This window comes from Pagrus pagrus (genome assembly GCF_965226575.1).
Source record: "Pagrus pagrus genome assembly, chromosome: 8".
Taxonomy (NCBI): Eukaryota; Metazoa; Chordata; class Actinopteri; order Spariformes; family Sparidae; genus Pagrus; species Pagrus pagrus.
Genome location: NC_140192.1, coordinates 30,067,879 through 30,185,854, shown reverse-complemented (window position 1 = coordinate 30,185,854; position 117,976 = coordinate 30,067,879). Strand labels below are relative to the sequence as shown.

Here is a 117,976-nt window from a genome sequence, read left to right as displayed (position 1 = left end):
TTAGGACACACCCTCACTTATGACTGGCAGTTTCATGTACATGTACATGTTGCTGGATGACAAGAAACAATAGCTACATTCTCAGTCCAGAAGTCAGAATCTATTGTGTTCTAGTTTTAGTTTGACTATTTTTGTATTTGAGTTGTTGGTGATCTGTTATTTTTCATTGTTTAGTTTCTATGGATTGCATTACGAGTTAGTCTGTACAGGTACAATGAGAACCACACAGATGAATTTGTTCACTGATGACTGAAACTGAACTTTTATTATGAAATGCAAGCCATTGTGTTCCTCCTGGACAAGTTTAGTTGGCAAAAACAGCTACGATATAAAGTCTGCCATCTAAGGACAACAAAGGAGCGACCCATTTCCTCCAGCCTGCAAGATCAGAACACTGACAGCACAGACAACATTGAAATCAGGAAGAGAACTTCTCCCAGCCTGGTTCATCATCTACAGAGTTTCCAGCTAACAAACAGCACACCAAAGCAACCCGTCTTCCTTCATTGACTGGTAATATTAACTAGGCATAGCATAGCATAACATTGTACATGGCTAAGCACAGGACTGCTTAAGTTAATGTTAGTTATGCTTCACACAGATGCAGGGTCTTCTATACAACTAACCATCCTCTTTTCTAACTGTTATCCCACACAGATCACAAACATAATTTGACCTGGCCTTAAACATAACCACACACATGGAGAGGAAACTCGAAGCTCTCAGTCCACATATTTTTATTGTTTTGCATGTCTGTTCATGCCATGTGTGCGCAGAACATACCGAGGTGGAACAAAGAAACGCACACACATTCTTTCTGTTATGGACCCAACATGTGCACACTCCCATACACTCACATTCTCTGAGGGAGCTTCTCTGGAACACAGATACACACACACCCTTGTTCTTTAGTTAGGTACATTTAGTTAGATTGATTGTATGTTTTACTCTTTTTATATGCTGGTCTATCTAAGAGAGGATGCTATTAGTTACTTATTAGAGCGATTAGTTGTAGTAATTGATATTAATCAGGGTTCGAAATTATAATTTATGAGACTAAATCAAATAAAGCTAGGGTTGGTCATTTATTTCAGAAGCATTTTTGTTTTATTTGTTAGAAAATCTCTAAGCATCCTGACAAAAATATAAAGAAAAAAACGTGACTCGCATCTAATAAGCCACACCTCCCACCCCCAGCCACAGAATGAGTGCAGCTAACTCAGCACATGAATGTATTATTTAGACATTTCTACAGAAGCGCCACTCAGCCTTGATTCCAATTTTGCACAGTGGCCACTCCTAGTGGACTGCAAACAAGGTCAATATTGACTTTGAGCTGAAAAAAGTGATTGATATCAGAATGTAAAGTCTATGGGCTGAGCAAACCTCACAGGATATGGCATATGTGCCAGGCAAGCAATTCTCACTGGACTGAGTAGACAGACCAAACGGCCTGAGTCTTTTATTGTGAACTGGTGTTGAAGTTTCTCTGAGTACTGTTTAGCTTCCCTGCCAAACCTGTACTAAGGCACTCTTAAACCTCTCCCAACTCCTAAATGCATCTTCAGTTTGCTACCTTAACTGTCTGAGTTAGTCTATTAATCAGGGTTTGTCACCCTCATGCATAATCTTACACAACAGCCATCGCAAGCTGATGTATGACATCATAGACTCTGTGTTCTTATCCAAACTGTTGGTAGTTACTGAAACATCCCAGTCATTACAGTCGAAGCACGCCCAAAGATCCTCCACAGCTTCACTGTTCCACACCAGGTTGTTTCCCTGATGTTAATGGGCTCTTCTCTGGTGAAAGAGCTACAAAAACTGGAGTTACAAAGAAAGCAAACAAAGCAATGTGCACCAACACAGCGAGCCAGCCAACTGACATACCATCTTGCAGAATTATAAAATAAAAAGAGGTATATTTTGATGGGGAAATTTACTAAATGAATTAAAAGATGTGGATCTGGGGATTGAGTGGGTTTGGCAGTCTAGTGAAAATGGAGGAGAGAGGGAGGAATTAGAGAAAACTGTTTGTTTATATGGTTTGTTACTGTAGCAACCCAGTTTTCCCAAAGGGACACTTAAAGTTTCCTCTTGCAATGATAGATACAATTATGGTAACAGAAATAATCAGTACATTTGATGTTTGAACACCAGTTTGTGATGGATCTGATCCTTCAATAACTGTTACTGAGCCACCGTACTCTGAGCAATTATCTCAGCTGCTGCTCCAGTGAAACTGCTCAACATCCAACTGCCTGGACTAGTTAGTAGCAGGTAGGAAACACTGCAGAGCTTTATGCTTGTGGCAGCAGTGGCTAAAGGTCATGTGAAACATTGTCCCCAAGGGCCAGTGGAAAGCACACACACATGCTTTCTATTATAATCTTGTACATGAGGCTGATTTTCTAATGTGATAAACACAAACATCCTCATTGAATCAGTTTCAAAGCCGCATGTCTTCAGGTTTTTGCAAAAAACAGATTGAAGTCTAAAGATCTGCTAACACCACCACAAGGCTGCAATGTTTATTACATCCCACAATACAAAATGTAATTTTCATGGCATTATCATTGTGCCTTAGAGGATGATGTAACCTGTGTGCAAGGTTGACCTTTTAGTCATGCTAATGTGTGGGTCAGACGATCCCTCCGGACTGAAATTTCTCAGTGACCATTGGATGGATTGCCATGAAACTTTGTACAGACATAGAAGTAGAAAACTGGGACTGAAGATGGGCCACAGGTCTCCATGATTCATCCCCCGGGGACTGTCAGTCATGACTGACTGCCAGTAGTACTGTCAGTTGTTGAGAGATATCTCATTCGCTCTCCACAGAAATTAATTAGAAGGACTGCCATAATTACTGCACACAAATTTGGACTCTAAGTGAAAGTGAACTGACAGAAGGCAGCTCCCAAAGTAGATGCACATGTGCCAAATTTGAGAGACTCCTGCTCAGTCAAATGTCCCTGGGCTGACAGAGGTCAAAAAATAAACCCATCTCATGGATGACAGTGGCTGTGCTGTCAGCTCAGCTTCTGTGTTCTCCACCAGGTCTCACCTGGATACCATCAAAAAGTGAGCTCCATGCTGCTGCTGTAAACGGTGCGTAAATGAAAACAGACAACAGCCCCTGAAAGCTACAAACCCTCCTCTGCTGGACTCAGTCCCAAGTGAAGGTGAAAGTGAAGACAGACACAGTGCAGACTGTATGAATTCCTTCTGCACCTGTCCTCCTTTTAAGTTAAATCAGTATGACGTGGTGATAAAAGCATCACGGAGGAGCCTCAAATCCACTGAGTAATGTTAAGCTGACTCCTCACGCATGACCTTTTGTTTTAGTCACTCACCTTCATGAGGAACAATAGAGCACACGTGGATCACTGTATATATATATATACTCCACTGCCTTTGGAGGCTAGTCAGTTGCTTCACACTTGCAACAGCTGGAGCCACTGTGGAGCCTGGAGATTGGGTTTTTCGAAACAGGATAGTGGCTTAATACTGTAAGTAAATACACAACCAGATGTACATTTTGCACTCAAATAAAAAAAAGAGCCAACATTTGTAATATCAGATATTTATTTCGAAGCATATCATTTTCAAACAAGGCTATGTTAGGTATAAAACAGACTACACTGTAGTTAAAACTGCACTCTGGCTCTGTGGTGCAGGTCAGCATATTTGGGAAACAAGGGGCAAGGAGGAGCCTAATCAGCTTTACTTACATTACTTTATTATTTACTCGTCAATAACTGATGCTTTGGGATTGTAGGACGGGTCGCCATTGGGAATGATACTCAAAAATCAACTTTTCTTACAAACAGCCAAGTCAAAAGTCAATTATCTTCTTACAATGAATGATGGGCTCCCCCATTAACACACACTATTCTGCCAAATTCTGAATAGTTTTGGTTATTCACATTACAGATATGTGTAATTCTTCTCTTTCTGTGCTCTTTTCACTGCTTTAAAGTGGGCAGGGCTCGGTCATAAAAAGGTGATGTCATACTCTTCAGGCAGCAATTATGGTTTAGCAACATTTGAATCAGAATGTGATGACAGTTGGTGGGTTGGTGGTTGCTGTAGGCTGGTGATTCGGCAGCAGACACTTCTGACACTTCTCAGCAGAACAACTGGCTTATTTAATTACATTTTATGTTGGCCTTGCTGAGGTATATCTTGCTGTTGCCTTATTATTATGAGGACATAACATTAGGGAATGTTGATAACTTAAGCCTTCTTAACAAAATTACTATTGCCAAGCAACTGAATCAGCTAGCTGTAGGATTACATGTAACCTATGTGTATGAAGTGTAATGTTACAAAAACAAAGTTTACTTTGTCTCACCATCGTTATATTACAGTTTTTAGTCTTACATAGCCACAAACAGATACATTACCTCATCATTATGCCTTCTGCATACAGCTGCGTTAGAAAGAAAAATAGTATTAAAGATATATTTTGTCTTTCTTTCACTCTCTTCCAGATGAATACATTACACTAGGCAGGCAGACTGCCTTTTTACAGGGACCCCCTGAGCACATTTTGATATCTGGTTAACAAACAAAATAACCTAAATGCCACGTGATTATTATTATGCTCATTAATTTAGTTTGGTATATATTTAAGCGTATCTAGTTACATTTCCATATTCATATACAATTTTTTTGTCACGTACTCATAAGAAAAGTATAGCTAACGTGAATGTTTCAAAATGATCAAATAATGCTTTTGATCGCAGGATAAACCAAAAAAAAAGACAGACGGACGAACAGAAACTTTATTGATCCCGAGAGATATTTAAACTATATTATTTAGATACAGACAAACACACATGAAATAAAAATGAAAATGGAAACAAGAATTTAGGAGTAAAAAACCACTCAAGATAAATCTGATTCCAGCTGCTGTAATAATTCTTGATGATCATATCAGATCAGAACATACGAAGACAAAGAAAATGAGTCAGACTTGATTTTGCAATGCCTTGCTTGAGTAACTGCATCCTTCTCCTTATTGCCCATCAAGGGACCCACTGTGGTTGCTTGCGGCATTTGGTTTGGATATCATTCTCACTCTTTAACAATCTGTACCACAGCTCTTTTGGCAAGAGACTGACAGGCAATGTGTTTACTCGCCACTGCCATGTTCCAACTGCACTGTTCTCACATAATGACCCAAGCAAAAGGAGGACACATGCCAGAGGTTAAATAAGCCACTCCTGCTGGGTGTAAATACACTGACTAACTCCAACAGACCACTGTTGACCGGGAAGTGTGGATCCTCAACATGGTAACCAGAGAGCAGGTGAAAGACTACACAAACCAAGGCTTGTAACTATGACAGTAGACAACTCTGGCCCCTTAACACCCCCCCCCAACACCTCTACCAACCACAAACAAACCCAGAGAGTGAGCTCACAGTCCCATAGCAACGGCAGAGTGGGTCTAACAGTGCTGCTAGTAGAATCAGTGTTTGGGTGTGGATCCATATTCAGGGGAACATTACAAAATGGGATTTCATTCAACTCTGCATATATGAATCCTCAGGGAGCCCTGCTGAAAGACTTGTACGTCTACATGAGAGCAGGTAAGAGCAGTCACAGAACTTGAATCATTGTGGGAGAGTTGTTGAAAGGCAGTGTAATGAAGTGTAACCCTAACTCTAACCACACACACATGCTTTCTGTTAAAACACTGTTGATAACCCTGCCCTCCAACTGACTGAAACTAAATGGTCAAATCAGTTCCAGTGGTGTGTGCCCTCAGCTTTTCTTTAAAATATGTCAGGCTGTTAAAAAGTTCTGGCTGTGTGAACTGTTGTGCAGTACTGTCCCAGGAGCATGTGATCTCATGGAATTGCGTATAGATAGCACACCACATTTAAGTACATTTCATGCGTCCTGTCAGATACCTTGAGCTTTTTCGCACTTCATTTTATAGCCTCTGCAGTTAAGAGTTTTGGAAGTGCAGGAGAGGACAAAGTCAAGTGACTTCTGTCATGTGATCTTTGTTGTCATGGTCACAATAATAATCCCATGTTAAAGTTCGTCAAACGGTTGCAGTTTGTTTAGGATTGTACGGAAGCATATTGCTGCCACACAAGGAATAATAATTGTATTATAATAATGTGAAAAGTATCAGGTTAAACTATGTTTTCACTCCTGCTTTGCACCGAGGCAGATTGACACGCAGACTGATGATGGGTTATTATGGATCCCACTGATCTTCTTACAAGGCCTGTCCTGCTCCGCCTCCGATCAGTTGGCTTTGTTGGTTGCATTCTCTAGCTTGGATCAAACTGTTAGCTCACTCAGTAGCTTGGGTTCTGGTGGTTTATAAGCTTTAGTTTTGCAGGCAGACATATTGGCCTCTTCGGCCTCTCTTCCAGTCTTCTACTGCTCCTCTCGGGGTCAGTCATCCTCTGGAGCCACTCTTCACTGAGTTTTCTCTGTGGGACAGGTGAACTGCCACCGGGCTGCCGTGCCACTGCTCCACCACCCTGTCAGTAAGCTCTACCTAACCAGCCCAGAGACGCTGCAGCTGTGTTTACCAGGGAAACGATGGCTCACAGGCTCACACTGCATCAGCTGCACCGCTGGCTGTTTGTTTTAATCAACCATGAGAAAAACACAAGCACAGACCATCAACACCAGACAGCCACTGAACATACAGTTAGGGAATAATAACATGTCAGTTATGCTGACAGAGATTTTTGTGACCTGGAAGTCCGCTGTACATCCAGAGAGAGAGAGCGAGCTCAGTGGGCCACGATGAATTTACTGTTTAATCAGACTACAAAAGACACGAGAATTAGTTATGTAACAGTCTGTTCATTCTGGTGTAAATGGGTTGATGTTGTATTTTATGAGGGGTAGATGTTCTCAAAATTAATTTAAAACTAAAAGGTGATCAATAAATACATTTACTTTTTAATCAAAATATAATTTGATGGGATTAAATGCAATTTAACAACTAATATAAAACCGCTGCTCATCAATTAAATATTTAATTTCAATGCGTGAGAATTAAATGCAATGTAATCTTTAATGCCAACTTCTTACTCATTATATTAAATGTATTTAATTTTAAAATTAAGTATCATCACATCATTTAAGTTGATATATATGACAATCATAACTTCAATCTGTGAACATTTCAATTGGAAAAGAGCTTTTATTTCAGTACTTCAACTCACCACCATTTTTATTCAACTATGGAAGTTATTATTAATTAGTCGTTGAATCAATGTACATACTTTTAGCTTTTTAATGTCTTCAAGTATGTGATCTGAGGCACTTCCTTTGGATGAAATTGTAAAACGTAGGCCTGCTGATAATTTTTCTCATGCTACTATAGCCAGATAAAGATATCAAACCACCTGTTAAAATGCACCAGAATACATGATATGACAAATATACTTAATACCAATATCACCCACATTTTAAATGCTTTCTATGACCATGCATTAAAATGCAGTCAATTATATTGCTATAATATGCAAAATGTCACGTTAAAATGTGATTATTTACAATGTTGAATTTGTACACTGAGGAGGATTTTAAAATGCACCAGGCTGTTCAGAGGAAAGAATCAGTCCTCTTCCCTTTTGGAGGTGGCATCATTTCTCATTGATCAGCTGGGGGCACCATGGATACAATCTACCCAATGCAGCTACTGACTTTCCTATCTTTCTACATGGAGTTTGCCTCTGATATTGATCAGTAATCAATAAAGATGACAACAACTCTGTTTGACTGCATGTGAGAAAAATGCTCTATTTAACTGCAGGACTCCAGGGACTAGGTGGAAATTAGCTTTTAGCTACATCTGATACAATACATGTATTGTGCATTGTCCCTGCTAAATAAAAAATGAATATTAACATTAACACAAATAAGACATTTTAGAAAGCACTTAATGTAGAAAATAATAAAATATAAAAGTGAGCTGTGGCTCTGATGCCTGGTAATTAGTCCAGGCCTCACAATAATATTAATTATAAGCTGATATTAACAACTATTAAACTGCCTTGTCTTTCTTGAAGTCCTGGAATTATTAGTCAATAATCAGCTCAAATCATTCCTCTCAATATATCCTGTTTTGAGTCCTCACCAGTCTGGTTTCAGAGCTAAGCATAGTACTGTTACTGCTATCACCTCAGTTACTAATGATATTATATCTGCTGTTGATAAAGAGAAATACTGTCCTGTCATCTTTGTGGATCTAACAAAAGCTTTTGATACTGTTGACCATGCTTTGCTCATACAAAGGTTATGATGTTGGTTTTGATTGTAATTCCTGTAATTGGTTCAAGGACTACCTGTCTCATAGACAACAATGTGTGGCTGTAGGAAAACATTGTTCCGTGTTTTTACCATTGTCTAAAGGTGTTCTGCAAGGTTCAATACTGGGTCCTGTCTTATTCACAATCTATATTAACAATAGTACATCCTTTATAACAAATTGTAACGCCCATCATTATGCTGATGATACAGTCCTGTACTGCTGTGCTAAAACTGCACGTAAAGCCATTACAATTATCCAGCAAGCTTTTGACAAACTGCAATATTCTCTTTTTAACATGAAATTAGTCCTCAATGCAAACAAAACCAAATTCATGATATTCTAAAGAGCCAGAGATATCACAGACATTGGTCTGCATGTTACCACTCTGACAGGACACAGTATTGAAAGGGTTTCTGAATACAAATATTTGGGTATCTGGTTGGATCAGAAACTCACATTTAAATTAACACTTGTTAGCAAGCCAAGACAAAAAATTGGTTATTTATACAGAAACAGAACTACTTTCCCATGTTCTCTAGGAAATAGATCATTGAAGCTCCAACATCAAAACATGTACGTCTAATTAGGAGTATTCTTCAGCCAGTGCACTTGACCAAGGCACTGGCTTAGTTCCGGAGTTGGTCCCTGGACACCATACAATGGCTGCCCACTGCTCCTCAGGGATTAAACTCAGAGAACAAGTTTCCATACAGTGTGCATTGTATGATTGTGTGTGATAAATAATGATTCTTTATCTTGTTAGTTTATAGCCGGACATTTTTACCATGATTTCAGCATGTCTAAAAGCATCCACTAAATAATGGGATATTCTTTTTTATCAGATGTGTATTTTAGCCAATATGCAAAAATGCAGATAACTAATCATATTCATTGGGGTAGTCTCTGCATTGGCTTTGGAAGCTGAGCCTTAAGCAAACTACACCGCCCCATTTCATGTTTTAATGTGGTTACTCATTACCATCACTTATGTTGTGTGAATTCCGATGCAATGAAAATTTTCCATTTTGGGGTAAAAAGTTATTTTTTGCAGTTATAGTAGTTATAGTTTATTTTACAGAACACACATCGAATGCTTTTTGTTTCAGATTAACACTTCAAGCTATTATTCACAACCAACACCAGACAAACAGTAAATTTGATGTTCTCATGGTATGCACACAAGACAACACATAGTAGGCTACATATTGTGAAGGTCTGTACAACCAGTCCAGTCATAAGGCCTCATTTACCCCAAGTAACCTCCGTAATCAAAAAAACTGTTTTCAATACCTTCATAATTATGTGGTGTGGCATCCATTTTCTCAGACACCAGTCATTTTTCCTTTCTTTGTTAAAACAACCATCCACTTTTTATGGGGAAACTTATGGTGAGTAAACACAGTGTTAAACTAAGCTTGACCGTCACTCAGGCACATACAGTATATCGTAAACTGCATTTACCATAAAGCTGCGGTTGTCCTGAGGGCTGCCCACAATGCAAAAATTCAACCACTTTGTTTTGACTGTAAAATGAAAAACCAAAGCCCTCAAGTTACCTTTACATTTTTATATGAAGTCTTTGTGTTTATCATGAAATTTAAAGACAATATAAAAACCTATTATACTGAGCCCCAAAATGCTCCCAGTCACTGTTTCATCGGTGTGTGTGTGTGTACGTATGAATGGTTATTGCCCCTGCTGAGCAGTTGGCGACTTGCATGGTAGCCTCTGTCACCAGTGCATGAATATGTGGGAATGCTGACCTGTGTTGTAAAGCGCTTTGAGTGGTCAGTAAATCTAGAACCGTACTATATGAATGCAGTCCATTACACTATTGCCCAGCTCACTGAGTGGCTTGGTGAGAATGAAGGTTAAAGGTACATGTAGTTGTCATTTTACGACAGCAGGGTTGTAAAACAAAACTGAGTTTAAGTGTCTTTATGCTAAGATTTTCTAGAGCGGAATGATGAAGGTGAGTTCAGGAGTCTCACAGCCTGAGGAGTGAAGCTGCTCTGTAGTCTGGTGGTCCAGCAGCAAACACTTCTGTATCTGTTGTCAGATGGCAGCAGGGTGAACAGACTGTGGCTGGGTGGGTGTTGTCTTTTAGTATTCCGATGATGTTCTGGGTGGTAGAACCCAGTGATGAAGAGCCTTCCTGTCCTGGGCCATGATGAACCATGCCAGTTTGGGATGTTTTGTCAGGAGTCTCTTTCTATGGCTCCTCTGTAAAGAAAAATAAACAATGCATATGTGTTATATAGTCCTCTCCACCACTGTCATCAAATGAACAAATGTGGGAATATTTTTTGGAAAAACGCTGTTTATCCCTCCTGTAATTAGAGAGACTTGCAGACGTTACACCTCACACCTTACTAAGAAATTATTTTGTTTTTTCCTGTGATCGTCCGTCCTTCCTTTGACCCATCTGTATGTAACAGCTTGAAACGCAGGAGTAACTTCCTGTATGCTGAGTGTGTAATCTTCAGGCCAAGCCATGTGGGTGACACATTACTTGAACATACTGAATCCAGTATAAATCCTGGTTTCACTTAGTGGATGCAAACAATGGAGCAAACTCTTTTGTTTAAGAAAGTTTCAGCTCCATACCAACAAATTCAATGCAGATTCTAAACAGATACTTACATTTTTTCTCATGAAATATATTCCTCCCATATTTAAAGATACAAAACTGCAGGGAACACCCATTTATTAAATGTCACTATCCGAAGCTTAGAAATCCATACGAAGGCCTGTGAAGTTGGTGAATGTATTGCCTTTCAGCTCAACAATGCAAACAAACTCATTAAATGCATGTATTATGAGTCAAGCAGTATTGCCTTCTTACTATACACTGACTGTGCACCATGTGTCTTTGCAGGAAAACATGTTGGACATGAGATGAATGAGAGGAGGAAGCATCAGGCAGAGTGTGGTGCAGATAAAAGCGTGTATGTCCACAGCGAGCAGTGGAGAAACTTTCGGTCCAGACCCTTTCATGAGAGCACAGTGTTCACTTTGCCTCCACTAAGACCTCAGCCCTATGGAGACAAAGGGCTTTACTTCAGAGGCTCCGAGCTCCTGGGCCTGCAAGGTGACTACCAGCTGTCTGTCACTGTAGCCTCAAATTGCATGATATGACACACTATTATGTTATCCCATGTCATCATTGCATGCTTTGTCATACAATTATGACATGGCATAATTGTCCCGTCATGCTGGCATTTCATGACATGTCAAGATTTTGTTCATGATAAAACAGCCAATGTGATATAATGTAATCGTCTGATCATTGTTTCTGTCACAGTGCAGGGATTCTGCTGTCCCCTCCAGCAGAGGCCCAGCACTGGGAGGATAACACACGGGGTGACACCACAGAGCGTTGAGGGAGGAGATGGGAGTCTGACATTGCTAAGCAGTCTCAAGGGAAGGCTGGAGAGCAGAGTGAAACCAGCACCAAGGTCCAGGAATGGCAACAGACCTGAGAGGGCCCTGGAAGGTGGAGCTGCCACTGTGAGCCATCACAGAGATCTAGTCAGGGAAACAGCAGGTGAACAAATCCTATTTGTTCATGTGTTCATACCCACGCATCCTGTGTGCTGACTGATGAATACTTTTCACTACACAGCATGGGCACCTCTACTTTGTGATATCTGTGAACTACGGCTGTGTAATATTGGAAAAAACTGATAATATGATGTATTGGTGGTCGGGGTTCCAGATGTTTTGCTCCCCAAGATTTCTGTGTGAACATATCTTCGGGGAGTGATGAGGTTAGAGCCCAGACACTAAACTCTAACCATGTTTTGCTGCTATGATAAACATTTCAAACATGAGTTGTCTGACTGAACTGAATTATGTAATATTAAACAAATGTCTCTTGTAGATAAAGTGCAAGTGTAGACACCTCTTTGTTTTGTTCAGATTAAGCCAGTTTAGTTTGGATGTAGTTTCACTGATGTAGCTGTTGAGGCATATTCAGAACTGAACTGAATTCAGTGTACTTACTGTACACAACTTACTGTAGGTTGTACAATGTGTGAGTGAAACCATCATAACCTCTTCCTGCCGCATTGCACTGCCCTTCTCACCTCCAAGCAGGCAGAGTCAGGGCGCGATGCATTTGAACTTTCTAAAAACTGACAATCCAACACTGTTAATTAAAAAAAATGTGAAATATGCTTGAGGACTTGATGAAGCATTATATGGATTACTTGATATCAGTCAGAATATTTTGTCACTGAAGTAATCATAGTTGATGTTTTGCCCTGATTTTGCACAGCACGTCCACAGGAATCCATTTTATTTAGACATTACCTGAAGCTAAAACTCTCAAGTGAAACCACAGACAACAGAATGAACCCATGCTTATTTCAGGAATCTAATCCAATCATCTGATATAATCAGTTTATATTAAGGTCTCTCACAGACAGAGAGGGTAGTATTGCTACATAATCAAGTTATCAAACTAAAACCAGATCAGATTTCTGATTAAACGAGAATATCATCTCTATTGTCTAACTCTATATAGTTTTAATATTGACTCTTCCTTTTCATAATGAGGACTAAAAGCTGCTATTTACTCAAACTGCTAACCACTTGAAAGGCCTTTTTGATCAACAAACACAATAGCTTATCTGCCTGCAATCTTCCATAATCAGATCCAGACAACATGCATGTATGAATCCTTCTTCTGGCCTTGGGCAGGAACAGCTGTGCTTATTTGTGATGACTCAAACAAATAATCCAATTTCATTGCCAGCTGACATAAAAGATTCTTTGTTTCCATTCTCTCTGTATTATTTGGACTGAGGGCAGTGTATGTTTTTGCTGCAGTTTGGGTAATTGCCTGTTGGATATCCTCTAGTGATAAGCAGACACAGTTGTTCAGATGTAGTTATGCTCCATATATCACCCAGTCCCAGATTGTAGTGTTTGGATTGTTGGCAAGCTGTGAATGACATCTGCAGCATGAATGTGACTGAATTCAAAGCTGCATCTCTAACCGTGACTGAGTCTTTGAAACATCCTCTGCTCACAGAAACTCCCACAACCCCCTGCAACAAAGAGGCTCGCCGAGGACAGCCCGGCGCCACAAAGGTTTCAGAACTACATCTGTATCTGCCTTCATCACTCTGCAATGATGAGGAGCAGGATGCTGAGCCGGAGGAGATGAGGTATGAGTTCTGGTGGTGTTTGGGGTGTGGAGGCCGTTGCGAGTCATAGGAGAGCAGCCATCTGCATCACTTTCACGAACTGTTCCTCGGATAATGTCTTTCACGTCACATCTGTGGTTTCCTTTCCAAAAACTGGAGCAGAGCGCCGAAATAAGTCTCAGAAGCGATGTCAGATGGAGGGTGGGGAGACAAAAAATATTTTCCCAAGTAATTAGAACAACTGCAGTGCATGTAAAGGCATGCCCACTGGGTCTGAATGGGATCTGTTATATCCATAGAATCATTCTGTGCAAAAGCCAAAGAGGATGACGCTACAGGGTGTTCTGTAAAAGAGTCCTGTACACATCAATGTAGAGACAAATGGAGACAATAAATGAGCCTGAAAGAGTTTATCATTTTCAACTGATGAACCTTCAGACGTCTATCAACCCATATCTGCAGTTCCCTTATGCTCTACTTAGATTTTTATGGTCTTTCTCATTGTTTGGGTTTTTAGGATTACACCCTTACTGTTTTGGTTCAGTTTCAGTGCTCTCATAACCCGGTTTCCATCAGCAGCAGGCAGCTGTTTACAGAGAAAAAGCTCAATAAACCCAAGCACCAAACAGCAGATAGACACAGTTAGAGACCACCTGGTGAACGAGCCAGATATTTCCCAGGACTAATGGAGAGATTTATAAATCTGTATTTCTTTTTCCGTAAGTGAATAAACAAGCTGTTCTCAGAGGAAAATAAGGTCCCAGAACATTGTTTGAAGCTAGAAAGGTGGCAGGGTCATGGAAACAAAGAGTGTTTTTAGTTTGTTTAGGCAGAAAAACATCAGCCAATGAAGATCTTTCTCTTCTCATTAACATTTCTTCCTGAAAACTAGATAATGCACCTTTAATCTTAAGATATACATTGATACATTGTTATACTGTCAAACTCTACATCATTTATTAAAATGACATTAAAATATCATACTTTGCAGTCAGTAAATCATCAAATAAACATAAATATTAGGATTATTACCACAAATAGAAATCAGTCAATAATTAATGATTACAGTATACGTGTTGCCAGGACATGAGAATAAATGTCCCATGCCTCACTAGTGGCCATTATGGCTACAAAAATTGATCACACAAGAGAATATAAAAGTTGTATATGACACGAAAAACATGATCATGATCTAGAATCTTTTTATGTAATGTTTGCCCCAAGGTGGCTCTAGAGAAAGGGCGTCTGGGTCACTTCAATCAAGGATTCATGAATGTGCTCAGTACTATCATCAATCTAAATTTAGACATGGGAAAACTTGTGTATACATGGAAAATTTGGCCTGATGCTAGAGCTATGTGGTGCTAGTGGAGTCTGGGGACACGACATGAACATTCACAGCAAGTTTAATGACAATCTGGGCTGTGGTGGAGATATAGAAATTATTTATAACCCTAACCCATTTATTTAAGGACAGGGCAACAGAAAACATCAGCTAAGTGTATGAAATCTTCAGTCAGTGATGATTGATGAAGGGGAAGAGCTAGTGATGGAGTGAGAGAGAGGAAGAATGGAGTTGAATGATGCCGAACTCATTCTGGATGCACTGGCACTCCATCACTAGCTGGAGACAAGTTAAAACCGTTGTCAGTTTCATATCTGTATGTCCTGTACATAGATCCATGACATATTTAGCCAAGACTGGAAGTTGCGGGAAACAATTAGAGCTGTCTAAAGTTGTAATGTGTTTAGGGGCCTGATTACTACATCAACACATGAGAAGTTTCTGTGCTCCTTTCAGGACTTGACATGAGACTAGCGCTCAGGGATCTCTGGTCAAACCAAAGAACGCAAAACATCCCCACCCTTCACACACCAGTCAAGACCAACTTCACAGAGGACCCGACCATCCACAGCACACCTTCTGATGACCTCACATCGGAGCAATCTGAGCACAGCTGTGATGTATGAGTACAGAGGACAGCAGAGCTCAGCGAAGATAACAGATTGAGACAATTTATATCTTAAGAACCTCCACATGGGCAGCACAGAGAAGAGCGGTGTGAAAACAGACCTCTGCTGATAAGATTTGCAGCTGTCCATAAACACAGGCGCTGCATACTGGGTCAAATTTAAACTTGGTGTATGGCTGGACAGTGTATGTCACTGTGCTCCTGAGGACAGAATTGAGGACTGTCAACCTCACTGTAAAGCATTGTTTATGTCCAATGAAGCATCCCCAGCACAAAGGTATGTGCACCAAGTAACATGACCATGCCTCTTGCATCAGGTGCACAGGCTCTGCAAGACATCACAGTGGGCAGTCTTGCACCCTAACCCTTTTTTGGGACGTTTGCTTTTTTTTCTCACTTCATTGCATAGAAAAGGTCAAATAGGCATCTGCAGAACATGATATTGTTCATTTCAGTACACCTGAGAAGATGACTGCCACAACCACTGATTAAAGTAAATAACTGAAATTAAAGAAATTTAAGTAAAGTAATGAATTACATAGTGCTATTTTTACCATTTAATGTATCAATGATTTAAATTAGTTTAGCTTAAAAATCTACATTTGAGTAAATGATTTTTTCATTAGAATACATGTATAACTGATAAAGTACAGTATATCCATGATAGCTATATAGCTACAATTTTTGCAATTACAATTTGCCCTCAGCATAAAGGAGCAGTATAGCAGAGCGTTTAGTCTATCGCTTCCTCTGGTATCACTGGTTGACTTCTTGCTTCTTCACAGAATATTTTGTTTGTATGACTCCAGGCATTCTAAAGAATACCGCAACTGATAATGCACTGAGCATGAATGCAGCTGTGCACTTTGTAACTCACATGCCATCAGGCCAGCACCAAGTAAAAGAAAGCTTTAAAAGCCTCTTGAGGACATGATTGAGGACTTTTAGCACCTACTCATTTTGAAAGAGCTACAGTCAATGGGGAAACTCCAACACTCAACCAACCAATGGTGTAATGTCATCACGAAGTCAGGGACAGACTCTCAGGTTTATCGGACTGGTCCAGCACACCAGAGTGTGGAAGAACTGGAAATGATTGTATGTATAAATGATACCGGGCCGCGCGAGAAAAAGAAGGAGTGTTAAGATGCCTGTAGCTACACCGGTCCAATTAAATAATGGCCACGATTCATACAGATGTCTTTTGAAGGTTTATTTGCTCTCTCTCTGTTTCAGCAGACACCGTGAAAACTACAACAAAAATAAAAGACATAAAAGTTTCGCAAATCACATACAACTCCCACTCACTGCCAAAGTCTCTCAAGCCAGTGTCCATTAAACAGTTCAGAATACATTAGCATAACCGAAATGTGCTGAAGTAAGATAAAATACTTTAAAATGCACCATTAATATCCATACAAAGGTACATTAACAACATTACACATAAACACAACAATTACCGTGTGTGCCTCTTGGACCACATGCAGAATATCGTTACTCTGAAATCGGACGTTCCTCTGCAGCCATGCTGTTCTGACCCACAATGCTACTGTCATGACATCACCATATGACATCACATTTCCCAAAATGCTTCTCAACTAAACTGCAATCACATAACATTCTGCAGTAAAGACCTTACACAAAGAGCAATATTTTTAAACAGACATATTTTGGTACCTCTTAGACACAGTTCTTATCAACCTTTTGATGACTTTATGAACTGAAATGACAATGCGCTTATGACAGAAACATACACAATAAACACATCAGTGAGACTGTCTCTGAGACAGTTACAATGCCCATGGACAACTGATGTACCAGTACAACAGAAATTACTTTTAGATTTTTTTTTATTTAAAAGTGAAAGGGCAGAGACAAGATAGGGCCACACAGGACAGCAAACAAAAGGAAAATATAGCAAAAATATTTAAGCACAAATAAGCTAAATATATAAAGAAGAGACCATGTGAACAGACAACAAATAAAACAAACAAATAACAACAAATAAACAAATAAATTAAATAAATAAATTTTCATAAATGAAAACATTTCTAATTCAACAAGTTTGACCAATGAGATATGTTTTCTGTTGTAAACAAAGTGTGTGCAGGACTCCTGACCTCAGTCCTTTTAAATCGTGCTCCTGCCCTGGTGTGGATGGTCATTCTTGACTTTTTAGATCAGTAAAGTAAATGAAAGATTTCACTGGAGCTTTCACACAGGTGGGATATAAATAACCCTATAAAGCCTATCTAATCTAATCTAATCTAATCTAATCTAATCTAATCTTATCTAATCAAATCAGATCTAATTATTCCTATTTATTTCAGAGCTTATTAAGTATTATATCTATACCATAAGTACACATATATTTTATTAAATGTTAAATATTCACTTTAGTTAATTTTTTATATCACTTCACATGTACTCTTTCAGAAACATCATGCAACTTTAATATTCAGAATTAGGAACAGATTGTAAACAAATTCCTTTAATACAAAGAAAATGTCCAGCTGTTGACTCAGACCTGACTGGTGACTGAGGCCTAGCCACTCAAGTCAATGTTGCATTGAATAACAACTTCATACAACAGTTTAGTACTACAAATAGCAATTTTTCAGACACATTTTATTAATAATAATAATAATTATTAATAACATCTGGTAAATCAGTTATGGTAAATCAGTTAATACTCTGATGTCCTGAATCCATTCAGACTATCAACCAAAACAACCAGCCGCTGTCTCACCGTAACTTCCTAAAATAAACAAATGAAAAGTCAGAATTTAATGGAATTAACATCCAAATAGTGACTATGAAGTTAATTATGTTTAATTTGGTAAAATTTTGGTAAAAATTTAATTAAAAGGTCGTGAAATGGTGCAACTACAGTCATTTATAGTGTTAGTTATTGGGGGTCACATTCATGGTGGGGTACGCAGGCCTGTTTGTGGAGGAAATAAAGAAGAAATCATGTATAATATAAATAAAAAATAAAATTAAAGTTAAAATTAAACATTACAGGCCATATTGCTGTTTATTGTAATCCTAAATCATAGTAAAAGCTCCATTTAGAGATGATTTGAATGTTTTTGTCACAACCGTCAGACAGCAAATCTGACGGTTGTAACAAAAACACACTTTTTTTCAAGAAATTCACGAGTTGTATACAGGAGCCATCTTGTTTTCTTTCTGTTTGCTTGCTGCTTCTTGCTTCTTCTTAAAATGCTTACATTTATGTTGTAATTTTAAGCAATCCTTTCTATACAAAAGAGACAGTGTTGATATGTCATGGTCGTAACAGTAGACACAGCAATAAATATGTAAAAAGTAGAGGAAAAATACCAAACTTATAGCAGCTTGTCGCATTAAGTACACATGGAGGGTGGAAAGGGGGTCCTCTGGAATATAGTTGACCACGTGGGTGTCTGATTTTATAGCTTTTTCATTAATATTTCACGGGGTTGACAAAAACTTGAGACACATTTTGACCAACCCCAAAATAAGAATAAATATTGTTGAAGATTCACTGCTTTTGGTTTTAAAGATGTTTTACATTCTACCCTTTCATCTGGAGTATGTTTGATACATTGAACATGATTTGTTCACAGTTTTTTATCAAATTGAAATGTTATTTTTTGTTTTGGGACAACTGGTTTGTGGGCACTGGGCTGACATATAATCATATCAATTCTTAAATTATAAACAAACAAATGTAAAAATATTACACTTCTGGAAAAGACCCACATATGATCAACCATGATTATTTTAAAGAAAATGTTGTTCATGTTCAATGGAATTAGCACTTTTCTTCATGGGACATGTTTTTACTGAGGTCTCAAGAATCAGTGCCTTACTAAGTTCAGGTTTACCTCTTGTCTTTACAATGAATCGCTTTTATTTGCTAGTTACATACATTATATGTTTTTGTATTACCATGTAAGAAAAAACAAAAACTTGATCATCAATTCTCAGTTTCCTTATCAGACAGTCTCATCGTCGCCTTGTAGGATTTATGTGTGACAAATACCCTTAATGTTTATAACTGTATTAAAAATATGGACACAAATTTTTAAACAACCGATCCAAAAATGTACACACACACACACACACACACACACACACACACACACACACACACACACACACACACACACACACTGAGACTTCTTGCAGAGATGTGCAGCTGCTTATCTTTCACAGTGTGTCATCCTGTATAGTGTCTTGTTGCAGGCCTTCTCTCCGCACAGAGGTAGCAGATCATACACCACACGCTGTGCTCTGGAGAGATCTGGACTCCACTGCTGCTCCGGAAAGGCCTCAAAGCACAGGAGCCTGTCGGCACAATGGAGGGTGGATGAAAGTCACATAGAAATTTATTTCGAGACACACTGCTGTTCTTTGATTACGGGTAATCAATTCACCTACCCAAAGTAGAATCACATGTAATACTAAATGTGTGGGTAACCTGTTGAATCACTCTGTCTTCTGCTTGTAATTATGATGATAAATCATCAGTGGCAAGGCACTTTAAAAACCACAGTTTCAGTGAAGTACATTAGACGGGCACTGAGACAGTGAAGATGCCATGAGAGGTGGTAATGGTGGTGTATTGGTTACACTTCCTGGATACCCTCATTCCCAATAAGAGGAATGGGAAGACTGTATTTGCCTGTTTCTTCTCAAGTGAAATAATTTGTGTCATGTTTCTTTAATTTTTCCTACATCTTGAGACTCTGTGCCCGGAAGGGTTGTGGCTCCCCCTGTTGGATGTACTTATAGTGCTAGTTGTGGTCACCTATTAACCCCACACGTGTAAGTCAAAGTGCTGTGCTCTTCTTTCTTTCTTTATCTTAAAATACAAGACAATCAATACAAGCATCCAGCACCCAGTCTTCAAGGTCTAATCTTGAGTTGAGTGCATTGTGATTTTTAAGGGTAACTCCACCAATTTTGGGGAGCCTTTTGTGGCCTCAGAGGAAGCTGCGTGTCACCTGATAAATTGCTTCTAGTGATGTCAGTGGCTCAGTTGCATTATGGGTAATGTAGGTGCCAGATTTTGAAAAGGAAACCGAATGCGTGGGTTAAGAGGTGACATCTCTGGTTCTGCTATACTGATTTTTATAATTTTCTTTCAAACTGTCCATAATGAGTCCAACAGTGTTAATGGACTACAATGCTCAACCAGTGGACTTTTTTCAAAACCTGGTGCCTACATTACCAACAATGCAACTTGCCACTGAGTGACATCACTGGAGCCAACAACCTCTGTAGTCCCATTTAGACACTTGTGAGCAACTGCTAACCGTTTTTAACACACGGGAGAGCTTTATAATTAAATTGTGGGACATTTAATGATGTATTTTATGTCGTAGAACAAAACATATTCATATCTTCAGCCTGTGGCAACCACACACCTTTTTTCAGACATTTAACTGAAAACCAATTCAAACAACTCCTAGTCTCTGAGACGAGGGAACCAGAAAAATGCTAATTGATTTCCAAGTTTAAGGACTAACTACACCACTCTATGCCGTAGTTCACATTAAGGTTCAATTGCCATTAAACTTGCTGAGCACATCTTGAATCTGTAATATCCCTTGATCATTCATGCTCCCAGAAGAAGACATCTTTAACTTGGTGTTTGCATATTCTGTTCTGTAACACCATCCTGAAGACTGGTGTTTTTATTCTTCCCGAGTTTGTATTTATGTCTGGTGCCTTACTTCTTTACGTAAAACACTCTGTAACCCTCTGCTCCAGAAAGGTGCTATATAAATACAGTTGCCGCCTTACATTTTTAACTGTGGTGAGAGTCTAAAAGCAGTAAAGACTTCAGTGGAGTCCATGGTAGTCCAACAATATGGTGTTGTGTAGTAAACATTGCGTAGTAGAGATTAGAGTAGGTTCCTGGAATAGGAAATGTATTCATGCTACCCTCATTTTTACTCTTTGCTTTAGTGGCATTATCTTGGTTAAATATTATAACAAGCATTACCAAGGATGAAGTATGCAGCAACACTGAGGGAGAGGATGATGAGGAAGATGGTGCCTAGACCCAGATCTCCCATTGCACAGGCATTTAGACAAGCACAGGGGCTCTCCACCCAGATCTGCAGGGGCTCATCAGTGCTGAGGCTCTGGTCCCGGATGAAAGAAGTGGACTGATTTGGATTACAGTGGTAATGCACTACTGTCAGTGGCTGCTCCTCATGAGCTGGGACAGGAGAAGAAGAGTCATCAGGTCATCACACTGCAGTGACAGAAGATCTGTGGCATGAATGTTTACTGTTTGTGTTGTAGCTCACAAAAGTATGAAACAGACAGCATCTTCAGGGTGTCGTTGTAGTGGAATTCATTCCCTTCATGTCTCCCATAGCTGATATAGCGGCTAATGTATCTGTTGAGTCTCTGATACCTATTCAAATAGCAAAATATCACATAGCAAGAACATGCTCGAGTCAGAAGAGTAAAGCAGGCAGATGGGAACATTTTCCAAAGATAAATCTTTACTAAAGAATAAAGTTAAAAATGTGTTGATGTTTATTAAACGCTCAATGCTGAACTCAATCTAAAAAACAAGCAGTTGCCATTCTTCCATCATGTACGTTAATGCCAGGGGCCAAACTGTTTCTTAATTGTTTTACTACTGAACCACAGGAGTCTTTACATTTTCAGATTGTGTGTTTGAGCGCCCCTTTGTGGCCACTGCCCCTCAACACCTGCTGAGTTTTAAAGAGGAGTGAAATAGAGACATCTCAATTAAACATACTGTAACGAACCTTCAACTGGTTATGAAACAGTCTCAATTAACACTGATAACTCTTTATGACCTAAATAAGCAAACAAGACTATCAATGACAAGATTGGCCATTTTCTGCATTGTTATCTTAGTTATTCTTAACGCCCTAATATCATGGTGGAGTGCTGAGGATGAACTGAGAATGTAAGTTCTTTCAGCAGTTTTAAATTAAAGCAACATTATGTAACCTTTTTTACCTTCAAATAACAACTTCAACTTTTTTTTACCTTCAAATAACAACTTAATTAAATAGGGTTTGTGCACAGAAGGCTATTACTTCTTCTACTGTAAAGAAGTATTTGAGCAAAACATTTTCTTTACCTTGTTCTTATCATATATCAGTGGTGGACGATAACTAAGTGCATTTACTCAATACTTAATACTTAAACTGAGTATTTCCATTCTGTGCTACTTTATACTAAGTCAAGTCAAATCTTGCTTATGTAGGTCAAGTCAAGTCTGAGAACATAAAATGAACACAGACACGTCGTTTCAGTCATCATCTCTGAAGTCACTTCACAAGTCTGAAGTCATTTATTTTCTGTTAAACCAAGTCATCTAAATAGTGTCATGAGTCCAGGGTCATAATGACTCGAGTCAACATTGTTGGTTTTGGTTTTTCGTTGTACAATTCTTTTAGAATATCAGAATATTGCCAGCCTCATCCTATAGGCTAGCAGTGTATTAAACATGTTTAGTCGGGGTCAGAATAGGGATGTCAAGATGTCCCATCTATGTTCAAAGCACTGTGCAGTAAACAGAGAAGGGGACAGAAGTGCAAATTGAAGCTGAAGGTGTGGCTGTAGGCCTACACAGCTGTATGTAAAAGCTCTGACAAAGCAAATATGTCCAACCAAGTTCTGCTTCACTGTAAAGGCTGAAAAAGTCTATGACTACATGGTCATACATTGTGAATCTCAACAATGAGTGCTGTCTACTTTACCTGACAATGAGGCATGCAGCGATATTGGTACAGTCAGCTCCTGTCAGGTCCTCTGGCAGTGAGAAGGGCTGGCAGGGGCTGAAGGTCAGGAGGATCTCTGCACCGATTGGCATGTTCTCTGCTGACATAGGCTTCAAACGCCCAAGGAAACCATCTGCGTCTCCCATAGCTTTCAGGTTGATCACACCGCTCCCATCCTTCATGATGCATTTGCAGGGGTTTACTTTGAAGCATCCTGACTTCTTAGGATGAGGGGAGTGAGACAAGGAAATCATGCTAAAACCAACCGAGAGCGTGAGTAAGACACTTTGAAGGCTCATGGTGACAGTGAGCACCAGTGCAGAGGACAGTGACGTGTTGTGTGGTGTTGGGTAACTACAGAGCGACTAACAGCATGGTGATGGTAGGAAAGTAATTAGAATAAAGGTGATTGTCATACCAGGCATTCCTAGGCTGGTTGTGCTCAGGTCAGTGTCTTTCCAAATGGAGCAAAACACAGGCGTACAACCCTAGTAGCCTGCATCAGAGGGTCAGGTGGGTGGATTTCTTATTCCTTATTTCTTATTATGATGAGCCTACGATTATAGAGGAAAGTGAGCCAGTTCCTCCTAACGCAGAGGAAACATTTATTCTGGATCTCAGCCCTATTATTGAAGAACAACCTGGATCCTCACTGGTAGAGCCATCAGTCACAGGAGCTCAGAAAAGAGGCTTGAAGCGTCCTTTGCCAAATAATAATGACGATGCCTATGAATCACTTCTTAAACGAGAAACTGAAAGAGCAGAAGCACAGGTACTCCCGGCAGAGGAACAAATCAAGCTGACCAAACTGCAGCAAACCAAAGCTAAACTTCAGACCCGCCTCCTGAAAGCAGGGCTTGAAAATGCTGGTCTCTCCTCCTCAGATGAAGAAGAACCCTGAACATTCTTTATTTTGTTAACTATTGGACATTTAGCCTTTTTTTTTAATTTAAGACGTCAAAATATCCTCAATGTATTTGTTAATGTATACTTGTTTTTTATTTGTTGTGGCTCAGATGAGGGCTCATAAAAGAAATTATGAATGGAAGTGGATGTTTGCTATTTTTGTGTTTTGTCTCAAAATAAGAAACCCTTACAGTGACCCCATGTTGGCTCTTCTACCTGTTGTTCTTTACATAGCTGGTAGCCCACATTGTGATATGCTGTCCCATTTAGAGCACTGGTAATCCGGATTTGGTAATCTTGAAAACTGTGTATCTGGATCAGGGTGATCCAGTCCAATGTTGCTTTGAAAAACCGGCATAAAAGTAAGACGGATTACCTGATCCTGAATAGCAAAAAATGGAATTTCCAAATCCGGATCATTTTAATCCAGATTAAATGTTTTGAACAACTGTCCCTAGAGGTTGTTTATCAGATTACAGGCAGCTTCCTCTGGAGCCACAAGAGGCTTTATACCACGTTTTCACATATGCAGTAGTGTTCCCCAACACCTGTTAACACACTTTAATGTGTTAAATTGGTGAAGTTACCCTTTAATCTGCCCTTTCACTCATTTCCTCATGTTGCAGTTGCATCCTGTCCACCCACATTTACTTTGCTCTAAATACTGATAATGCCCCACAGGAAATTGATACAATTATGTACTTTATATAGCAGTATGTATGAAACTACACCCTCACTCATTGTTTTTCACTTAAGCAGAGGTCATAATAAAAGGTGTGTGGCTCCTTCACGGCAGTTCAGCAGACGAGCAGGACCCAAGAGGAAGTCAATGTTACTACCTTTGTTTTCATATAGTATGTTAGAGCTACATAAGATGAGGGTGTGATGCCCTCCTCTGGCGGGCAGCTGAACAGACTCCATCTGCTTCAACTGACAGCCACACATGTGACAAGCTAGTGAGACCATGAAGCCATAACAAGTTATTAAAGCGATTTCATATCACAACACTTTGGTATTGTCAGTTTAAGTAAAAAAGAAAAAAAATTGACAATCCACCACCCAAAGCAGGTTCTTTGTTACTCTTCCATGGTTTGATCAGGAAAATGGGCTTTAATAACATTAAAAATGTGCACCGTGTGGTTTTGGGGAAGAATTTTCTAAGGCAAAGCTCTTCTATTTTTGTATGCCTAAACACAAAAATACTCTTTTGTGACTGAATAAACACATTGACCTTAAAAAGGACAACACGATTTTATTGCTTTACTCAAGCTGTTCTTACAGGACAATAAGGTCCCAAGAACAGTTTCAGTTGTAGAAAAAAATAAATTAGTAATTTCCTCAATATCGTAAATGAGTTTGAATTTCTACTCCAAAACTACATAGCATCCCTTTACCGAAGAGGCTAAATTTTTCAATTACACCCACATTTCTAGACTGAATATAGTGATTTACAAACGACTCTGGCACAGCTCCACCACATTAAAGATGTCTGAGCCCAAAGCCACAATCACTGAAGTACTACAGGAAGGGACAGAGTCGTCTATTTTCTGAGACGGCTGAGGTCATTCAACATCTGCCGGCCTATGCTCAGGATGTTTTATGAGTCTGGTGGCCAGTGCTATCCTCTATGCTGTTGTGTGCTGGGGCAGCAGGCTGAGGGTAGCCGATGCAAAAAAACTGAACAGACTGATCCGCAAGCCCAGTGACGCTGTGGGAGTGGAGCTGGACTCTGACGGTGGTATCAGAGAGGAGGCTGCTGTCCAAGTTACATGTCATCTTGGACAATGGCTCCAATCCACTCCATGACGTGGTGGTCAGCCACAGGAATATATTCAGCACTAGACTAATCCCACCAAGATGCACCACAGGAAATCATTCCTGCCTGTGGCCATCAAACTGTTCAACTCCTCGCTCTGAGTGTCAGACACTGAGTCAATAGGAGGACTCTGGACGCTTTGTTTCTCTCCAATTTGCAATTTAAGACAGTGTGCAATGGCAAATGTGTTTAACTTTACATAGATACAGCGCAATAAACATTGCCATATTTATTCTAGTTGAGTGTAAATTGTTATTGATTATATACTTTAAATAGGAATTAAATGATTGGTTCAACTGTGACCAGGGTGCAAGCATGATGTCTGGAGAAAATACTAAACAGGTGATTCTGGTCTTTTATACAGATTTTATTTTGTCAATAGAAAAAGCCTCTAAGCTTTAACTGCAAATTTGCGGATGGAGTAGAGGAGGTCTTTCCTCTGCTGTTTCTTGGTGCGGAGACTCTCTTCGTGCTTGTTGAGCCGCCGGCGCAGAGCTCTGGTCTTCTTGGGTCTCAGATCCAGGGGCTTGTACTTCTTACCCTGAAAGAAATTAACTTTCAGTACAGCTGTAAAAAACCTTCAGTAATACTTTGTATTATAGCAGAAAGACTACTACAGAATGATAAGTAAAAGGACAGGAAAGAGTAAATCTGCTGCAGTTAAGATGTGGAAAGGTTCCACATTTGGCTTAAGTAGCTTTGCAATTCATTTTATACTATTCAAAAAGAATATGGACCCAGGAAGAGTAGCTGTGCTTCAGGGCATGGCTAACTGGGATCCAAACAAACAAATGCAGTTGTGTGCTTTCATGCATTTTGTTTTCTCAATGCAGTAAGCACAATGCAAGGCCTCAGATGTAAATATTTAAATAATCTGCAGTCACTACATGTAGTGCTGAATAACAACACTTGTGTAGCCAGCTCAGGGACACATGACACGTGATGCATCAGAGGAGAACATTACTGTCACGTTCACCATGTTTACACCAGCTGCAATTTTGTAATTGTAATGCAAGACATTCCTCTGCATATGATGTGACATTATCTGAACCTTAATCCGACTTGGGTCAGAGCAGGTAGCCATATGAGCTTTTAGAGATTTACACATCAGTTATGTCATTTATCAAATTTGTGTGGCACTACTATCCATCTCTTCCGTTTCAAGTGCCCAAACAGTAGTACATACTGGTCAAATTTCCCCTTCAAGGCATTACCCTGAATGGTGTTGTAGGGTAATTTAATCATGCATCATCTGCCATCTTAGTCTACTGGTAGATCAAGAGAGTGGTTAAACACTTTGGAAAAAGTGCATGTAAATAATAACAAAAAGGGGCAACAACACAGTTGTGTTCGATGATGCAGGGAGAAAAAGAAATACAATGGTTTTACTTGCAACGTAAGTAACCACTCAATTCAAAATGTCTTCATTACAATTATTGCTGTCCATGTAAACAATTGATAATGAGGATCACTCAGGTCATCTCAAGTCTCAGTCTTTTGGTAAGCAGTTGTGAATGCATCAGCAAAATCATCAGCTCACAAATATCATCTTTGACAAGAGAACCAAATAGGAAAAGCTAAAGTCCCAAGCAGGTGTGCGTGTGCTCAGTGAGAAGATGTTAGTACAATCCGATGTAGCTGGTTGAGCTCACCTTGTAGAACTTCCTCAGGTTCTCCTTCTGTGTCTGGTTGATGACAGTCAGGACCCTGGCGATGGATTTTCGGACAACACGGCTGCAATGTATAAATAAAGTCAGATCCTGTAACAGATTTTATTTTACTGGTGAATTAGCCTCAATATAGGTGTACAGAAATCACATAAGAGCACCATGGGGGAAAAAGGGCACCCACTGTGACTGTTCTACACCGAGTAGGTGATCTGTACATGTACCTCCACACTGACTCAAAGGATTTGCACATTAATACTGACATTTTGCCTCTCTTCCTTATTTGATGGCAGCAGTGTGAAATTTAGCAAAATGAACCAACACATGCAATAGTGGTAAATTTGTATACTTCCGATTATTTTACGTGAACCTTTCACAGGTATTATTTTTTATGCGTTTTCACTGTACAAATAAAGTCAGTTCATGTCATTGGTAGAGCCACTAGCTTCCTGGCTCCTATACTACTGATGAGCCAGACTGTGGTTGTCTGTACAACACAATTATTAATAAATGTCTTCATTACAATTATTGCTGTCCATGTACACTAATTGATAATGAGGATCACACAGGTCATCTCAAGTCTCAGTCTTTTGGTAAGCAGTTGTGAATGCATCAGCAAAATCATCAGCTCACAAATATCATCTTTGACAAGAGAACCAAAAGAAAAGCTCAAGTCACAAGCAGGCGTGCGTGTGCTCAGAGAAGATGTTTGTACAATCCAATGTAGCTGGTTGCTCTGCTAATATAAGATCCTGTTACACAAATTTGTACAATTCTGATCATATTACCTGAACCTTCTGAGTATTATTTTGATGTACACTCACTGTACAAATAAAGTCAGTTCATGTCACTGGTCGAGCCACTAGCCTCCAGGCTCGTGTACTACTGATGAGCCAGACTGTGGTTGTCTGTACCGACACCAAAGACACCAGTTTGTGTCGTGATCTTCAAGACATTCTGTCAAATCTGAGCCAACCTAGTCCAGACGTTGGATATGTGCCGACATGCGTTATTTTACATCATTTTCACACAGTACGTACATCTTTGAGAGCTTGGAAGCAGCTCCACCGGTAACCTTGGCCACACGGAGCTGGGACAGTTCATTTTTCAGGTCGTCCAGCTGCTTGAGCAGCTCCTCCTTCTTCTTGCCCCGCAGATCTCTTGCCTTGATCTTGGCCTGACCCACGACAAAAGAGAAATATTTAAGTTATAGCACCATAAGTATCAAACACGCCATCTCAGGCGGCATCCGCATAAGATACCTCAGCTTGGTTGAGCTTCCCGACACGAGTCAGCCTACCTACCACACAACTCGTTAAGATTAAGTTAATATTATCCCTTGACACCATTCATCTGTTTAACACAACATGGCTAATTCAAGCCATCTGCTACCAGTATTTGCGAAAACACATTGTCCGTACATTAACCGTTCGCAATATGCAGCGCTTTCTTTTAGCTAGGCCATCTGTAGCCTGCCATATTTTCATTAGCTTACGGTTAGCAACTCAGGATAGCAGCGTCGGTCGGTGCCAGCGCTCCAGAATATAACATTTTCTACAGTGCCGGTAGCAGCTAACTTATCTCCACATGGAATAACTACTACGCGAGAAGCTTATGTGTCCGTTTAAGACACATTTAAGAGGCCTAAGTTGAGATAAAGGGGGAAAAACTCAAAATTGATGGACGAGCGTCAGCTCCTCACCATGTTCCTTCTCGCAGCCCCGTTGGAAAGGCCGGACACACCGCGTGCTCAGAAAAAGTAGCTTCCGGAGAATTTCTTCTTCGTTGGTTTGGGTTTCACATGCCAACAGCGCCACTGATGGGTGAAATTAAAAGCGAATACATTTTTTATGATACTTACAGTCAATCACATCACCAATGGATGGATAGATAGATAGATAGATAGATAGATAGATAGATAGATAGATAGATAGATAGATTTCCTGTGCCGTTCCTTTCGGCAGCAGGGTTGAATGAGTCTTCTCTGTATTTTTCAATTAAATGTTTTAATCAAAACTAAAAATATAAATGTTTGCTGATACCATATGAAGAAAGAAATATTGGATTATGAATAATGGCAGTATAGAATAAATAAAATTAGACATGTTTAATATTAGCATTCACACTATGACATAACATGGGATAATAAAGGGAACATTAATTTAAATATGCAGGATTTGGAGCGAGAAGGCATGGTTTTATCATTTCGGATTTATTATTAATGAAGGAAACCTTTGTAGTGACAGCAATCGTTAAATCATGAAAAGCAAAAGACAGAAAAGCTGTTGTGATTGTACAGTTGTGTTCCAGGGTTTAACAGAATCAGTGCAGTTAAAAAGTGCATTCATCATTTCTTTTGATTTTCATGGAGACAGCATATTATCCATCAGTCTGCTACCCATCATTAGTAATACTAGATGATGACAATTCTGCAAATATGTACTCCCTCATCCCAAAATTCAAATAATGTATTCAGCACACACCATGTCACACGCCAGAAAAACAACAATCTGACCTAAAATACAGTTTTCTTTTCTGTTACTGATAATTATAGGCAGACAGCACCCCAATGTATTTCTGCTTCAAACTGTATGTATACCTCTGGAATGAATACAAGTGCTGAATCCCCCGGCTTCAGAAATGAAAAGCATTGTGAAGGAGTGAGGAGACTGCCTTAGGGATTGAACTATGCAGTTCAAGAGTAGGCATGCAGATTCCCTGGAATCTGGACTTCCCTCTGATGTAAAAAATAAACCTCATGATGTTGTGTGTGACATCACTCAGAAGAAGAGGGACAGAGATGGGCAGAGGGACTGAGTGACAAGCCAAGGCAGAAACATGAATAGGTTCAGGTCTATGATGATGATTTTGATAAATACTGCAAAATGGTCACATCAAATCATTTACAGCCACTGATTTATAAAGTTATCAATGCATACAGTATGAACATATTTCTATATATAAATAGACATGTGGAATGTACTTTTATTTACATTAGCAAAGGCAGGTAAAGGTAGAGCACGTCTTCCAATCATCTTTTACATAGCATTCACTTATTTCATCACACTGTTACCCAAATGGAAAACTATAGTCTAAATGATTCATATTGATGTTAATGGACTTAAAACAGTCTGTGTACAGACTGTATCAGCAGTGTCAGCCAATTTTTTCATCCAGTAGCAGCAATTGAGAAGAGAGATTTTATTTTTTTTTTGGTCCTGAGCCTCCATGGCAAGCACTTCCAAGCTACATATATATGATCCCACAACAAGCTCTACCAGTCAAATGTTTTAGCTTATACTGTGTGTGGTTTAGGGTGGGGCCATGGTTTAATTAGTGTTTGCCAATCCAGGTAACAGAAAATGGACATGGGAGCAAGGTCTGCCATTGAAATAATAACAGTCATGGCCATGCTGTTAGGATTTAATACTCATTTAGATGAGCTGTGGAACTACAGCCTGGCCAATATCAGTACATATGTTTATGTAGGTTGGTAGGTAACAAGAAGTTGCAGAGCAGAGATACCAAAGATGCACTATGTTTTCTGTTAAAAACAGAACAGTGTCACTATTAAACAGTTTGTTCACAAGAGAGGACTTACACGTTTATTTTTACACTGTGATAGGTTCCTCTCAGTAAAGATCTTGGTCCAAATTATTTATCAACCAAATTTAAGGGGTCTTTATCAAAAATGTTCACTATATGTCAAAATATTGTCAGATTTTTTCACTCTGTATCAACTATACTGTAATACTTGTATGGGCCTCAATAGTCAGTACCAGCCAGGCTCGAGCTCAGATCTACTTGGGATGGTGACTTCAGTGATACAGTACGAATAAATATGATGATAATATAATTGAAGTCTTGTTTAGACTGACACCTGACTTACTTTTGATCAGTTCAATGTCAATACAGACTAATCATTAAGCATCAATTACATGTAGTAAAATGTCAGCATTCTCATTTCTCATGAAGTTATGGAATAACTGTTCGTTTTTTCATACTTTGATTTTATGCTCAGATCAAAAAAAGGGAAATGAAAAACAGGTCAGGGGCCGAACTTGATTTTGATATTTAGTTTGTCTGATTTGTGTGACACGGAAGTTATTGACTTCTTCGTGTGTTGCACTTGATAAGCGTGCAGCAAATCCACCCACCAACAGTTCAGTGTGAAAAAAAGCCTGAATAACCAGAATCACGCAGTGTTTGTAAGTCAATGAACTGACACCATGGCCACACTGGAACCATACACAAATATAATAAAAGACTTATTTGAAACTGGGAAGACACATGCAGAGATTTCCACCACACTGCAACAGACGACGCTGAAGTTAGCGTCCGATTCACAGCTATTTGCTGTGGTTCTACCTGCTCAGTATTAAAAAGTCTCAAGAAACCAATACACAAAGAAGTCAATAACTTCTGGGTCACACAAATCAGACAAACTAAATATCAAAATCAAGTTCGGCCTCTGACCTGTTTTTTCATGTCCCTTTTTTCAATCCGAGCATAAAACTGAAGTATGAAAAAACAAAAGTGATTTGTTTTTTGTATCAAATTCATAAACGAATAACAAAATAAATCATGCTTTCATTTTCCGATTTTGGTTTCCCAATTGAATCTTCAAAGAACGAATGCTAGACGGATTGAAATGCCAGCCTGCATTCCCATCCCTGGATAACAAAGTAGACAAACACATTTCCTTCAATTCTACAGTGATCGTATTTCAATGGATAATAAAGAAAACAAATTTACTGCTATTCCATTAAAGAAATAGTTGACATTTTAGTACAAATTCAGAAAAGGGTCCTGCAAAGTCCACATGTAGGCAAATTTAGATCCTTCAACACAAATATGAACCATTTATGTCCATTTGGCAGGTATCATTAAATAAATTCTCACTGATATTGAAACCAAATTAACTTCGGTATCCTGTTCAGGTCATTAAATTACACATATTAATTAAGCAGCCCTCTGTGATTTAAAATTAAAGAGTTACAAAGTGACAGGCTAAAAGGTCCTTTTGCAATCAAAGCCTGGACCATCTGTCCATTTGGGTCACATTGCTTTTTGTTCCAACAAATACACATGTGATTATCATGTTGAATCTGGGCAAAAATGAGGCAGTTCCTAAAAAAAAACAGTCAAGTCAGTCTATTACCTCTTTTCTGATGTTTTGTCTCATTTTCTTTCATGCTAACTCAGTTTTCGATGTTTTCATGGACTAGAAAATACCAGATCTGTGTCACATGTCAGGGAAGACAAATGAGACTTGAGACACTTAAAACTCCAGTGTGAATGATGTGTCTGTCAACTTACACTCTATAACATTTGGTCAAAAGTACATCTGCTTTAACCATTGACAAGAAACAACTGATTATGAATAGGTCTTAATCCCACAAACATACTGTGCAGTCCTCTGTCCCCACAGAGCAGACAAAACTGACACAGACAGAACTGTGGGAGGCTGTTCAAAGTTTAAAGCTAGAGTCATGCTCAGTGATGGGAGCCACAGAGGAAGGACTCTCTCCTCAAGGAGGTGGTCCTTTAGTGCCTTTCTCTCCATCGCTTCAGCTCTTTCTGCTGCTCATCAGCTCCAGTTAGTAAAAGTGCCTGAGACTGAAGGCCTGATGATGCCCTTAGGAGAAGGCTTGGATCCAAACCAGGACATCTAGAACACAAAACATACCAGTCACCTGGTTGGTTTACAATCAAACAAGCTTAAATAAATGAATAAGTATATACTATCACTCAAAAGATTGGGGTCACTTAGAAATGTTCTTATTTTGAAAAAAAAAGCACATTTTTTAAAATTAGCATATCATCAAATTGATCAGAAAATGGAATATCTATATAGGCCTACAGAGGACCATATTCAGCAAGCATCACTCCTGTGGTCCAAAGGCACATTGTGCTCACTAATCCATGTTTGTAGTGTTAAACAGCTAATTGATCATTAGGAAACCCTTGTGCAATTATGTCAGAACAGCTACGCAGGCAGAGTAGCACAGAAAAAGCCACATCTGACACTGGCCAATAGGAGGAAAAGATTAAGAAGGGCAAAAGAGCACAGACACTGGACAGAGGAAGACTGAAGTGTTACCATTTGATTTCACCAAATGATCTCCGATCACGATCTCTTTCTTTCTATCGCAGTTGCGCTACATAACCACTAGAGGGTTCTGTCTCCATTCAACCGCCTCCTAATCCCATTAAAATCTCATAGTAAAAGTAATCTGGAATTGGCGATAGAAAGAAACTAAAAAAGAAGCCAAAGTATGCTGAAGTGAGAGGAAAAAACTTCACCTTTATATCCACAAAGCTAAAAAAGTGGAGGGGGAATCTCACAATTATTCACTAAAACTGTCCAGAAAAAAAATGTTTTTTCCTCCTCTTTAGACGCAAGGGTATGTGATCAGGTCGTAAAAAGCCGACACAGAACACCAACCAACAATATAATGTACAACAACACGTAACAATAAAGGCTAAAATAACAAGCCATTAACAGTTTTTGTTTTCAGCAGGACGACATTTGCGCATGGAGAAGATGATGAGCGCCGGGTAAGTCCTCCGCAGCCTATTCTACACAGCAGCTGTCTTGCCTTTAAGTGGTCTCGCTGGTCTGAAAACACAAATGGCTGTGGCCGTGGTTTTTTTTATATATCAACGTAACATTGTGCCCCATGCATCTATTATGTATGCGGATAACTGCACTAGTGGGAACATTTAATTGTATAGTTAGTTAATGTTATTATCTGAAGCTTTCAGGCAACATCATCACCCCTAAGAATACTATAGGCCTATATATTGGTGAGAAATAAATGAGGAGGAGGAAAAATGACTTGTAAACGGTTTCTGATTTTTCTAAACGGTTATGATTTATTATCCGTGTACCCGTTTACACGTGTAGATGTTGACACCCCTAAATTTGACCCTTCTGAAACAGAGTAACATCTTTTCCACAACCACAGGATATGTCTTCAGACATGGTTGTTTAAGAGAGGAGAAACTCCTCACTGCATCGGTTAGGGTTAAATAACTTGTTGCCAGCTGGCTCTTACCTATTTGCTTAGTTAAATCCAGGTGGTGACGTGTTTTGGCCAGGCAGTGTATATAAGAGTAATTTCCTTTTAAAGAGACATTGGGCCTAATACAACATTTCATATTCTTCAATCACAAACTGGACCACTCATGAATTTCATTTATACCTTCGAGAAATTTCCAAATGAGAGAAAATTGGTGATGACAAAATGTTCTCTTTAATTACTTGTATGTATGTATTCACTTAAGAATGAATCTGTTTGCAATGGTGGTCATTATGAGCCATACTGGTAAGTGGAAAAGTGACTTTCCCACTCCGATCACAGTAACACACTTAACTTTGATATAAATCATAAAAAAAATCAAGAAACAAAGCTTTAGTAGCCTTGTGATTTTCCACTGACACGTCCAGGATGTCTAAAGACATTGTCCCTTTGCAATGAAGTGTGTTTGAGGCTGAAGACAAATAATACAGTGACTGTTGATGAGACACCAACCTTGTACTCCAGAGTTTGTTTCAACATGTCCTCTTCCTCCCGAGTGAAGTTCAGTAGCACAGATACAGCTCGTATTAGCTGGTATGCCTGACAGAGTGAGACACACAGATTCAGACTGGGTTTTCAGAGTCAGTCATTGAGTCAATACAAATAAGGCAGACCTACAGTTCTACACACAATGCCTTCCTTACAGCACTTCTTTTAGCCTATTTACCTCAGCCTCTCTGGATGACATGAACTTAAGCACAACGTGTTTGAGATAATCAAAGTTGATTTCTCGTTTGTCGTTGAGGTCTGAGGTGTTGGTCACTGTGGGGTTGGACGTTGGCGGGCTGGGGTTGGATACTGGCGGCAGATCTGGACAAACCCTCTCTTGTTTTTCTGCTCGGATTTCTGGCAACTTCTCCTTCCCTTCAGCTTCTGGCTCAGGCTTTAGCTTCTATAGAGCACAAAGTAGCAAACACATATCAATAACAATATTCATTTAGAATTTCACTCAGTGAGCACAAAAATATTAGCCCCAGCACAATCAATCAAGTTTCTAACATTAAGAGAGCACGTAATTTAACACTATGATCATTTTTTTAAATGATTTTTGTTAGTCGTTAGTCGTTATGCTAGTGTTGTGGACTGTATTGTACAGAGGTAGCAGAATATCACAAATAATAATAATTAATTAAACAGTTCTTTCACCGAGTAAGATCAGTTTGGTGGTCAATTTCATATTCCATTTCATCATACTTCACATTGAGCCTGTGCAAGTTTCTACTTGTCAGACTTTTCTTGTCAATCAATCATGTGCATCTATAAGATGCACTTATGTTGGCATGACTTCAACTTTTTTTAATTGATAGCAGCTTTGGCTTGACATCAAGCCTAAAGCAGAAGAGAGAAAAATAATGCCAGCATCCTCCAGATTAGAGGCAGACATCATGAATCACTTTGCTGAGTCGAATAACTTCATTTAGTTCAAAGATGTGTAGTCACTGACTATGTAGTTTATTCTATAGATGTATGGATGTTAATTTTATTGGCTGATTCCAATTTTCGATTTTTTAAAAAGTCTGACCTGATGATTCCATTTTCTTTCTTTCTGAGAGCAGTAATTGGCAGCGCACACAAACATTTTTATTTCTTTAATGGAAAATTCCATTCTATGTTTATAGCAAAACATAGACTATTGAGCAACTCATGTATTATTTTTCCAAAACTGCACAAGTTACAGGACCCTCTCACTCTCACAAACCTCAAAATTAAGTGCTCCGTTACTGGACAGAGCTTTGTTGTGCAAATAAACTCCAGCTAAAAATGAACTGCAGTACATCCCACTTTGTCTAACATTTGTAAACTATTATACCGAGTGGTCCTGTCGGGGGGGCAGGTGGCCTGTGTGTACATTTTATCGGTACAGAATTCTGTATATCTGATCACATTCTGGCCAATCAATCGATGCATCCTTCAGTATGTACACCAGCAGGTTTAAGGTGAGGGGGAGAATCACATGTAATACTAAATATGTTGGTTACCTGTTAAAATGCCCATGCAATTTGTATCATGTAGGCAAAACAAAACAGGAGTTAAAGACGAAAGAAAGAATCTGAGCATAGGCGTTTTATTTGTAAAACCATGATGATGTTGGCTGACTGTGGTAACCTATAATTAACACACCTATTAGTATCGATTGGCTGTTAATTTGCTAGAACACACGCTGAGGAAGATAGCTGATACTGCCTGATGTTCAGCACTGATTCTGTCCTCAACTCCGGAGTATCTTCAGTCTGTTCCCAGTCCAAGCTGTCAACTAGCCTATACGAGCACTGTACAGTATCTGAGGTTAATAACTCAGCAGACTATATTTTAGGACTGGTTTGAAATTATGATTATTTCTGTGGCTTGCGGTCCTTAATTTAATGTCTACCAAGAAAGAAACGTACTGTGAATCACAGCTGAGCTGATAACTGCGCTCTCAGTCACCAGTGAGGGGCTCTACTGCTAAAAGCACACGTACTGAACAACTTTACTCCAGATCACACAGCTTTATATTTAATTTCACCTAGTTTTAAAAAAAACAGGATGGACTATCTTCTTTATCAAGAAGTGTTCACTTTGCAGACATATTACAAACCCCTAATGGTCAGGCATCAACATATCTTAAAGATCTAATAGAACCTATTACCCCACTCGAACACTGCTCTCAGGATGCAGGGTTACTTGTGGTTCCTAGAGTCTCCCACAGTAGAATGGGAGGCCATTTAGGACCTCTCCTGTGGAACGATCTTCCAATATCGGTGCAGGGCCTGCACAGGCTCTTAGCTATGCTGTCATAGGTTTAGATTTCAGAGGGATTTCCTATGATGCACTGAGCTTCTCTCTCTTTCTATCTGTACACATTCATGTCTCAGTAATACATGTTAGTGACTTGGCTTCTACCTCAGAGTCTCTGTGCTCTCTCCTCCGCAGGTGACTTCTATTATCATTATCATCATCATCATTATTCTCATTACTATTATTATTATACTTTTAGTATTATTAGTATTCATATCTCAATTAGGAAAGCTGTTATTACTGCTGTGGCTGCTGCCTCCTGTCTCTCCCACCGCTTCTCCCCCCTCTCGCCCTCCCTCCCTCCTTCTCTCTCACTCCCTCTCTCTCTCAACCCAACCAGTCGAGGCAGATGACAGCCCAACATTGTGTCCGGTTCTGCTCGAGGTTTCTGCCTGTTAAAAGGCAGTTTTTTTTCTTGCCCGTGAGGGAAATGCTGGGTCGCTGTAAATACATTCATCAAGGTGTATGGTTTAGACCTTCTCAATTTGGAAAGTGTCCTGAGATGACTTTTGTTGTGAATTGGCGCTATACAAAAAGATTGATTTATTGATATTATCAGAACAAAATAAACAGTAAACATATGTAGAGATTCACTGTCTGACCAGTTCCTTCTGCAGCGTCCTCTTCAGTTCTGCCAGTCTCTGTTGCAGCTGCTTGATGGTCTGCAAAACAACATCAATGTGTTTTAGGTGTGATGCTCGGTCTATCGTGGGTATGTACTACAGTATGTGTCTGCAGAGTGCATCTGCTTGGACCTGATACTGATATTTTTCAATTAAAGTTAGAAGAACAACAGAATGGGAGTATAAAGGTAGCTGACCCTGTTCTTGTCACTGAGCTCCTGCTCCAGCTCTCTGTTGACCTTCTGAATGTGATCCAGATCATCCACAGTCACACTGCCATTATGATCCTCCTCACACACTGCAGGGCTGTGAAGCTGTTCTGTCAGGGTCTCCACCTCCACCTCCAAGTATGAGATCTGGGCGACACATTCCAAACCACACTGACCATTTATTCACGTTTGATTTGTGGCATGAGTTGAAATTTACCTCTTTAGACAAACTGTATCAGCAAATAGATAAAAAGATATGATAAAATCAGAATATAAACAAGATTAGAGCAGACCGATGGTGAAATAAAAAGACAATAAATAAATGTGTTGCCAGTAAAACACCCATAACAAATTAAAATGAACTAATTAAACTTGAGTCTTGAGCTTGAGCTCCAAATACAGAATACTGCTCTGTGCCATGGACAGGTCAATAACGAGCAAGAGATAAAAATTGGTGACTTGCTGACCTGTGGGTAGTGTTGAACAAAACAGTTATTACAGAAGAAACTTGCACATTTGGATGACTGTAAAAACCTACACAATTTATTCATTATGCTTGCTGCATCAATAATGTATGAAACATGTAAGAGCATGTGTGTGCATGAAGGTATTACTGACTGTGTGATGGTACTGACCCGCGCCTGGCAGCTGTCTAGCTGCTGTGTCTGACTCAGCAGCTCCTCCCTCAGGCTCATCAGCTGGGAGTCTTTGTCCTGCTCCATCTGCTCCAGCTGGGCTCGCTGCTGCACCACCTCCTCCTGCAGCTGGACCAGTGATGCCTGCCGACGCTGCACCTCTGCAACACACACACACACACACACATTTGTTTTCTTTGCGGAAATGTTGTACAGTAGGAGGTTGACAGAAATCCACCACTTCATGAAAAAGTAGCAATATTTGTGTTTAGTTAAAAAACACAATCCAGAATATTAAAATATTAGCTTTTATTTTTAAACTAACACATTCGGCAGAGCTATGGACAACCTAATAAAGCCAACACATTGCTGTAGCAGCATTAGTAATTAATGCCAAGTCCATTTCTAAGGTGTTTGCATTATTGTGGCTACTCCCTGTACAACGGGTTGATCAATACGGATTTTCAAACAATGTATTCATGCATATTTACATGGAATGTGCTCAATAAGGCACCCAGCAAACAAAAATCGCAAGAAATTGAAAATATAATTAAATGGCACTACATCTCTTCTTACAGTGTTGGACCACACTGTATGGACTACATCAGAGTTTTAATAAAATGGTATGCCAATATGTAGTCTAAATCTAGTACACCATGTAAGCATGTTTGTGTATGTGTGTGTGTATGTGTATGTGTATGTGTGTGTGTGTGTGTGTGTGTGTGTGTGTGTGTGTGTGTGTATGTGTGTTTGTGTGTCTATGTACCATTCTGGAGTGTTTTGATGTCTTCCTCTCTCAGTGTTAGCTTCTCTGTGACTGCGGACACTTCCTGCTGTGAGCTCTGTAGAGATGTGTTCAGCTCTCCGACCTGACAACAAATCAAGGTTAACACAGCACAAGTTTCACATACACACAGAATGACACCCAGTTCTGAATTCCTTCTACATTGTCTTTCATAATCTTTGAGTGTTCAAATAAAGTTACAGTCCAATGAATAACTACTCTTCTGTTCTTAACTAGAATAACCGCATTGTGGCTGAATGCCTCCGTGCACCAGTCAAGTTGCTGTTCCCGAGTTGTATGTCAAATTTATTGTAATTATTGTATGAATTCTTGAGTTATGGACAAAAATGCGTTTTGTCAAGTCACAGTGACCTTGACCTCTGACCTTTGGCCACCAAACAGTTTATCCTTGAGTCATAGTGGACATTTGTACCAAATTTGAAGAAATGCTCTCAAGGTGTTCTAGAAATATCATGTTCACAACAATGGGATGGATGGATGGATGGATGGATGTACAGACGGACAGAGCGACAACTCAAAACCATAATGCCTTGAGCCACCACTGAGGCACAGAGGCATAAAAAATTAATATGTGTGTAACACATGTCAGCTGTTGCTTTTATATTATTGTGAATATTACATGATGTGTGACATGTATGCCCACTCACCTGTGTTTGCAGCTCCTCCTTCTGCTGTCTGGTTTCTTCTAGAGCTTTGGCAGTTTCCAAGCTCACTGTCTGCTGGTTATTCAGCTCCGCCTGAGGGAAAACATCAAGAAAAAAGCTAGAATGAAGACTACAAATACAAACATTTTCTTTTAGTATCTTTAGATGTCCATATTTGTAGTGAATCTGACAAATTTGGTGGCTGTTCAGTTCCAAGTCCATAGCTTTGCTGCTTTGTAGTCATTGCAGCTGTATCACAGTATGTGAAGGGTACAACTGGATAAAACATGTCAGGTCATGTGTTTAGTGTCTGAGCATCTGATTTTCATTATTTCTCTTTAATATTAAACAGTAGAAAAGATGGATTCTTTTTATTAAATGTTTGTATTTGAGGTACTGAATATCTGTATCACTGCGTTCTCAGCTTAAAAGTCAGTCAAATGTTTATTTGTGCAATAAAAAAAAAAAACCTAGTGGTGTTGTTGTTCTTACCTGGCACTGCTGCAGCTCTTCTGTCAGCTGCTTCACAGTGGAGTCTGCTTCTCCTCTCTGCTTGTCCAGATCAGCCTGGCACACAAGAAGGGAAAGTATTAGTCAAGATGGAGCAAACGGTGCAAACAGTCTTCACTGCAATAAATACATTTATATTAACAGCATGACTAATGCATAGGGTTACAGATTACAAATAAATCTTTGAAAAAAAGAGAGTTGTAAATGGGAGGAGAACATACCACCCGGTCCTGCAGCATCTGTCTTTCTGTCTGTAGAGAGGTGATGCTGTCCTCCAACCTGCTGGCCTTCTCCTGACTCTGCTGCTCCAACAAAGACACCTGCTGATCCAGAAACGCCTTCTCTGCACTCCACTCTCCTTGCTGAACAAAACACACAAATATGCATAGTTCAACATATGCATTCAAAAACAAACTGATTTCAGGTTTATAACAGCAACATGTCTTTGTATTGCTTTGTGGTACAAATGTGTACACATTGTGGATCAACATCTTACGATATCAATTAATATGTATGTCTGCACATTCACAGCTGCTCTTTCATTTTAACCAGACTGTGCAAGTATTCCCAAAAGTGAATATGGTCATTTTCCTGAACAATAACCACTGAAATAAGCATTAGATATCATGACAATAACAAGGTACTATCATTGCTGTCTGTCAGTGTCATTCTTGATACCACCACCTGATGACACTAAAGTAAATCATTTTTAAATCATGCACACTGTGGGTTAGTATTTTAGACTCTCTATGGCCATTTGTTGAGTCATGAAATGCAGAGCAGGAGAAGTAATTATGAATTGAATTAAATTTTCATTTTAAATAATTAATTTAGGTTCTCTTTAATTGATCAAAAAAGGGAAATTTGTTCTCTGCATTCAGCCCATTCTAAGTGTTAGGAGCAAAGGACAGCCACTGTGCAGCAATCCTCTGTCCAATAACTGATAGAGGAAAGTGCATCCATAGTTCATATTCTATTTTTATGAGGAAAGCTCTACTGGGCCATTTCCCCCAGCTGGCTGAGAAATCTGCATTAGAAGAGGTCGGAGCATCTTCCAACTAGAAGTTTATAGGATGAGATAAAAGTCTGTCTACTCTGAGAGGGAAACGCCAAGCCTATAGCTGTCTCAAAAGCTCAATTTGTGCTCTGAGCTGATAGCAGTACTCACCAGTTTATCCATGTGCTGCTGTTTCTCTGTGATCTGCTGCTCTGCACTCTTCAGTCTCTCATTACTGTCAAGAACCTTCTGCTCCAGATTAGCTATCTGAAACAGAAAATAATAGAATGATTGATTGCAGCCAGACTTCCACACTGTGAGAAATAACATCAGCAGAAATCCATTTATTTCCCATTAAGGTGAAGAGCCAGACATATTGAAGTTAGCCAGAATGTCCTGGCCATGTCCTAATTTTTCACTGTAGTCAGGAGTCACCAGAAAGTCAATTCTGTCTGATTCCTCCAGAACCATGTTATTCTGTTAATGAACAATCCTCCAAAACTTGGTTAGTCTTACTTGCGTGTCTGTCCTTTCTTTGTAGGCTCTGGAGGAGTCATCTTTGTGTCGGAGAAGGGTTTGCAGCTCAGTGATGCTGCAGCTCATTCTGGATACCTGAGGACAGACACAATCAGAGGGACATTCTGTGACGCCTTCAATAACACAATTTTTAAGACAATTTAGGCTGTTCTAAGTATCAAAGAGTAAATTGAAAGTAAATAAAAGTACAATGAAATTAAAATGACCAGATTTTAAATGACAGAAGTCATGTTAATGGAAATAAAATAGCACTATTTTTATTGGCCTGAAAGCTGCAACAGTAAAATTAGGTGATAGCTCAGAAGTTCTATTTAATCCACAGAAGTTATATTCATTTATAATCACAGGTTCGCAGATTTGGTGGCAGATGATAACAGATGCAGAGACTTTACCACACATCAGGGTTTAGGGAATAGATGCACTGGTTTACCTGTGCCTCCAGAGAGCTGACAGTATCAGCATGGTTTGTCCGAACCACTAGCAGCTCTGCTCTGGTTTCTTCCAGGCTTTGCTCCAAGCTGGACTTCTGAAAAGGCAACGCACTGATAAATAGAAGGTTTAGCTTCCATATGCTTGGGCATAGTAATTATGAAATACATGAAAAGGGTAAGCTTTGTACTACTACTACCACTGATGTTTTTATACTCAACATGTGTACAACAAACTGATCAGATGAAAAATGGATTGAAAGCTTCAACAGTATAAAAAGATTGACAACATAAAGATAATAAAACAACAATAAAATCTAAAATCTAATCTTATGAATATGTTGTAATGATGTCAAAATGTTCGTTTACATCAACACTGTAAGCACGCAGTACCTAACATTACATACATAATGCTAGTTTGCCATCATTACATAAATAAGCCTAGAAAAATTACAAGCCAATTTAATTGCATTTCATTGAATTGCAGTTGTTGATAAATTGGTAACAGGTCCAAGCCCTGACAATGACTGAATTAGAGAAGTTTATTAATTTGGTATGTACATACTACTGTATATACGACCCTAAATCCAAAAAGGCTGGGATGCTGTGCAAAACTTAAATAAAGTGATAATTTGCCAATCCTATTTGACACTCAACTGCAAACAGTACAAAGACTAGTTACGTAAGTTAAGTGTTTTAACCCCAGAACCTGAATGATCTTTGCAAGCTATGTTTTTTTCAAAGCAAAAGACTGTGAAAGTTGTGGAATACTCCCAAAAACCTAAACGGATTCATTGGTAACAAGTGATGGGGTGTCCTCGAAAGGCTCAGTTGTTCACAATCAAGGATGGGGCGAGGTTCACCCCTCGTCAAGCACATGATTGTGTAAAGGATATCACTACATGGGCTCAGGAACACGTCATAAAACTGTTGTCAGTAAACTAAGTTCATTTGCAAATAATTTGACTCTTATTTCTTTACCTTTAACACAGCATCACAACTTTTATGGAAATGGGGTTGAATATCATTGATAGGAAAGCTGTCCTGCGTGTTTTCTAATATAAATCCTTAGATATTCTTATAAATTATAGTGCTGAATGAGTTTTTCAATGTCTGCCAGCAGTGCCTGCCACATCAGGTAAAGCAGTAGGTTTCAGCCAACACTGGGCCCTGCTCTAGATGTTCTTCACCTCCTGGAGAAGCTCCTGCAGATGCTCGTCCTGGCTCAGATTCCCCTGCAGTCGTCTCTCAAGAGAAGTCACTTTTTTCTGAAGGTCCATTAACAAGCGCTCCTTGTCCTCCTCCGTCACAGCAGCCTGATGACATTAAGGCAAGACATGAAACAGGCTTTCAATGCTGGCAAATTAAAAACCTGGATTATATGTTGTTCTTCTGAAAAACTGATAAGATTCAAACAGATTGAAAAAAAAACATGTTCTGTAATATTCCGTTATCCTCCATAGATTTCCTGACTGCCTCAGAGGAATAATGAAACTCCCTGAATTCCTCTGCCTTGAATGCTTTCTCATTCTGAATTATTTGATACTTGAAGAGTTACATAAAGACTGGACTAGGTTGCTTACTGTTGTACAGGTTGTACATTATATTATTTCTGATGTCTTACTAGGGACAGTAAATTTTATATCAACATTTCAACTATTCAACAACTATAGTTCCAATGTTGGAAAATGTTCAAAAATTCAAACTACAGTCTACAAGCACACCAGACTGTTTGAATTAATGCACACTACTCCAGGCAGGATGCACTGTGACCCTGGTCTACTGGATACCCTACTGTTCAGGAAACTAGAACAGTCACAGTGAACGTGCCAAGGACACCTTGCTGATGTCCGATAGAAGCAAATAGCAATGGATAACCACAACAGTAACGGGCGGGCCACATATCCTGCATGAGCAGCGTGTGTGCACGGCTGTACGTCTTGGTTTTCATTTCGGCGCCAATGAATAAAGGTTAGAGCAGCCACACAGCCCACGTGAGCAGCCCGGGTTTCTCACATGCATTTCACATGAGGCTGCAGTGGCACATCATCTAGAGATCTTTTCTGCATCACGTGGAGTTCACTGCAAAAATAAGCCTGAAATGATCTGTGTACAGTGACATACCAGCGTTTCACTATGGTTTCAATGTCTGTATCTGTAGAATATGTCACTGACATGACAACAGGTAATGGGTAGCATTTTTCCGGTGTACTCTCTTTTTCTTTCTCCTCCCTCACTTTATTAATCATTATCAAAGGCAGACTACATGTAGAAAGATAGTAGCAGCAGTAGCAGTACTGCAGCAGCAACACTGTCCGTGTGGTCAAAAACACGTGAGCCACAGCAGTTCACCAACCCAGCCATCAAGTGTTGGTCGCAAGAATTTGAAAAGCAACGTATGGAAGTAGAATTTAGGTTGTACACCATCTATGGCAAAATTATAGATAAAGGCAAAGTTTTAGAGGAATAATGCCAAATGACAACTAAGTTCAGGATCTAGCTGTTCTTTATGTCTTCATTTATTTGAAAATGGTTTCTTTTATGTGAGAGCCCTAACTTGTATTGTTCCATGACCCTCTCAAATCATTTACAATGTGGTGGTCAATCCTGGATTTCTGTCGTCAAAAAGCATGTATTATAAAATGTATTGCATTTTTAGACTGTAAACATGGAGAACCCCAGTTTGATTATGTTCTCACCTTTTGTTGTTGCAACTTCAGGGCATCATGTTCAGTCTGTAATTCCTGCAGGGACCTCTCTAAAGTTGACACCATACTCTGTGACTGAAAAACAAACATTTCACAAACTCATTTAATTCAAAGACAAATGCCTTGACAAACGTTTTATGAATGAGAAGTGTTAATAACTTTGCCAAAGAAGTAGTAGGACTGACTTTCTGAAAGTCTTCAGAGACCTGTTGGATGACTGACTGCAGTTCTTGGCATTTTCCCTCCAGCTCACTGATCTTCTTATCTGCCTCTTCTCTGAGCAGCAGCAGTTCCTCTCTGCACAACAGTCACAGCACAACAACAAATGGGAACTTTTAGAGTAGGGTGTTATTGAACTCTTTTAGAGATTTGTTTTAAATTTGAAAATTCAACTTTGATATTTCCTTTACCTAAAAGCTCACAGTAACAGTATCATACCATACACCCACAATTTTACATCACATCACACTACATAAAGAGCAGGAAATCACATACTGCTGCCTATTGCATTCCTTCTTACCGCTCTATTTCAAAGTCAGAGTTGAGTCTGCAGCTCTCCTCATGCTGCTGTTCCAGGGTCTTGAGTTTCCCCCGAGCCTCAGACAGCCCTCGCTTTGCCATCTGAAATTCAGCCTCCTTCTGCTGAAACTCCCGCTCCTGCTGGCTCAGCTGCTCCTCCTTCTTCAGCAGCTGATAGACATAAATAGAAAATAAATTATGATCAAACTACATACCATGCACTGGAGCCAATATTTTTGGCTGATTACAGCCTATCATGGATATATTGGTATCTACATAAATGATCCCTGACATGCGACAATATGAAAACTTCTTTATAGAGATTATGATGCAGAAAAAGTTGCTTGGGGGGCTGTTATCTATGACCCAAGTGTTTGCTCACCACATTTAGGAAATATTACAAATAGTGGCCCTCATTTATCAAACGAACGTACAGCAGAAAACCGTGCGTACGACCATTTCCACGCAAGCTTCGGCATTTATCAATTTGGACATGAGCAAAGCCCACGTTTTAACTGATACCACTTTTTTGTTAAATAAAACAATATGATAGGCTAAATAGCCTAACATGACAACTAATTATTGCACATTAAAATTTGAGATAATAATATAAAAAGGCAATTTTATGAGATTGTTGGGTTTCCGAATGCGGTTGGAGCAATTGATTGCACTCATGTGCGTCTGTAGGCACCATCCATGAATGATTACACATTCATCAATCGCAAAAACTACCATTCGATAAATGTACAGGTGATTTGTGATGCCAAGCTATCACTTTTAAAAGTGGTGGCAGGTGGCCGGGGGGGACACATGATTCTTTTATATTTCAAAACAGCTGTGTTGGCGTGCGGCTGCAGGAGGGCGCACTGCAGAGCCAAAGTCATCTCCTCGGTAAGTAGCTGATGAAAGTAACCAAGGTATCAGATGATCAACATTTTGGTATGGTTCTTCTAGGTGACAAGGGTTATCCTCTAACGGAATACCTAATAACCCCGCTGGCAAACCCTGCTACAGAGCAGGAACGCAGATTCAATAGTGCGCACACACGCACACGGGTCACAGTGGAGCGCTGCTTCGGGTTGCTGAAGGGCAGGTGGCTCTGTCTCGGACCAGCAGGGGGAACGCTGCTGTATACCCCAGAGAAAGTGTGCGATATTATATTGGTCTGTTCAGTTTTGCACAACATTGCATTAGTGAATGGAGTGCCTTCTGATGTGCCGGCGCAGCCAGATGAGCCAATGCCCATTGAACCGTGGCCAGCACAGCCTCCACTTGGGGCTACACGGAGGAGACAGGACCTCATTCATCGCTTTTAGAACTAAAGTACCTTAAACTCTTACAAATGCTCTGAAGCATTTAATCAGAAATGTGACGTATTCTAGGTGAAATTGGCTAAAGGCATACTAAACACAAACAATGGACAACATTTAGTCATTTAAACATTTTATTAAGGCTTTTTTAGAGTTTCATTAATTTCTTTTAATGTGTTATTTATTGCCTCAAGTGCGCCGACGACTGAGGCCAATAAACTGCATATTTCTATTTGTCTCTCCATCTCGGAAAAGTTTATCTTCTTGCCAGTGTTTCTTCTCTCCATGTTTGACCTCAGTGGGCGAGGCCTCCGAACCAGGAATATTTAAGGGCGTAACATGTTAATGGCGATTGAATTCAGCCGCCGCATTTATCAAGACCCGATCATTCTACGCTGGGATTGGTCAGATACGAATGTTTCATAAATCACACGTGTGTCCTGTCGTAAGACCAATTCTGCACTCAGATCTGCACCTGTTTTCACGCAAGATTGATAAATGAGGGCCACTGTGTGTATATTGGCCAAAATATCGATATCGAAATTCTTTTCTTCCTAATATCAGTATCGGCCCAAAAATCAAAGATCGGCCGGGCTGGACCATGCACTAAAGATAGTGCTACTATGAACCCTGATGAAATCAAATCACACCTCAACAAACAAAGTACTTCTAAACACATTCAGTTCACTCTCCTGTCCTGCGGCTCACAAACTGCAATTGTTCAGTTTCAAAAAGTGTAGTTCCTCAACTGACCACAAATCCTTTCCAGTTCATCTCCAATTTTAAATCTAATTACAAAATGACAAAAAGAGGGTGGTAGACTGCATCACTGTTTTTAAGTTGTGCTGCAAATCAAACCATCCAGCTCCACACGTACGCACCATGTGTTTAACTTTAGCGAGCTCTTGCTGCTGAAAGCCCTCCAATTCATCCAGGTCATCCCTTTTCTGGAAGAGTGCTAAGCTTTGCTCCATCATCTCCTCAAGCCGGGCTGACAGGGCAGCCTTCTCCTAAACAAACACAGCAGTTATATTATACCAGCGTACACATGCATGTGTGTGCTTTCACACTTTTTTTGCCAAATGATTTAGCAGACGTATCAAGTAGCCTATATATTGCTTATAGCCTAGACAAGACTTTGTAAACAGTTCACGATCAGGTGATATCTTTTGAATTCAGGTAAAAATAATACTGTATATCTAGTACCATTAAAGCCTGTGGTTAGTCTGCTTTGCTTGACCTCTACAATTAAACAACTCCTGAGTTCAGCTGGGACCAGACGGAGACTCTCCTTTTCAGGAAGTCTCAGTCCGAATTTTTAGTCTGCACCAGACCACAATAGCCAACTTTCACAGAAAGTACAAACAACTAAACAGGCAAATGCACCAGAATTCAGCTGAACTGCGCCATGTATGGCACTGTGTGAAGTTACTTCTAATACAAACTGAACATTTTCTACTGCTGAAGCTTCACTTTAAAAGCATTTAACAGTGGGTTAGGGTTAGGGTTTTCAATTGCCGTTGTGGGTTAGGGTACAATGACTTTTATTTAGCAGTTGGCTAGTGACAGGAAATGCAATGTGTCAGGGAGTAGTTTTATATAATCTGTGGGAGTCGTGGAATAAGAAGGAGCTGCTAGTTGAAGAGCTGCAGGGGACAGGCTGCACACCTCCAACTTCAATCAATTCATTTTCCCTATAAGCGTTGGGATTAAATATAAAAATTTGCAGAACAGGCACTTTCGCCTTTCGCTTTGACAACAAATCACGTACCATCGCCTTGTCGGTCAACTCTCATCACGTGAAGTGAAATGTGACTCCCACATCTCTGTGCTGCAACTCTGCTGCTGCCAAAGAGAGATTTAAAGACTTACTTTTTCCACAACAGCCATCTTCTCCATCCACTCCTGCAGATGAAGGAAGAAAGAGACATTTAAAAAAAATCAACAAATCAGGACTGTACAGTAAGCAAGACACACAGACATTTACCTGATCCTTCTTTTCCAGTGCTAAAGCCATCCCCTCTGCCATTTTGGTTCTGTTGGCCTGGTGAGACTCATTCTGGTCTTGAAGTTTCTTTATGGATGCTGGGCAGTCAAAGTGAGAGAAAGAGAGAAAGGGAAAGATGGAAACCATACAGAGAGGTTTGTATGCAACCAAAAAGAACAGAAATATTAAATGGCAAAGACAGTGGCACCGTTAGTAGCTGTGAAAAGTTAGAGTCCGATTAAGAAGTACATTCATCCCAGAAGCAAAAACAGGCAAAGACAGGCAAAGACAAGCGATGCATGGCAACTGACAAAAAACTAAAACCCAGTTTGTTGAAACTAGCACTGACTGTAACATCTTTGTGTCAACTAAGAAAACAATCCGACCCGAAGTTGAAGTCTTTTTGAAACTGCACTGTACATTCAAACTCACAATACTAAAGCACCAGATAAAATGAAGAACAAACTGGCGATATTATTTGAGCCTTAATACTAAATACATGGGAATATACCTCAATAATCAGTAGCTCTTTAAAGTGAACTAAACCTTTAAAGTCAGCTCTGAGAGGGCAGCTGTGGGATTATTAAATTAAATTGAAAAGTGAAATGGCATTGGATCTTTTCTGGCAGCCATGACAGAGCCGGAGTGGGACACAGCCACGTCCACTGGACAGTGAGGGATAGATTCTGGTATTTCTTGTGTACAAATCCAAATTTCAGCCGAGCGGAAAGGTCCCAAAAAATTCAGAATTCATCCTTAGAAATATCTACAGTACCATCTTGACTGTATTGGACCAACAGTCCAACAGATGTCACAAGAACAATCAAAAATATGAGTACAAATCCATCATAAGAGCCAGATATACCAGTTTCTCCACTAGTAGTAAGCCCAACAGACCAGAATGCAACACACCATGTTGATAGTTAAATAATGGGTGTGGCTGTAATCGTTGGCCCAATGTCATTTTGCACATACTGTCTAGCTGAAAGAAATATGTTCCAATCAAATCTTTAGAAGCTATTACCACGCATTAGAAAAAACAAAGGCAACTATAAACTAAATTAGCTATGTGAGGTGAATTGAGAAAAAGTGGGTACACAAACAAAAGTCACAGACAATGCATACATAACTCTGAAATCAATGTGCTGAACAAATACCAGTGTAAAAGATCTGAAGGTGGATTTTGAGATCATAAGGAAAAGGCATTCAGCACTCCCAAAGCAAACATCTGAAGCTCAAAATATTAGCATCTGGAATAAGAAATTATCTTCATGAGAGGAAGTGATGATAACCTAGGTGATGGTTATTACAGACAGACAGACAGATGAGCGAAAGGAAGCTAATTGGGAGGAGAATAGAGGTACGTACAATCCTGATGCTTTTCTAATGCAATTTCAAGCTTGTCCTTGGTCTTCTGCATAATTCGTAGCTGCTCAGCGTAGTCTAGTGTTGGGAAGTAGGGTGATGGGATGGGGTATCAACAGTACATACACGTATACACACACGCACACCAACACACAACCACACACACAAAACACAAACACGAAGGAGGAACAGGCAGATGACGGTAAAGAGAGAGGCAGGAGAGAAAGTGAACAAAAGGAGAGGGAGAAAGCAAAAGGGAAAACATGATGAGAAATAATGAAAGGTAAAACTATTAATGATTTTCTTATCTGAGAAAACCATACTGGTTGAAAGGCTGCATGAGAATGTGCCACCTTTAACCTTTTTTAAGGGCACAAAGTCAAATAAGCCACCCAAAGGAAAGAGGAGTCATTAGACTGAGTAATGGGGAAAAAAGCCCTAAAACTACAAATATGTTAGGATTTTGTCTCATTAAATACACACCCAGCAAACATTTCAACAGCAACAAATGATAATATTAACTCTAAGACATTACAATAATCACCATTACCAAGAAAAAATAACTGTTACCATGGCAAACAACCTCTATGCTGCATTGTTCAGTTTATAGAGAAATCAGTTTTCCTACTTCAAATTAAAAACAAGACACGGTCCTTCGAGGGAAATTATTAAAAATGTTGTAGTAACTTAAGATGGTTGAGGGAGTAGAGGGCCAAAGGAAAAGTATTTTTTTCAGTTTTGACAGTACCACAATTAACACTGAATTGATATATTGATGCTTCACAAATGTAATTTCTGATAAGTTGCCACCATCTTACTGCAAGACTGACTCGCTCGAGATTAGAATCTGGATCTATGGTGAAGACAGTGTTCACAAACTGAACACACAAACATGACAGCACAGAAAGGTAACTGCTTAGTCCCACGCAGAATTGATAAAATGTAACTTTCTTACACTATAAGTCTCGCATTTGCATATCCCAGCTTTCAAACTCATTCCTGACAGAATCCAGTTATATCCCTCTGGCAAAGAGTTTGTCTAAACCGTTCTTGCCAGTCTCATAAACCAGAGGGTTTCAATTTTCACTACAAAGTATTGTAGACCGGTTTTAAATCTAATATTATTTTTGTTATGTGTGTAATGTTTGTCTAGACGGTTGTTTTAGATGGGTATTTCAGATAGTTGGTCCTGTGCGGTCAGAGAGATATCTATATCAATTTTGTCGTGGTCTGGTGGTTTTAAACCAGAATGCTTGTATTTGTTCTAGGTGTGACTGTGGTTTGCAGAGGAAAAAAGAGGCACAGTAAACAATCTGAGCTTGGCCCTCTGCGTTGCCTTGAAAGGCAGTAGGCTCCTAATTGATCATTTATTACATCATTAACAAGCTGCACTTGGGTTTAAATTTCTCTGACCTTTGGGACTGATTTCTTCTGACAGCTGCAGGCTGAATCACTCCACCTGTGTAACCACGGTGTGAACCATCTTACCTGATAGCTTGGCCTCCAGCTTGCGGATCTGATCATTCCGTCTGAGGAGCTGGGCGGGCAGGTCGTCCCTGGAGCTGCTGCCATCAGATGCCTACAGACACACACACAGCATAAGGTAGCACTTCATATTCATCCTGTTCATAGAGGGGTATTTAAAGCAAATATCCACCAAACGTTGATCTTTCACACTCATTTAGGTGTGATGTTCAAAGCATTTCAGTGGCAAGTTATTTTCACAGAAGTAAAGATAGCTCTACTGGCTACTCATTTTGGGAACCCCTAAAATTCATCCTTGATGTTTTTTTTTAGCAGGGCTAAGTAATAAGAGTTTTCAGGTTGCCATTGGCAACCATTTGGAGTAATTGGCAACCAATAAACTAAATAAAGAACAGATCTGATTTTGTGCGACTGACAAGCTATAGGACAGATTTGGCATTAAGGAGGTTAATGATGCTAGCTAACCAGGACTCTAAGTTTGAGAAGCTATCTCAGTAAACAACAGCCTTATGTTTGTTTGTTGCTGAAGATATTACATTGTTTATAGGAAGTTTGCCGTCAGATTTTAGAACAGCCTGCTGAACTATTGTTAACCTGATGGTGTTCCTGTAGAGAAACAAATGGTTAATTTTATATTTCAAATGGACCTGAAACAAATTTACTACAAAGCACAGTGCAAGGCTTCTAACACTTTGTTCTTGCTAATTAAGTACATGTCTAGTTCACCAAACAGTGTTTAAATTATGTTAAATCTCAGTTGTTAACATTTGGGTAACATTTGTGTTATTAACTTAAAATTGACAAAGTTACAGTAATGATCCGATCTCAGTATGTTATCTAGCTATGTTTGTCATTGCTACTGTTTTTCTTTAACAGATGCTGTTGCACTAGTTCTGTATGATGTGCAGATTTTTTAACGATACCAGTATCAGTAATGCCTGTGATACTTGGATCTGGGATTGGATCGGAACTTGGTATTCGTTGATACACAAAGTTCAGGTTTCGGAACCTTTACCGGGAGGGAAAAGATATTGGTACACTTCTAATGATATGTCAGTGAGCTGAAGAAATAATACAATTATTTGAAATAGACCCAAGAGGTAAAGTCGTCACTAGTTGGGGGCATGCAAACAAGCTGGATAAACTGTGGCACCCAGTAGTACTAAGTGAGTACTAAGTACTCATTGAATCAGAAAGACAATGTCACATATCAGCTGGCAGTATTGGTACTCAGCGACTTCACTAAATAATTTAGCCAAGTGCAACTGAGATGGCTCTACAGTCTCAGGAGTCTTGCTTCCCCTGTGAGGGATTGCAGTGAACAGAGCTTTACCACAGGAATGGATTTCCTCTACAAGCCATGACAAAAAACATTTCTAACTATAAGGGAACTCATTGACAATACCCTAAAAATGTTCAGTGCATGCAGCAGAGAACCCACTATAAAATGAGCAGCCACAAGCAAAAAGAGGAAACAATTCAGCAACTAAACAGAGATTAAGTCAGCTGTGAGTGTTTTCTGTTGTGACTTCAGGTTACACTGGTCGGTTCAGACACAGGATCTTGCCTTCATGCAGTCAATACAATAGAGACCAAACCACAGTTAACAAGTCATCCCCGATCTACACTGAGGACAGTCACACCCAGGCCTGTTAACTTGAACTGCCTGACTGGTGACTATTTCAAAAGCCATCCAAAGTTCCATTCATAGCACAGGACTTTTCTGTCACTTTCCACAACTAATTTAGAGTGGTGTACATGTGGAATTATCTAACAAGAAAATCACCAAAGGAACAAAGTAGAAAATAAAACCTAATACTTTCTGTAAAAAGACCCATTCAGAGAACACTGTGACATTTAATGACTTCTTTGACAGGATTAATCAAATGTGATAGAGAAACTGTAGACACAGTTTTTAACTGCTATTGTTTCATTGCTTGTTTAAAATTTTACTTTTAGAATGTACATGTGATTTTAAATGAATTATCTCATTATGCAGCTGTTTATGATGCAAAATAGAATGTGTCACAGAAGGAACACATGCAGCTGGACCACAGCCATCAGCATCAACGGGAGCTGCCAGAGTATCTCTGATGTTTAGACAACTGGCCTAAATATCACAGTATTGCCTCGTAAGGTGGTGTGCAAATGTTTAAGGTGCTTTGTTTTCACACTGAGCACATTCCGTCTATGTTACAGATTTGATCTGGTAACAACTTTAACAGTTTCAGTTAAGAGCATGGAGATGGTCTTTGTCATAGGCTTTGTGCCCCACCCCTCCTCAACTATTATTGGATGCCTGAGTACAAAGTGACAGTGACAAGGCGAGCATTTTTTTGTATTATTTCCTTTGCAGCACTTGAAGTTATAGCTAAGCTAAGAACAAACCCTTTATTTATTTATTTATTTTTTAAATCGGTCAAACTATGAGTCTAACTACTTTTCTTAATATTTGTTCTTAACATTCGAATAGATGTTAAACAACCTTTTTGTTTTTGCATTTTAAAAGAAAATCAAATTTGTCAACCGATGAAGATGTGAAATCATACGTTTTACATTGTGTAGCCACATGTTTCAGCAGTACATTTTATGATTCCACAATGTCCATCATCACATTCACTTTTCTGACCCATGACTATTCAGTATTCATTACTACATAATTACACGAGTACTCAGAAGTCATCATTACATTATTACATTAGTACTAAGTAGTAGGGGGTCAGATTATGCCCAACTTTGAACAGGTGTGCAGCAGAGATCCAAATTAAGGCAAAGTTTTGTGACCTTTGGGTTAGGGTTAGGCATGCAGACAGTCACACTGCACCTGGCAAAGTACTAAAACTGCCTCTGTCATTGATCCTGTTACAATAGGTGTTTCCAGACACACACTGTGCCATTATGACACATACAAACTGCTACTTCAGTACACTGTTACAACTACTACTACTGGGACCACTACAATCAGGGTATCTGCAGGTTTCAGCAAGTTAAATTTAAGACCTTTTAAGATCTTTTTAATGCCACTTGGAATGGAATTTAAGACCGAGATGGTGCCGATACCAATATTTGGAGGCAAGAAAATTCCAATATTCCTATTTTATATATAGGCTATACAATAAAATTGCAGATGGGAATGTAATATCCAGGAATTTACACTACAGACACTACCGCTGACTACCACTCTAACTAATTTGCCACATTTTTGCACATTGACCATACAGTCTAGCCATTTATTTAATTTTCTTGATTTTTATCAGTTAATTGCTCAATTATTTTCAAATACACTGACCTAAAAATATTGATTTACATTGACACGTTTTTTCCCGCTTTATTAATTCTTTACAGTTGTCTCTATTTGTTACTGACAAAAACAAATGGAATAAAACGTCAGAACAATGGTTGGTCATGCACCATAGATGAGGTAAACAATCTAGAAAAGCAAACATCAAACTAGTGACTGGAGATGATTTTACAGAGTACTTACAAAGTCATCCCCCGAGTCAGCCCCCACTGAGGTGATAGATTCCTTGCTGATGGTGCGTGGGATACGAACACCACTCCGAGGTGCTGTGGCTGCCTCTTCTGCTATCTTCTTCTTCAATTTGGCAAACATGTCTGTCCTTTCACTGTCTCCTTTTGAGTGCAATTCCCAGTTTCTGGTAAGCAAGCAAGTTCACTCCCTGCATGGAGTTTATGGCTCCTTGTTCTGAGGGTTGAAATAGAGCCGCGTCCTTATGCAGTACCACTCAAGACAAGTTTGTACTGGTGATTCCATTCTGCTACATCTAGAAAAGAAAAGAGACAGTTATTAAAATTTGAAGATTGACATTGCCTGGTTCCCTAAGATTTTTTTTATTGTCATATTGAAGAATTTCAAACGTGTATATTTTCAGCTGCAGCGGTGCATCATAGAGTCTCGCCTATCATTCCATGTCAAACCCACAGTTCTCAGCAAAAATAGAGTGCGCATTCAGTTCAGTCATAAACATCTTATCACCATTTTAAGACAGTTTTAATTTCTATATCTGTAGACTATGTCACAGGGTTAGGGTTAGGGTTACGAGGATTCATTATGAAAAGAAAACTCAATTTAGAAAGATAGGGCTTGCAGTAGCAATGGTGTATGCACACACTCATGTGAGCTGTAGAAATTCAGCGATGTAGCCATCACACGCTGCTCACACTTGTGTGTCCCAGACACAAGCTTGATTTGGTTACATCCTCAAAGGATGCTCCCGAAACAAGAAGACTGCTCAAAAGTGGAAAAACTGTGGCTTGGAAATTGATGGTCTGATCAGAATATTGCCGTGGGCTCCTGGCCAATACTAATTGATCCTGCATGAGTTCCATATTTTAATGCCCAGCATGGGCTGTCAAAAAATCAGTCAGTTTTTCCCTCACCCATGAAAGGGCAACCATTCCAAATGTCAACCTGTCCCAAATAGCAGTGATAGCAGTAGTTATGTTCAGAATGCAACCAAAAATTGTAGCAATACAGTTTCTAGCAATAACAGACAGTGTGTACTTTCTCAGCAGTTAAAGCACAGGACACCAACAGGTTTAACAGGTTAAGAGTTAAGGTTAGCAGGAAAAGGGTGAAAAACTAACATAACTCAAAATCACGACTTCAGATGTAACATCTGCATCTACATCTGAATCATCTGTGAAACAAACCATCCGGTTACTAAACCAGAAATAGAACTGAAATGCAACAATATATAATTTTTCCAAACTTCAAGTGTGAAAGCACCCAAGTATAGTGGTATTTGCGTAGCACTGCATATAGGATACATATTGCCACACCTCTATTGGATCTGACTGAGAACCCGAGGACACACCGTGGTAGCGACTTGTCAATAACAAGATAGTCGCTCTAAATGTGATCATAAATGAACAAAATGAACACCATGATGTATTGAAGACTGGAAACTGATGATTGAGACCATAAACTCACTACGACAGCTAGACACTTCTGTTCTGTATGAAGTCTAGGAAATATTCTTACATTTCACTAAAAGTAACTACAAAGAGTGTTTCCTTACTGCCATTACTACATGGCATATTTTAAGTTTTGCATCTTGGCAGTCACGGACAGCAACTATACACCGATCAGCCACAACTTTAAAACCCCCTACTTAATATTGTGAAGGTTCCCCTTGTGCAGCCAAAACAGGTCTGACCCGTCAAGGCATGGTCATAAGACCTCTGAGGGAGTCCTGTGGTCTCTGGCATGTATGTAGGGAGGTGGAGCCTCCATGGATCAGACTTGTTCTAGCACATCCCACAGATGTTCAATCAGATTGGGATTTGGTGAATTTGGGGGGCAAGTCAACCGCATTGGGCTTTTCGTTTTGTTTCTCAAGCCATTCCTGAGCAGTTGTTGTGGTGGGTCAGTGCACATTGTCTTGCTACTGGGCCACTGCCATGAGGGAGTGCCATGCCATGAGGGGTCGTACTTGGTCGACAACAATGTTTGGATGGGTGGTGTCTGTCAAGTGGTGTCCACGTGAATGCCAGGACCCAATGTTTACCAGCATTAGATTTCATTGTAACAAGATGATCTATGTTACCCACATCACCTGGCAGTGGTTTTAATGTTGTGGCTGACCAGTGTATACGGTGTAAGGATTTAAAGAATCTTTAGTCTCTCCAGAATAATCTAGTCCAGACTTGATGAAGTTTTTTTTTATCTGGACTTGGTCTAGATTTATCTGTGATCTAAATGTGAAATGTAATTTTTTGCATTTCCACAAATGAAATAGAGGTTTCACATATCTGAAACTGTGTCAAAGAGTTTCTGGCTTATCTGAGAAAATGTAGTCCAGATTAGACCAGCCTACCTATATGTACAATGTTTTAGATCTGGACCTGGTCTAACGTGGTCTAGATATGAGAAATACACAAGGAGAAATCTCTTTCTTTGCACTTTTACAATTAGGGTTTTAATAAATTTGACAGTGGGTTTCACACAGCGTGAAGGCTTTCCCTAAACGTCTGACAAGCGTTAACAACAGCAAGAGGTGCAAAAACAGATGACTGGTGGCTGAACAATGTAAGCAACATGTCTTCAAACGTTCCCCTTGACTGCCGAATCGGAAGAAACTTCAGTGTTGTTATTGCCTTTATGTTTTGACAGACAGCTAGTCAGCTAGCTCTTCTAGCCATAACAATGAGAGTTAACGTTACCACCAGCGGCTGATGTTAGCTGTCGTTAGCTTGCTCGTTCACTGAAGACGTCTTCCTCTTACCATATAAACTTCGATAAAATATTAGTCCGTGGCGCTTTCAGGTGCTCAATGACTGTACGTTTCTCCGTATCCACTCAAAGAATAGCTATCGTTGTGGCAGTCGATATCAACTCGCTGGGTGCTGTCTCGTCTGACAAGCTAGGCTGCTGCTAGTTGGTAAGCTACACGTAATCATCATCCCAACACAGATGACCGCAGACGTCACGGCTGAGCCTCTGTTCATTGGTCGGAAGAAGTGCGAGGTGTTGATACGTAGCTGGCAACATGCGCCGCCTAGAGACACGAAAGGTGCCGAGCGGCAGTTTCAGACTGGACTGTCGGTTGCTCACTAGTTTCTGTTTATTACAATAACTAAAATGTATAAACACTTCATGAAAATCTTTTTGTTAGTTCAAACAACACATTTCAAATGCCCGAGAAAAGCTCTGAGCTGCAGTGAATGCCCACTGTAGGGCCTGGACAATAAATCTCTGCATGTCCCTGCTCACAGCGACTCTGCACAGCTTGGCTCACTATTTTCCTTAGTTTTATGCAAAACACTTCCCAGTGAACTGAAAGCTGCAAATGTGACTGTATTAATTTTTTCACTGCCTGTTGAAATTGGTTCAATGTTTTCCTCTTAAGGTGGTTACTCCCTAATTGTCTTTCTGGCACCATCTTCTGACATTAGAGTTGTTGGAGCAGCTATGAGCTATCCAGGCTGTGATTAAACTAAGGCTTTCTTCTTTTCATGTAGAATTATTGTTTAGTCTCAGGTGACAGTACTTACTAATCACACCTAAATATAAGCTGAGGTGAGTATAATGTTCTCTGCCTGGTATTCTTTAGCTAAAAAAATGAATGTTCTATCATATTATAATATTATAGTGAAAAATCAAACAACAGCCGAACACATGTAGGCTACTTTAAGAGCCATGTGGTACTGTGATAGGGAGAAAAAAGAAGCATTATTTTCAGGTTACTTTGAGCCTACTGAAAATATATAAGGTTAAAAAGTGTAATACACATAAAATATTGTTGGCATACAATTTTTAAGTGTTTGTACAATTGTTGTATAATTCTCTCAGTCCCATTATATGTCACATCCTCAAATGTGAAATGCTGACCTGAGAGCACAAAGAGCTGCACCTTCCCTTTTAAGATCAGAATACAGCCTATTTTTAAATGTGACCTTTTTTCAAACAGGACGGTTTTTGCTCAAATGAGGCATTATGTTTCTAATCTTTGCCTTATGTTACAGCAAAAGTGATCCCTTAATCCTCTGGTCAGCCTAAATAACCTTTTGGCTCGGTCAAGAGCCCCTCTGATGTAATCTTCAAGTAAAATTCACCCTGAACAAACCTCAAGAGCCCATTAGGGAATAGAGACTGCACACACCCTGAGGAATTTCAATGAACTCTTGAAGACTGGTGATTTAATCAAGATACAGCTAGTGCTCAACAGGCACTCCTGTATGGTATGTAATGGTTATCAGTTTAATAATGACACAAGTCAGCTGTGGTCTACTTTAATCTTTGTCCAATTGTAAAGATGTGCAAAATGAATGCAGATATTTCTTCCTCAACAATACAGACACTAACTACTCCAACAGTCGAATTATTATCTTTGGCAGAATTTAAATGCAACCCAAGTATAGAACATAGTGACACGATCTGATTGTAATACCGTAAAGTGCAACTCGTCTTATTGTTTGTATGCCATGAATAGGCTGGTGTTGGAAGATAATATTAATCACTACAAAGATATTATGAATTATTGGTTCCGCATGGTGTTCATTTTGCCCCTCAACCCAGGAACTGATGTCTAAGTCTTAACAACTTTTGGATTTCTTTATTTAAAAACAGTATGGTGACAGAGAGAAAAATAATAATTACAAGAGCTGATGCCAAATCTGACAAATACAGATAATATTTCAGGGTACCACAGGCTTAACAATACTGATTTATTTTTATTTTTAACAAACAGCATAGGTTTTTACACATTAAATCTCAGGTTTATATCATACAAGATAACATCATAACAATGAGTCTATATCTGCACTGACATTTGTCAGAATAGATGTATTACATTTGTGCAGTGCTTTATCTTACATCCAGCTGTAATACATTACTATAACAGAACATAATGAAATATTGTATATTACACTGCACCTGCAATTTGCTAAGCAGAGTGAATTTTTATTGTAAAGCAGAGATTAATAAATATGAACATTTTAATCCTTCCTCTAAAACATTTCAACAGCACAGTGGTACTGTTGAGACAGCTTACTTCGCTCCAAGCAATCTGTGATTTAAGTGGAAGAAAAATAGCCAGAGTGGGAATAACGATCGACAGTTGGCACCAAGAAATGCACTGTAAATTCTCTAAATGTACTATACAAAATGTATATGGGTTCACAAGTGCTGATGTCACTGTAACAGCCAGTATCTGTGCACTGGACAAATGGCTGCGTTGTTTTCATTTTATATATAGTTTTTCAGTTTTAATTACAGAAAATAAGGTGTTGTTGTTCGAGGTGGAATGACCCTTTCAGAGTCAGGCACTGCTCTGAAGAGCTTTGGCTCTCTTGTGTTAGCATCTTTGAAGACCATAATGGAGGCGATGTTGCCGCAGCGATAGCAGTAGTTAGGAGCCGACCACACGGTGACCAGCTTCTCATCAAACATGAACTTGTAGCCCTCATGGACAAGTTGATGCGCCCTGCAGATCAGCTTCAGGTTGTTGATGTGAACAAACTGCAGTTTTTTGGAAGATAGAGAGAAATAAGCGACATACAATATAAGTTAATATGAGTAAACAAATGCTCTGTTCATGTCATATTAATTGGAATTTGTCATATTAATTAAGTGGAATTTTAATTTGTGAATTTAAAGTCACCAACAAAAAAACAGCAATTATTACTAATTTTACAGTAGCAATCATTACCTTGGACTGCCACCACCACTTGATATGTGGTCATGTTTGAAGAAGTCATCTATGACTGTCGAACTAAGGCTAGACACTTCTGCTCTGTATGGAGTCTAGGAAATATTCTTACATTCCACTAAAAGTAACCACTAAGAGCTTTTCTTTACTGCCATTACTATATGGGTGCACATCGGCATATTTTCTATTTTGCATCTTGGCAGTCACAAACAGCAACTATACTGTATGTAACCGAACATGTGTCTCAAGGTGGTTGCTACTTCCTCAGTCTGACTGGGAGACCATTATTTCTCATTTGTCCCAAAGCCAAATTTTTATCACTGGACATTTAGCTCCCTAAAAACTACCAGAATTTGCTGCAGAAAATTGTCAGAATCTTTTTAACTTGTTATAATAGGAAAAGTACTGTTTTTGCTAATAACATTAACAATGGCTCTGTCCTATTCAAGTGTCCCTGTAAGTCATGACAGTGTGACAGTGATCCAGCATGCACAATACCAGGACCCTGAAACTGAGGCAGCTAAATTGAATTGAGCCATCCTTCAGTTTATTATTTATAACTGTGCGTTACCTACTGTGAAATGTCTCCTGTGGAAAATACCTACTAGTTGAGCTACTGTTGAACTAGTGATAAACCCTAGTGACTTGCCATTTACTAGCAAGACAAAACAATTAGCCTAGTAAGACTGTCTTATGCAGTCTGAAGCCTCACCGCACATATTGTGTCGAATGAACATGGCTGGCCCAACAGACATTGGTTACTTTCAAGTCCTGACTGATCATTTAATCAATAATCAGAGCCATTAATCCAATTTTCTGTTTGGTGATTGACTGTGTATGTTGTCTAAGTGTGTAGGTATGGATGAACAAGCTAGTCGATGACAATCCATACGAAAAGGTACCTAGCAGGTAAAACATTTCTCTGTTCCCTCTCAACTTCTATTTCGTCATTTCTATGAGATCCCTCAAAAGCGGGGTGCAAAATTAAGCTTCTTGTCTACAAACAAGCAAACGTTTAAATGTTTAAATCTACCAGCCTCTTGAATATTTTACCAGCATTGAGCAGTTGATGCCAACATAGTGCCCTGCTTGCAACTGATCAAGATGAATAAATTCCAATTCCAGCAGTGTCAACTGCTGCAGCTCAGGGTTGTGATTTAAGATCCTTTTACATTTTGTGCATCATGATTCAATTCTGTGAAGACCTTAGGCTGGCCTCCCACTAGCAATCCTGTTCCCTCTTAATTTCACTTATAGCTCACCCCTATCTCTACCTTCATCACCATTTTCTGTTGCTTATTCTCTAAGGAGGTAATGACGCTTTTATTTATTTGTTTTTTGTGAGGATATGTCAAGAGAAAGATCACACCTAAACCAAAACATGTTTATATGTGCACAGAAATTAGAACCCATAGAAAGACTGCATCTTGAATTGGGAGGCCCTTCTCACTTACATTCAGAGTACGCACTGATGGGGTCTAAAAAACAACTGTTTCGCCCATTAGGTGTGCCTCGATTGCAAGTAGTCATCCCAAATGCCTATTAACTTTGTGTCAATGGACAGGAGGGGAACCATCCCAGACCCATTGTCAAGAGGCTTGGGCTTGGCCTGTATGGGTTAATGTAGTCAGGGAGGCTGTGGCAAACCCACAGACTTTATAAACATGAATGTAGTCTCTGTGATGTCACCCATAGGTTTCCCATCATGAAGCTCAGTGTGGTGGTTTCGGCCATCTTCATCTTGACAGTGCTCTCCTCACTGATAATGCCCATGTGTACTCAATGCAAGTCACTTGTGTGAACTTACCTCATTTGTGACCTTTGCACCAAAGAGCCAGCCTGCTCCTCTGGGGCTGATGGCCCAGGTGTCCACGTCTTCAGGATCTGACCACACCAGGTCACAAAATGCTCCCTTGTGGGGGATCTCCTGGTTCCGCTCAATGGTTCGAATTTGATCGAGAGTTTTTATGTCTGGGGAGAGGCCTCCGTGGACACAAAGGATCTGCTCGTCCATCAGCTGAAATAAAGTAAATAAATGAAACAGAGGAGTTAGGACGGCATACATATATCATGATTCTGTTAGTCAGTGTGAAGTGTCTGATCTAATGTCACAGAGCATATAGATGGTATGTTAATATTATTCAGTTGACAGTCAACAGTATGTAGGATTTTCAAGGTTGAAAAGACACACATGGTTTATTATGCAAAAAAAATGGCTACTTCTAATCGGTAGTTTATTAAAGGAGCACCGGTTGTTTGGTTAAGCAACAGTCCAGTGTCAAAGGCACTCAGCATCGTTTTTAATCACATGACTGTTTTGGCACAAACATGTATCTGTCAGATTTACTTGACAAATGGAAAATCTACCCACATTTGGCACTTGTTCTCTGTTAATTCTAGGCTTTCACAGCATGTAGATCTACAATACTTACAGCTGCAACTGTTAACATATCAAACACCTTGGTGCAGTAACGCCAGGCATTTGCATTTCCATACTTGGTCTGGCACTCATCTAAAAGACAAAAAAGCACACATTTTTGAAAAGGTTGAAGTCAGATTAGAAACATTGCAGTTTGCAGCTGACCAAAACTGATCGTCCTCTGTCATGAATCAAGTCTCACCATAAAAACCATAAACTTGGGTGATTTGTCTGCTTTCGTGGTTTCCACGCAGAAGCGTGATGCGATCGGGCCATTTGGCTTTTAGCACCAGCAGGTAGGTGAACGTCTCCAAACTGTAATACCCTCGGTCGACAAAATCTCCCTGCAGATGACAGAGGTTTAATACCAACACTGTGCCAAAACACCTGTTAAATAGAATGCATTAAGGTACAGTCGCGGTCAGAAGTTTACATCCACTTGTAAAGAACATGCATATAATGGCAGTTTTTAGTTCCAATGATTTCTACAGCTCTCATGTTTCTGTGATGAATGAGTGGAACAAAACACATTCATGAACTTTGTTTCAAATATGAATTTATTATGTTTCTTTTGATAGCCATCCACACGCTTCTGGAAGTCCTCTGGCTGAAATTTTGACCACTCCTCGACAGAATCCGTGAAGTTCAACTAAAGTTGTTGGCTTTCTGGCACGGACTTGCTTCATCAGCACAGTCCACATGTTCTCGATGGGGTCCAGGTCAGGACTTGGGAAGACCATTCCAAATCCTCCATTCTAGCCTGATTCAGCCATTCCTTTACCACTTTTGATGTGTGTTTGGGATCATTGTCCTGTTGGAACACCCAACTGCACCCAGGAGCCAATCTGATGATTTTAGGTTTTCCTGAGAATTTGGAGATAATCCTCCTTCTTCATTATTCCATTTACTTTCTTTAGAGCAGCAGATCCCACAGCATAATACTACCAGCCCCACACTGGACAGTAGGTGTGGTGTTCTCTGGGTTAAAGGCCTCACCTTCTCTCCTCCAGACATATTGCTGCTTATTGTGGTCAAACAACTCAGTTTATGTTTCATATGACCACAGAGGTTTCCTCCAGAAGGTTTTTTCTTTGTCCGTGGGATCAGCAGCAAACTTCAGTCCAGCTTTGGATCAAGGGCTTCTTTCTAACACAGCAGCCTCTCAGCTCATGTTGATGTAAAACACACTTGACTGTGGACACTGACACCTGTCTTCTAGCTGCTTCTAATTCATTGCAGTCTTGGTTTTTTGGTTGACTCTTGACCATCCTGACCAGTTTTCTCTCAGTAGGTGATCGTTTGTGTTTTCTTCCTGATCAAGGCAGTGACACAACTGTGCCATGCACTTTATACTTAACAGTTGTTTGTACAGTTGATCTTGGGACCTGTAACTGATTTGAAATGGCTCCAAGTGACTTTCTGACTTGTTCAAATCAATAATGGGCTCTTTCAGATCAATGCTGAGCTTTTTAGACTTTCCCCTTGTAGTGTTTGTGGCTGAGTCTAATGGCTGTATCAAACAAGCCCTATTAAAATGGGCCCAGAAAAGTCACTCAGAAGAAGTTAAGAGGCCATGCTACAAAGAACATTTGTTTGATTCACACAACTTTCTCTAATCACCAAAATTAATCATTCAAGTTACTGTATGTACATTTCTGATCCAGCAGATTTGGTCACATTTTCAGAAGAAACATAATAAATTCATTATTGAACCAAAGTAGTTTGTGTTCCACTCATTTCATCACAGAAACATGAGAGCTGTAGAAATCATTGGAACTGAAGACTGCCATGACATACATGTTCTTTACAAGTGGATTTAAACTTTTGACCGTGATTGTAGATGCCTCTCAAGTTCAAATTGATATATGAGATATATGATAGATATAAGTATATAGATATATATGAGATAATATACAAACCATAAATATGTAGTTTGTGTCTGGAACCTGGCCACCAGTTCGGAAGAGTTCACAAAGATCATAAAACTAAGACACAAAGATATAAGAATGTAATTTAAGCATTTCATGTTATATTCATTTGGTGCACTTGTTCTTTCTGATATGAATCACTGCTTTTTACCTGTCCATGTATGTCGCCACATACAGTTACAGGAGTGGAAACGGGCTGAACGTTGGACTCTTCCAGCAGCAGGTCACACACGTAGTCACATAACCTCTGTATAGATGAAAACATAACACACAGACATAAGCTGTATGGGTTCAGCCATCAATTAGCACTTGTATCAATGCTTTTAAACTTTCATGTCAGAATTAGATGTTTTAAGTATTTTGCCCCAAAATCTTCTTGTCTAAACATTTCCAATGACATCTGATCTAATGAGACTATTTTAGGGTCTTTCAGGCTCTCTGTGGTTCTCTATTCACTTACTGCTGTTTAATAACAATGAAACTCTGAGATGACAGAACAATGTCTTCAAATGAAAACCTAATATTACAAAATATTTTGGATCATAATCATTATCAGAGGAAAAAAATAGCGTCACAGCAGGGTGAATGCAGCTGTGGTTAAGGTAAAAAATCTGTGATGTGACTAGCCCTGACTAACATCCCACACACTGACAGTGAGGAGATGTATAAGACTAAAAGTGTTCCCAGGTAGCAGTTATTCCAACAATCCACATTGATGTGGGTGGATGACAAATTCTAGTTAAGGGAAAGGCCTCGGGATAAGTTTTCGTTTTCTCCTTGAAGCATGAATACACACAGCAACTAGTTTTATTTGAATATGACTAAGAGGCCGGGGATGACGGCTCATTCAAAAAACTAAAGGTCACTTTATAGCATTAACAAAAAAAAAAAATCTTCGGGTGTTGATGTAATCACCATCGCTGCTGGTCTACTGCTGGGCTTTCATAGACAGAAACACATGTGAACAGTCACAACAACTGTAAGATATTTCTAATCTCCAATTCAATGATATTTATTTGCACGGTGGAAAGAAAATTGAGCACCTGGAGTAGTGGAATAACATTTAATATTTCTGAGACAAGCACACTCAAAACTGATGGGCACAGGGTTAAAATATGAAGCCAGGACCTTCTTGTCTGTCTATAATCAACATCAAATTGTATTTTTAAAAAGAAGTATTGAAAATGTAAGTATTGTTGACATCAACTTCTTGATCTGATTATGTGGTCATATGGGCACCAGGGCGGACAGATTTTGACCAAACGCCTGTCAATAAGTAACTAATTTAGCTGTGCTGCCCTTAGTATGCATTAATATTTTGAGTGTAATACTGCAAAAACAATGAGTCACACAGGTTCACAATCACAATGGGTGTACATTTCAGCAATCACTGAACCAAAAGCAGTTGGACAGATTAATACAAACTTTATTAAGTCATCATAACACTGACTGGCTGGTGGTTGACATTGAGTCTCACCGACTGCCTGAAAAGTACAAATTGACTGCATCTGTGAATGCCTGACCCTACGTGTGAAACTAATTCAATAGAATCAAGCAAATGACAATGAATATGGCGCCGCGCTGACTCCGATATTTGTACATAGAATATTATGGGCCGCACAATATGGTAAAAATAAATAAATAATCACACTGCATGTATTTTGGCAGATATTAGGATTATGATATGATTCTCAGTTAGTGAGAATATTTTTTTGGCATCACAGTTAAAATGTTCTCTTTCAGTTAATATAATATTGAAATCAAGATGACGTGACAACACGTTTTCTTACATCTAAAGAACAAGACTTGAGGCCAGCACATCTCTGCAGCACTACAGTACCTCATTATAATGACTGTCACACAGTTTACCTTTACCAAACAAACTGCAGGTTCTGTGATTTGGATATTACACTTGGCCAGAGTACTATTTTGGTAATGCTTCAATTAACTGTGCAGCCTTACTAATATTTCATATTGTCATCATACTGCCTAAATCCAAATGCTGAGGATAAAACGCTGCGCAAAACTATTCAAGACATTATTGTCCTTCTAAGCTACTTCTTTTAAGGTGAAATGTGTGACAAGGAATAAATAAGACTTTAATAGTTAATAACACTTAAGATACTCAATGAGTCATTCAATTTTGTCCATGATGCTGCGGTCAATCAGGCAACTAATATCTGAGTCTTGGCATGAAAAAGAAAACGTCTTCCAGGCTGTCTGGGACAGAAACATCTTCAGTCCAGACTGGTAATAAACAATCAGCTGTCATTCCACCATCACGACAGTCAGCATCATCAGGTCACTGTGAATATCTGCTCGTGTTAACAGATACCGGCGTGCCAAAGCCGTTCACTCTCATTCCCACGTCGATAACATTTTATATGATAGTTGGACTTGTATCTATCTATTGTAGCTACGCTGAACAGTTCTTTATAACGGAATTGACTTCCTGGTCAAGAGATGAAGTCAGCAGGTTAAACGTTACTAGCTAGCTGAAGCTAACGTTAGCTATTTACGTTGTTACAACATAAAACAGCAGCGAGCTAACGTTACCATTATCAGTTCATCACATATCCTGACCAAAAACGTTTCTATGAAGTCGCATTTACCTTGAGGTCATTTTCTGGGAGGTATTTACACTGCTTTGCAATCTCTGCATATTTATCCAAATCTAGAGGCGCCATTATACCTACTGGCTGGTCGTCGTGCGCAACTTCCTGCAACACTTGAGCGGAGTTCCACGGCGGCCGTGTAGCAGCCGTGTAGCAGCCTCTACAGCCATCTATGGTCTGTTTTCACGAACAGCACTCAGGGACATTTTATCATTTGAACTTATGACTTACTGAAAACCAAGCTGCAACATCAAAATCAAATATACAGTGAAGATACAAAGCATGTGCCTGTCTTTCTTCCGCAATGATAACTATTATTGTTATTGTTTTCACCGGAAGTACTAACTGTGACGCAGTGGCTGACCTGATGCTTGTAAGAAATGTATTACAGCTAACATTCATAATACAACTATTACATTCAAAAAAGATGCAGTTGGAAATTGCAACACCGATGTGGACTGATTATAAAACCACATCCATGTAAAAAAAAAAAGAAAAAGAAAAGAAAAGAAAGAAAAAACCTATGGAAAGCTATTGAGGTAATTATCCATCTCCCTTTCCCGTCATTCAATGTTAATTTAGTTTTACATCGTCAGCTGGAGTTAATAAACATCGCAGACTGGCTTCGATCTGCCATATGGGCGATCTGGGCATGGAGAAAAGGATTCCTTCCTTTAAAAATGCCAGGCTCCACAGAAATGACACCTAGAAGACATAAGAACAGAAAATATGAAGTGAAATGTAACTGATTGTCTTTCATCAGCTCATCAGGTTCTTGGACAGCAGAACAGCTGTCAGGCACAACTGTGGCCATTTATATAGCGCTGCAACCGCATGTGAACCTGTAAACCACCATCACAGTAATATATCAAATTAATGTCAGAAGGATGATCGATGAATAGATCATCGGTATAGCTCAAACTGAAACAGATTTTGCAAAGTGCTTCAGTTTAGGATCAAATGGAAAGATCCTTAACAGGGCATGATGGCTCTGATGTAAATAAAAAGAATGATCAAATTCAGCAATTATAAATAATTTAAAATGAAGTTTATAAATGCACCTGTGAGTGGCATCTTACTGAATGCTGTGTAGACTGGAAAATAATAACACAATCGATGACAAACGACCTAAACAAAGTTTAGTTTGGTAGTTTTTTAATCTAAAGTCTCTCACTTTATATCCCATGTCCACCTCATCACTTCACCCACAGTGATCTCAAGAAAAACGTGTGAAGAATACAACACGTAGGCTACATTCTCCCTGCACATTAGCTACTCCTTTAGGACTACGTCAGTGTTCATTTGTTTACGCTGGTGAAATTTTAGGAAATAAAGTCTTAAATGCATAAAATACATGAAATAAAAAGAGTCAAGGAAAAAAAATACACATCCAAACTTTTAGGCGAACGCTTCCACAATGGTGTCGTTACGCATATTGACCACTGGAGGGAAACAAACAAGCAAGATCACACTGCAACAATCACAATAAAAGTTCTAACGGAAGGTTCGCATTTTGACCATGTTTTAGCCTACAGACGTCTAATTAAGAGATAGGAATATTAAGACACCGTCTAGTTCTCGTAGCTGAGGTAGAAACATTGAAAAATAAAAAACTATACCAGAAATGTAGTTACAAATGTAATGCTCTGTCCTCTAACCGAATAGATTGAATAGGCCTAAATAAAAATACTTGTTAAGATGGCACATCTGATTAAATGTTTTATGCCTTAAGTTAAGTTAAACTGTTTGTTTTTTCTAAATAAGTGACGAGGATATATAGATGTCTACATACAGATTCAGAGGTGATAGCGTAGACAATTCAAAAGGTCTGTGGCCTTGCACGTATAAACGGTAAATGAGGTAATGGTACCTTCACGTGTTCCCACAAGAAGCCACCATCGAGCATTTCATATGAAGACATGACATATGAAGGTGCATACCGGGTGTGTGAGGTGTACAAATATGATAGTATCACACTATCTAATCTTAGACCTACTTTATTTGCACAATATCGCTACAAAATAGGCTTCATGCGTCGGTCAATTTATGAATGAAACCGTGTGTGTTTTGATAATTTTCTGAGAAGCGAGGACGTCTGATAATTTACAATATATTGTGTCTCCACAGGGCGTGAGCCTCTGTCCAACCAGCGAGAGAACGAGCGCCTACAGGCAGTCTTCTCATTGGCCAATAAGTACGTCAAGCTCGAGTGGCTCATGGTAGGTTGCAGAGCAGGTGAAGTGTTGACTGTGGTTCATAGGGCAACAAACAGCAGCGTACACCGCCGGGAGACATCAATGGTGGAGTACGCGTCCATTCAGGGAAAGGTCTGAGAGAGACCATTACTGGGGCTTACATGGAGAGCTGAAAGTGAATATGAGGCTAACGTCCTTAATGATGTACATATCTGCGGTTCTGCTAGTTATTTTGTATGTATATATTGGATTTTCTGAAGCTGCACCTCGCATCAGCACTTACGATGCGTCGCCTATCTCCAGGAATCCCGACTCAGCCTCCGACACCTGGGAGACCTTCCACACCGACATGCCTCGTACTTTACCCGAGAGCAGGTTCGCTCTCGGGCCTCTAACCGGACTCACACCGTCGCCTGCCATTGTTTCTGCTGGCCCGACCACTACTAGTAGTCCTATTTCTAAAACTGCAACCACCTTCCAGCCTCCAACAACGGACCCGACCACCACCATCACGAGCCCTGCTGCCGCCCCTGATACCGGAATAATTTCAGCCACGAACGAACAAATATCACCGCAGATTTCCAGATCAAGCGGCGCACGCAAACGATCCACCGATGCACAAACATCACTTTTTGCTCCAGAGAAAATGCTGCAGACCATGGTGTCCATGGTCTCCCAGCGCACAGCAAACGATGCCTGGGCTGCAGATAATATTGGCACATCTGTTACCTCAATAGAGAATAGCCAAGGTAAGTACCTCCGAATAAACCAGTAGCTACCAGGAACTGTGGAAACATAATCATTCCAGATGTATTTGAGCTTTTCTAAATGGTGCCTTACAATCGACACTGGGGAGAATTTTGGTTGCGTGTTTTTTTCTTTTCTTTTTTTAGTACATTCCTGTTCAGAAAACGAGTGTGTAAAGATGAAGACACTCATGTGTGATACATGATGCTGGAAGGAGCAGGGTGGTCGCACGGTGGTTTTGACGCAGAGAGCGATCGAATAAATCAGCTTGCAACAATGGGCAGACCCCTCAGATTGCATGGTGTACCCCTTCAAACGATCGGAAAATTTCCTAATTATCATCTCTGACAAACGCGATTCATGCACAAATAATCCAATGTAGATTTTGATGTGTAGTGTTGATTATATTCAGAGGCCCTTTATTATAGAATCAGTGTGCCACATATTACACTGGGCTGGAAAGGGGGGCTGTGGGGGGTGCAAGGTTGATCCTGTCCTTGTTCAGTCAATTTATCAAATCCGTCAGTGCACACAGCATCCACACAGACCCGCGATCCCTTTGTGTTAGAGCAGACATGTTTGATATTGACAGGAAATTACAAGAAGCTGCTCAAATAGCTGCTTCACCCCCTCTATTGTTGTTTGCATCGCATATACAGAACAAGGCCGTCCAACCAAAATGGCCAGGCAGGCCAAGCCATGAATGAGCAATGACAGTGGAGCCCCTCCTCTCACACCTCTCACATCCCAGTATCCATGTGGATGTGTTGTTCTCCAGCCAACACAGCAGCACAGGCTGAGGAATCCTGCCCAAAACGCTTCTGTTGGGGAAGTCTGGTGAAGCCGAAGGTGTGGGTTTTCAGAGCACCTATTGTGGAGGATGCCCCCCCACCCCCCAGCTAATAGGAGATGGATTATTAATTCTTTCTAAACTACATATACCAGGAGCTGAATACACCCTCCCATTAGAGAAGAATGCAAATTAAAAATGGTTTCTATGTTGTTACAGAATCTTTATTTTACCCATCCTATCAAACATCATCTCTTTTCTTTCCAGAAAATGCCACATTCAAGCTGTTACTTCATGAGACCCCTAAGCCAGAACATAAAAATCCAGACTGTTTTTATTTCATATTCTGAATGATATTGGCTCCTCACCCCGGGGTCCAGACCAGACAAAATGTTTACATTTATCCTGTGTTCTGTCTGTACTGCAGAACTGACCGTGTTCATCTCTGTGACTGGAGGGGAATTCTTGTAAAAATGCCAAACATTGATTGTTTTCAGCTACTCATTGTGAAGATCGGCAGCCTTTCTTTGTCTTATGTGATGCTGAACTTAACACGTTTGGGTTTTGGACTTTCTGTTGGATAAAACGAGCTAAATGAAGACATAGGCAAATTAAAATGGAAGTTTTTCACCATTTTCTAGCATTTTATAGACCAGACAGGAAAATGGAGTAATCAGTATAGAAAGTAATTAGTTCAGTTAGTTTATGTATTTTACGTCAGTATTGCAGATGAATTGAACTGAAATCCTGGTGTACTTAGGAAACCCCTTAGGTAGCTGAAGATCAGTCACTGTTACTTTTCATGTGGACCTGAAAGTCAAAATGAAATCTGCTCCCTGGGTGAGAATCATATGTGAAACCTTCAGCGTTTGATTCAAAGTATCATGAGGAGCCTCCGCACTCTTCATTGTTCTTGTCTAAAGGCCACTCACATGATAGTTTCACGTCAACAAAGGCGTCACCTGAGGTAACGCCTCAACCAGTATACATTCTCTGACACGGCAGACAGAATGTAAGGTGTGTTTTCACGTAGTTCAGGCTTTCCTGCCCTTGAAACATCTCTCAGTATTGTCATCAAGCCACAAAATGTTTTATGCTCAGACTAAACCAATGAAAGTACAGCATTGTTTCCATGCAGAGGCGCCTCCCACCGCTGCTGTTTTCCCTGTAGCAGCACAGACAGGCGAGTGTGGAATTAGGCAACAGTGGAGTTTTGAGACATGACTTGTTCTGAACAGCCTGCTGCTGCCCGTGTCTGAATACCAGCCATGCTGTCAGACCACTTTACAGTAGTCAGACAGATAGAATAGAGGTGAACTCTGCCTCTGTTTCCCCCTTCTATCTGCACTACACACACGTCCAGTCTAATCTACATCAAACCTGTTATGTGGCTTTACTGATCAGCCAGATCCCACACCTAGAGGAAGCCTGGATTTAGACTGAACTGCAGTGTGTGTGTGTGTGTGTGTGTGTGTGAGGTGATATGCATTCACTGGATCTCAGGCATGATCAGGGCTGACAGTTCTTCAGTGGGCGTCACTGTAGCAAAGGCTCTGACAGTGTACTCCACTGGCTTGCATAACTGAAGGACTTTCTTAGTTACATAAAGGTCCAAGCAACAGAGAAAGAAGAGCATAATCTGAGTGGGACGCCAGGACAGGAACACATTAAAATTCAGCTTCCTCTTCGTTGAACTGAATCTAGCTGAGGCGTTCTGTGCAGTGAATGAGCATAGCATACCGTATATAAAAGATATTTGTATTTCACATCTCTTATCAGTCAGTTTTCTTTGTCTGACTGCTGAGCACCAAATTGAGACATACAGTCACCACTCGCCACACCTAACCTGAGAGCAGATGAATAATAGATCGCCACTCGGTACTACAGGGTCATCCATATGTCTGTCATTATATCATCGGCTTTCTTACCGTGCGCCAGTCTAAACTATACAAAATCCCTCATTGGCGACACAGCAGGACTCAGTTTACCATGTTCACTATCTTTATTGTAGACTGACATAAATCTTCATGAGAAGATGATGTCAGATTGTATACAAAACAACATCTGGTAGAATAAATGGACCTGATGCCAGTGTGGTCTTTTAAAAAGCTTTAATCATGCTGAGACTGTGAATGGACGGGGCAGCTTAAAGTACACGATAGAGGAGTACTAGTGTCTAGGTATTGTCACACTAGCCAGTCATCAAATTTGAACAAATATTGAGCATTGATTGTAGGCAGAGTTCATGTGTCCATGGGACTAATGTTGTAGTCTGTAGTCTGGTACTGTGATATTGTACTTAAAGATTAAATAGAAGAGTTTGAAACATTAATATAGCAGACATGGTGGCCTGGTAAGAGACTTTCTCATATAACAGCTGATAAGTACACTAAAATATGTTTCTGAAAACATTTGAGATGAAAAATAGGTTGTACAGTAACAGAATCTTGATTCTTATTTGACAGTAGTGGCAGCGAGGTTGGTCACCATGTTGTTTAATGTCTTAAAGTTTCCTACTCTGGCAGGGGAATCAGATGGACAGCCAAAATGACAAATCACTACTAAGTGCTTTTATTTTGAAATACACTGCTGAAATACAGTAGACATGCATGACATTAGTCTCAGTGGCTTGTCGAGCTGGTTTCATGAAAAGGAAAATAAAAGTGTACAGACTGTAGTGAGTGTTCCATCCAGAAATAACAGGCCTTGATATGTCAAAGTTGTTGGCAAATGCATCAGCACCATTCAGAGATGTATAGACACAGTTGTGATAAGGGCAACAACTGATCATTATAGTCATTATTGATTAATCTCTCAAATGTTATAATAGAGTAACTGTCAAGACTATAAAATGTTAATGCTGTGGCAATTTCCTTGAGTAATAACTCAAATGAATTTGATGTACAAGAATATTTAATGGAGAAAAGCAGCAAATCTGGAAAGCTGAAACCATCAAATAGTTGCCATTTCTGCTTTAGAAATTCCAAATAATTTTTGTCAATCCAATTTCTTTGTATGACTTAATGGACCAATTGTTTCAGCACTACTTGAACCTTGAATTTAGCTAAATGAACTAAAGCTACTGCACAGCCGTGAGTCACGGACAGGCTTTTTGAGGAGGAAGAAGAAGGAGGAAGAGGAGAAAAATGAAAACAGGAAAAGCAGGAAGACAAATGAGAAATACAGAAGGGTCCGTCAGCATCACTGTCCAGACCAAAATTATCATTAAACCTTAATCGACAAAGCACAATGCCTGAGGAGATATAAGGTGTTCATTCTGCATCAGCCAGCACTCAAACTCACAACCTTAGACACCAAGGGTGACACAGAACCTAGGCGAATTACCTGCAAAGTGAGAAAATAATTCTTTTTTTTTTATTGCTCCATAAGACACAAACTGATTTGCAGTGACAGAATGTAACTAAATACATTTAAGTACTGCATTTAGGCACAGTTTTGAGGTACTTGTAGTATTTCCATTTTCTGCTACTCTGTACTTCCACTCCACTACATTTTGGAGGCAAGTACTGTACTTTTTGCTTGCATCACAGCCAAAGTAGCACAATTTTAAATTAATTTATTTGATCAGCAATCAGATTTTTAAAGAAATTGATTGTTATAATCAGAAAAATGCTGAACATTGGATCCAAAAATCAGCAGGTTGATAATCAGTAAAACCCTAGTGTTCAGTTTATACATGCATGTAAATATACCATATGTATAATATACGTTTACTTATTTATAAGTGTATTAAGTGTAGATTTAAGATTTTCTTCTCAAGTACTATTCATATGGCTGACTTTCAACTTTACTAATGTAATATTCTATCACAATATGTGTACTAATAGTTTACATGAGGAAAGAATTCAAAATACTGTCAAAAGTTCAGTTTTGACATGATTATGAAATGCACCACCTCCACCATGACATCATTGTTTAAAGAACATTTGACATATATCTAGCAAGAAACTGCAGTAGCTGTTGACAGTAAAATTGGTTTCAATAGAGCAATAAATGTGGGATGAGATGGATTATTTACTTACAGTCCAACACTGTTGACTTCATTATTCCTGCCAGCTCAAAGCACGTTGGGCCTACTTTTTGGTAAAAGTTGCGGAGTCATAGCACATATTTCTGATTAGTTTTATTTAGATGGTTGGTGTAGCACCAACACCAGGACCATCAGCAGTCCTGAGCTGCCTGGTATCTAGTAATTGCTCAATCAGTCAAATGGTTTGTGTTAGAATTAGACTCCTGCCACTGCTAGTACACTCCATTAATAATTTTCCTTTTCTTGTCTCTCCTTTTCACTGTAACATCCTCATTCATCCACCCAGAGGGCCTTTGTAACTGCAGCACTGGTGGTGAGGGCATTTTGGATCCGGACGAGTGTGATCAGAGCACCGGTCAGTGTTCGTGTCTGTCAGGCTACGCCGGTCTGCAGTGTGAGGACTGTGAGGAGGGACACTTCACCAACGGCACCAGCGGCTGCCTGCCCTGTGCCTGCGACTCATTTGGTGCAGTGAACCACCTCTGTGACAGGTTAGGCTGCTTTCCCTGCTTTCTGTAGGGTTGAAGTAACACACACACACACACACACACACACACACACACACACACACTCTGAAGGTGTATGTTTGTCGTGTCATCACACTGCAACTGAAGATCCCTGGTCAATTTCTGTGCTGTATTTGGCTGGGAAGTGTTTGTCTCAGCACTAAGAAATGTGATTAATTTGTATTTAGACAATAAGTTGTTTACTAGCAAACTATAGTAATGAGAGGTTAAAGCTGCAATAGTCAGAATCTTTATGTTTACATTGAAACGAGTGACGATGGTTAAATGAACAAGTGAGTTGCTAGTAGTTATGAACCCACAGAACTCCATCAGCTCTACATAGTGTTTAGTGTCTCACAAGTTCAATGTTGTAGTTTTACACCCTGCAACTTTACTCTTTGGGTTTCATCTAACAGCTCCCATTAACTTTGTTTTCAGCAGCAGGCAACTTATTTTAGTGATAAAGCTCCAGTAAAGCGACAGGACACTACCTGCCCAGCACCAAACAGCAGACAGAAAAAGTTAGAGACTACCTGGTGAACAAAGTAGAGCATTAAGCATTAATCGGCTAAGAGGCCGATACTTTTCTCAGGAAAAAAACTAGACCTAAAAGGAGAGTGAGTGTCATTCTTATGATGCCTGTAACATGATAATATATATGTATTTAAATAAATCCTAATGTTGCTCCTTGTCTGCTGGGTGTGTAAATAGGCAGCTGCTTGATACCACTTTTGCCTCAAAAACTTAATAAAGTGGTAATATGTCCTATATTGTGTTTGCAACTTGTTTCACTGCCCCCAAGTGGACAAAAAAAAGCAATAAATGTAGCTTTGACGCTCATCAAGTTTTATTTACTGAATCAGCATAATAAACTATTAAAGTTCTATTCTGGGCCGTAGTCTTACCTTCCACAAAATGGAAATGAAATCAGATGACAAATGAGACGGAAAACTTGTCAGTGAGAACTACAATTTTATGCTATGCTAGCATTAGCTGTGGCTAGGATGCTCATCCCATATGCTATCCATACATATTTGCTAAGAAATCCCGTGATTAGATGTAGATAACAAAACTGTCTGGCAGCGGAGCGTAGATAAAGGAACAGACATTCTTATGTTAGATAGTAGTTATGTTTAGGTATTACTAATTAAGTAAAGGTGTCATATTAGAATGAGGCATGTTTAGGCGTAACGTTACAGATGGTTAAAGGAACAAGAAAATTCGGTCACTATCAAAGCAAAACAGCGTTGCAGCATTCTCCTAAACAACTGAAGTAGCTGGAGACTAGTTTTAAAACTTAAAAAAGAGAAGACCCCAGATTGTTTTTAAAAGACCTTATTTTCACCCTTGATGTGCAGTTGAGCTCATGCACCCACTTTGAACTTAGCAGCTACAGGGAAGCTTTCAGCATAAAAAAGGTGTAAATGAATTATTTTCAAATCAATTTGGGATATTTGGGCTTGCTGAGACTTTTTATGTTTTTTTCAGATTGTATTTATTTATTTATTTATTTTTACATTTAAAAACAAGTCCCCAGCTGCTTCAGTTGTTTAGGAGAACACTGTTTTGCTGTGAAGCTCCAGAGATGTTTTGTGGACTACGGAACTTCCATCAGCATGGGGTTAAGGAGATAATGACTGAACTTTAATTTTTAGGTGAAATGTAACTTTTTAAGGTGTTCAAGCTGACTACATTGTTGTGTTTTGTCATCTCCGTTTTTGGTATTTGAGTGTTTGACTGGACCCAAGACATTGGTTCCACTAGGATTTGATTTGCATAAAAAGCATGTGATTGGACTTATTTGTTTATAACACCATCCTTAGTTGCCATGCAAGCACACAAATGCACAAACACTGACAATGAGTACATGAGAACCAGTGGGTTGACCACAGAGTGACTGCAGAATGTGAGTGACAGCCCACCACAACATTCTGCAGAGCGTGGGAGAAACAAGACAGCTAATTGTGCCTCTGCGATCTAAACTTGGAAACAAATCCTGTTTATCAGAAGGTTGACATTTATTTTGAGCATTAGTAAATATTTCCAGGTATCACTCATATGTACCATGGCCTCTGGAAGATGTGTGTTGTGTTTGCAATGTTGCTTCAGCTTTTTAAAGGAGTACTATCTTTAGCAGCAACAGTGCCTTGGACTGCCAAGCCCAAACAGACTGTCTGCTGTGAATTAGTGTTTGTTATCTCATAAAGACTGAGACAAGATGTTCTGGTGCTCAGCTTGTTCAGATGTTATTCTCATCCTAACGCCACAGCCCTGCAGAATCATTATTCTGGCCATTGAGTTAGGCCATCATCCTGCAGGCCTCCCTGAAGGCAGCAGAATGTTCAGACCCTGCTTCTTCCTCATATTCACAGCCAGAAGGCAGACCTTGCAGCTGCAGCTTCTCCACCAGTTACAAAAACTGTGACTTGGACAAGAGGCTGCGTGTGTGGGTTAGGAACGTGGTAAAAATAGCGACTGCACTTTCTGCCTCTAACCATGAAAAGGAATGCTGCTGCTTACAAAAGCTTGACTCAGTGTCCACAGTGTGTGGAAGATTTGTGTTGTCATGCTCTGAAAAATACGTTAAAGGCTACATAAGCCAAATCCTAATAGGTATCGTCCTTAGCTGGAAATGGAGGTTGCCTTTTTCATGTTTATGAAGCCTAAAATGCTGTGTCTACAGCTCAGTGGGATTTAGGTGAAGGTGCAGGCAGCAGAGTTATTTCAGGGCTTCAAGCTTTCACACACTAACACACCTAATACAGTCCTTCTCAGACAGTCTGAGCCAATCCTGGCCACTGCTAACCCTGTTAGCCTAGCCTAGCCCCCCTCAGGAGCTTATCACTGTGTATTACACAGATTAGCCAGCTTTTGTACCCCCCAGCCTGCTGCTTTAGGTATCTCTCCCATTAAGTAATGAGCAGTGCAGTCGAGACAGAGCCAGTCGGTGCTTTAGTTGGGTCAACTGCCACAGGAACACTGCAATGACAGGGAAAACAGAACAGATGATAAACACTGCCCGGCCCAAAAAAGTCACACACCTTAATATTTCATTGAACCGCCTTTAGCTTTGATTTCGGCACGTATTCGCCGTGGCATCATTTTTTTAAGCTTATGCAATGTCACAACATTTATTTCTGTCCAGAGTTGCATTCATTTTTTCACCAAGATCTTGTATTGATGATGGGAGAGGTGGGTCGCTGCGTAAAGTCTTCTCCAGCACACCCCAAAGAGCTCAATGGAGTTAAGGTCTGGACTCTGACCAATACATGTGTGAAAATGATGTCTCATGCTCTCTGAACCACTCTTTCACAATTTGAGCCTGATGAATCACGGCATTGTCATCTTGGAATATGCCTGTGCAATCAGGGAAGAAGAGATCCACTGATCGAAAAACCAGGGGTGTCAGTTATAAAACATTGCATAGGATCCATAATAAAAGTGTACATGCGCCCAAAAGCCGAAAATGGCGTGCACCAAAAAGAATTTTGATTTATAAAACCTGGAAATGTGCGCACATGGATCCACCTCATATACCGCCCTCTCTACACCCACATTCAACCATAAATAGTCAATGCGAAGTGCCTCATGAATGTTAATGCCTGGAAATGAGCCACTGATTGATGGTTCTTTACAGAGAATCATGGCCACAACAAGAGAAAGACGAAGAAAATAGATATTTCTGGCACAGAGAACGAGGTGTTTCGTTGGTGAGGTGGAGGTTTCAAAGCACATACTGTATACGTTCATTCACGTTGTCCTCTAGTAGTGCGAGGACAGTGAGTCCATGCGGCATTATGCACGAGTGGCATCGCAATATGTCTATGTTTACAGCGATCAGAATGACTGCTCGACTTGACAAAATGATCCTGACGATCAGTGTTATCCCCCACCCCAGGATATCATTTGAAAGTGGAACTTTGATACCTGAACGCAATTTATTTATTTAGTGAAGTTTAAACTTGTTTCAGATTAGCCTCCTTGATAAGTGTTTTTTTTTTTAAGGCTATACAGCTGTTTAGTCCCACTCCCTTGAGTTCTCTTCACATTGTGCGTGTAGAAATGCTCTTACTTTCACTATTAAACATAGCCGTGAGTTTGAATGTTGATTTTTTACCATTTGCTTTCACCAAACGTTTAAGTGATCTCTGATCACAATCATTCAAGATTTTTTCCCACCACATTTCTTCCTGAAGGTGACGGTTCACCACTATCCTTCCAGGTTTTAATAATGCGTTGGACAGTTCTTAACTGAATTTTAGTTGTTGTCTTTGCTTGATGCAGGCCAATAATTGGACCCTTCTGTAACAGAGTAACATCTTTTCCAGGACCACAGGATATGTCTTCAGACATGGTTGTTTAAGAAATGAGAAGCTACTCACTGCATCAGTTAGGGTTCAATAACTTGTTGAGTTTAGGATGAGTTCAGCAGTTTCACAGCCTGGGGAAAGAAGCTGCTCTGTAGTCTGGTGGTACGACAGCGGATACTTCTGTATCTTTTGCCTGATGGCAGGAGGGTGAGCAGACTGTGACTGGGGTGGGTGTTGCTTTTTGTATTCTTTGGGCTCTGTGTAGTCCTCTCACTTTACCAATATCACGTCGATGGGTATATTGGCTGACTTAGCCTATGTGCCTTCATGATGTCAGGAGCATTGACAGACATACAGTAGTTTACCTCCAGATACCTGAGAGCTGACTGACATGAGAGGACGGCTGGAGAGCTGATTTTTTATTCTTTAAACACAAATACACAACAAGCTCTTATGGTGTATTTGCTGTGATGAAGCCATCCCACAGTTTGTCTGAGGCAGCATTACGTAACTGCAGTACAATATATAGCTCAAAGCCAGACAGCGCTGCCTCCTAAAAGGCTGTGAAAACCTGAGATGTGGATTTGTGCATGACTTTGGTTATGACATGATTCAGACTCTGCTACATACACATACTGAACACTATCAAGAATATCCCTTGCATTTTTGAGTCACCGTTGTTGTGCACTGGTGCATTTGTCTGAATAGCTTGCCAAATATAGATAACATGACATCACACAGAGATATTTCCAGCAGCGAGGACTGACTGTAATAGAATACTTATTTTCAGCATCAACATAAACGTCAGAATTCTGCATCACTAACTTTGAATCAAAGAGCAAAACCTTCTCAGTAGAGTAAAAAAATTTGCATGGTCATGCAGTATCATACAAGTAGAAATGCCCTGTGGAATATCAATTTGTTCTCCTATAACCTCAAAGAAGCAGAACACATAGAAGGCACACGTTGTATTTTGAGTAAAGATCACTCAATATCCTCGAAATCTGGATCAGTCTTGATTCACTGAAGAGCATGCTTTATGCTTATTTGTGTGATCGTCCTAGCACAGAATGTATTTAATGTCAAGAAGAATAAGGTAAAATGCTGTGCTGTAGCTCGTTCTTTAAAATGTACTGGACAAACTTTGTACTCTGCCCTCACTCATGACACTAGTATTTTTCAGTGTTAGAATATGAGGTTGAGGCTGCCCTCTTTGCTCTTTAACAGCACAGATCTCAGTGGGTACATGACATGTGGAAACAGCCATTGGACAGTACAATCCCACCAAGCTTGCTTTAGGACTTCAGGTTATTGATTAACTCACCTTGCACAGGCATTACTGATAATGACATGACCTCAATGGTGGAAGTTTGTCTTCAGCTAACAGTCAACACTCTTGATAGTGGAGTAAATTACCGTGAAGTCTTGTGCTACTTTACATTTTTCTTTTTAGAGTTGAGTGTGGCAGATGTGGGCCATGGTTTGGGAAAATGAATGATGATGAATGGATGATACAGTAATAAAAGTCAAACACAGAACAGATAAAGCCTCAGGAAATTCTAGAAAATAACTAGTCGTACAACATGTCTGACCACATTGGAAATCAAAAGTTATTATAGTTGCAGCCACAGTCAGCTGCATGGTAAGCATAAAAAGTGACAGGAATAACAGATGAACAAACAATGCTTTGAAGCAAAGTTCAAATCCTGCTCATTTTCTCACTTCTGCACAGCTGCCCAATCAGTACTCGGAGTGGGTGTAAATGTTAGACTGTCTGTTAGTCGGGCGCCACACACCCACTAAGCCAGATAAAGGTTACAGCCATGTTGGCAGCTTTGCGAGGCTGTACATTGGCACAGCAATGCCATGGGCTAAATGCAAAGCTTAGCATGCTAACATGCTAAACATGACATGTTGATGTCTTTGATAATGTTTTCCATGTTGAGGCTGATGGGAAAGTTATAGGATCAGCAAAGTTATTACTTACATTACTAATTCATACTACGTGGAACATGAATGTCTGTACCATATTTCATGGCAATCTAGTGTTTGATACATCTCACTAAAAACCATAAAAGGTTGTGCTAAAGGAAAGGCAGGGGATAACCAAGGTCATCAGGGTTCATTGTTTGGAAACCATGTCCAAAATTTCCAGTTAATACGTACACTAGATCTAACCATAAACACCTGCGTGTCCTGGGTCAACTTTGTTAAAAAATGGGCAATTCACATCATGTGCAGTCGCACATCATCAAATAAATATTGCAGAATTGATCTTCAATTGTCCGATTTTCCTGGACTACACTGAAACCAGACTAATGGAAATCTTTCAGGGTTAGCTGTTCTTTAAAACAGAGTGACACATGTATTTGCATCCTTATTCAATGTTCTAAGCAACCCTAACAAGATTTCCTCCTCTTGTTCTGTCAAAGTGTGGCATTCTGCCTGCAGTCATTCTACAAATCATGTGATGTAAAATGGACACGCACTGTTTCCCTATTTGTTGGTTAGGTTATACCAATATTTGACAAAAGAACCGTATTAACCATTTGTATCTGTCATAACAGTTGTATCATTGCTGTATTTGGGTCAGCTCCTGTGGGAATTGTCTGTAAGGCATTTCTTTGTACAATACTGTATGGAAGGCGCCAGAGTCTGTAATGAAATATTGATTGTGGGTGCAGATGTTTCCGCCTCTGCATCATGTGTCACTCTGCAGTGGATACATCATTGCCCTAAATGTATCTTTACTCTGCAATGATTGCAATATCTCTTTGATGTTACTTGATTTTATTTGCCCATAATATGAATACTTGAGAGAAATTACAAAAATAATATTTTTCCTTGTAGTTTAATTCATTTTATTTTCGGGAAGCATTATTACTGGTATATAGATGCTTTATATCAGGTTGCTTGGAGAAACTGTACAGGAGAAAAAAGCCTGAATTCATCATTTTGCAATTACTATTTCTGTCTAAAAAGTCTGTAAAATTCTTTCAAAGATCAAACATATGACCTACTATGCAGGTTCCAGCAACAAAGTTGCAGTTTTAAACCTGAATGTAAGCAACATCATCCATTTTTATGCAAGAATTTGACTGGACAGGTGTTGCTGCCTAATCAAGTGGAAGCAGTGAGCCGATTCACAACACCCCATTGTCATCAGAAAATGGCAGTGGACTGCAGGACTGCAGAGGGTGAGCCACATGTCTGATTCCTGACTGATGGCCACTCAGGAGACCTGCAGTCACTACTTGACTGCACTGCCCCATCCGTGGCTGGGTGTTCTGTACGGATACACGGATGTACGTGGCTGATACTGCCCTTTGATTAAATGCCTATTAGTTATTCATTTATGTGATTATTCAGTAATGCTTTTGTAAATTATTCATTTAGATGCCGAGACTTTTTCTACCACAAAAAATGTTTTTTGCAGTCTTTAGTGGAATGCTTCAGTGTCCCTTGAGCTCTTTACGGAAACATGAACATTTCTCTAACCCTGTTAAATGCACTGTATTTGGATCACACTCTACAAATCCATTATGTAATTAAAATAAACAAGCTAGGAAACAACATTACAGGTGTCCCCTTTGGTTACATAACTTGGACTGTTGTTAGCCTTTTGTCTGTAAACTGGCTCAGTTTCTGTCTGGACCTGTTAATACTTGTGTAAGGGACTGAGGCCAGCAGAGCCTGGTGTGAGCCAGTAGCAATGGACAAGAGATCACAAGTTATGCTGCTCTGTTGCTTAACACACCCTTTCAGGATTTGGCTGCACACCCAGCAATGCAACTAAACCTGCTAAGTGTGGCTCTCTGTGAATTTTTGCCAGCCATTAAACTGTTAATTAACCTGGTGATCCCTTCCCTGTTGCAGAGAGGATGTTTGCGACTGTCTGCTCTCATCTGACACAAGTCACAGCTGATGGCCAGCGTTTCAGCGGCAGGCGCAGAATGGGGTTAAGCTTTGTTGCCCATGTAATACTGACCTACATAACATGCAGATCTGAGCAGCACAGTGCAGTGAAATCACACCAAAACAATAACAACCCCCTCCTCCTGGCCAAGAGAGCACACATTAACACCAGGATTACTGATCAGAAAGGGAGGAGGCTTCAGCATATCACAAGCCTCACCTCCATACATCCAAGATAATAATCCTGTCCTCAAGTCATCCCGCTACTGGGGCAACAGTGGGCCTATTGGGTTTGCAGGCTGGATATTAATGACACATTTCTCTAATAAGTTACAGTCTTATTTCTGAGCTGAAGATGAAGGCTCAGCAGACACAGATGACAGTTTGTGTTGCATTGTCACAGGTCAGTGTCAGACTGACTGCCAGAACAGAGAACATGCCATTGTGGCGCATTAAAGGACTGTCCTTGCGTCATTTATTAGTTGTTTGCTAATCTCCTGCTTTGCCTAGCTGATTAAGACCAGATGGGTTTCCAGCCTTCATCACATGAAATATGTGTTATATTACAGCTAACTCATTACAAGTCTTAATTTTGTTGATCTATATAGTGGCTGCGTAGGAGGGACTAATGTCAAATATGTTGACTCATGATTACAAATCCTTACAAATGCAGTGATGATTAACTGTAGGTTAAAGGTTTCTATTTTGAGCAAGAGAAACATCTGAATCAAAGGCAACAGATGATCCATGCTGCATGTCGAATAACATCCCTGGTGGGACAAACTGTGGTGTAGCATTCTTTATCAAGTCTTTATCAAGGAAGCAACTGGAAGGTTGTGTGATAATGATGTCAACAAGGGCTGTAACCTACAATTATTACCTCCACCAGGGAGGTTATGTTTTCATCTGTGTCTGCTTGTTTGCTGATTGGTTGGTTTGTGAGCAGGATTACAACAACATAGAATAGACCCCATTAACTTTTGGTGTGGATCCGGATAAAGGGGAGGATCCAAGAAGGTTTTCTCACTTTCTTTAACATCAAGATAGTTGGCATTTTTGTTCATTTCTAAGTGAATTATGCATTGATCTTGATATATAGGCAGGCATATTTAGGTGGCTGGTATCTATGAATGAGTACAATTTGATGCAGATCCAAAAAATATCCAGATCGAGTGGATTAATGTTTTTTTTTTCAGATTGGATAAGGCTTGATTGGATTGAATTAAACTCTACTGAGTGCTACGCTAGCTTCATTGTTTATTTAATCTGCTTTTTTTTTTCAATAATTGTAAAAAGAAATAGCACGGTGAGCTAGCTTGGTTATTAGCGAAATGTTACAAACAATGTCGTGGTACACTTTAACATAAGCTGTCTGTGTGTAGCAACTGTTTAGCTTAGTTTGCCCCATACCAGTATCTCAAAATTTGTCAAACTCTTGTAAACTTTGCTTCTGGCTGAGACAAACCATCCCCTCCTCCCTCTACCAGCGGTACCTGTAGGTTGTGAATCATCTGAGCTGAGGAGGAGGACTGATGCTGTTGATTTGTTTTAACTGTTTCATTGCACACTACAGAAACCGATATTATTGCAACTTAAGCAATAAAAATGTTGATTTATAATCAACCAATCTGTCAGAATCTCTCTTTGATGACAGTGTTGGTTGTATTAGGTTGTTGAGCTTTATTATAACATGATTTTTGCATAAATTTAAGGAAGTACCCTGATTTGTCACAATTTATTTAGCTGTATTTACCCAAACTAGACACTCCTGTCTGGTTGTATTTTAACAACAGTTCCTTAATTGATTGTCCAAGTAATTATCATCATGATGTATAATCATACTGTGATAATACTTCATCACAGTATGATTATACGGTGGTCGAGGATTTGATCCATAATACCCATTTAGTGGCAGTGTGGCTAAAGGTGGTGACATACTGCTTATTGAGGATGAGTTGTACCAGCATGTACTAGGAAAAAGTAAATGGAGACAATGACAGTATCATTGTCAATTACACTGACAACATCAGTCCTGACATTTTTTGGGCTGTTGGAAGAGATAGTATATTAGGTTGTTATAGCCATGCCCGGCCACGTGTTCAGCATTGTCTTTTGTCTGGCACACATGCTACTTTGTTTTCTTGTCACACTAGTGGCACGCGCTCTTTGTATACTGAATTTAGATGGTGCAGAAACCCTGGCACTCTGACACAAACGGCGCTGTGACTGGTGGACTTCAGAGTGCACCCAGAGATAAAGGAAGGTGATCACTGCAGTAATCAAGTTACACAGATCTTCTTTCTTCATTTTTGTCTACAACATAAGCCACAAGTTTTGAACAACAGTGGGGGAGCTCTACATCATATAATCTGATGAAGGCCTTTTATAAACTAACACGGACTGAAGGATTTCAATGTGTAGATTTTAATGTTCAGAATAGTTAATCAACCAGTCACAGGCCTAGAAACCCTCAATCCTCATAAATATATTTATCAGACAAACAGCAAGGACAAATAGGACAGGGACCACTCCCAGAGGTTGCCTCTCCATCACATCACTGCTCCTTCTCTAATGAGAATGAGGTTAAAATATGTAAATGAAAGTTATTTCAAATGCTTCTACCTACAGGCTTGATCCCAGCTTTAAGCCTCTCCCTGTCTACACTCACTGCTGATCAGGTAATAAGGACATAATCTTTTGCTTGAACATAAAAATAAATCAATAAAACAGCATCAGATGTATTAAGTTTCTCATTACAGCATAATGAGGATTCCCAATTAATCTCAGCAGTTGTTAAGCTGGTCAGTACCCTTGTCAATGTGTGCAATCTAACACTGTTAGTAGGACAAAACAAGATATCTGAAGAACTTACTTTTGGCTCTGGTAAATATTGATCGATAATGAACTTCATCTGTCATCTCACATAACAGACATTTGTCCAATATTGCTTTGCAAAATGTAGCATTGCTGACAGTGCAGTAACTTTAACAACACAAACAAATGAAACATTTTCAGTTTCAGTTATTTCAAATAAGTGAAATACAGGCTGATCAATATTGTAACCATGATCCGACCCTCTGAACTTCGGTGTGAAATATTAACTTGTAAGGATGAAATCATCTGCAGTTGCACATAACTGAAATGAGTGATGATGAGATTTTAAAATGAAATACTTGAGTATGGGTGAGCGGGTTTTTTGCTTTTTTTTGTCAGTGACAGTTGGACATTATCTCTCTGACTTCATTTCATTAGGGTCAGTGTGTGTGTGTGTGTGTGTGTGTAGTCAGAATAATAAGGACTGTTGATCTCCCAGCCTTGTCCTCAGCTGTGCCCACGCCCCACTAAGCATTGCTGTGGGCCTCTTCATTTGCATTAAGTGCAGTTGTTTAAACAAAGCCCTGTTTGTGTGAATACCCACGCACATGCTCATGGAAAGTGCTCGCAGTCATTCTTGATTTACTTCAATTGTTTTGAAGTTATTGTCCCCAGATTATGGTTGTTGGAGTCCATTGTCTGGGTTGGAGGGATGATCAGGCTTGATTTAGTGTTGCACTTTACTAGGAAGTTACCTTGAGTGTAGGATGGGATCAAAGCGCTATGGATGAATTTTCTTTGGGAACAAATAAAATCTCTCATCCCTCATGTATAAATGAGCATGCTCCTACTATATTTACCAGCCACAAAGGATGGTGGCAGTTAGCATATCCAACCTGGGAAAGATACATTAACAAATGAAAGAAGTCATGTGTGTATTATTGCTGAAGACCTCAAATTTAGTTGGATTTCACATTGCTGGATTATTCATTTATACACTGTTATGTAAAACACATAAAGCCCAATAAAAGGCCTTTATGCTCTATGCTATGATTTATTGTGTTAAGCTCTATTTATAGCTGGACTGGAAAAAAAATTGTATGATGTTATGGCCGATAATATGTTTTTAAACATAAACACAATCTTGATGCAGATTTTGAAGAATTGGGACCACAATATGTACTTAAATAGTGTGGCATTTTTTTGTACTGCACTTTATCAGCTAATATATACATTGTTATTGATATGTGTGCAATAAGCAACTCAGTCGCCAGAATAAATGTTGGCAATATACGTAAACCAAAGGTATGTTTGAAACTTTACATTTCTTTATGTTGCAACTTAACATGTTTTTTAGGTTCAGTTTTTATTTTTATGTCGTCACATCGATGTGCTTATGTTCTGGTTAGGTTTAGGCACAAAAACCACTTGGTTAGCGTCAGGGAAATGTCTTGTTTGGCTTCAAATACCTGTTTTTGTTGCCAGGTGATGTCCCATGGTCCCTTTAAAAATATCCAGTGGTTTCACGCTTACAAATTGTGCAACACATTCTCAAACTGCCTACCTGTAACTCCACTACCATCCCCTCCACCTCCTCATATGGAAGTCAGGTCATAAACATGTTACCTAAATATGATATGACTTTTGTAGAAATGTCAGTATGGTTTGTAGGCTTATGGCACTTAGAAATGTGAACATCCAGGGGCTTTTTCAAAATCTTGTGTTAACACCTAGCCACATAAATGCAACTCCATTGACCAGATCATAGATCTGATTGTGGTCTGTCTACATGTTGATCAGCCCTGTTCCTGCCCAGTGGTCGGTGATAATGCACCTGAAGCCCTAATTGCTGCGATTTGGTACCTAGCTATACATTCACAAACAAACACATGGATGACTGGCATAAAAGTCAGACAACACTCTTGTGTTGTAGCTGTCAGCTCTCTCACCCGTACAGATCATCCCATGGTTGCACTGATCAGGGATCAGATAAATGTTCCACACTTTCTGTTTGAGTGTGTGTTGAAATCACTGGAGGCACTAATTAGAATCACTGGAGCTGCTTTCTTCCCTTTGCTTTAATGCGCCAGGCAAGTAATTGGCTGAGTCCAGAGTATTTTTAGTGCCATTCAGCTCCCATCACTTCAGGAGGACCCTGTTTGTAACTATATCCCTATATAGATACACACAGTGGTTAATGGGGTATATATATATATACAAAGTGCTTCCAGTTAAAAAAAAAAAACTGTGCGCAGTGAGGTTTATGGATTATTCAATAAGGATGAGCGAGTACACCATTATCTGTTTCTGTACCTGTTCAACTAACTAGACGATCTGTATCCATAGCCCTACTAGGAATGGTTGGAATTTACCAATTTTATCAGAACTATTTATTAAAGAACTATTTACAGAAAAGGCCTTGAACTTCAGATCAGTGTTTTTTTAAACTTGAATGACTAAACTTCACACAAGTATATTCACACATTTTACTCACATGATACTCATGCTCAATAGTAAATAGTACTTTATATATACTTGATTCAGACAAGTACTCACTCAAGCCTATTATCTAATACATGCATATTTATCTTTGCACAATCTTGTATTACTGTGGCAGCAGAAATCTAAACCAGCCCGAAGAAAAACCAAAAGTGTCTGTATAACTAGATTAACACCACTGCTATGTGAAGTCATGTTATTTTGTGATTTTGGTGGACTGGTCCTTTAGGTGCAGATAAAATTACTTATGCACAACGTGCCAATCATGTTAGTGGAGAAACTGATATGAGCTGTCTAGATGGACTCAGGGTGCTTCCCACATCTATACCTGGAGCAGAGTTATAGAAAGCAGATGGATGAATGTGAGAACCTGCAGGAAGTCAAGTGTGGATTCACCACGACAGTCTGGACATCAGCTGTCTACAATCTACAGTCCAAAAAGCAAACGCACACAGTCTCCTTCACATCTCTGGCTTGGTGTTCTGGTGCATGAAATGAAATGCTTTCAGTGTTTTGTACACTGTTGATTTTGTCTTCTGTTCTGCCCCTTCCAGCTCAGGGATATGTGTGTGCAAGACGGGAGTGTACGGACCAAAATGTGATGAATGCCACCCGGGGTTCTTCCACTTCAGCAGCACTGGCTGCCGGCCCTGCCAGTGTCACAACCACACCAACTACTGCCATCCACAGTCCGGTGAGTCTGCTGAGGACACAGAACATGTTGGCAGTAGACCGTACTATTTTGCTAATTTAATGGGAGACATTACAGAAAACAGAAAACAATTGTTTGTCATCAATGGTTACCCATCAACCATTTTTTTGTCTAAATATATGTAATTTTCCAAAACGTATCTTCAAAGGCCTTTTCCTCAAAATGAGCTTTTTCTCAGACTCTCAGACAGATATCTGATATATCTTTGCGCAGGACTCACATACACCAAACAGTTTTATTCCTCTCTATATTCTGAAGGTTTTTACAGAGGGGTTTGTTCATATATCATTCATAGTCTGATTATAGAACATTTTATTCCTAAAAACACCACAAAAATGTGTTTTTATGGCTGTTGACAGTAATTTCTGATTTCTAATGTGATAAGGAAAGGTATCCAAATTTCCCATTGTCAAAACATTTGACACCGCTATATTTTGAACCTGGCTTCCAGTGTTCAGATTTACCTAAAATTTAAAAGGATACAGGATTAGAATAAAAACCACAGTAAGGGTTTTCGTCTGTCCTTCAGTTTGTGTCCTCACTGTAAGTTCATAGGACCACAAGTTTGATGGTGAGTAGAATAATAAAACTTTGCAAAGAGAGTAGGTACAGCAGCTGTGATGTAGTGGTGTGTGGATGAAACCTCTTTAAAGGATCAACCTTTGTCCAACTTTGTGACGGTGTCATATTGGACAATGCAGAGGTTCCAAGACCATCCAATTAATTAATGGTCTGTCCTCCCCATTAATAGGGTGAGGTTCTTTAAGTGTGATGATGAATAAAAATTGCTATTATTATGTTACCCTGGAGAATATTACAGTAGGTGTGATGTGGATATAAATCATAGACTTGATATGGAGCAGTGAACAGACTGAATTCATGTCCCATTGAAATGACTACAGGTTTTAAATGAAGCATTAAAAAAGGAGAGTAGTTTGAGTGAGGCTTTTTCACACCAGTATGTGATTAGGACCGCTGTATGAAGAGTTTTGAGAACACGAGACCTTTTGAAGCATGCATTTGGAACAGGAAACAGATTTGGTGTTTGTGGCACTTGGACGTGAAGCGTTTCTCACAATGCATCAAAACTGTAAGTAACTGAAACGCTCGTCTTCTACTTGAGTATTTTGACATGATGGTATTGTTAAGTAAAAGATCTGAGTACTCTGACTATTAGTGGCAGGGTTTGCGGTTTGATCCCCAGTTCCTCCTGTCTACATGTGCCTTTGAGCAAGAAATTGAACCCTCAGTTGCTCCTGATATGTGAAGGAACAAAAAAAAGTTGGATTTGACAAATAAATGAAATGTTAATAAAACTCTTTAGACTCTATGTTGTGACAATTATCTAACCGTACCGTTCAAACAGCAGAAAATGGTGGTGAGCCCCCTCTAAAACCTGAACAGTGTCACTGATCTGTTGGTGCATGTAATGAAGCAGCTGTGTCTGCATGCATTTCTTTTGAAAATTGACTCTGTACTGAAGCTTAACCTGCCTGTGAAATGCTCCATTACGCTCCCTATATATTTAACTCCTAGAGTGAATAGAGACTGAGGCAGGACCCAAACCCTCCAGTTTCTCTAAATATTTACTGTGGAGCCCCAACTAACGGGTAATATTCAGTTGGTAGAAGGAACAAAAGGAGACCAGGAAAGAGGCTGAATCAGAAGCAAATGAAATGTGAAATGTTAAAATGTAGAATATCACATATCCAGGCAGGTATATGTGTGATTTAAGGTGGATTTATGTCCCCAGCAACCAGGCTTTGAGACTAAACCTACAGCTAGTGACAGGAAGGAGGAAAGGTGGAGGGGGACAGAGTGGTGGTGGTGGGGGCTAGTTTTAGAAGCCATATGTCTTTCCATTATAATGCAGGGGCAGATGGGGTGCTGTAGCCTTGCCTGGGCTCAGTGTTCACAGTGCTGTGGATTACCATAGCTCAGGTTTGACAGCTCCCCGTAAAGACTGACCCTCAAGGCTGCTTACACAAGAGCACATTGTGCACATGCATAATCTACAGTTTCCTGTAACACTGCGGAGCTCAGATAAACATGACAGGAACACGTCATTTCCAACAAAACAGAGGTGGAGTGTGTCCACAGTGACCCATTGTTTTTAATTAAAATAATATAAAAGCGAATGAGAAAATACAGTTTATCATCAGGAAGCATTTTTAACAAGAACAGTTTTATGATTTGATATTTGCCTCGGAAGCTTCAGTGCACGTTTAAACCTGCTCTATTAAATGTGGGTGTCGGAATGCATTAAATCCATTCTCTCGAACAGCTGAAGTATCTGGGGACTTGTTTTAAATCAGAAAAATACAACTTGAAAACATTAAATGGCTCCATAAAGCTTGTCCAACCATGAATAAAATGAAAATAACGTCTTTCCCAACCAGTTTTGGATCTCAGGGATTCCTTAGACCTGGGTTATGCTGAAGTAGCTGTGAGGAGCCAGTTTGTTTGTTTTGTGGTGGTTACATTTTAAAACAAGTCTCCAGCTACTTCCGTTGTTTAGGAGAATGCTGCCACTCTGTTTTGCTGTGAAGCTCCAGAAATGTTTTGTGGACTATGAAACCTGACTTGAAATCAGCATAGGGGTGTGTAGATTTTTGGATGAACTTTAAGCACAATAATATCAACTTCAACTCAGTCTCATTTCACTCAGGAAACCCATAATTTATCAACACAAGCTGCGTAAAAGCTGTCATGTCTGCATAACCGCAATCTATGATCACAGCGGCACAACCACAGACAACCCATGACAACAGTGGTAATACCGTCACAATTATTTACAATAATGATCATTTACAAAAATAACTTCATTCTGAGAAATCCAAGTTTTATTTTTTACATAAGTAATGACAGTATCATCACTAGTCAGTATTGCAAGGTAATTTAAGAATGTGGCAACGAATATGCTAAATTTAAGTCATGTGAATGTAGAACCAACTCTGACACTTAAATCTCAGATGTCTGAGTGTCCTTGAACACACCTGTATGCAGACTGAGAAAAGTACTGGGCTCAGGGCCCATGAGTAAGTCCACCTCTACACGTTTGCAATTATCTTTGAATTTATATCTTGATTTACAGTTACTCATTATTGTAATGATTAATTATGCAATTATTATGGAAATCACTACAACCAATTAATCATAATTTGTTAGAATGATAATCAGGCACTTTCTTTAGAACATTTTGTCTGACCCACTCAGTCTACTTCATATAAATCATATAAATATAATGTGGTCTTATTGATCACCTTTCTTTGTTCTACTATAACCAATTAATTTCTCAGAAAATCCTTATCTTGTCACTTTTTCTGCGACATGTAATTTATACAACACAGAAACATGAAAACCTGACGAGGTAAAGGTAATAAATGTCATGCCACATAAAGGATTGTGTACTATGATATGAATAAAGCTCTAGCTACAGTGAACACATAGAGTTTGTTGTTTCTGGTCAAATTTAGTTGATGAAAAAAAAAAAAGGAAAACTGAAAGTCAAATTTTCAAACCTCACACTGGTGGGATGATTTGTACAGACCAACCTGAGATTAACAATAAAGGTCGTGAGAGTTATAGAACCACATCTCACTCTTGCTCTGACAGAACTGTGCAGATCCAGGAAATAACCCTGTAATCATGTGACCTTTGTTTTGTCTTCCAGGAGTGTGTCTGAACTGTGAGGGTAACACCCAGGGATCCAACTGTGAGGAGTGTAAGCCTGGTTTCTACCACGGCCCTGGAACTGCCCTGATCGAAGCCTGTGCACCATGTCCCTGCTCCAACTCCACCTCCACTGGCACCTGTCACACCGGTCAGTCCCTGCTGCTCACAAGCACACATCAGGACATCAGCTCAGTTTCTTACCCTGTGATTAGGCATTTTCATCCACACACCATTAGTCAGTGTCAGTGTGTACTGAGAATGAAAACTGTAGTGTAGTTAATTTGACTGTTTTGACCTTTTTTTCTGACACCAAAACCACTGACACTGATTTTCCTTAGAAAACATTTTATTCACTGTGAAACTGCACTGTAGCAGTGCTGTAAATATCTCTACCTTTAGCCAGTTGTCCAAGGTAATCAGAGATATGCAGTCAACGGGAGACGAGATGAAAAGGAGAGAAGCCATCGCGTTGCACCTTGTGTGCTGCATATGTGACAACACAGTGCAAGTGGTAAGACTGTCACACAGTTATGAAATAAGCAATTAAAAATGGCTATCCTAGGAAGATTTTGTTATCCACTGATCAAGTAGAAAGAATGTCGGTTTTGACCGTCTCACATCCGAGTGGTAAGGTGGAACACATATCAGCAAGGGAACAGACTACCACAGCACTCTCCATCGTGCGAATGCCCATACGTTGACTCTTGTTTTACTTGGTCTGTATCTCTCTTCCTCTTCACCTTCGTTCTCTTTCAACAGTGCTAGCCTGCTGTTTCTCTATTTCCAATATTAGTGCTAAGCTAAGCTAAGCTTTACAATTAACTATTACAATACAAACAGAAAGATCTGAGTGTGGTATCAATCTTCTCATCTACCTCCCTGCCAGAACGCATTTTTCGATTAATTAGATGTCAAATTATGTCTTTAATGTTTGTTTGAGTCTAAAGAGTTTTTTTCAGCTGTGGTTGGGGAAACATTTTGTTCACAGTGACATGTCAGCATTTAACAACTCAGTCCCACCACAGACAGTGAGCAGAACTGAATTTTAGATGTAGATTAAATTCAACTCCATTTGTTGACCTTGTTATCTTTTTTACATCAAGTACCATTCACATGAATAGTTCATAAATCAGTTAAACATGTCTAATGGGTTGGCACTGCAGGAAAAATAAATCAACTCTCCACAAGTTGGTAGAATCTGACTGTGATTGTGACAGTCTCTTGCCTATGTTTCAATAAATACAGTACTTCGAGATTGGCACTCAGGGTTTTGTTTCTCTGGCCATGTCTATGGGTCCTGTGTGTGCTTGTCTGTATTTCAGGCCTGTGTCTTTGTAAACTGTATATAACTGTAGTCTTCTTCTTCTTCTTCTTCTTCCTCTTCTTCTTCTTCTTCTTCGTCTATCTATTTCATTTTTTTTTTTTAATTAATGTTGTTGTCAGATATAATCCAAAAATTCCAAAACAACCAAACAGTTGACTGGAGCGCTTTCGATCTATTTCCAGGCAGTCCTGGATTAACAGTAACCTTTCTACATGACCCCACTTCTTTCACCTCCAGGCCGCTGCTGCTGCCCTACTTACACACCACAGCCAAAGGTCTCTATAGGGTTGAGATCTGGATGAACTACAGTCGCTGTCATCATCCTAAACCTCCTCAGTACTGCCTGAAATTTCATTTTAAAATGACTGAAGTAACCATGAAGCGATGCACCTGGTCAACAATAATGCTAAAAAAAGAGGTATTAATAGAGCATTATGTGAGAGGGAAACATTTCCCAAATCGGCACACCATCACCCTGTGATGTGTGAGGGAGGATGGATTCTTGAATTCATGTTATAACCTGTCACTGACATGTTGCAACAGACTCTAGAATTCATTAGAGCAGGCAGTGTTCTTCAGATTGTATCTCTGAGAAAATGCCCACTCTACTCTAAGTTTCCAGCAGCCGTATGTGAATTGCCAGTTTATTGCGTTTGCTCAGCTGTGTTTGCTGTTAGCTAAAACCAGTCTCTGAAGTCTCAACCAATAATTTCAGTTAACACTATGACTTCTGTTAAGCCACACATCTGGGATAAAATATACACACCACTTACATTTCTATAAAATATCAACTTGGTCTATAAATCATCAGAAAGAAGTCAATATCACCCAATCATCAACATGTCATCAAAAGTGATGTCTTCACATTGCGTGTTTTATCTGAGTAAAAATTCAAACCTCAAAGATAACCCATCTTATGATGATGAGTCTGAGAAAAGCAGCAAACTCTCTAATTTTAGAAGCTGGAATCATCAAATTTAGCTTTCGCTTGAAAATGGACTGAAAACATCAATCGATTATCGAAACAGTTTCAATTTTGCTAAATAATTTTCCGTTGATTGACTAATATATTAATGGACTAATTCTTTCAGTTCTCGACCAAACCTTGTCAGACTGTTTTGCTGGTGGACAGGACACCAAAGGTGGAAAGGAGTTTTGGGTTATCTGGCTTAATTATGCCAACAGGATGATCAGTCATAAATAGACTAACTCTACTTCCCAGACCTTAATTATATTGTGGCCGAGAGCCATGTCACGCCATGTTGTGCATGTCTTCAGCCTTTCATGGTTTCAGTTCACCATGCACCAACATCACACCATGACACAGTGGCTTAGATCACAGCTTATCCATGTCAAACAGCTCTTGAACCCTCTCTGCAAGCTGCTTATTGAGGTTTTCATTCAGCATTACATCACTGTTTTCACTCTACTCTCTTATTCCTCATCATGTTCTCTCACCTTGCCCTTCCCCTTTCTGGGCCAATCGTCGACAGCGTCGCCATGTCCAGACAACCCCCTGACTGGCGGGGCAGCCTGCATAGCAACAGCCATGTATGGATGCACTTAGGCTGTCAGGTTATGTGTGGCCCTGCCCGGGGCCGCAGCAGAGATTGCGCAACGTGGGAGGGACAGGAAGAGACACGAACCAGGCTGAGCTGAGCTGGGACAGCATGAACACAGCTGGGCCATTTCAGAGCCAGTCAGGCAGCAACAGACTGGGGGGATGGGCAGCATCACACACCATGTTTAGACAGAAACACAGTAGGAAGCGCGTCGTTAGATCGACACAATCAGAAATATGCTCAGGATTGTGTACACAAGAGCTACTCTTATGTTAATAGTGTGTGTAGCTGTGGAGGATGTTAAAGACTGAAGCCGGGAAGAGCAGCAGCCTCCCTGCAATGGTGACAAATGAGAGGATGCCACAATGCAGAATCATGGCTCCACACTGGAGGATAGATGCTTTCTAAATGTGCTGATGGAGCCTGTTGCAGTAACTGAATATCCCTCCATACTGACACACACAGAGGTGAAATGGAGCATTGCACCAGTTCAGAATGTGGGTCACACATGTTCAATCATCCATGTATGATTGTATCTTTACTCAGTGGTATAAGGACGGCTGGGCTCATTTCATTTAGCCTGAGCTTCATCAAATATATGCGTTTGTTTTTTTTAGTTTCTCTCCCTCTCTGTTTTTCTTCTCCTTTTTTCAGTGTGTGTCAGACAGTGCCTACCTGGCTTGCAGGTACCAGACCTTTGTTAGTGTTCCATAGCAAAGTGGAGGACGATGGTGAACATGCGGGTCAGGTCCTCTGGCCTTGTGCAGTGCAGGGCAGTTCATGTTTCCTTCTTGTTATATAACCCAGCAGGGCGACTGCCTTTGAACCCCCAGCAGAGGTTAAATCATGCTTATCAGGAGCAGCCTGCTCAGTGCCGAAATACAACACAGTCACATGACCACACTAGATAGAGGCCAACATCTAGGCCATTGGAAGGCAGCTATCTGTTCCTAAATCATTCAACAGTGAGGGCTGTGGTGTGGTTCTCAGAATCAGCTTTATTGGCCTAGTATGTGTACATATACAAGGACATTCAGTCTGTTTTTTCAGTGTTACGCACAGTTCCAAGAACCATTGTCAATAAGTCATATTGAAATTGATAAACAGCTGCTATTTACATAGATGATATATAAATCAAGTGTTTCTGTAAATTGTAAACATACTATGTTCTGGCCCCATTGCCCAGACAAAACCCATCTTCAAAATCAACTGCACACCCCTAAAGATTCATAACACTATCTGACAAATCTCAATCAATCAATCAATCAATCAATCAACCTTTATTTGTATAGCGCCAATTCACAACAAAAGTCATCTCATGACACTTTCCAAATTGAGCAGGTCTCAGTATGTCTACCGTACATATCCACATTATTTCTCCATCTTAGGTAAACTGCTTTCACTTTCTATAGCCAGAGGTCAGTCAGTTATGGTATGTACTGTACATCCAGTGGGCTACTGACTCTGCACTGCATCCTTATTCCTTTCCTTGTGGGTAATGAGGATTGACTGAGGCAGTGCCACCTTTGTTCTCAGGGCTAAGCCTATCCAAGCTTCTCTCCCAGGCATGCCTCCAGGAGGCAAGCCCCAGTTTTTACTTAATCCAAGTGGGATGAACTATCTATGTCTCGTTTTGACCTCATCATGAGGGCAGCAGTGACTGGAGTGTAGCTGCTTGACTAGAAAACAGTTTTCAATGGAAGACTACGTGGAGCTACTGCCCTCAACAACATCCATGTCAGGGTCACTGCAGTAGCTATTCTAACCGAGCTAATTGGGGAGGCACTAAGCCAGAATTAATGCTTTTTTGTTTGTTTGTTTTTTGGGATGGGGATAGCAATATGAACCTTTAACCTTGGGCATCCTGAATGTGCCCTCCTGTAGACATATTTTGGGTACGCCCCACTGGGAGGCACAGGGCAGGCCTAAAACATGCCGGAGGGATAATATGTCCCATCTGGCCTGGGAACACCTTGAGATCCCCCAGGAGGAGCTGGAGGGTATGGCTGGGGAGAAAGGCTCTGGTCTACTCTGAAAGGATGCCTTCATTTTCACGTTGTACTTGCAAACATATTTCTAATTATTTTAACTAATTGTAATTTATAGGTTTATACATTTGGTCAGGTTAGATAGATGCTTAAATCGAAATAAAATGGTACATTTTAATTCAATGTTAGTCTTTTGAATGAAATAGAAGTGGTGATAGGATATTTGTAGTTACAGCATGATTGCAGGTTGCCTGTGTAATAGAAATGCTCTTGCCAGCTGACTGGCTAACCCTTAAATGACCGGGTGTTTTGTGAAACATTTCTACATGAGTCCAGTCTGTAGAGACCTGTAAATACAGACTGAACTGCACACTAAAATATCATTATAACCCCCCAGAGTTTTTGCTTCAAGAATAACTTAAATGATTAATCGCTATTAAGAATAGTTCCTGATTAATTTTTGTTTTGTTGGTCGATCTACATATTGATTAATCTATTAGCTGTACAGAACACTTATACATATGCCTTGATCCTTGAGTGTGCCTTGATTATAAGGGTCAACGGTTATTGATGAAAATATGTTCTGCGAGGGTCCTAACTATTTGCTATGTAAAGATATAGTGGAGTAAAGACGTCCTGAGCAGAGAGCTACGTGTGTTGTTATCGAGCTTCTCTGTTGTTTGTCTTGGATAGCTGATCTGGCCACCTATGGAACCACTGGACCGCAGCGTTTATAGACAGAGCGAGCAGGGGTGCCAAGTCTGTGGTTTCTCCACAGAGTTGGGCTACTTCTGAAGTGTTGAGGGTTAGGTTAACCTATTTAAAATGCACACATGCACACACACACACACGTCCACAATTTGGCCGCTGGGACCTTTTAAATCATCCATCTTTGCTCACTACATCTGAACCTATCTCCCCCTTCGCTGTACAAAAAGTACTGGTTCACTTCTTTTAGAAAATATAAAAATATGAAATTATTGATTATTTTTGGTATCGGCCATAAGAAACCAGTTATCTGTATCAATTGAAAAATATCCCCATCCCGTATCCCTATTTGCAAGAATTTATGAGCCTATTTAGGACTCCACAACGGGATTTGAAAGCTAAAATGTGATGCTCGTCCATTGCAGATAAGACATGGTTTGCTGAGAAGTTTCCCCCTGGGAACACGGTGCTGCTGAGGGTAGTGTACTGTTACACTGTACTTCCTGTTTGTTGTGGCATTATATTACCAGGGATCGGAGGTTTTATGAGAAAGCTGACCCTTAGAAACGACCTGCACGTGTTGCTGATGAAGAGTGATGGTCCTCTTAAGGAGCTGGGATCGATTCAGACTCCACCTGAGCCATAAGAACTCCTTTTTACTTTTAGACCTTATTAATGTGTGATGTTCCGTGCACTTCAGGAGATATACATGGAGCCGTATAGAGCCATGAGTACATACACAAGATATTGTAAAAGTAGAGATTTAGTTTACTATGCAGATTGATAACAAATGAACAAGAAACAAATATAAAGTAAGGCATTGTTCCACCAAGACCCTCCAGATGGATGGTCCTTGTCATAGATATCAAGTGTGTGAAACTCCACTGGAGAGATGAACAGCATTCTCCCCAAAGATATTCACTCATCACTCCAAACATCTGAAAAATGTTTAACTGGGTTGAGATCTTTTGAATGGGCAGGCCATGGCAAATGATTCACATCATTATTTCACACTCTTTAAGGTAGAGATGTTTAAATGTGATCTCACTTAGAAGAAAAGAAACTTTGGATTGATTTGCAGTGACCCATTCCTCCAAGTGGATACACAGACCCGCACCAGCCAGTTAAATCCCCACCAGCTGTATAGAAACATCTGCATTAGTAGCTTTTCCACTCATTTATTCATGTTTTCCTTAATTCAGTATCCATCTTCATTTTTTGTTGCAGCCTCATGATGAAATTGTTTTAATTTGGTTTTTTTTACGCTTAATTACCCATAATGACACAGCAAAAACAGGATTTTAGATCTTTTGCAAATGTATTGAAAGGACAAAAGTGATCTATCACATTGACAATACTGTATGTTCAGACCCATAAATCAGTACTTAGCAGCAGCGATTACAGCCTTGAGTCTTTTTGGGTATGACACCTGGATTTTGGGATTTTGGCCAGTCTGCTCTACAGATCTGTCAGGTTGGATGGGCACCGCTGATGGAAAGCCATTTTAAGATCTCTCCAGAGATGTTAGATTGAGTTCAAGTAAACATCCAAAACTCCTTAAATTGCATCCGCATATCCCTCATTTGCGTCTTTATTCAAGGAGAGAGGAAACAAGGAATATGTTTTAGAAGAAATGAGATTTCTTTATTTATTAGGCTACATGTTGCAGGAAAAATGAAATTATGTAACATATGAAACCAGAAATGATCCGGCTCAAATGTGATCCAATTGAAATGAAGCTGAATGATGTATAAAGAGTTTTTTTGTGGACAGACTTCCCTAGTCTCCTAAGGTTGTTTGTGGTCCTTTTGTTGTTCAGACCCACAATGAGGCAGACAAATTTGATGATGAAAAAAATATTGAACTTGAGAGTGATACCAACAATGTATGAAAAAAATGGGGCCTTCCTACCATCATTACACCATCTTGATTAGTAAGGTAGTATAAGGTATACCGAAGGACATTCATAGAGTTGTCCCTGTGTGCTGATAGTCGTTGTACTGTTGGTGGATGAACCTGAGTGCTGAGGGCTCTGGAGCAGGTTTTTATTAGAAGAGCAGTGCCAGGTTTCCTCCAGGCATGACTAGAGACCTAACCCTCTAGAATTGAGGCCAAACAGTTCAATCTTGGTTTCATCAGACCGATTAATTATGTTTCTTACAGTCTGAGAGACCTTTAGGTGATTTTCTTTTTCTTTTTTTTTATCTCCAGGCAAGCTTTTATGTACATTTCTGAGAGGCTTCTGTCTGCCCACTCTGCCAAAAAGCCCCAATTGGTTTAGTGTTGCAGTGATGATTGTCCTTCTGGAAGTTTGTCTTCATAAATTTGGAGGCCACTGTGCTCTCTGGAACTTTCAATGCAGCAGAATTTTTTGGTAACCTTTACAAGATCTGTGCTGTAACACAGTCGTCTCTCTGAGCTCTGCAGTTCCTTCCACATATGGCTTTGAGTTTGCTCTGTTAAGTTTTGTCAGCTTTGAGACCTTGTTTATACTTTTCCAAATTATGTCTAATCAGTCAAAATTTACCACTCGTAGACTCCAGTCAAGGTGTAGAAACATCCCAGAAGTGATCAAGAGGCACCTAAATTTCATGATTGATTGGGGAGAAAATGATTTTATCAGAAGACAACAACATAACAAAATGTGGAAAAAAGTGAAGGATCTTAACTTTCTTTCTTACTTTCTGAATTCTTTTCAAATACCACATGTGTTTATTTATGATCCAACCCCAGTTCCACAGGGAAGAAACCAGCCTTATGAAGAGACAGTGAACACAGCTCTCTCCTAGATTGATATACTGCCATCTTGAGCTACCTGGTGGCACAGTTGGCTGTGTCACTTAGGTTTGTCTTACTGAGGAGAAGAACATGCAGACAACATTGACCATTTAAACTACCTTTTACAATATAGCAAATTGATAATTCTGTATTTGTCATATATATTCACCAAGGTGGAGGTTATTGGTGAGTTTTGAGAGGAGCATTTTAGATAGGGATAGTCATAGACATTAATTAATAATACGTACAGCACATACGTATACAGTACAGACTGGAAACATCAGGAAATGTTACAGATTTGTTTCTTCACAGGAATGCAGCAGAAAACATTTTCTGAGTTCTGTCTTTTCCTCAGGTAGAATAGTATTAGGCAACATTATACTTCAGGATTAACATAAAGCAGCAGGTCATTGTGGCGTTCTGGAAAGTAAGCCTCGTTGCCACACCATTAACAATGGTCAGGTGCTGATGTGTGTCTGTCTGTTCCTGTGCAGATCCCAGTGGCTCCCCAGTATGTGACCAGTGCCTTCCCCGGTACAGCGGCTCACAGTGTGACAAGTGCAGCGCCGGCTTCTACAAAGCCTCTGAGGTTTGTGTTCCATGTGACTGCAGTGGGAATGCAGACCCTCAGGGCTCCACCCAGCTCTGTCACCCCGACACCGGCCACTGCCTCCACTGCATCAACAACACCACTGGGCCCAAGTGCCAGCTCTGTGCTCCAGGCTTCATCGGGGACGCCAAAGCACATAACTGCACCCGTCCAAGTAAGACAAACCACAACACACTGTTTGGTCAAACCAGTGATTTCATTACATATTTAATGTAACATACATTTTAATTTTCTTTGTAGGAAACTAGAACTCTCTAACTACTGAAAGACTACAATGGCAAACTATCTTCCTGTTAGTACATTCAGGAGAATGCCAGAGTGAGGTGTTGGAGCTGCACAGAACAGTTAAAAAGTGTTAAGACAGACAGTTCTAATCAGCCACAGGAATTAAAATCACCTGTTTAAATTAAGGTGTAATGTGGAAGATATGGTCAAAAAGTGAACCAATGTTATCAACAAAGTGTCAACGTTATGTCAAAGACATCTATGTTCTATCTTGCAGAGATGTCTATGAAGTTAGCATGCGAACCAGCTAGCCCCAGCTCGTCCTGTGTCCTAATATCACTTCAGACCTCAAGAGGTGATAGTCTGATAGCCCCCGCAGTTTCAGCTGGGAGATGTAAAAGCGGCGAGTTCACTACTTAGTCTAATGCGTACAAAATAAACTCACAAAATGTCAATAAAAGGAAATATTTTCACATCCATTTACCTTTCTATAAATAGAAAAATATAACTGCACACTGTCTGATTTCAAGTTTCTGTCTTTAATCAAACTAAGATGAGCTCAATTGCCTCTGTGACCGCCTCAGCCCATGCTCTGAGTGCACATTGTTTTTAAATACTTTGTGTATTTGACCTCATCTATGTGCATGGAACGTTGTATTCTGTTGATTGTTTGTGTGGTTTCATGAGAAGATTTCTGCTGGAAAACCTTTTGGAATATTGTGCTTTTAGGTGATGCTCGATAAGCATATAAGTTGGCTAAGTGGAGTAATTGAGCGATTTATGGGTGGGTGACGAGAGTTTGCATCACTTGGAATTGTTTTTTTTTGTAGTGAATCAGCGTTCACTTTTGGTTTCACAGGGGTAGGAGCAGCAATGATCACCAAAAATAAAAATGAACTATGTTTTATGTTACAAGTGATGAGACACCCAATGTAAGCCAACGAGAATGCGCTTCAGGCACACAACACTCAGGACGTAAGGCACCAACACCGGGTCAAATACAGTGTTTTTAGGGAGTCTGTAGTCACTCCAGCCAAGGAAAGCTCTGCAGAGTATCATGAGCCGGTAGTGATTATGCTAACCCCTATAGTTTCGGTGCTACCTTCAAACTGATGGAAGTTGAATATCAGAATAAAGTAGCTATAGGCTTATTTGTTTAAAAAAAAAAAGAGGTATTTTGATTATATGAAAATAAAATTGTAACAAGGTAAACTTCAGAAAAGGCCTTTCCCCTCTCTATATTTGGCTTCTAGTGCACCAATACTTTCACAAATACTTCAATCAGTAGTAAGAAGAAATAAACAGAACTACTAATATTAATAACACTACCAATGACAATGTGCCACGGCGTCTCATGGTTATCGTGCACAATATCAGGGCCCTAGACTCGGCAAAAATAAAAGGACTGCAGCTAGTCATTAATGTTAATTAATTAATTACACACGTGTCTAGTTTGACTCATGAAGAAGTCAATTGCTATGTCCCAAATAACTCCCTATTTACTGTGCACTATATTTACTGTTCCCCATGAGTGTCCATATTCTGTATGTAATTTAGGCTCTGCATAGTGTCCTTAAAAATGGAAATAATGGAAGAAAAATAACACCCATGGCATGTAAACTACTATCTGCAACAATCACACACTGTATATTGCATTTAATGGATGCGAGAATTACCACAAAATGTTGATCATTTCTAAGTGTCTGAAATCTCATTTAACTGCTCACTACAGAGTCGACTACTGAGTGTCTATTATATATAAGGTAGGGAGTGAGTGGATTTGGTCACAGCTTATAATTCACTTTGTTTGAGGGAGGACAATTGGGCATAGTCATCACATATAATATTGTACACTGTACAGTAGTACTGTACTACTTACCAAAGACATCAACATAAAAGTCACCACTTAAAGCTTGCCCTCATTAAATAAAAGAACGCAGCAGCTCTATCTGTGCTTAGAGGTAGTTATATCTTTTTGCCACAAGGTGTCACTATTTGTTTTGGTTATACATCAACAACCTGGAGTCGCTTGTTACTTGTTTCTTGTTCACTAACTACCGGCTTTCATTGCATTGCATAATATTTCCAATGCTTTTCTCTCCTCAGCATCCCGGCTCATTCCCACACCAGCAGATACAACCACAACACAGGGTCCTATATCGAGCACGTCATCCCCCTCCACGCCCAGCACCAGCACCACTTTAACCTCCGTCAGAGCAAGAGGCGTCCCAGCCGCGACCTCCAGCAGCAACATGAGCACCGTGCTGAGCACTGCAGCCACCACCCAGGCCCTGCTGACCAGCCTCAGCAGCCCCACTGACAACACCACAGCAGCCCTGACGGAAGTCTCCTGGACACAGTTCAACATCATCATCCTGGCTGTCATCATCCTGGTGGTGCTGCTGCTGCTGGGCTTCGTCGGAGGCGTGTACACCTACCGGGAGTACCAAAACCGCAAACTCAACGCCCCCTTCTGGACCATCGAACTTAAAGAGGACAACATCAGCTTCAGTAGCTACCACGACAGCATCCCCAATGCTGACGTGTCAGGCCTGCTGGAGGACGAGGCCAACGAGGTGGCGCCCAACGGCCAGCTGGCACTCACCACGCAAGGCAACTGCTACAAGGCTTAGCATTCCATCCATCCTTCTCCAGACTGGACACCTAGATTTACAGATGACACAAAGCTGCTGGAAAGTACCAAATCCAAAGCTCCTTCATGTATGACTGCTTGTTGTTACCCTGCTGGTCTTGCACTTCACAACACTTTGCAAACTGACAGTGAGATCAAGCAGATGTGATCAAAGATATGGAAAAGAGACGCAGAGTTTCCACTTGAAAATTTTTCCCTTTTTGATATGATTTTGTGTGGAATGGGCGATCAGTGAAATGGGTCCAAAGAAAAAAATGTTTTGTTTGAGTTCTGCCTGCAGAGGGCACTGTTGTGCAGAATAGGGGGGTAATTGGCGTAAGACGGGCACAAAGCATACACCTGTCTGCTGAAACAGTGATCCTGAAAGTGGTAAGAGGAGCCTAGCATTTCAGATATTTTTAAAATGGACTTCTGACTGTTTAAGTTATAACGTGATCACTTGAACAGTGATCTGAAACTGAGACAATGATTGTTATTTAATTAATTTTTATTCAGTTCTTATTTATTGGTTGATGTTTCATTCTCGGGAGAAATGCTGCACATGTATGATGTGTTTTTTCATGGTGTTTTATCTTACGTGCTGTCGAATGGTAATTTGAATTGGCCAGTATGTTTTCATGTATAGTTTGTTTTGGAGAGAGTCATAGGGGAAGGTGAAAGCTGCTGGCACAGACATTTTAATGACCTCATCTTTTGTTTATAGCTTCCTGTCTTTTGTTAAAGCGTGCCAGCTCACCTGAAGTATCTAAGAGGAGTGTTTCTTTTCAAGAACCTACAACTAACACTAATGAACTCTCACCACTTGGCACTACTGTACGGTAGTGACTCATACTAGGCTTGCGTAACCGCCGTAAACTTCTCTTAATCTAATCTGATCTTTGCTGCCTACCTCAGCAAAAGTTGAACAAATCATTTGAAAAATCACATTTGTGTAGAGGTTGGTTTCTATGACTCAGATGAAAAGACCTGTTTGATATCTAAACATAAACAGTATTCTAGTAGTGATACTGTTATTGAGTGAAACCAGCCTACATCAGTATGCATCAGCTAAAACCGTGAGTTGCTGTAAAACTGATGTACTTCCAAGCTTCACACTTGATCCTGGACATGTTTTCTGTGTTGTTTAGGCTATCATTGGTTGGGTGCGCTTCGTTTTACCATGGTGAATGAGTAAAGTTAATTATGAAACTAACTCCTCAGGTACTGGCTCTTTCCCTAATGTGATCACTGTAAATATGACTATTGTACAGATGAATGTGAATAGTAGCACTATTATTGTACAGGTAGTATACTGTGTGTACACTGTCACTCAACAAGCTCCCAACCTTTCACTCTCTAGGGTGTGATGTTGCAATCAGCCCACAGCTTTTTGTATTTTTACTTTTATTTCTTATTCTCAGTGGACTTTGCCATATACACAGCTGCAGGACTAAAACGCACCACCCAAAACTCAAAACAAAGAATTAAATGATGTAAATAACACCCCAAAGTCAGAGCTCAACTCTCAAATAAAAATGGGTTTAACTGTTGTCTTTGTGTTTCTCACATTCCTTTAATTTAAATTAGAGCCCACCAATATTGGTTTATATGTTGTCTGATGTGTGCCGATACGAAAACTTTTTCTACAGAATAAAATGCAGAAAAAGTTGCTTTGAGTTATTTATAAATATTAAATTCCCAGAGAAGTCTACTGTTTCAGTACACTGACGTCATTTTGGGCAGTTTATTGTTAAACTGCAATCTACCCTGCCTCCATGACATGTCTTTGTCAACTGTTTGATAACCACATATATTTGTGAATGTTATTGGTATATCAACATCATAATTTTCCCCCCTGATATAGGCATCAGTTCCAGTATTGTTTGGGCTCTAACTTAAATCACTGCCACAACTTAAGGATTCCAGAGGTGTGTTTGGAATAATAATAAGTTGTGTTTTTTCCACAAATAAGTTCATTCTTCCAAACTAGTTGTGATGTCACAAAATCCTGCTCGAAAGTCCACATGTCTAACTGATGTTTAAGAGGCACTTCCCCCTTCAGCAGATGAATGTGGGAACAAACTTCTACTGACAAACTCTGCACTGTACATCCATCATTCTGAACAGCGAAGCAACAGGAAGAAAAACACATCTTTGAATTAATGATGTATTCATTATTCCGCCTCACTTACATGATTCTGCACATTCCTAATTTCACCTTGGATGCTCCGCTCCTGTTTGCACTGTATTTTATGCTCTAGAACAAGGATTTCATTTGCTCTGCAGCAGCATGGCCATCACTCTACCCATGATGCCCCATGCTCAGTCACAGCTGCGGGCTCTCCTATTAATATTGCTAACTCAACCTTGTCCTCTGACATCCTGCCTGTCAGCCAGCTGCAGTCTGCTTCATCCAGTGTTGCAAACACACACATCTGGTTACTGATGTTGCCCTCTCATTCAACTGCTGACATGAGGGGTCTGGTACACTTCTCTTATTAATATTATAGCACTTTGTCTTTCCACAGCAGCCTGAATTATATGGCCACTTACACAACTAATGCATTAATATTATTATGTTAATATAATAAATAATAATATAATAATAATATATATTTTAAGGTAGGTTTTTTGGGGTCCAAGATACAGTGTGTATTTACATGAAACCAAGCAGTTCTAGAAGTCCTTGTGAGATTTAAATTATTGTTGCTACTGTGTTTATGACTTGTGATCTGGCGGGAATAAAAGTTTTGCCAGGATACTCTTTCTAAGTTTCTGAATCTGTTTTCCAGCTGTGAAATCATGTGAAGAAAAGTGTTTTTCAGGAAGAAAAAAAAATATTCACGTGTTAGCCGGACCAGACAAAATGTTTCAGTAGGATTTATTTTCCATGTTTTTTTCCCCACGAGAATTTTTTTTTTTTTTCCTTTTGTGGAACCGAATGAAAATGTTTCAAAAACTTTTTTTTTTCACTCAGTTTCACATGCAGAATAAAAATAAATTGTTGAGAAAAAGAAATGTTCTCACTCTGACACATGGAAAAGCAAAAATTCTGCTGAATTTTTTTCTCACTCAGTTCCACTCACGGACATTAATAAGAAATCCCGTGGGGAAAAACATTCTAATGTTTTTTCTACTGATTTTTTTTACTGGGTTTCACAGATTAAATAAATCAAAATAAAGATTATCCTGGCAATTTTGAGTTTTCACAAGATCACAAGTCATAAATAGGAGAGAAAATAACTGGCTAAATGACGTGTCACTGGTCACTGAGGGGAACACAACATGTTCACTGTGGCAGGTTGTTGTGTAGTAAAGTAGATCTGCAGGCCAGATCACCTCGAGGACGCTAATGTGATTGGCACCAGTACTGGTGCTGAGTGTGGTCGTCCTGTCTGTCTGTGTCTCTGTCATCTGTCCATCCAACCATCCATCACCGAGCAGCGGGACGCCTCAGTGTGTCTGCTGATTCTGTTGTCCGTAGCAGAGTGGGTCAGAAAGTGAGGGGTTTAATTAAGGCCGTGTGATAACAACGGGACAGGAAAACGTGCTCTGACACGTTCCTCTGCTGTGTTTTGTGGCTGAGCACCTGCCGCCACAACCAGATCTTTAAAAGTATTTGAGTGGGAGAGCGGGCGCTGCTGCTGACCACATGTCTGCTGCATCTGGCTTAAGATGAGGCGCGTGTGGTTTATGGGAAGCTAATGTCATGAAGAGGAAGTTCGTGTTTGAGTCGAGACACTGAGTGAAACTCGCTTAAATCGAGACTCCCAACCAATGCGGCGGTTTTTAACGTGGGCGACAGCACGCTGATAAATGGAGATGGCGGATGGGAGCCGCCGGCTTATTATCCGCGCGTGGGAAACCAGTGGCATGGAGGGCCACGGCTGCTGCTGCGGGGGGGAGGCGAGCTCACACCGGCAAGACGCTTTGATTCGCTTTCTCCGCCAGAAAGAAACACGACTCCGGCGAATGGCCCAGTGTTTAGCCGTGGGGCTCCTTCTACTGATTTCAGTAGCTGTGGGTTTACTGATCACGGTTATGCACGGAGGACGAGGTGATCAGCCAGCGAACACACAGGTAGGCTAACCTTCCATACCTACACAGCCAGTGCTGCTGGAGTTACCGTCAGTAGCTGCCTGTTGTTGTGAGGTGACCTGAGGGACTTTACAGTCTGCTGTGGCGTCCACTTTATTAAACGTCCAGCAGCTGGCGGACACGTCGTTCAGTCCGCGGCTCTCAATGACAAACGTCACCGTCTGATATTTTACAGCTGTCTGTACTTTCTGAACAGGGCACAGCTTATTTCCTGCGGCAGCGTTTAAAGTTGACCTTAAGTTAGCCTTAAGTTAGCCTAAACTTAGCCTTAAGTTAGCCTAAACTTAGCATAAAGTTGGCGTCAGGGCTCAATTTGCTGCACGCGCATAAAACGCGCGTCGTGAACAGCTCCGGGTCGTGCTGCTCAGACCCCCAGTGTTCCAGAGGGAGTGTGTCTGCTGACAGGCTGCTGCTGCCAGGCTGCTGGTGACAGGCTGCTGGTGACAGGCTGCTGCTGCTGCGGCCGGTGTCACCGCAGCCTGTACTGAGCCTCACAGAACAGCTGCTGCGTGGAGCTGGTCTCGGTTAGCTTCTGAAGCACCGAGCCGAGCCACACACAAGCGACTGATCAACAGGTTCAGCAACGGGCCGGTTCAACTGTAAAACATGGATTAAAAAGAGCGTAACAGAAGAGTCATTTTCTGACACGACTGTCGTGTCTGCAGGGCAGCGCGTTAGCTCACACTGGGCTGTTTCTGGGTAACTCATTGACATGGGCTGTTAGGATGTTGTTGCTGATTTCCAGTCAGCTGGCGAAACAAAACAAGACTGTTCATCATCTGGAGCCACTTCAGGTCCAGGCTTGTGTGTTACTGGAGCAGCCCTGGTACTGTGCCTGTGTGGTATCATGGTACCATAACAGTGTATTTAAATCCTAACTTTGTTCCCATAAATGTTGTTCTGCTGCTGTACCACCTGACAATATAGATGCAATATTTAAACGAACAGTTATAGGTCATATGTATTCAAACTATCATAATAAACTGTATGATTAGCAACTGCATACACTGGGGATGGTTTATACTTTGTAATAATTCAAGTGAAACAATTAATTATGTGGTAGGAATTGTGCCACTACAGAGGACACTTTCTACTGTATTTCTTGTAGGATTCTTTTTATCTGTGATATTTTTTATTTAAATTTTTGTCATTACTGTTGGTTATAACACATTTTGCTAATATTGTTTGTTTCTTCCAGTCATCACTACAGTCCGTCGTCAATTCATCAGGTAAATAGACTATCTTCTTCAATAATCTAGTGAGTCACAAGGTCATGTTGGTTTCTGGCTAGGAAAGACAAAATGGGCTTTTAATAGCAATCATTCATTAATGTGTGAAACAACACTCCTCCCTTTCTAGGCATCCGCGTCAAACAGCAGCAACATGATGACTTCGAGCATCCAAGGGCCTTGCTAACAGGTAAAAACATGGGAGTAAAGTGGGACGAGGGTTTTACTGTACTTTACCTGAAAGGCACTGAAGTTTGTTTCCCATGGGGGTGCACAGCCTAAAAATAGACATTCTAATTTCAACTGGAGCCTTTATAGAATGAGGCAAAGAGCCGGTGTCTAGTAACCATATGCAACCAGTTCAGCATTTACAGCAGACATTGTAATAGCGTTGGTTTTACATAACATATAAACTATATATAATATATCGATTTTGAACTATAAAATAACACTAGAGACTACAATAGAGTTTCTATACAGAGACTGTGATACAGACAGCTTGAATTTTTTTGGCTGGGGTTGTGAGAAAGACTTAATAATTCCTGACATGGGAAATGTAGCACAACAAACATAACAGTTGTGAATCATCTCACAATGGAGCAGGAATTTCAGTAATACGCCTTATGACTCACAGTCAGTCACACAAGAGACAGCAACATCTTTTTTTGCTTTGCTCTAAAAGCACGTCTGACAAATTGACAGTAGTCACAGTAATAGTGATCAGCTGATGGTCAGAATAGTCATAAAATGAGGCATGGGGATAACCCTGTGAAGGTACCTGTAGTCAGCTGCAGTATTTGGAGGCATTCTGTTTAGTTTGTCCTGACTAGTTTCCATCTTTCTTTTAGCACCACTTCATTCAAACTCGACATAAACGAAACTCAGCAAAACAGTCTTGGTTCATCCTTCCACAATCAATCCAAGGTTGCGGTGTGTGCTAGGCATGGGACAGTATGTACATTTCATGACGGCTTGATCAAGTCATTCATGTGAGGATAAACTCTTCAATCGTCCCAACCCTAGTGCAGGCAGACTTCTGTCAGCTATTTGGGCCAATAAACTCCACGGCTAACTAAGCTACTTACTAACAGCTAGTTGCTACAGCCAAAGATGGCTACAGCACAGAGTGTAATGATCAGCAGTTAGCTGTTATGCTGCCCCCTGTAGTTTGAGAGCTACCTTAGAGATCCTGGCCATTTCTTACAAATTACACCTCCCAAAGGTCCACTTTGTAAGTAAGTTGTTTTTTGAGTCTCATTCCCAACTTGTCAAATATCGATGCTTTGGGAATGTAGGTCTTAAAGGCCATGGGATACGATTCACATTAGTCCAAATCAGAAAGGAAAGGGTGCGGTTTGGGAAAGGAAGGTGAACAATTATGAATTGTACTCAGCAATACTTGGGTTCCTAATGATGACAACTAAAAGTTATAGGTCTAGACGATTACGTAAGATCGACTCACCTCAAGATGAGTGTCTGCAGGTTTCCATTGGAAGCAAAGACTAAATCATCAGGTTTCACAGATTAGTTCTTCCTCTCTGATTGGTAATGTGCATATCAACAAAACAGGCACTGTGAAGTTTGCTCGAAAGAAAATAATAAAGTAGTGTAATAAAGTAGTTGCCCACCTGTGCTTTAGTATATGTCAGGCTTCACTTAATTAGGTGACATATTTCTTGTTATCTAGAAATGACAGAAACATAAACATTCATAACCTAATTTCTGCCTTTCCGCTCTCATTAGTTCCTAGAGGCGACAACTTTGATGGGAAATATCTTGAATGGGAGAGTAAGGATGGAGAAGCCTTCTGTATAGGAGGTTTCAACTACTCCAGTGGGAACCTAGTGGTGCCCAGAAACGGCTACTACAGAGTCTTCCTGCAGATTACCTATCAGAGTAAGGAAGACCTCACGTGTGACAGGAGGACACTCAGCAGCACAGTGTTTGTTTTCCGGGATGCTTACCCTGAAGACAGGCCTCTCCTGTCATCAGTCGACACAGTGGGTTGTGGCATGGAACCGTGGATTAAATCCCTCTATACAGCTGGCGTGTTTCACCTGGAGGTTAACTGCAGACTACGTGTGACATCATCTTTCCGTGACCTTATTGTTAAGGAAGAACACCAGGTGTTCTTCGGCGCTGAACTTTTGCCTTGACAGTTACAATCACTTAAATGTAATTTTAATATTTAAAATATATTTACTCCATGGGAACTTAAAGAAACTCATTATTAACAGTACAGAGACATACTGCTGCCTAATAACAACTTAACTATGATACGCTATTCTAAAGAGTATGTATATTTTCCTTACAACGTCCTGAAAATATGTAACGGAATTACCCTGCCCTTATTTGGCCAACCTGCACGGCTTTTTCACTGTTTTAACCAGGTCACATTCTTTGATAGCTGTTACTGAAGATGGTACAACCCTGTCTGTGGAGGACAAAATGACAGGAGTGTTTTGAGAAACACCAGAGATGGTGACTTAGGAATTTGTGAATGAAAGTAAGTTTGACAGCACTTTGTAACACTGTATTAAAAGCATTATAGAAGTCAGGTGATCCTTACAGCAGTACCATGTACATTTTATCCCACAAGCTAAATGTACTTAGTGCTGCAGAGCAACATTGGTTATTTTGTACATAGCATTCCAGTAACCTGAGTCATCACTTCAGATGTAGTGTGGATGGTAATATACAAGGCTGGATCACTCGGTGTTATTATTTACACTTGTTTAAATGTGTTGCCGTAGCCACCTCAGTGGTTCGGATAAGGAAGTTTGAAGAGTAGTAAACAGCGCATAGTTACTGGAAAACTATTGCAGTAAAATCCAGCCCACGCCCACACAGTCCTGCTGCTGATAACATTATTTTGGTGTGTGAAGCATTCAGTCCATATTGTCTGTCCATTTTAGGAGTGTGTAGATGACCAACACATCGGGTCAGGGTAACAGGGTGACATTTCCAAGCCAAGAAAGGACAGTTTTGTACTCACAATTTATTCACATTATATTGCACCTGTTGTGAAATGTTAAACAGAGGAAAATATATGCACCTACAGCACAGCATGATCAACTCTGTCTGTGATAGGTGATAGATCAGAGTCAGACTGGCTGCGGATCTGACACCAGATGCTTGAGAAATTTTAGAATGGTGTGCTGTCAATCTGCTGATGGATTACAAAGGGTTTCTTATTCCAGTGCTGTATTTCTGTGTGGCTACATCTGACTTTTCTCTCCAGTGGCTCACTGTAAGCTGATAAAAATATGGAAAGGGTTATCTCTTTTTTAATTTTCTTACATGAAAGGTTCTGTTGTACACGATCACTTCTCTTGGCCTGTTCAGTAAGGTTAAAAATATGTTTTTTTAATGTAATTATTTAATTAATTGCTGACGGGGCACTCTGTACTCTGAGCTGGTGCTTCCACTTGTTTCCTGCTTTAAAAGAACTGATATTATTTCAGAGTTTTTATATGTGTATGTGTGCGTTTCTTATAATAAAATGTATTTAAAAAATCTGTAGTTTCAAAACACAATTCTATTGAGGAGGATTAGGGTCACTGTAAAGACAAAATTGTATTTTGATGACAGTAAAAGTGAGATTGAGGCACCAGAAGATGCCATTCAGTTAGTTAACTGATGGTCTGTGTTTTTGTTTAACAGACATGTTGTATTCAAGGATGATCATGGAAGTGTGACCAAAACACCAGTGTGCACCGGCCTTGTAATCCTTTCATCAGTTTTAAATGATCAATGGGAAAGTTGATGATGCAATTTCTTTTCTAAAAAAAAAAAAAAGTAAGAATTTGGGAGAAAAAAATAATTGTGTGACTCAATTTTGGCCTAACTCTTCAGACATAACTCAAATGTGTTTGCACTAGCTCAGTCAGGGGATTTTGGGCAGCCCTCTGGCACTGTGATTCATGAATAAGGGACTGTTTCTCACAATGTTTTGAAATTTTTTTTGTTTTTTTCTTGCCGAATGTCTTGGGGAAGATTTATACCTCTGTAATATAACTACTGTTGTAAATCTGAAATCACTATGACCTGCCTGGTTGCACACATGATACTGCGTGGTTCTTGTGTGGTTTCCTGTGTGCAGTTCACAGTCTTGAATGGATTGTTGGCAACCAATCACCACTTAGTCATCCACATGAATCATGTTCTGGAATTTTTTCTGACTTTACTCCACCTATTCTGGCTGCTGACTGAACTTTTTCTTAGAGCCATCGAATGTTCCTCAGGATAATCAGGATGCTTAACCTTGCCAAGAGGCATGTTGAGTAATTGACAGCATATTAAGTGTCTGTTTTCATGTTTTCATCGCATTGTGTTGCTAAGATGGGTAGTTGAAGCCTTTAAATCTTTTTGTAATTAATATTCATGTAAGATCTATACAATTTAGTTGTGTTGTGTTAATATATGACAATTGCATATTTATTGGATCATATAAAATAATGTAAAATGTATTAATAGGTTATTATTTTGTACAACCAATGGAATGTGTTGGATAAGATAGAGATGAATCCTGTATCTTAGTCTTACACTGTGGTAGGGGAACTCCCTGAGATTTTTACTAATGTTCACTCGGCCATGACCATGTGTGTCTGTTGATGGTGTCATGAACCCAAATGCAGTTTTGCACTTTTAAAACAATCTAAACTTCTATGGAGATGCTGTATTCTGATCAACTTGCATGAAACTTTGGAACTTTGTTTCAGTCATTATTAAAACTGTTCCTGAAAACATTTCAATGCCTGTTGGATGACCTCAAAATTAAAACAAGGCTTCTTGCATTTTCACATTTCAGATGTTTCAGACAGAAGATTTTCATCTGATTTTAGGAGTATATGTGTCATTTGTTTCTGTGGTGACCAGCTTCAAGAAATAGTCACTTAACATGAGCGTGGAAATACTTTTTTCAACTTAGTTTGCATTAAAGGGCACTTCAGCAGTGTAGTGTAGTGCAGTGCAGTGTATTGCACCTTAAGGGCAAAGTCGCACATGGTGCAGAATGTGAGGCACATGGAACTCATTATTATTAATATTAATCATAATAATAACAATAATAATGACAATAATATATTGTTATTATTAGTCTTATCATCATTATTATAATTATATTATAGTAGTCAGACTGAGTGTCACTATAATGACACCTTGCCTTATGTATGTGTATATACACTACCTGGCCAACAAAAAAAAAGTCACCTGGATTTAACTAAGCAAACAGGTCAGAGCCTCCCATTGGATAATTACTGCTGTGATTAATGTGTTTCAGCTGGCAACAAGTTATTGAACCCTAACTGATGCAGTGAGTTGCTTCTCATTTCTTAAACAACCATGTCAGAAGACATATCCTGTGGTCCTGGAAAAGATGTTACTCTGTTTCAGAAGGGTCAAATTATTGGCCTGCATCAAGCAAAGACGACAACTAAAATTGGGTTAAGAACTGTCCAACGCATTATTAAAACCTGGAAGGATAGTGGTGAACCGTCACCTTCAAGGAAGAAATGTTGTGGGAAAAAATCTTGAATGATTGTGATCAGAGATCACTTAAACTTTTGGTGAAAGCAAATGGTAAAAAATCAACATTCGAACTCACGGCTATGTTTAATAGTGAAAGTAAGAGCATTTCTACACGCACAATGTGAAGAGAACTCAAGGGAGTGGGACTAAACAGCTGTGTAGCCTTAAGAAAACCACTGATCAGTGAGGCTAATCTGAAAAAAAAGTCTTCAATTGGCTAAAGAGTGGTCCAGGGAGCATGAGACATCATATTCACACATGGATCGGCCACCACAGCTTTAATGGAAGCTGAAAACCAGTCCCAATAATTCAAAATCCAAAAGGAGATAAGCAAAAAGGCAGGTAACAAAAAGCTGGCAAATGAAGAGAATCCAGACAACAGTAAAGCAAAAACAGAGAACAAACGAAGGGAACAGAGGGAGCTCATTAGGACTGGGGAGAAGACACAGGAATGCAGGATAAGGCAAGGTGTCAACAGGATGAGGATGAGGATAAGAACTGAACAGACAGTCCAAAAAAGAGAGGCTAAGTGGAGAAACAAAGTGAGGGAAATGAAGGCTTTCTCGACAGACAGACAGACAGACAGACACATAGTTTGTGTCATTGTGTGGGGGTGGGAGGAGGGCACACAAGAAAAATGAGAGGACTGTGAACCTCTACAGTGAAATCACTAGAACATTTCCTGTCTCCATAATTGACCTTTTCCTCTGTGGATGTATGCCTGCTGTATTGCATTTGCG

General features: G+C 39.9%; 7 protein-coding genes across 10 annotated transcripts; 3 read left to right on the top strand and 4 right to left on the bottom strand.

The window, feature by feature from the left end:
• Positions 1-5,496: 5,496 nt before the first annotated feature.
• Positions 5,497-16,003, top strand: LOC311262023 (uncharacterized protein). Its single transcript, XM_084361123.1, has 5 exons — positions 5,497-5,599; positions 11,177-11,389; positions 11,603-11,845; positions 13,337-13,472; positions 15,253-16,003. Exons 1-5 carry the CDS (start codon positions 5,548-5,550, stop codon positions 15,257-15,259), a joined length of 651 nt encoding a protein of 216 aa, XP_084217249.1. The 5' UTR covers positions 5,497-5,547; the 3' UTR covers positions 15,260-16,003.
• A 3,507-nt stretch (positions 16,004-19,510) lies between these two features.
• LOC311262022 (uncharacterized protein) lies at positions 19,511-24,375 on the bottom strand. The gene is made up of 4 exons (XM_084361122.1): positions 23,170-24,375; positions 21,733-21,842; positions 21,423-21,641; positions 19,511-19,759 (listed from the first exon to the last, which is right to left on the bottom strand). Exons 1-4 carry the CDS (start codon positions 23,487-23,489, stop codon positions 19,632-19,634), a joined length of 777 nt encoding a protein of 258 aa, XP_084217248.1. The 5' UTR covers positions 23,490-24,375; the 3' UTR covers positions 19,511-19,631.
• A 1,883-nt stretch (positions 24,376-26,258) lies between these two features.
• Positions 26,259-29,386, bottom strand: rpl35 (ribosomal protein L35). Its single transcript, XM_084360359.1, has 4 exons — positions 29,282-29,386; positions 28,620-28,756; positions 27,565-27,646; positions 26,259-26,453 (listed from the first exon to the last, which is right to left on the bottom strand). The coding sequence occupies exons 1-4, from the start codon at positions 29,282-29,284 to the stop codon at positions 26,304-26,306; spliced, it is 372 nt and encodes a 123-aa protein (XP_084216485.1). The 5' UTR covers positions 29,285-29,386; the 3' UTR covers positions 26,259-26,303.
• A 386-nt stretch (positions 29,387-29,772) lies between these two features.
• On the bottom strand, positions 29,773-58,622 carry golga1 (golgin A1). 4 transcript variants are annotated; one of them, XM_084361074.1, is made up of 24 exons: positions 58,453-58,622; positions 55,689-55,989; positions 52,208-52,298; positions 50,723-50,797; positions 49,355-49,452; positions 49,240-49,272; positions 48,249-48,377; positions 46,059-46,228; positions 45,724-45,835; positions 45,530-45,613; positions 44,021-44,146; positions 42,833-42,928; positions 42,382-42,477; positions 42,037-42,132; positions 41,090-41,230; positions 40,851-40,925; positions 40,362-40,451; positions 39,676-39,778; positions 38,910-39,070; positions 38,263-38,421; positions 38,045-38,104; positions 35,332-35,556; positions 35,118-35,204; positions 29,773-33,250 (listed from the first exon to the last, which is right to left on the bottom strand). In XM_084361074.1, the coding sequence occupies exons 2-24, from the start codon at positions 55,815-55,817 to the stop codon at positions 33,170-33,172; spliced, it is 2,517 nt and encodes an 838-aa protein (XP_084217200.1). In that variant the 5' UTR covers positions 55,818-55,989; positions 58,453-58,622; the 3' UTR covers positions 29,773-33,169. The 4 variants fall into 4 exon arrangements, with proteins under 4 accessions (XP_084217200.1, XP_084217201.1, XP_084217203.1 ...); XM_084361075.1 differs by having other exon boundaries at positions 45,745-45,835; XM_084361077.1 differs by lacking the exon at positions 48,249-48,377.
• A 1,645-nt stretch (positions 58,623-60,267) lies between these two features.
• LOC311262013 (serine/threonine-protein phosphatase 6 catalytic subunit) lies at positions 60,268-68,466 on the bottom strand. Its single transcript, XM_084361109.1, has 7 exons — positions 68,337-68,466; positions 65,876-65,971; positions 65,716-65,781; positions 63,999-64,140; positions 63,810-63,889; positions 63,185-63,394; positions 60,268-61,187 (listed from the first exon to the last, which is right to left on the bottom strand). Exons 1-7 carry the CDS (start codon positions 68,409-68,411, stop codon positions 60,939-60,941), a joined length of 918 nt encoding a protein of 305 aa, XP_084217235.1. The 5' UTR covers positions 68,412-68,466; the 3' UTR covers positions 60,268-60,938.
• A 2,097-nt stretch (positions 68,467-70,563) lies between these two features.
• Positions 70,564-107,930, top strand: LOC311261635 (multiple epidermal growth factor-like domains protein 9). Its single transcript, XM_084360451.1, has 6 exons — positions 70,564-71,283; positions 76,409-76,613; positions 90,721-90,860; positions 94,552-94,701; positions 103,408-103,677; positions 105,855-107,930. The coding sequence occupies exons 1-6, from the start codon at positions 70,716-70,718 to the stop codon at positions 106,379-106,381; spliced, it is 1,860 nt and encodes a 619-aa protein (XP_084216577.1). The 5' UTR covers positions 70,564-70,715; the 3' UTR covers positions 106,382-107,930.
• Positions 107,931-109,914: 1,984 nt separating this feature from the next.
• On the top strand, positions 109,915-116,455 carry LOC311261513 (lymphotoxin-alpha-like). Its single transcript, XM_084360214.1, has 4 exons — positions 109,915-110,460; positions 111,677-111,707; positions 111,838-111,897; positions 113,451-116,455. The coding sequence occupies exons 1-4, from the start codon at positions 110,197-110,199 to the stop codon at positions 113,861-113,863; spliced, it is 768 nt and encodes a 255-aa protein (XP_084216340.1). The 5' UTR covers positions 109,915-110,196; the 3' UTR covers positions 113,864-116,455.
• The last annotated feature ends 1,521 nt before the right edge of the window (positions 116,456-117,976 follow it).

Coding starts and splice junctions, on each gene's coding strand:
- LOC311262023 (XM_084361123.1), top strand. CDS start 5,548: ATGAATCCTCAGGGAGCCCTGCTGAAAGACTTGTACGTCTACATGAGA. Junction 5,600..11,176: donor GTACGTCTACATGAGAGCAG/GTAAGAGCAGTC, acceptor GTGTCTTTGCAG/GAAAACATGTTGGACATGAG. Junction 11,390..11,602: donor CGAGCTCCTGGGCCTGCAAG/GTGACTACCAGC, acceptor TTTCTGTCACAG/TGCAGGGATTCTGCTGTCCC.
- LOC311262022 (XM_084361122.1), bottom strand. CDS start 23,489: ATGAGCCTTCAAAGTGTCTTACTCACGCTCTCGGTTGGTTTTAGCATG. Junction 21,843..23,169: donor GCTGCATGCCTCATTGTCAG/GTAAAGTAGACA, acceptor CTATTTGAATAG/GTATCAGAGACTCAACAGAT. Junction 21,642..21,732: donor GCTGTCTGTTTCATACTTTT/GTGAGCTACAAC, acceptor CTCCTGTCCCAG/CTCATGAGGAGCAGCCACTG.
- LOC311261513 (XM_084360214.1), top strand. CDS start 110,197: ATGGAGATGGCGGATGGGAGCCGCCGGCTTATTATCCGCGCGTGGGAA. Junction 110,461..111,676: donor ATCAGCCAGCGAACACACAG/GTAGGCTAACCT, acceptor TGTTTCTTCCAG/TCATCACTACAGTCCGTCGT. Junction 111,708..111,837: donor GTCCGTCGTCAATTCATCAG/GTAAATAGACTA, acceptor CTCCCTTTCTAG/GCATCCGCGTCAAACAGCAG.
- LOC311261635 (XM_084360451.1), top strand. CDS start 70,716: ATGAGGCTAACGTCCTTAATGATGTACATATCTGCGGTTCTGCTAGTT. Junction 76,614..90,720: donor GTGAACCACCTCTGTGACAG/GTTAGGCTGCTT, acceptor TGCCCCTTCCAG/CTCAGGGATATGTGTGTGCA. Junction 94,702..103,407: donor CACTGGCACCTGTCACACCG/GTCAGTCCCTGC, acceptor GTTCCTGTGCAG/ATCCCAGTGGCTCCCCAGTA.
- rpl35 (XM_084360359.1), bottom strand. Junction 27,647..28,619: donor GCTTCCAAGCTCTCAAAGAT/GTACGTACTGTG, acceptor TATACATTGCAG/CCGTGTTGTCCGAAAATCCA. Junction 26,454..27,564: donor ACCTGAGGAAGTTCTACAAG/GTGAGCTCAACC, acceptor AATTTCTTTCAG/GGTAAGAAGTACAAGCCCCT.
- golga1 (XM_084361074.1), bottom strand. CDS start 55,817: ATGTTTGCCAAATTGAAGAAGAAGATAGCAGAAGAGGCAGCCACAGCA. Junction 39,071..39,675: donor CATCAAAACACTCCAGAATG/GTACATAGACAC, acceptor TGTGTGTTGCAG/AGGTGCAGCGTCGGCAGGCA. Junction 33,251..35,117: donor AACAAACTCTGGAGTACAAG/GTTGGTGTCTCA, acceptor TTTGTGTTCTAG/ATGTCCTGGTTTGGATCCAA.
- LOC311262013 (XM_084361109.1), bottom strand. CDS start 68,411: ATGGCGCCTCTAGATTTGGATAAATATGCAGAGATTGCAAAGCAGTGT. Junction 64,141..65,715: donor ACACAAACTACATATTTATG/GTTTGTATATTA, acceptor TGTCATCTGCAG/GGAGATTTTGTCGACCGAGG. Junction 63,395..63,809: donor ATATGTTAACAGTTGCAGCT/GTAAGTATTGTA, acceptor ACTTTATTTCAG/CTGATGGACGAGCAGATCCT.